This window comes from Lactuca sativa, chromosome 4 (genome assembly GCF_002870075.4).
Source record: "Lactuca sativa cultivar Salinas chromosome 4, Lsat_Salinas_v11, whole genome shotgun sequence".
Classification (NCBI taxonomy): domain Eukaryota; kingdom Viridiplantae; phylum Streptophyta; class Magnoliopsida; order Asterales; family Asteraceae; genus Lactuca; species Lactuca sativa.
The window spans coordinates 52,145,870-52,290,048 of record NC_056626.2 but is presented as its reverse complement, the minus strand read 5'-3'; the positions used below and the strand labels follow the sequence as shown (position 1 = coordinate 52,290,048).

The following is a 144,179-nucleotide window of genomic DNA, read 5'->3' as shown; positions in this document are numbered from 1 at the left end:
GGAAGTTTCCTGAACTCCCAACTTACACAAATTCAATCCAGACGGCCACTCGGATCGTCTCTCTTCCTGTATGGGATGTGAAAATTGCCCTAGTTCCACACCCGATCCAATTCCCAGAAATTCTGATCGATCCCCCCCCTCCACTTGGATTCATCGAAACTCTTCCATCCTACAAAACTTAATGGATTCCCAACCCATCTTATCTTCATATATCATGAACCAATTATGACATTCCCTTACCAACACTAGCATTCTAATACTGGCCAATCTCGATAATCGCCCTACTCCTGAAATCCAGATTGATACTTCCCGAGATCCCAACAACCTGATAACCCCAAACGATTCCCATGATACCGCACCAAATCCTTAAGTCCTCTATGTTGGTGACTAAAAACCATAACATTTGATTTGACTGGTGAATCTTCATCCCAACATGCCATCCTCAAAAGAATCTCTGAATTCTAACCATCTATAATGCTTGTGATAATAAAATTCCCTTGGCACTTCCAATGACCCAACAACCCGTGCAACTGCCACCACCATCTTCTTGCTACCGCTCTTTCCCTAGCAACGGTAGTGATTGAAACCAAAGCTCCTTCCATGGACAACTGTTGATCATAACAAAACAAATGCTAGCACAAATGAACTCTGACTTCACTAAGAACTAATAAACTAATCCGACCATAAACCTTCTAAACAATACCCCTGAATTGACCCCATCAATGATTCAGAATAACAACCAAACGAACTGAAACCCACTCAACAAGATACGACTCACTAATGAATCTTGGCATGCAAAATGGAATATCATAATTCTTGATGATATAATACAGACAGTAGTAGAGAACCAACCAAGGATAATGCTTACCCAAACCAATACAAAATTCCAAAGCAATATAAATTCTGATAATAATCACGAAGAAGCAAAAGATAACATACTCGCAATAGCACCTGATGGAACCTTGGTCTCCCCTGACTGGCACTGTAATACTCGACTCCTCACATCTAAGGCTCCTGCCCCACCCTCACGACCATCAAAGATCCTCAAATTAACCGGAGCAGGTGCACTCACTGCTCCCCCCTCATCATCAGACAGTCGGCCTTCTTGTAGCCCACTAGATTGCAACGAAAACATAACATATGTGTCCCTTAAGGACCATCCCGTCTGACATGACCAACCCTTGCACACTTGTAGCAGCCCATGCCCCTAGAACGACAAACCCCATCATGTTGCTTCACACACGTGCTGCACTGACCCCGACCATGATAGCCCCTTAATCATTGGCCTAAATCCTTGGTTCTCTTCGCAAAACCCTCAAATGCATGCACATGCTCTGGCTTCCTCTTCACCGGGTGCTCCAAATCAATTTACTGCTCTTGAGTTACCCCAACCATCCTATCATTCATCTGAACAACCAAGGTCCGACCCCCGAACCCGACAACCAATCTATCAGTGACACACCCAATGATGTCGGGTAACTCCTTGATTAAGGCTCGTAAAACCTCCACGACAACCCAATCATGGGATCGAATCCCCTGGAAACATGGTACATAACCCACCTCCGATCCGAAATGATAAGAACTAGCAATATGATCCTCCTTATTGAACGATTCTAAGGCTCCACAAGCTTTGGGCTCTAGATGAGCCCCTAACTTCCACGCTACAATCTCAGCCTGAAAAGCCCCTAGACGACCATCCAATAGCTCCAAAATCCATTCCTTATCTCACAGGAGTTCATTCCAAAATATTGCAGGTGATCTTCGATGAGACGAACTCCCACATGCGCTCATCGATCAGTTCTGCACTTGTAACTGAGCCTGATTCCAAACCCGAACCTCTTCCTCGAGTGCTCATTACCATACTGAGAAACAAGATGCAAATGATCAGAACATATCCACGAATCCTCGTCTCACAGGCTTCCTAGATTCTTCGAAACTCTCCCCGATTCGAGTACGGATCCTGTGTTTTCAGTAGTATGGGCCCAATACTACCTTCCACACCTATCTATACTTCCTCAGGAATCATCTCGAATCCTCTAAGCCACCTTCTCAACTGATACCCAAATACTCACTACACAGCACGACCAAACCCACTGAAGCACTACCTAGGCATTCCTAGGTTCCCGACCTTACCCTGCCATCAACTACTGAAGAACTCCCCATAATGTCAGTTACCTACTTCATGAATACAATCACATGAAACAAAGCTTACATAATCATTCAAGTAAATGACTCGTCCTTACAACGGTTAGACTCAAACGAGAACTGTGCAATAGAGTCAAATCTGTCACTCTAAGAGTATCCAACCTTTGTCAGACGTGACTTGACATATTCACTTAATAGCTAACTCACATCACTTAAAAGTCCCACAAAGCACAATGCAAACAACATTTGTGAAGTAACATTCCAATCCATAGAACAAACAAGAACATCCAATATCAAACTACAACTCATGCGAGGAACTTCCACTCTCGCTGTCGATTACCTTACGCATACAATTATACCCAATCTAGCATCCCAAGCTTCTTATGCTACAAAGCATCACATACCAGGACAATCTATCACTGATTTATCATAACTAACATGCAAGGCTACAAGCTCATACAATAGGCATACAACGAATATCTCCTAACATTCTATCATGCAAACACTGAGCAGATCCTTAGTCCTAACTAGCATGCGATTCACAAATTCATAAATCAGATCATATCACATAACATGTATGGGTATTTTGGGAAAAACTTACTTGAGCTTGGTTGATTGCATGCACCACACCCTTTCTTGTCTTAGAAAACTCATTTCTTAAAAAAAATACTTTTCTTTTTGAAAACTCTACCAAAACCGCAGTTTGAGTTTAGACACACCCAAGAGTATGTCCGAGCCCTCAAACCAAGGCTCTAATACCAACTTGTAACGTCCCAAAAATAAGACCCGATTTTTTTTCATTTTTAGATTAATAAATCAATAACCCAAAACATTGTTATAAAACCATGGTTATCAAATGTGTCAATACATCATCAATATCAGTGTAAATCACAAAGATGCGGAAACGAGTGGTGTGTACCCTGCTATCATTTCGAGCTCTTCCATTTGGAACCAGAAGTACCTGAAACATAAACTGAAAACCGTAAGCACAAAGCTTAATGAATTTCCCCAAAATGTCACATACCATACATACATACATAAACACATAATGGTCCCCGTCCGACATCGAGCCCTGCTCGGTATGTAGATTTGTCGGTCATCAAGCCTCACCCAACATACATATAAACAAATAAACATACAAACACATAACACATGCAATAATCATGGTGATACATATCTTACAAAATGGTCATCGGGCCCCGCCCGGTAAACATACAAGTACATAACACATGCAAGAGTCACACAGACATCTATAATCCTATCATAACAAAATCATGGGTCGGCATTGGTTCCATCGACCCGCTAAACATGGTGAGGAAACTCACATCACACTGTCAAATCTCACAGAAAGAATATCTTGTTGCTTTCCCACTAAAATTTTCGCCCTATAAATACCAAAGACATCCAATTAATAATTGGGTTCCAATATATAACTATCAGTACAAAAACCCGTTCTTACATCGACACCCTAATCAGTACTATATAATGGTTTGCATAGTGTTATTACTCATAACACTTGTTCTATCTACACACATTCATTAGGTGTTTCTCTATATTGTTCAGAAGAGGGTTCCCTCCATTAGACTTTTGTTCTTAGGGTTTCTTTTTCTAACTCTTAAATTGTGTGGTTGTTCTTTTTGCTTGTCAGTTGTTTTGGTCTAGCTTGAATATTATGAGTGTTTGAGTGTATTTTGTAGTGAGTTTTAGTTGTAAAAGTAATAAGATCCTTACACTACTAGAAAACCAATGCCATAGCTACAGCACAATTCGTAGCTATTCTGTAGCTATAAGCGGATTGCTACGGAAAAATGTTTGTAGCATAATGGCCCGTGGGAAAATTATAGCTACGGATTAGCTACGGATTTCCTACAGAAATAAATAGCTACAGATTTCCTACAGAATAGCTACGGAATAGCTACGGAACTAAATAGCTACAGAATAGCTACAAAATTCGATAGCTACAGAATAGCTACGGAACTAAATAGCTAAGGAATAGCTACGGAATTAAATAGCTATGAAAATCCGTAGCTATTCCGTAGCTAACTTCGTTTTATTTTAAAAAAAAATTAAAAAATTTCCAATTTTTTGTCAAATATCACATTCAATTCACATTTGTCCCAAATACCAAATTAAATACACCAAAAAACATCCCTAATACCAAGTTTCACACATTTCATTCTATTGTCCAAAATAGCATACAAAAGTAAACACTAATTAACAAAACAAACAATATCAAATGCTTACAAATTCATCATCCTCATAACCATTTCTATTTGTTCTTTCTTTTGTTGTTGTTGTTGTTGTTGTTGTTGTTGTTCCATGGTAGAAACTTGTGCACGCAACTTATCAACCTAAAAAAAATGGCAACATGATTCAATACTTAAACAATATTAGCAATTTACTTTAATTTATTATAGAAATGCAATTTTCTTTATAATACTTATAGCAATATACTTAACTTTCAACAATAATAGCAACGTACTTATGTTTATTATCAATTAAATCAATATTATCAACAAACTACCAAACTTTTAACCATAATAGCAACATACTTTTGTTCATTATCAATTTAATCAAATATTATCAACAAACTACCTAACTTTTAACCATAATAGCAAAGTACTTTGTTTATGACCGAAAAGAGATTTAAAAAAAAACATTTTATTTTTATTTTTTGGAATGCAAAAAGATAATAGGATGAGGCAGTACCTGCAGAAATGCAAGCCCCATACGACTCATCTCCCTTGATCCATCTACCTATTTTACAAGCAGGAAGAGTAGAAAAATTCAATTTGGACCTTTCTTGTAGCAATTTTCATAAGATTTGTTATCATTCTTTGTATTTACCAAATACTAAAACCTAATAATTTAATTGTAATAAATCAGAAAGTAAATCAAAAATACAAAAACACTTGAACCAAATTATTTGAGAATGCAGGGAATAATAATCAATTTATGTGTTTACTCAAACACCCATAAACAACAACATCGCTTGATTGTGAAAAGCAACAAAAATCAACGTTCTTAGTCTTGTTTTGCAACCTAATAACCAGATTCAATTCCTAAATTGATACCAAAATTTGAAGGTTTACCTTCTTCAAAGAAGCAGAAAAAATCGAGTAAAGGGAGGCAGTAATTGTTGGGTTTTGAGCAAAACATCATTCCTATGGTGTACATGCAAACCCTAATAGCTTTTGGATCTAGTTTGTCTAATGAAAATGTAATTGAATATCCAAAGCTATAAACCCTAGTTCTAGCATACAATTAATCATATTAACATAAGAATGGGATTTAGATCTTACCTTGATTGTTATGTAGCAATAACAATCTCAAATCCTCCTTTGTAATGGCTTTAGAAAGCTCAGAGTCACAAGGCATTCCAACCTGGGGTATTACATCCCGAGGATGACTGGACCCGGAGGTTGACTGGGTCCGGGGTATTCCAACCCGATGGTTGATTGCACCTGACATGGTTGATTTTATATGTTATCATGTGGTGGTATTTTGGGGGAAAGTCACTAAGCTGTATGTTTATCCAGTTGTTTATTATTTCAAGTATCATCGGTGTCTATTGGAAGGCGAAGGTAGGAAGTTACACACTCAGCAACAACATTGAGGATTTCGTGTTCATTATAATACTCTGATTTTAATAAATTGTAATTGAGAATAAATGATTTTCTTTAAAATGGTTTTATAATTGATGAATTTTACTTAAATAAAAGCGAAAATTTTGGCCGTGTAAATGGGACGTTACACTCCAACACTCCCTTTTGAAAACCCTAATCAGTTCTAGCCTCCTTGAGCTATTTTTGAAGAATCTTGTGGTGTTTTTGCCCTTTTGAAGGAGAATGAAGCCTCTTGGTGTGGTGGTTCACCTTGCAAGCATCATCTTCATCTTCTAGCATATATTATGGATCTTGGTGAGTGTCCAAGACTTAAACTTTATATTGTTAAGTTGCTAGATCTCTAAATTTATCCCTTATTCTTCATGTCTTGGTGGGTTGGGTTGGATAGATCTCATAAAGTTTTCAACTTTATGAATCTATGGAACATTTGGGGTGTTTGATGCATTGGATATGAAGTAAGAATGGGTTTTTGTATCATGCATGAAGTCTTGGTCATAAAACCCTTATTTTGACCTAATATGAGTTCAAGACATGCATTGGTGTTAAAAACATTTCTGGAACTGATGGGGGTGTCCGATCGACTTGGTTCCTATTCCTTTATGCGAGGGAATTGTCATCGTGAGGATGGATTGATTGAGCTCTAATGGGGTGATGATTGACTGCGAGCATCAGTTAGTGCAGGTTCAAACCCCAGGGGGTGGAGAACTAGTTATCCATGGTGAGGGGGCTCAACGTGCATTAGATCTTTGTTCACCTATAAGAGCTAGGAGGTATCTTCAGTAGTGTTGTTTTTTCTTTTTAGCTTATGTGTTGGATATTAGAGAAGAGGGAAAGAAAATAGTTGATGATGTGTCAGTCTTCTGGGAGTATCCCGATGTGTTTCCTAAGGATTTTCCTGGGGTGCCTCCAGAGAGGCAAGTCGAGTTTCAGATTGATTTGGTTCCAGGTGCGGCTCTGATAGTCAAGGCACCATATCGGTTAGCACCATCTGGGATGCAAGAGTTATCTACACAACTACAGGAGCTATTAGACAATGGGTTAATCAGGTTGAGTAGTTCACCATGGGGAGTACCAATTCTATTTATGAAGAAAAAGGACAGTTCTCACAGGATGTGTATCGATTATCAGGAGTTGAACAAGTTGATGGTAAATAACCGTTACCCACTTCCGTTTATTGATGACTTGTTCGATAAGCTACAAGGCGCATCTTGGTTCTTCGAGATTGATCTATGGTCAAGATATCATAAGATGAGAGTTCGAGATGAGGACATTTAGAATACAACTTTTAGAATTCGTTATGGTCATTACGAGTTTGTGATGATGCCTTTTGGGCTCACCAACACACCAACGACGTTCTTGGATCTTATGAATAGGGTTTGTAGGTCGATGTTGGATAGGTTGGTGTTCGTCTTCATTGATGATATCTTGGGCTACTCTAAGACCAAAGAGAAGCATGAGGATCACTTGCGAGAGTTTCTGGAGACTTTGAGTAGGGAGAGGCTTTATGCTAAATTCTCTAAATGCAAATTCTAGTTGCATGACGTATAGTTCTTAGGATACCTTGTCAACCAGAAGCGTATATTGGTTGATCCGGCCAAGATCGAGGTCGTGATGCAGTAGGATGTCCCGAGGTCTCCATATGAGATTTGGAGTTTCCTTGGCTTAGTAGGGTATTACCTGAGGTTTATTGAGAATTTCTTGGGGATCTCAGTTCCATTGACCAGATTGACGAAGAAGTCAATTACCTTAACTTGGGGGGCTAAACAACATGTGACATTTAAGACTCTGAGGCAGAGACTATGTGAGGCTCCGATATTGACCCTACCCGAGGGTATTGATGACTTTATGGTTTATTGTGATGCTTCGATCATGGGTTTGGGTGCAGTGCTTATGCAACAGGGTCATGTGATTGCTTATGTGTCAAGGCAGTTGAAGCCTCATGAGGCGAATTACCTTATGCCTTATATGGAGTTGGGGGCTATGGTTTTCTCCCTCAATATTTGGCAAAATTACCTTTATGGGGTCCGTTGTACCATTTATACGGACCACAAGAGCTTGAGGTACTTGTTAGATCAGTCAAATCTAAATATGAGACAACATAGGTGGCCTGTGTAGTAAGGACTATGATTGCGAGATTTTATACCACCTCGGGAAGGCCAATATTGTGGACGACACATTGAGTCCCAAGGTGGCTAGTATACCTATTCGGATCTATGTTTGAGGATGAAGGTGCTTACCCTATTGCTAGAGCAGATTCGTAAGGCTCGGGTCGAGGCTATGAAAGTGGAGCATCGCATGAGTGGGCGCATTGTAAGTCAGGTGTCCTCTTTTGATTACGATAGTCGGGGATTGTTAACCTTGCATCAGAGGGTTTGGGTCCCATATTAGGGTGGTGCACATTAGATACTGATAGAGGAGGCACATAAGTCAAAGTTTTCGATTCATCCGGGTGCGAAAAAGGTATATAGAGACCTCCAACTTGATTATTGGGGTCCCTACATAAAGCAGGACGTAACTTGGTATGTGGAGAGGTGTTTGACTTTAAGGAAGGTCAAGTCCAAGCATTAACGACCTCATAGCAAGCTAGAAGCATTGGATAATCCTGTTTGGAAATGGGAAGAGATCACAATGGACTTCATCATGAATTTACCGTAGAGAGCGTGAGGGGTGGATTCGGTTTGGGTCATCGTCGATCAATTGACCAAAAGTGTGCATTTTATCCCCATTCAGGAGAGCATCTCTGTGGAGAAATTGGCAGATACTTATATCTGAGAGATTGTGGCACGCCATGGAGTCCCTGTATCAGTGGTTTCGGATAGGAACGTTCGATTCACTTCCAAGTTCTAGAAGAGATTTCATGAGGATTTAGGTACTCGACTGCACTTTAGCACGTCTTTCCACCCACAGACTGATGGTCAGAGTGCATGAACTATCCAAACGATGGAACACATGCTTCAGCCATGCATGCTGGATTTTGGTGGGAGCTGGGATATGTATATTCCCATGGTTAAGTTCTCTAATAATAATAGTTATCATGCCAAAATTGACTAACCTCCTTTTGAGATGCTTTATGGGATTAAATGTCGGACCCTGATATGTTGGGACGAAGTTGGGCAGTGAGTCGTGGGGAGTATCGAGGTGGTACTCAAGACTAGCAAGCTGATTCAGCAGGTGTGCGAGAGGCTTCAGACCGCGCAGAGCTGACAGAAGAGCTATGCAGACAATCGTCATTTGGACCTTGAGTTTTAGTTCGGGGATTTCATGCTCATAAAGGTGTCTCCTTGGAAAGGTATCATTCGGATTAGGAAGCGAGGCAAGTTGGGCCCCAAGTTTATTGGTCCTTTCAGAGCCGTCGCCCGGGTGGGAAAGGTTGCATATTGGTTGGATTTACCATCCGAGCTTAGACAAATCCACAACACTTTTCATGTCACTCCGTTGCAGAAGTGCATAGCCGATGATTCCACAATATTTCCATTGGAGGATATTCAGGGGACACGCCTTTGAACTATGTAGAGAGACTGGTTGCGATCCTCGACTAGAAGACAAAGACGTTATGCAACAAGGTATTAGACTTAGTAAAGGTGCAGTGGCAACACCAGAAAGGTTCCGAATGGACTTGGGAGCCTGGGGTGGAGATGAGGTAGCACTACCCTGAGTTTTTTGTTGAAGCGGACTTTGAGGACGAATTCTAATTCAAGTGGGGGGGAGTTGTAACAACCATTTCAGGTCTGAGTTAAACTTTAATATTTAATTTTCTTTTTAGGTGGCCACGGCGTGGTGGAAGCTTCACCACGGCGTGGCGGTGTCTTTTTTTTATCGTGGGGCTTTAATCACCGCCACGGCGTGGCCATGTGTTACCACGACATGACAGCTGTTTGTGGAGAAAACCCTAATTCTTGGGATTTGACTGTAACATCCCAAAAATAAGACCCAAAATTTTATTCATTTTTAGATTAATAAATCAACAACCTAGAACATTGTTATAAAACCAAGGTTATCAAATGTGTCAATACATCATCAATATCAGAGTAAATCACAAAGATGCAGAAACGAGTGGTATGTGCCCTGCAATCATTCCGAACTCTTCCCTTTGGAACTAGAAGTACCTGAAACAAAAACTGAAAACCATAAGCACAAAGCTTAGTGAGTTCCCCAAAATACCACATACCATACATACATAAATAAACACATAATGGGCCCCAACCTTCATCAAGCCCCCCCCCCCCCCCCCCCTGCGGCATCGGGCTCTACTTGGTAAAAAAATATGTCGGTCATCGGGCCCCGCCCAACATACATATAAACACATAAACATACAAGCACATAACACATGTAATAATCACGAAGATACGTAGCATACAAAATAGTCATCGGGCCCTGCCTGGTAAACATACGAGTACATAACACATTCAAGAGTCACGTAGACATATAACATCTTATCATAACAAAATCATAAGTCGACATTGGTGCCTTTGACCCGATAAACATGGTGAGGAAACAAACCTCACACTGCCAAATCTCACAGAAAGAATCTTTGGTTACTGGCCCACTAAAATCCCCGCATTATCAATACCAATGACATCCAAATAATAATTGGATTCCAATCCATAACCATCAGTCCAAAAATTATGGTAAAAAGACCATTTTACCCCTTACCTAGCTTGGTTCAAGCCTAAGGCCCAAACCTAAAATCCGAAAATCCCAATCCAAAATAATCACCCAAGACTAAACATGGCCCAATTTTCCAAATTGGGCCAAGACCCCTTTAATGGGCCTTCCACCAAGGAGTCCAATAAAATACCAACATCCTAACAAGGGAATCCTGATGGCCCAACAAGGCCTATGACATCAAAAGCCCAACATTACCCTATACCAATAAGCCCACAAAACTGAAGCTCACTGCTAAGAATGCAATATGTACTCAGCTCGTACGCTTAGCGTACTCCCTTCGGCCAGTACACGAAGCGTACCAGATCGGTACACCCATCGTACTCCTCAGATCACCATCTTACCTCCATTAATCACTTAATCAATTAAGCCCTTGCTCCAAACTCTCAGATTTGATTCTTATGGACAATTTACCACGTAAAGTTGCCAACTTTATGTACATGCATGGCTTAATGGGACTTTAGAGCTCAAAATAGCTCAATAAATGACTTAACACATGCATGATACCAAAACCACCAGAAAGTTTGCACCTTTATGCTTAAGAAACCCGTAATATGCCCAGATATACAAGGATAAGCTCCAACAACATCCTTAGCTCACAAAACCAACCAAATGGGATCAAAATGACCATAAATAAGCTAAAGAGTAGATCTATGAAATAGAATGACAAGCTTTAAACTTTATACCTCAAAAGCCACCAAAAGAAGGTGAAAAAGCTGGATCTTAAGGCTCTCCACCAAAGAATGTGTCTTCAATCTTCTCCTTCCCCTACAAGATGCACAAAATCCTCCACAAAAGCTTTACAAGAGCTCAAAAGCACCACCCAAAGGCTAAGGAACGAATTAGGGTTCCTAAAGGTATGTAGGCTGGTTAAACAAGGCCACAAGAGGTTAACTTATGGCCTATATAGGGTACAAGTCCTAAAATTAGGGTTTGCAAACTATTCACGTACGCTAAGCGTAATCCACGTACGCCCAACATATGTGGATGAGCTCTGCGACCAAACTACATGAGTACGCCCAATGTACTCCAACTTTCCGAAACTTGGCAATTTAGCCCCCTAGGGACCAATTCAGCAACAATACACCCCTAAAGGGGTCTAAACTGAAATGCATAAAAGAACCAAGCGTTACAACTCTCCCCAACTTAAATTAGATTTCGTCCTTAAAATCATTCCTTACCATCCCAGACACATCAGATAGCCTGAGCAACACAACCATAACCCCGAGCATACAACAGCCTTCCCAAAGGCAACCGAACCCAACCCTAGCAAGGCTCTCCAAACCTGATGACGATCAAATCTTTTCCCGACCTAAAACAATCCCTTGTAGAATAACCACTTATAATGAAACTGGAATCTAAAATCTCGAATTGGCCTGACTCCTTGATAGAATGTCGATACATAACCACTCCTAATTCCATTCCACTTGTCTCCCAAACTAACTACTCAAATTCTGATTGCATGAGGTTCCCACTAGAAAACAGAATCATAGACCAATTGCTGATGCCAAAAACATTTCACCAGACCAAAGGGATTAGACATTTCTTCGAGCAAAGGCTTATCCTGATGTTAACAATTCTATGAATATAATAAACAATGAGGGACAAAATAGGAGATAAGCCTTCTAGTGTTGAAAAAGTCACTACTTCCTTAACTGCAAAATTGATACGCTTACGCTATAATTCTAAATTCCCATAACTTGCCCGACCCACACACAGGTAGCATCATTCCAGAACACGAGCACAAGGGCTCTTCCTACCACCAAAATCAAACATCCCTTTTTCATTGAACCCTATAGCTAATTCCCTTGGCATACAGATTCCTTAATTCATATCCTCCTGAAATGAAGACCTTGAACATAAGCACTCACGATTCCCGACGCGAGTTCCCACCTAAAACCAACTTGATATATAATTCGCAACCGGAGATCCAAGGATTTACACCTGCATTTCATCCAAAATCTTCTGATTCACGACGACCCTTTACTAAACTTGGATATGAAGATCACCAACCACCGCTAAGACTACCAGTCTCACATCTAGTCCAGCCACCAGGTTGCTAAGAGTCTAATTGACAAGGCTACCATTGCCTAAACATCCCTCTGCGCCACTCACTGACCACATAACCATTCCCACACAGCCAAGATCCAATACCTCGACCTAACGGTCTTTACCAGGTCCCACCTGCATTGCCGCAATCACAAAGGCCTCATCCACGGGTCCCACCCAATCATACTACGGAGCGGTCCATGCCTACAAGTCCCACCCAACTAGAGCCACACAAGACCAACCCCATCTCGGACCCCAATGGTCCTCCCCTTATAATAGAGAAATGCTCTCCGTGAATCCCACCCGTCTTGCCCAAGGCACAAACTGATCCTCCTTTATACTCATGACCACCTCAATGATAGTGTACCTCAAACTGGTGAATGCTACGTTCCCATCACAACCTTACAACTCTTTTAACCAGCCACGGTTACCACCCCTGGTCTTACCACACCTGAACCAACTCAACCCTAATTATCTCGAGTCAAACCCGCATACGACTTAATTTGAATCAAGTGTTCGGGTCATGCTTCAAACCCCAGATCCTTCATCAAACAAACACAGCCAACAAGGCTCTTAAATAACCCTCAACCTGGATCCATCCACAAGCTTGCTATACATCACAAAGAAGACACCGACCAGCTGTTGGAAGTTTCCTGAACTCCCAACTTACACAAATTCAATCCAGACGGCCACTCGGATCGTCTCTCTTCCTGTATGGGATGTGAAAATTGCCCTAGTTCCACACCCGATCCAATTCCCAGAAATTCTGATCGATCCCCCCCCTCCACTTGGATTCATCGAAACTCTTCCATCCTACAAAACTTAATGGATTCCCAACCCATCTTATCTTCATATATCATGAACCAATTATGACATTCCCTTACCAACACTAGCATTCTAATACTGGCCAATCTCGATAATCGCCCTACTCCTGAAATCCAGATTGATACTTCCCGAGATCCCAACAACCTGATAACCCCAAACGATTCCCATGATACCGCACCAAATCCTTAAGTCCTCTATGTTGGTGACTAAAAACCATAACATTTGATTTGACTGGTGAATCTTCATCCCAACATGCCATCCTCAAAAGAATCTCTGAATTCTAACCATCTATAATGCTTGTGATAATAAAATTCCCTTGGCACTTCCAATGACCCAACAACCCGTGCAACTGCCACCACCATCTTCTTGCTACCGCTCTTTCCCTAGCAACGGTAGTGATTGAAACCAAAGCTCCTTCCATGGACAACTGTTGATCATAACAAAACAAATGCTAGCACAAATGAACTCTGACTTCACTAAGAACTAATAAACTAATCCGACCATAAACCTTCTAAACAATACCCCTGAATTGACCCCATCAATGATTCAGAATAACAACCAAACGAACTGAAACCCACTCAACAAGATACGACTCACTAATGAATCTTGGCATGCAAAATGGAATATCATAATTCTTGATGATATAATACAGACAGTAGTAGAGAACCAACCAAGGATAATGCTTACCCAAACCAATACAAAATTCCAAAGCAATATAAATTCTGATAATAATCACGAAGAAGCAAAAGATAACATACTCGCAATAGCACCTGATGGAACCTTGGTCTCCCCTGACTGGCACTGTAATACTCGACTCCTCACATCTAAGGCTCCTGCCCCACCCTCACGACCATCAAAGATCCTCAAATTAACCGGAGCAGGTGCACTCACTGCTCCCCCCTCATCATCAGACAGTCGGCCTTCTTGTAGCCCACTAGATTGCAACGAAAACATAACATATGTGTCCCTTAAGGACCATCCCGTCTGACATGACCAACCCTTGCACACTTGTAGCAGCCCATGCCCCTAGAACGACAAACCCCATCATGTTGCTTCACACACGTGCTGCACTGACCCCGACCATGATAGCCCCTTAATCATTGGCCTAAATCCTTGGTTCTCTTCGCAAAACCCTCAAATGCATGCACATGCTCTGGCTTCCTCTTCACCGGGTGCTCCAAATCAATTTACTGCTCTTGAGTTACCCCAACCATCCTATCATTCATCTGAACAACCAAGGTCCGACCCCCGAACCCGACAACCAATCTATCAGTGACACACCCAATGATGTCGGGTAACTCCTTGATTAAGGCTCGTAAAACCTCCACGACAACCCAATCATGGGATCGAATCCCCTGGAAACATGGTACATAACCCACCTCCGATCCGAAATGATAAGAACTAGCAATATGATCCTCCTTATTGAACGATTCTAAGGCTCCACAAGCTTTGGGCTCTAGATGAGCCCCTAACTTCCACGCTACAATCTCAGCCTGAAAAGCCCCTAGACGACCATCCAATAGCTCCAAAATCCATTCCTTATCTCACAGGAGTTCATTCCAAAATATTGCAGGTGATCTTCGATGAGACGAACTCCCACATGCGCTCATCGATCAGTTCTGCACTTGTAACTGAGCCTGATTCCAAACCCGAACCTCTTCCTCGAGTGCTCATTACCATACTGAGAAACAAGATGCAAATGATCAGAACATATCCACGAATCCTCGTCTCACAGGCTTCCTAGATTCTTCGAAACTCTCCCCGATTCGAGTACGGATCCTGTGTTTTCAGTAGTATGGGCCCAATACTACCTTCCACACCTATCTATACTTCCTCAGGAATCATCTCGAATCCTCTAAGCCACCTTCTCAACTGATACCCAAATACTCACTACACAGCACGACCAAACCCACTGAAGCACTACCTAGGCATTCCTAGGTTCCCGACCTTACCCTGCCATCAACTACTGAAGAACTCCCCATAATGTCAGTTACCTACTTCATGAATACAATCACATGAAACAAAGCTTACATAATCATTCAAGTAAATGACTCGTCCTTACAACGGTTAGACTCAAACGAGAACTGTGCAATAGAGTCAAATCTGTCACTCTAAGAGTATCCAACCTTTGTCAGACGTGACTTGACATATTCACTTAATAGCTAACTCACATCACTTAAAAGTCCCACAAAGCACAATGCAAACAACATTTGTGAAGTAACATTCCAATCCATAGAACAAACAAGAACATCCAATATCAAACTACAACTCATGCGAGGAACTTCCACTCTCGCTGTCGATTACCTTACGCATACAATTATACCCAATCTAGCATCCCAAGCTTCTTATGCTACAAAGCATCACATACCAGGACAATCTATCACTGATTTATCATAACTAACATGCAAGGCTACAAGCTCATACAATAGGCATACAACGAATATCTCCTAACATTCTATCATGCAAACACTGAGCAGATCCTTAGTCCTAACTAGCATGCGATTCACAAATTCATAAATCAGATCATATCACATAACATGTATGGGTATTTTGGGAAAAACTTACTTGAGCTTGGTTGATTGCATGCACCACACCCTTTCTTGTCTTAGAAAACTCATTTCTTAAAAAAAATACTTTTCTTTTTGAAAACTCTACCAAAACCGCAGTTTGAGTTTAGACACACCCAAGAGTATGTCCGAGCCCTCAAACCAAGGCTCTAATACCAACTTGTAACGTCCCAAAAATAAGACCCGATTTTTTTTCATTTTTAGATTAATAAATCAATAACCCAAAACATTGTTATAAAACCATGGTTATCAAATGTGTCAATACATCATCAATATCAGTGTAAATCACAAAGATGCGGAAACGAGTGGTGTGTACCCTGCTATCATTTCGAGCTCTTCCATTTGGAACCAGAAGTACCTGAAACATAAACTGAAAACCGTAAGCACAAAGCTTAATGAATTTCCCCAAAATGTCACATACCATACATACATACATAAACACATAATGGTCCCCGTCCGACATCGAGCCCTGCTCGGTATGTAGATTTGTCGGTCATCAAGCCTCACCCAACATACATATAAACAAATAAACATACAAACACATAACACATGCAATAATCATGGTGATACATATCTTACAAAATGGTCATCGGGCCCCGCCCGGTAAACATACAAGTACATAACACATGCAAGAGTCACACAGACATCTATAATCCTATCATAACAAAATCATGGGTCGGCATTGGTTCCATCGACCCGCTAAACATGGTGAGGAAACTCACATCACACTGTCAAATCTCACAGAAAGAATATCTTGTTGCTTTCCCACTAAAATTTTCGCCCTATAAATACCAAAGACATCCAATTAATAATTGGGTTCCAATATATAACTATCAGTACAAAAACCCGTTCTTACATCGACACCCTAATCAGTACTATATAATGGTTTGCATAGTGTTATTACTCATAACACTTGTTCTATCTACACACATTCATTAGGTGTTTCTCTATATTGTTCAGAAGAGGGTTCCCTCCATTAGACTTTTGTTCTTAGGGTTTCTTTTTCTAACTCTTAAATTGTGTGGTTGTTCTTTTTGCTTGTCAGTTGTTTTGGTCTAGCTTGAATATTATGAGTGTTTGAGTGTATTTTGTAGTGAGTTTTAGTTGTAAAAGTAATAAGATCCTTACACTACTAGAAAACCAATGCCATAGCTACAGCACAATTCGTAGCTATTCTGTAGCTATAAGCGGATTGCTACGGAAAAATGTTTGTAGCATAATGGCCCGTGGGAAAATTATAGCTACGGATTAGCTACGGATTTCCTACAGAAATAAATAGCTACAGATTTCCTACAGAATAGCTACGGAATAGCTACGGAACTAAATAGCTACAGAATAGCTACAAAATTCGATAGCTACAGAATAGCTACGGAACTAAATAGCTAAGGAATAGCTACGGAATTAAATAGCTATGAAAATCCGTAGCTATTCCGTAGCTAACTTCGTTTTATTTTAAAAAAAAATTAAAAAATTTCCAATTTTTTGTCAAATATCACATTCAATTCACATTTGTCCCAAATACCAAATTAAATACACCAAAAAACATCCCTAATACCAAGTTTCACACATTTCATTCTATTGTCCAAAATAGCATACAAAAGTAAACACTAATTAACAAAACAAACAATATCAAATGCTTACAAATTCATCATCCTCATAACCATTTCTATTTGTTCTTTCTTTTGTTGTTGTTGTTGTTGTTGTTGTTGTTGTTCCATGGTAGAAACTTGTGCACGCAACTTATCAACCTAAAAAAAATGGCAACATGATTCAATACTTAAACAATATTAGCAATTTACTTTAATTTATTATAGAAATGCAATTTTCTTTATAATACTTATAGCAATATACTTAACTTTCAACAATAATAGCAACGTACTTATGTTTATTATCAATTAAATCAATATTATCAACAAACTACCAAACTTTTAACCATAATAGCAACATACTTTTGTTCATTATCAATTTAATCAAATATTATCAACAAACTACCTAACTTTTAACCATAATAGCAAAGTACTTTGTTTATGACCGAAAAGAGATTTAAAAAAAAACATTTTATTTTTATTTTTTGGAATGCAAAAAGATAATAGGATGAGGCAGTACCTGCAGAAATGCAAGCCCCATACGACTCATCTCCCTTGATCCATCTACCTATTTTACAAGCAGGAAGAGTAGAAAAATTCAATTTGGACCTTTCTTGTAGCAATTTTCATAAGATTTGTTATCATTCTTTGTATTTACCAAATACTAAAACCTAATAATTTAATTGTAATAAATCAGAAAGTAAATCAAAAATACAAAAACACTTGAACCAAATTATTTGAGAATGCAGGGAATAATAATCAATTTATGTGTTTACTCAAACACCCATAAACAACAACATCGCTTGATTGTGAAAAGCAACAAAAATCAACGTTCTTAGTCTTGTTTTGCAACCTAATAACCAGATTCAATTCCTAAATTGATACCAAAATTTGAAGGTTTACCTTCTTCAAAGAAGCAGAAAAAATCGAGTAAAGGGAGGCAGTAATTGTTGGGTTTTGAGCAAAACATCATTCCTATGGTGTACATGCAAACCCTAATAGCTTTTGGATCTAGTTTGTCTAATGAAAATGTAATTGAATATCCAAAGCTATAAACCCTAGTTCTAGCATACAATTAATCATATTAACATAAGAATGGGATTTAGATCTTACCTTGATTGTTATGTAGCAATAACAATCTCAAATCCTCCTTTGTAATGGCTTTAGAAAGCTCAGAGTCACAAGTGTCACTCCTCTAATGGCTCACAAACACCAAGAGCAAGAGGATGAAGAATGATAAGAGAGGAGGCACCCAAAAACGTGTAGAATCCCGAAGGAAACTCTTCACCACGTTTTTGGTGTTCTAGGGGTCCTTAAATAGTGAGGCTATTAGGGTTATCTAACAAGGAAACCCTAATTTGACTGCTTATGTCCTAAGCAACCCATGGACTCCCTCCTTAGAGGCCTTGGACGATTTCTAATGGGTTTCCCCATAGAATTCTTCCACTCCATCCTCTATGGAGTCCACTAGCCCAATATTCAACTATCACACAATTGACAGTTCTAGTCCCCTTTATTTAATTGATATCTTTTAGCCACAAAATCAATTCTTATTAATTATTGACTAATATTAATTAAACAATATGATTTCTCCTTTAATATATTATTCTTATAATATATTAATAAATCATAATTACTCCTCTCTCTCTCTCTCTCCATAATTCATCCTATCAAGTTGCTTTGGTGAAGGCAACCCAAAAGGACCATGCACAATCGGGTCAAGTACATACCAAAATATTATTGACTTAGACACTAATCCAACAGTCTCCCACTTGGATAAGTCTAATAACTATTATGCGCATGACTTCAGATCCTGATCTGCAATCTTAGCTTTCTAAAACTGCTGTCAACTCTGATCCTATCAGAAGCATGTCCTTTAGATAAGGGATCATATATTCCTCCATTCTAGATATCGTATAGACTTGAGACATGGATTTAAATCATTCTCTCTGTCTATGTGTTGTTTCCCGATTTCCGATTTATGAAGACTGACAACAGACTACAATTGAACACATCAAATTAGTCCCGACTTGGCCAAGCGCTTAGGTGTCATCACTAAATCATCGAGGGGCCCACATATATCGCTTTCATCCCACTTTGGATAAAAGGAACGGATAAACTTTGATTCAATTCTTGCTTGCACTCACTCACCGAATCACACACAACAATATGTTTTATGACACCAAGTTACTGGTGCGTTTACATATTATCAATGTGTAACAGACTCGCAAGATACAACTCACACATCTCGGTTTCAAGAATATAATATATTATCGTCTCACCAATCACTCGTGATAAAATCCATGAAGTGATCCAAGTGAGCGTGGGTTTAATCCAATGCTCAAATCATATTCATAAGCACTCATGAACATTGCAAAAAACATTTGCTTATGTCTAATACACTTTAGACAATCCACACACCAATTCACGACAGTCTTCATTCATACCTACTTCCAACATATGAACAACTGTGGTCCGTTCAAATAATTTGATTGTTCTGAACCAATTTAATTATTCAGGAAGTCAAAACATGCAAAGTGAAACACAAGATTAATACTAATCCCATATAGCCCCAAACTCTGGGTACAAATAAAACATTTTATTTAATCACCATATTGATTACTCATTATTTGTTGTTTCGGGTAATCAACTTCTTACTTGAATTATGATAACACTTGTCCCATGCTCTTAGCATGCACACAATGTTTACCTATGGTCCTTACTTTGTGAAATAGATCAAATGAACACATTTCCAATCATACTCATTTCACAACTTCCAATCCTTATCATAAGTATAAGAATATCAAATTTTTGTTACTTATGCTAGATTCTAACATTTTATGCAATGATTCTTTCATAAAGTCATAGCTTAAAATCAACAAGACTTGGCTAATCTCTATCAGAAACAATTCTATAGATATGATGTCTCTCACTCAAAGTATATTCCTTTGAGCATCCTTCTTGCATAAAAGTTTTTAATCTAGATATAGATCCTCAATATCCAACTCCCAATATGGAAACATTTCCATATTTGCCATATGGCAATTCATTCTTAATAGAATCTTATCTATTCATAATAATGTCGATATGGTCCATCCAATACCATACTTCCAACTACTCACAAGAGACCAATCCTCAGCGAGCTTTGGATCGTCCTTTGATGGTTGTATAATTATGTTAGTCAAAAACCGATTCTTGTCCTTTTTCCCTCTTAATGCGTTAGACATTTGGAAAAATTTAGAATGGTCAAATTTTATAGCATCTGCAATCGATCCTTTACCCGAAGTGTACGGGATACGATGCATAATGTCTTACATGCTATGTATCCTTGACTAAATTTATTAACATTCCACAACCTAAGCCTTTAGATTTGAAATGAAGCATAATATTCTCTCCCTTAATTATAGCAAAACAACTATTCAATCCTTACGACTTTGCAAAGTATAACTCTTGTTTTCTATAATTAATATTGCTAACTTACAATACTTGCCTTAATAATCATACAAGCACAACATTTATGCTCCTGCTATCATGATGATTATTATCATATAAGCATAACACTTATGCTCCCACTAGCTTTGACATGTATTCAGAAAACAACTTAACTTCCAGAAAACAATACCTATTGAATTTCTTAAGTTCATATTTCTAATACCTAATGCTTTGATAATCCTTTATCCAAGCTTCTCAAACTTATACACCTTTGCCTTAGATATCTCATATGTGTGTCTAAACAATTCAGACTAATTGTCAAATCTCACAATTCGAATTATGGAAAGGGATGTCGTTACCATAATCGAATTCGAGAATACAATTTTCACAATCACTATCTTCTTAAAATCTCTCTTAGCGAAAGCATTTCCTCACAGTCATTTTCATGAAGGAGGGAATCTTATGACACTTAGATTTTAATGGTGTATGTGTTCCTATCCATGCGAATTTGTCAAAACCAAAGTTTGCGACAAATCCAAACTCATATGGACCGAACTTTCTCAATCTTGATTTCTTGCCTTATGGTAACACGAGTGCCCACCATGTCTTCCAAGTAGTTAAGTAGCTCACCCTTTCCTATCAATATACTTTTCATTGATCAAGGTGCTTGCCTTTTATGCGTTCAAATGAGAACTCATAAAACTCACATGCATAATTAACTCAATTGGAATGGCATAGAAACAAAATAATGTCAACACGATAGGTCATAGATCTCAAGTCGTGTGCTAATGATGATTAATAAGGTTTATTCTTGATTAGTTCTTGAAACTTTCAAGACCATTAAGACTCCCACTGACTCCTTGACATATAAGATTCTTTTTGTCAATAAACATTTCTCGACAAACAAATATTCAAGTGTTAGTGTAGTTTTTATCAAGACAAAACACTTCACAAAATTGGTCCTAGTTGGTCTTTGTCTTATCCAAGACATCACAACTTTCTAATTTTAAATGTGTAAGAATAAGAAAACCTTTTTCAAATTCCACATTTGATGAATGTTATAAACCTTCTTAAGACTTGTCACTCAATTCACAATCTTAACTCTAAGACTTGTTTTTGGAACGAAGTATGATTGACTTCTTGATTTAACCATTTCTTCAATTCTTGATTCCTCTTCTCAGACATACAGTTGCACTAAGACTCGCTTAGAGGATCAATTGAGATATGGTTCTTAATCATTAAGACCTATCATAAAACATAATAAAAGGTACTCTCCCTACTTCTTAGAATAGAGAAACTTTTATCTTTATGCCTACTTGATTCTTCTTATTCGTTCTGCTATTGATTGAAACTCTTTCAATCAACTCAGAATTACACTTAATCTTATAAGTATAATCATATTTACTAAACCTTTAGTAAATCATGACGAATATCTTTGTCACTCTTGTGGTGGACTTGATCAACACACAACCTTGTGTACTCGATCTCCTAGTCCTTCACTTGACACTTTGTCAACGAATTAGTCTAATCTCCAAATATGAAATTTCTCATTCATCATGCAACCAAGTTGTATGATTCCAAGTTTCTGTCCAATTGAAACTTGGGCGATGAGAAACTTTCCCTATTTGGTAAATTCTTGACCTTTCCACAAATAACATAATTAAGAATCAAATCCATTATTGCTAATAATAGAAACTTACAAACATCAGTTTTCATACATGCCATTGCAAGGATAAATAAATAATATAAAATCAAAATTTATTTTATTGCGGAATAATTTGTCCTTACAATGCAATTCAATTGAAAAACTATGTTAATACATATTTCTTAGCAATCTTATTCTAACTCTAAGTAGTAGCTCAAGATTCTAATCTTCAAGTAATGTGATCGAAATCCATTTCTTCATGATTAGATTCTGCTCACTTCTTCCCTTAAGCTTCCATCTTTTCTTCGATCCTACAAAACATCGTAATGTAATCTTATCACATCATGTATTAAGAATATAGAATAGGAACTTAAAAGAGTTATTTAATGGATTTTACCTAATGTAGAGTCATACATTTTGAATCTCCCATCTCTTAGATCTCTTAGGTAAATAGGGCAGCTTCGTCTCCAATGCCCTTCTCTTGGCAATAAAAGCAAATTGACTCTTTTAGAACAGCACACGGTACTACTTATGACTTTGCCTTCCTCTTATGAACAAAATTTTCGATCATGGCATGCCTTTCGTTGCCATTGCCTATATCCATAGAGGTCTGGAAGGAAGATCCATCAATCAACTTTGCTTTTCCAGTGCGCCAAATCATTGTTGATTCAACAACAATAAGCATATAGGTGAGATCGATGAGGGTTACGTCGTGGTTCATCATATAGTACTCTCTTACGAACTCACTATATGAGTCAGGAAGTGACTGAAGAACCCAGTCAACAGCCAGCTCCTCACGGACAACAGATCCCAACACTCTTAACCTATCAATGTGTGACTTCATCTCTAGGACGTGTGCACACACTGACTTTCCTTCTTCATGTTTACTTGCCAAAAGGGCTTGAGTGAGTTTGAACTTTTCAATTCTTTGAACTTGTGGGTTAGGGAGAACAATAGGAGGAGGTGGAGGAAGTGAAGCATGATCTCGTGTTCCTCGATCGAATCGTGGAATATCATCTTCATGTGAAAAGCTTGTTCCACGGGATTTGGGAAGACCATAGTTGTCATACTTTGACATCTACAAAACGGGAGAAAAATTCAAGTTAGTTGATTGATTGAGTCCTTAATAAATCACCCAAATGAGATATTAAGGCTAGGACCCAACACAATACTCTACAACTTGGGAGAGGGATGTCGTAACCCAAATTGCAGAACATTTGAAGGTAAGTGAATGACGATTCACTAATTTCCACCATGAAAAACAAAAAAGAAATTTAAGTTTTAAATCAATTGAAAATTCCTAGATATTTTGAGATTCATTGAACTTTTCAATGGCATGTTTAAATCTCGATATGCCCCTCGATTTGTGACTGGGATGCCGAGGATCACAAAACAGGGTGTGAATAACCATGAAAACTTACATGGTGCCCCCAATGTTACAGTCACCTATTCGATGTGCCGGTTAACCACACACGCTCCACCGAACTATGACAAACAATGAGTCACCCTTTGCTACCTTCGCTTAGAACCATTTAGTGTGCCGGTTAACCACACACGCTCCACTAACGTCTTCGCAAGGGCATAAAGTGTAATTTCATGGAATTGCATCAATTCACTTTTGCCTAAAGTAACTAAGATTGGGAATTTTGTAAAAGCATTTAGTTACTTTTGTACTTCATTATACTTATAATGGAAGGTTTCTGTCCTATCCTACCCGTTCGGCTAACGACCCTCCACTAGTCAAGAGTGCAGTGGGTAAGAGTGGATACCCATTCAATCGCCATTTTATAGGCAATTTCCTTAAACACCCCTTATAGACTAGCTTCGTGAATGAGGCCTACTAACGGTAAGACTGACTGTTTACTCATACATGTATAATACTAGACTTTTAATGTTATATATAGTATAGGGTGTATTTTACACTTTTAAAATACTAGGTGGTCTAATTTAATAAATTATACTTTTAATTTAACTAAATGTAAACCAAAATTTTATGGATTTATTAAATCTCTCTTAATTATACACATTAATCAATTAATAAAACCATAAGGGTGTGATTTGAACTTTTCAAAACAATACTGAGGTTTTAGAATTTAACATTTCTAAAATAAACTTTTAATCAACTTTTAAATTCCAAAACTTGAGGGCAAGTTTTGAAATATTTCAAAACATTAGGGTTTAACTATTTAAATTTCAAAAACAAAACTTTTAAGTTTAAATTTAAACTATAAAACCTAAAGGGATTAATTTGAAACTTTTCAAAACTTTATCAAGAATATTCTAGATCACAAAATTCAAATAAGGCAATTAACAATTAATTGGTGGTTATCTAATTTGACCTAGTCCAAATTCTTGCAAGATAATTCACCAAATAATTCAAATAATTAAATCTAATCATATAAGGAAATAATTATTTAACTAATATGAAGTTATCTTTAATTTTGGCAAAGATAATCACCCAATATCATAAAAATCTGATTTATATCAATATAAAACGTTTTGGTAACTATCCTACAGCCAAATAAGCACAAAATCCCGATTTTTCCCTCTTTCTGACCAGCTGACTCGTCGAGTCGGGCATGAACTCGGCGAGTTCATCTATGGACTCGGCGAGTTCATCTATGGACTCGGCGAGTTCAGCCCCCGGAAACCCTAAATTTCGATCTTTAAGCAAGGATAATTCACAATAGCATCAAATACATCAAACAAACAGCCATGGCTCTGATACCACTGTTGGGTTTTGAGCAAAACATCATTCCTATGGTGTACATGCAAACCCTAATAGCTTTTGGATCTAGTTTGTCTAATGAACATGCAATTGAATATCCAAAACTATAAACCCAATTTCTAACATACAATTAATCATTTAACATAAGAATGGGGTTTAGATCTTACCTTGATTGTTATGTAGCAATAACAATCTCAAATCCTCCTTTGTAATGGCTTTAGAAAGTTCAGAGTCACAAGTGTCACTCCTCTAATGGCTCACAAACACCAAGAGCTAGAGGATGAAGAATGATAAGAGAGGAGGCACCCAAAAATGTGTAGAATCCCTAAGGAAACTCTTCACCACGTTTTTGGTGCTCTAGGGGTCCTTAAATAGTGAGGCTATTAGGGTTATCTAACAAGGAAACCCTAATTTGACTGCTTATGCCCTAAGCAACCCATGGACTCCCTCCTTAGAGGCCTTGGACGATTTCTAATGGGTTTCCCCATAGAATTCGTCCACTCCATCCACTATGGAGTCCACTAACCCAATATTCAACTATCACACAATTGACAGTTCTAGTCCCCTTTATTTAATTAATATCTTTTAGCCACAAAATCAATTCTTATTAATTATTGACTAATATTAATTAAACAATATGATTTCTCCTTAAATATATTATTCTTATAATATATTAATAAATCATAATTACTCCTCTCTCTCTCTCTCCATAATTCATCCTATCAAGTTGCTTTGGTGAAGGCAACTCAAAAGGACCATGCACAATCGGGTCAAGTACATACCAAAATAGTTATGGACTTAGACACTAATCCAACAGTAATAGAGGCAGAGAAGGTGAAGAATGACAGCGGGAGGAAAGCAATAGCGAGGAGGTGGTCGATTCCGGTGAGGAGCGTCGAGGTAGACCAGTGATGGTGGTTTTTCAGCGAAGCTGTGCTTAGAAGGGCGGAGGCATTCCCAATTTTAGGGAATAAAAAGTGGGGATAACCGGAGCTAAGAATGGCGAAATCTACTTACACCATTGACAGCGGCGGCGGCGAGGATAAGGAACTTCCGGTGGATTGCTATTTCATCGACTGGAAAATGGAGGGAGGATCGAAGGAGCGGGAATGAGTGGGAGGAACTATGAAAAAGAAGAGAAAAGTGAATCTAGATAGAGGAAAGCGGGAGATTAGAGTATTTCATTGATGGCTAGATAAATAATGGAGGCGGACAAAAATGTGTGAAACCCTACACTCAAAATACGGTAAAAAAACGAAAAAATAGGGGTTGAAGTAGGATTCGAACTCGAGTATACACTATAACAGACCGACGACGCTGCCAACAGGCCGGGAGTGCCACATCGGTTCTTAGTTTGTCTACGACTAGTTTTGTTCATTTCCGCGTTTGTATTATTATTATTATTATTATTATTATTATTATTATTATTATTATTATTATTATTATTATTATTAAAATTATTATTCTTATTATTATTATACAATAAATAATTTTCCTTTATTATTATTATTACTATTATTATTATTATTATTATAATACAATAACTACTTTTGTCTCAAGAGGAGCACGTTTTTGCCCTAAGAGGAGAAGTTTTAAGAGAAGTTTTATTATACAGGACAAAAAAAACTGGACGAAAAAAGACTTAGGTAGGATTCGAACTCGGGTATCAAGCATCAAAGTCACAAGATTTACCATCACTGGATGATGATGACGATGATGGTGGTGATGGTGACGATGATGATGATGATGATGATGATGGTGGTGGTGGTGGTGATGATGATGATGATGATGATGATGATGATGGTGATGATGGTGATGATGGTGATGATGGTGGTGGTGATGGTGGTGATGGTGATGATGGTGATGATGATATCGAATGGTACATTTTGAAGCTAGTTTGGTTCATTTTATGTTCATTAGTGTTTCTACATCATTATAAGTAGGTAGCCTTATTTAGAGTGTAATATCGGTCCAACAAAATATGCCAATTCTTTTGAGAAACTATGCACCAGGCATAGATACTAAGGTTTACCTTAGTTAGAGAGGAAATCGAGCAAAAGTGGTGGTGATGATGATGATGATGATGATGGTGGTGGTGGTGATGATGATGATGATGATAATGGTGATGGTGATGATGATGATGGTTGTGGTGATGATGATGATGATGATGGCGGTGGTGGTGATGATGATGATGGTAGTGGTGGTGGTGATGATGATGATGATGATGATGGTGATGGTGATGGTGATGATGATGATGATTATGATGATGGTGATGGTGGTGATGGTGATTATGGTGATGATGATGATGGTGATGATGGTGATGATGGTGGTGATGGTGATGATGATGATGATGGTGGTGATGATGATTATGATGATGATGATGATGATGATGATGATGGTGATAGTGGTAGTGATGATGATGATGATGATGGTGGTGGTGGTGGTGGTGATGATGATGATGATGATGATGATGATGATGGTGGTGGTGGTGGTGATGATGATGGTGATGGTGATGTTGATGGTGGTGATGGTGGTGATGGTGATGATGGTGATGATGATGATGATGATGTTGATGATGGTGATGATGGTGATGATGATCATGATGATGATGATGATTTAGGTATACGTGTTTGTGAGATGTATGTGAACGTATTCATAAGCATTATAGTGTTAAACCAGTAAACGAGTAATCGATCCCATATGTGCACATGGCTTGATGAATGATATTAATAGCTATAAGTTGGTGAAAATATAGATAATCATGTATAATAGAGGTGTGAAAAAAATGGAGCGAAAAAAACGACGTTTGGTGCCAAAAAAATCGAAAATAAGAAAAATTCGTAGCTAATTACGGATTGACTACGGATTTTTCTTATTTTCGATTTTTCGGGCACCAAACGTCGTTTTTTTCACTCCGTTTTTTTCACACCTCTATTATACATGATTATCTATATTTTCTCCAATTTATAGCTATTAATATCATTTATAAAGTCGTATGCACATACTGGATCCATTGCTCGTTTAATGGTTTAACACTATAATGCTTATGAATACGTACACATACATCTCACAAACACGTATACATACACATATACATGGACACATATACCACAACTCATTCATGTATATAAATATACATATACAAACATAATCCATCACAAGTTGGTGAAAAGTATAAGCATTACAATGTTAAACTGTGAAACGAGTACTTGATCCTGAAGGGGCACACGACTTTATTAACGATATTAATAGCTACAAGTTGGTGAAAATATAGATAATCATGTATAGTAGAGGTGTGAAAAAAAAAACGAAGTGAAAAAAACGACGTTTGGTGCCCAAAAAATAGAAAATAAGAGAAATCCGTAGCTAATTAGCTACGGAATTTTCTTATTTTTGATTTTTCGGGTACCAAACTTCGTTTTTTTCGCTCTGTTTTTTTAACACCTTTATTATAACATGATTATATATATTTTCACCAACTTATAGATATTAATATCATTCATAAAGTTGTGTGCATATACGAGATCTATTACTTGTTTAGTGGTTTAACACTATAATGCTTATGAATACGTTTACATACATCTCACAAACCTGTATACATACACATATACGAGTACACATACCATAACTCATTCATGTGTATAAATATACATATACAAACATAATCCATCACAAGTTGGTGAAAAGCATATGGATTACAATGTTAAACTGTGAAACGAGTACTTGATCCCAAAAGGACACACGACTTTATGAACGATATTAATAGTTACAAGTTCGTGAAAATATAGATAATCATGTATAGTAGCGGTGTGAAAAAAAAATGAAGTTTGGTGCCCGAAAAATTGAAAATAAGAAAAATTTGTAGCTAATTCGTAGCTACTTAGCTACGAAATTCTAACGGAAAGCATACTCCGTAGCTAATCCGTAGTTAATTAGTATTCTTAGGTATTCCGTAGCCATTACGTAGCTAATTAGCTACGGAATAGCTATGGATTTGCTTATGTAGCTATTCCAATAGCTACGGAATAGCTACCGACTTGCATCCGTAGCTATTCCAGTCCAAAACTAGAGCATCCCATTATGTAGCTGATCCGTAGCTAATTAGCTACGAAAATTTTCCGTAGGAAAACGCCATGTTTTCTAGTAGTGTTAATAAATGTCGTTTGTTCATTTAAGTGGTCTTGAGGTTTAAACAAACTTTTTATTTAATTTAGAGATAGATTAATAAAATGAGAACATATTTTTATTTATCTCGTGTGAAATATTATCTTCTTTTCTGTGCATACCGAAATAATCTATTATTATCTAGAAAATAAATATAATGAAACATGTTTGATCCGTTCATTACTACAAATGTTGAGTTTTTCATTACTACAAATCAAGTAACAATGCATGCTAAGCTATGGTATTAACACAATATTTATACCAAAATCGCCTAAGTGGACATCTATACATGTTAATACATAGGCATCTCAGAAACTAGTGCAAAGTTGATCGTTTAGGGTTTATGTATCAACACCATTACAAAAATATAAAAAATATAAAAAAAATTGTAGAGATAAATGATTGAAAGTGTAATAACACATGAAGGTAAACAAAGTTACAACTTAAATTATCGGCATAAGACTAAATAATTATTGTTCGATTTCAAGATAAAAAAAAACAACTCATGAACATAAAGAAAGATTTCTACCAATCCTCCTTCACAATCTTAAATTTTTCAAGCACAGTTTTGGATTCTTTAAATTTTTGTGCTTCAATGTACGCTTTCTCATATCTCCATCCTAAAACCTCCCCACAATCAGAGCATGAAACATCTGCCACGTTGTATAAACCCGTGATGAGTAGACGATCCATTTTAGGACCTACTACCACATTCATCACGTGGGAAAACAAGAAAGCTCTACGACGTTGTCTACCCTATAAACATGTAAACACATTGTACTTTGAAGAAAGAATTAAGAAAAGATTTATGATAATGTGTATATTAATGTTTAAGTACCACATAGTTTTTAGAGACAATATCATCGTGAAACGCGACATGATTCCGGCAGTTGTAGCATCCATACAGTCGTGGACCGATTGCATCCGCCATTAAAGAGAATTGAGGAGAGAACAAATGGAAATGAATGAAATGTTTGAGTTGAGAGATAATATATTGAAGATATGATACGATCTAACAAACCAGATCTAACATATCTAGATTATATCAAACAACCATAACAGATTTTGTTTACTTTTCTCTCTAATACATTTTAATGTTTTATGAATGTAGTTTGGTTTTGGTGCTTCACAAAAATAAATGTATAAACGTATGTATTAAAGATAGACAAAAAGATCCTTGATATTTAAAACTTATTCCACTTAAAATGAAATTATGTTTCTAAAAAAAATTGTTGATTATCCAAGTTGATCCAAATTCCAAAGTGTTGATGCCTCTTGTTACCCATTTGAATTGGGTGTTGCTAATAAGACACCCCTTGGACATCTTATTGATATTTTTTAAAAAGTCATCCTATAATTAATTACTTATAATCAGCTTTTTCGGAAAACAATGTAATTTCAACCAATAAAAATATTTGACTGACACCAATGGTTGAAAAGGCTATTATGAATGTGGCAAAATTGAAAATGACAATGTCATGATGAATGCGTCTAGCTCTAGATTTATATATTTGTTTGCGTAGGGGCAAGGTAAAAGTTTCAACTGGATTTTAACATTTTTTTGTGGTCAACAGATAATATAACTTTTATGGGTGTTTGTTAACGAAAATGATGCATGCTAGTTATTTACTCTACTATTTTTATTTTTATTTTGTATTTTAATAAAAAATTGATACCGCTTTTCGACCTTGCCGTTGCAAAAGTAAAACGTCAAATTTCATATAGTCTCTATCGCACCGTCACAATTAAGTTGTAATCACACCTTTTTTTTAAAAAGCTTTAAGTGATTTATCCATGAAAAAGTAAAAAGGTATCGTTTTTGAAAAAGAAATGCTCAGCAAATATAAATTTTATATGATATTAAGATTGGTTGGTTTTCCGTTATTAAGTTTATATGTTACGTTTGTTGACTAACCCAAAAATTAGCTAAAAAAAGTAGCATGTTTGATAAGTTAAAAAGTTATATGTTATATTTGTTGTTAAAAAGTTATATGTTATATTTGTTGATTAGCTAATTATCTTTTAGTTGGAAAGGAATGTTATTTGATAAAACTTGATAATAAACTAGGTGACATAAGTAAATCACATAAAAAAATGAATGCAGAATATTGAGTTTTTATATGATTAATAAATGATATATTTTAAGATTTTTAAAAAATCTTAATAAACTTGTTAAAATGTTAGTTTATGTATTTTTTTTTAAAATTTAGCTTATAAGTTATTTTTTGATTTAACATGGCAAATTAAAAAAATCGAAAAATAAACTAAAAAACCTATAATCTACCTTTTTAAAAAGTTATTATTGTTAAAAAAAACTATAATCGTACTTTTTAAAAAGCTCTTCAAACCTTTCAAGAATCAATTATACCCATTTTTTAATTATTTTCAAACGGTCTTTATTAATTATAAATATTCATTTCTAAATCTATATATTTTATAAAATTCTCCCAAAATATTAAATTTTGCATTATATTGTTGGACTTGGAACCAATGTCCTTAAGTAATGAAAAAAAAGGAAAAATGACATTCTAGCATTAGGATCTTTTGTATATTTGTCCCTTATGTTATTTCTTTGCCTTTTAAGGGAACAAAGTTGGTTTGGTAGGATTAAATAAGTTTTTTTTAACAAAACGAAAGGATAACCCGGTTACTTTTATGTTAGCTCACTTACTTTTATATTTTAATAATTAAAAAAGTTAAGACTCTCTCTCTCTCTCTCTCTCTCTCTCTCTCTCTCATATAATCCAAAATCTAGATGATTATTTCATCCCTATCTCACCACTCTTGCCGATCTTTCACCACAAGATTTTGTGAAACCCACTTGGGTTTTTTCTTGATGATCTTAATGCTCTAGATTGTCTTCCCACATTTACAATAAAGCTTATCTCTGATCTTCTTAGGATCGCAACATGCGATTGTGATCATAATCTTATTTCTATCCTCATGAAACACTTGATCTCTAATTTTTGTCATCCAAAAAACACATACACCACAAGAAAGAAACATACCACATGGATCCATCCTTTAAGCACCAGGTCTAAGTTCTTTTTGGTCCAACTGTAGACATCATTGATGTGTTTGTCAATGTGGGTTTGAACCGGATTGTATGGAGACTTCGATGGTTTAATGGGTTTACAGTATTCTTGATGATGGATTTAAGGATGAAGCAATCATGTTGTTATTAGAAGATATCAAACATGAAGTTGTTCCTGAGTTCTTGATGTCAACAAGAGGATATTTTGAAGCTTTTCGTTTAGTTCCTGGTGGAGGATATAATTTTTTTTTTAGAGAGAGAGATCCTAAATTTTATCTATATATCACCCAAACCAGCTAAAACAAGTAAAGGGGATTTGCCAAGAACTTGGTTCCTTAAAAAACCATACAAATAGTTTAAGGACTAAAAAGACTAATCATAAAAGTTGATAGGGCTATAGTGTTATTTAAAAAAAACAAATAATAAAATATAAAAAAAAACCCATAAATCAACTCTTTTGACTTTGCTTGATAACTTTAACAATATCTTTATTATTGACCTTCGGTGCTAAAAAAAACTTTCAACCAAAATTGGGTGGTCAAAAATTCTTAGGACAATAACGACGCAATAGAAAAAAAAAGTAACATGGTATGTAGAAATTACTTTTAAGTATTAGAAAAATTGTCGAAATGAAAGGAAATTACTTTAAGTATTAGAAATATTGTTGAAATGAAAGTAAGAGACGTTGGATTGTTTATATTAACTCCTCGTTAATTTCAGATTCCTTTGACTTGTTTCCAAAGAAACCCATAACGGCCAACACTAAAACAAAACCCTACTTCTCGTTTATTATATAAACCACTCTTCTCTTGAAGAGAAACGATCCACCTTTTAGCTCTTGTTTTTCTTCATACGAACTAAAAATCTTCTAGCAATTTAGTTTACGTTTTCTGTGTCTAGATTCGTAAGTGTCCCATTGAGATTATCCTAGGCTGAATTTCTTGTAACTAATGCATAAGATAAAAATATCAGTTCGGAAAGTGTTTACATGATCCAAGGAGTATCCAGATCTCCACTATAAACCCTATCGTTTTCAAACAATCGGGCTAATATTTTGTTTATGTAGATGGGTGAATCAATCCGTGAGATGACCACGAAGTTCATAAACCACATGACAAACGTAAACAGGAACATGTCCCTAATAACTCCAACAAAAAGAAAAAGGAATTGGTTTGTTGGGGGTGCAATAGGGTGAGAATTGCAAGAGTGATTGTCACGTGAACTTAGGCAACAATAATAACAATAATGGTGTTGGAAACAGTGGAGCCAATAGAAGTGTGAACGGGTCTTCGGGCCAAGTTAAAAGAGGTCAGTTTATTACTAACTTTGATAATTCTAATCATAATTATGTTTATTATGTTTCATTAATTCTTGAATCATTCTATGTACAACATGATGATGTTGCTTGGTGGATCGACTCCGGAGCAACGAACCATGTATGCAAGGATAAACGGTTGTTTGAAATATTAGCAACACTTGGATATGGATCGGTGCTGAGAATAGGAGACGATTCTTTTATACCTATTTGTGTTGTCAGTGTTTTTGAGTCTTGAATTTACTTCTGGAAAGACTTAGGTTTTTTGATGTTTTGTTTGTTCCTAAGATTCGAAAGAATCTTGTTAGTTCTAGTTGTTTGAATTCTGATGGTTTTAAACAAGTTATTGAGTCAAATAAGTTCATATTATCTCGAGGTGGAAAGTTTATTGGTTTTGTAGATTTATATAATAGAATGTTTCGTTTGAGTATTGTTGACAAATTATTACCTGTTCAAAATTCTGCATTTGTATTTTCTACTTCTAATGTTGATAAATCTATGCTTTCGCATGTAAGATTAAGTCATGTCAACTTTAGAAGGATGCATGAGATGTCAAAAGATGGATTAATTTCAGCCTTTGATATGACTTCTAATAAATGTAAAACATGCATGCTTACAAAAGTGACAAAACAACCATTTCCTAGTGTCACTAGAAATTAAGCTATTTTGGAACTTGTACACAGTGACCTGTGTGATTTTCGCTCCACTCCTTCCTTGGGAAATAAAAAGTATGTAGGCACCTTCATTGATGACTGCACTCGGTTTTGCTATGTGTATTTGTTACATTCTAAGGACGAAGCCTTAGATAAATTCAAAATATACAAAACCGATGAGGAATTGCAATTGGGAAATCCGGTTAAGTGTCTTAGAACTGATACGGGAGGTGAATATATGGATCCCATATACTTACAATCAGTGGGTATCATTCATGAGACCACGACACCTTACTCGCCCCAACAGAATGGAATTGTTTAACTCAAAGATCGAGTTTTAAAGGAACTGGTAAACTCAATGTTGTCATACTCAGGATTGAGTAACGGATTATGGGGATAGGCCATGTTAACAGACTGCTATTTATTAAATAGGGTTCCAAATAAAAAGAGCAAATATGCCCCATGTGAACTTTGGTTCCATAAAAAGCTGAATTTCAGCTATTTTCAGGTTTGGGGATGTCGGACGGTCGTAAAACTAACCCAGCCTAAAAGGACAACTTTAGGAGAATGTGGAATAGATTGTATATTCATTGGATATGTTGAACATTCCAAGGCATATAGGTTCTATGTAACTGAACCTAATGATTCGGTATCGGTTAATGTCGTTATTGAGTCACGAGATGCAATTTTTGGTGAGATGCGCTTTGCATCTATTCAAAGGCCCAAGGATCTAACTTTTGGTACTAATGAAGTGCAAAACCCAGAAAGTTCAGATGGTGTTACAGAACCATAAATACAAGAGCTACGAAAAAAAAGAGACCGAATTCCGAAAAACTTCGATTCTGACTTCCAAATGTACTTGGTGGAAGGAAAAAGGGATGAGGAGGGTCTTCAATACTCTTATTGTTATAGTATTGAGGATGATCCAAAGACATTTCAAGAGGTCATGCAGTATCGAGGTGTAATATTTTGGAAGGAAGCAATTGATGATGAAATGTCATCAATTCTTGAAAATAACACTTGGGTGTTGATTGATTTGCCTCAAGGTTCTAAACCACTTGGTTGCAAATGGATTTTCAAAAATAAAATACATTTTAATGGGACTGTCAACAATTTTAAAGCCCAATTATTCATTCAAGGATTTAGACAAAAATATGATGTTGACTATTTTGATACATATGCTCCGGTTGCGCGTATTTCTACTATTAGATTGTTGATTTCCTTGGAAAGTATCCATAATCTAGTCATTCATCAAATGGATGTGAAAATAGACTTTTTGAATGGTGAAATTGATGAGGAAGTTTACATGAAACAACCAGAAGGTTTCATTATGCCCGATAAAGAGCATATGGTTTGTAAACTTGTCAAATCTTTGTACGGGCTGAAACAAGCACCTATACAATGGCATCAAAAGTTTGATGATGTTATTTTATCCTCTGGTTTCAAGATTAACCAATGTGACAAATGTGTTTATAGTAGATTTGATGATGCTACTAGGGCTTGAGGGATCATTTGCTTATATGTAGATGACATCCTGATTTTCGGTACCGACCAAAATCAAATGGATGAAACAAATAAATTGCTACCATCAATATTTTCCATTAAAGATTTGGGAGAGGCAGATATAATTCTTGGAATAAGAATTAAAAGGATGAAAAAATGTATGGTAATGACTCAAAGTCATTATATTGAGAAAATTCTCAAGCGGTTTAATTTTACAGTTTGTTCTCCTGTGAGCACTCCTATATGGATCCAAATGTGAAGTTGATGAACAACATAGGAACTCCTATTTCACAATTGGAATACTCTAAGGTCATTGGTAGTTTGATGTATGCAATGACAAGTATCAGGCATGATATTGCTTTTGATGTAGGAAAATTGAGTAAGTACACTAAAAATCCTAATGCTCAACATTAGCAAGCAGTGAATAGAGTGTTTAAGTATCTAAAGGGGACCATGGATTATGGATTGAGTTGCTTGGGATATCCTTCGGTTTTAGAAGGACATTCGGATGCAAGTTAGATAACCAACTTGTAGGATCATTCCTTAATGACTGGTTGGGTATTCTTGCTTAGGGGAGGTGCCATCTCCTAGGCTTCCAAGAAGCAAACCTGCATTACAAACTCAAAAATGGAATATGAGTTTGTTGCATTACATTCTGCTGGTAAAGAAGTTGAATGGTTAATGAACTTAGTCTATGAGATTCCTTTGTGGTCTAAACCGATAGCACCTATTTCTATATGTTGTGATAACATTGTCACTTTGGGTAAGGCCTATACTTAAGTGTGTAATGACAAGTGTCGAAAATTAGGTGTCCGAAACAGTATGGTTAGAGAACTAATCATGAATGGTGTAACTTCGATTGATTATGTGAAATCGCAACATAATTTGGCAATCATTTGACTAAGGGTTTGTTAGGAGACTTAGTGCACAAGTCTGTGAATGGGATGTGATTAAAGTCCATCTAAATTCTGTAATTGTGAGACACACGATCTCCCTTCTAATATGACATTAAGAGCTGAATTCAATGTGGAAATCTCACACTTTTAGATTGGAACACATGAAGGATTCATCCCAGGTAATGTATTCGGTTATGCAGTTGACCCGGTTGAAGTTTAACTTCTTAATAATTCCTTTGATTAAATGTACGTGCGGATACTTGAAAAGGAGTTACCTACATGATTGTGAAATGTAGCCGCATTTCAAGAGGTTGTGGACTTAGCCTTGATACGATCATTATAAGATTAGGACACGCGGCTTAATAATAGTGTCAAGTTGTATTTTACTAGAAATTTCAATAAACTAGTATGCATTTTACTTTCTAGTATTCAAATGGGTTGATGGGCTCAATTCTTAGAACACTCTGATTCTCGAGTATTTGTAAGAGTATGATACTAAGTGGAAATTCAATCATTACGACATTTTCATTATCTACTGGTTTGGTTTTGTTTTGAAAATGTTATATCTGTTCAAGGGTTACACTAAAATCGGGGAGGATTGTTGGTGATTTTAGTGTCACTAGGACATTTTATGTAATTGGAACTTACATGTGAGCTAAGGGGCTTCATAATTTGTATTCTAATATATGTTTGGGTATGTGTATAGTTCATGGATGTATAAGATCGAATTAGAAGCCGATTCGACGACATGTTAGGTTTTCGGGGGCAACGCCTATGGGTCTGGAGTTTTCAAAGGGGCAACGCCCCTAGCGGGGTCCAAGGGGTAAAGCCCCTAGTTGGGGTCCCTTGACTTCCTCATTAATTTCGGATTCCCTTGACTTGTTTCCAAAGTAGCCCATAACGGTCAACCCTAAAACGAAACCCTACTTCTCGTTTACTATATAAACGACTCTCCTCTTAAGGAGAAACGATCCACCTTTTAGCTCTCATTTTTCTTCATACGAACTAAGAATCTTCTAGATATTTGGCTTACGCTTTATGTGCCTAGATTTGTAAGTGTCCCCTTGGGATTGTCCTAGGCTGAATTTTTTGTAACTCGTGCATAGGGTAGAAATATCAGTTCGGAAAGTATTTACACGATCCAAGGGGTATCCAGATCTCCACTATAAACCCTACCGTTTTTCTAACACTGTTGAATGTAAGTTTTGTTCTAAACAACATTATGTTTTTGATGGGTTTTGAGCACTACAACATTCCTATGGTTTACATGGAACCCTAATGCTTTGGATCTAGGGTTTTCTCAAGTTATACATACAACATTCCTATGGTGTACATGTAACCCTAATGCTTAGGATCTAGGTTTTTCTCAAGTTATACATACAATTTGATTCATCCAAAGCATAAACCCTAATCTAGCATGTTATTTTCGAAATTAACAACTAATACAAAGTTAGAAGAATACCTTTTCTTGTAGCTTGCTTAATCTTGACCTTCAAGATCTTAGTGCCTCAAATGTTGCACCTCTAGTGAATCACAAACACCAAGTAGCAATGGAGGATTATAATAGAGGGGTTGTGAGGCCCAAAATCGGCTAAGGTTTCCTCTAAGGTTCAAGTGCCTGATTTCATGAAGCTAGGGGTTGTATTTATAGCTAAGCTACTAGGGTTTTAGGTAAAACCCTAATGTGACTGCTTAAGCCTTAAGCAGCCCAGTAGATCCTTCCAGAAGCCATCATATGGACGAAATCTATGTGGGCTACACATAGAATTCGTCCACTCCTTCCTTAAGAAGCTACAAGCCCAACTTGCAACTACTAGATATTTGCAATACCAGTCCCCTTAATTAAATCAGTCTCTTTTGATCACGAAATCAATTCCAAATTCATTTATGACCAATACTAATTTAATAATATGATTTCTCAATCAATATATTATTCTTATAATATATTAATAAATCACAATTAACATCTTTCTCCATAATTCATCCTATCAAATTGCTATGGTGAAGGCAACCCAAAAGGATCATCTACCATCGGGTCAAGTACATACCAATTATGGTTATAATCCAACAGTTTTAGGTATACGTTGGGTAGACATGAGGTTTTATTGATCTGATCTATTTTCTTTTTTCTAAGGTTTAGGATTAATTTATTTTTCACTGAAATTACTCAAATTAGTTATAATTTCTTGTTTTATGATCATCAAATTAATTACTAAATCATTGTTCGATTATAGAGATTGAAAACTAATTAATCTTAAGTAAAATTTAAAAAAAAAAAATCTTATGCATTTAAATGATGCATTGTTTTTTTTCCTATTTGTTTCACATAAACCTTCAAAATCATGATCCATTAAGCAATTAGATGAATGTTGTTTTTAGTTTTGTCAATAAGGAAAACACTAATGCCAACAAAAGTATTGGTAAGATTCAAAGAATGTAAAGATCTATATGCACTACTTTCTGGTTTCTTTGTTGGTTTCTTTTGTTTATTTTCATGCCCTCCAAGTGTTTGTTTTAATTCCCGTGTGAGTTTTCATAGTTTGATCACATGTGAGTTTTTTTGTAGATTTACAAGATGTTTCTTCTTTTGATGCTGAACTTGGGAAGACATTTCAAGAATTTACAAGATGTTTCTTCATTCAAATGAATTAGTAACAAGGTATATACATATGCATATGTATATCTATATGAATATGCATATATATATTCATATGCATATATTTATGAATATACATATTCATATATTTAATGTATATGCACATACTTATTCTTATGCATATGCATATGCTTATGCTTATTCATATGCATATGAATATACATATGTCATATTTATTCTTTTGCATATGCATATACACATATACATAAGAATAACCATATGTATTTAATTACCTTATGAATACACTTATTCTTATATATGCATTTACATAAGCATAATCATATGTATTTAATTGTCTTGTGCCTATACTTATTCTTATACATATGCATATGTATATGCATATTCATATATATATGCATATACATATACATATGTCATATACTTATTTTCATGCATATACATATGCATATGCATATGTATATGTATATAAATATTCATATGTCATATACTTATTTTTATGCATATACATATACATAATCATAATCATATGTATTTAATTGTCATATGCATATAATTATTCTTATGCATATGTATATGTATATGTATAAGCTTACTCTTATGTATATATATATATATATATATATATATATATATATATATATATATAAAGAGATAGAGAGAAAGAGAAAGAGAGAAAAGAAAGAACGAGAGAGAGAGAGAGAGAGAGAGAGAGAGATTTGAAATGTTTTTTTTTAAATATGCATGTGCATATGGACAAGTTATTTAAAAATATGCATATACAAAAAAATATAAATATGCATTAAAAATGCATTTTTTTGAAAAATTCTTTTTTATATATTAATTTTGAAATGTAAGGAATATTTTCGTTGATTTAAAAAAATAATAAATTATAAAATTAATAATAATAATAATAATAATAATATATTTTTTTCAAATAGGTGAAAATATACATTATATTTCGATATTAAGATTTAACAACAAAATTTAAAAAAAATGCATTTTTAATGCTTTTTCATATATTTTTTTGTATAAATATACATTTTCAAGAAAAAAGTGCATATGTAAACTCATATAATTTTTTTTTTCAGTTTTTTTAGATATATGTATGTACATTCACATGTGAAATTTGGTACCTAAATTCACTATAGATAAAAAGTATGTTGGTTCTTTCCCTCCTAGTTCTTTATTGATTCTCTCTCTCTCTCTCTTTCTCTCTCTCTCTCTCTCTCTCTCTATATATATATATATATATATATATATATATATATATATATATATATATATATATATAAAGTTTGTGGTCTTCAAAATTTAACCACAATATTTTTATAAATTGACAAGTTTAATCCCTTAATTCTCAAAAGCTTAAGGAATAATAAAGTTCCTATGTTTTAGAGATTTACCACTAAACTTTTTAATTTTTACACTTTTGGTCTCTTATTACAAAAGTTTGTGGTCTTCCAAGTTTAGTCTTCCTTTCTCTTATACATTTGCCACTAAAATTTTTCATTTTTACACTTTTTGTCTCTTATTACAAAAGTTTGTAGTCTTCAAAATTTAGCTGCAATATTTTCCACAATTTGGCAAGTTTAGTTCCTTAATTTTCAACAGCTTAAGGAATAGTAAAGTTTATTTGTTTTAGACATTTGCCACTAAACTTTTTGATTTGTACACTTTTGGTCCCTTATTACAAAAGTTTTTGGCCTTCAAAATTTAGGCACAATATTTTCCACAGTTTGGCAAGTTTAGTCATTGCCGCCTTCTATTGTAAAAAATACGACTCAGGGTGAAACCTGGGTTCTTTTTACTAGTTTTAATTAATCAGTTTAGTTAAACACTTTAAAATTTATTTTTCTTAATGTAACATTTCGACGAGATGAATTTACATATTTTTTTTTGGAAATGGAACTTCCCTAACGAGGGTTTCCAGGCCAGCTTTCACGTACCGACTACTTCCTCGCTACGGACATGAGACTATACATGTTGCGTTGGAGTCACTACAGACGAACCTCCATGGCCACAGAGGTTGAGTAGTGTCAGGATTTGAACATTGGTCCATATGTTATCTACCATATCTTGTATATGTTTTACCAAGTCACCACAACCTAAATGGTTGATGAATTTACATATCAATAACATTATGAATATATATAAGATGCTAAAATTTCATTCAGGTATAATTTAATAAAAAAGGTGTTATCTATTACTTACTTTAAAATAATTAAATGTATTACATATTTGTCCCATTACATTGAATTGTTTTTTTACATGTCATGTTATGTTATTTGTACATGTCACAATTAATTTATTAATTAGTATTTTTTTTTAAAAATATGTGTTTGTCATGTTAAAATCATATGAATTCTCTAGATAAAAAAAAATATCAAATAAATTTATAAATTAATAAAATTAGTAAGTTAAAAATTGTCATATAGTTTTATAAATTAATAAACTTAGTAAACTAAAATGTTGATTCAAATACGATACAAACTAGGTTATAATTTATGGACACCACGGATGAGAAAGTTAAAAACAATTTTAATTAAATTCTAAAGTAACTATTGAGCAATGATAATAAAGAGTTTAATAATTATAATTTTTTTCGGTATTATAGCAGTAACACAAATGTTGTTAAGTAGTATTATTATTTTTGTACATTAAATTGAAAAAGACAGATTTGTCCTTGGAACTAAAATGAGAAAAAAATAATATGCATTAAATGGTTTTATCAATTTCAGGTTAAACAGACGGACTTGTCAAACAAAGATATTTTATGTAAATTTTAGGTTAAATGGTTTTATCTTTTTTTTTGTGAAACAGATACCATATATGCAAATGGATTTTTTAAAGGGACCGTAGATGTAATGTTTTTAGAAAGAGTTATAAGTAATTGATAAGAGAGAATCAAAATGAGTTTTATTTCTACCAAAATGAGAAAAACATGTTATCGGTTCGTCAGAGATTACAAACTTCGTCTCTCTCACACAAAAACACATTAAATCCTAGAAATCGTAAAACTGGAAATCACCATTCATATTCGTTAACAATTTTCAACCAATGTTACTTTATCTGTGTGGGAATATTATACAATTTCTCAGAAAATTGGGGAGTATAGGGCAATGTATCCTAAGTATCGAGTTCGATCTTCACAAAAATGAGGGGTTTTAATCGGCTACGTAATCCATACCTGCAATCGGTTGTATTAGAGGAAAACAAGACTGAAGAATGCTAGGAGTTTGCAGTATCGGTACAACAACAAGGCAATAGAGGAAACGAGTTAGTAGAAGGTTAGGTTTTGAAATCTTGTAATCGTTGCTTTTGATTTTATAAAGTTAATGGTGTTTTTGAACATTAGCGTTTCAATTTCTTAGGAGGGAAAGATAAACTAATTTAAAATTTTTAATTTGAAATTTCTGATTGGTTTTTAAAGATCTGTTCAGTTAGGGGTTTATAATGAAATATTTAAAAATATTTGTTGAATCCAAAGCTAAGCTACCATTTCGGTGACTATCCATGTATCCACCCATATATAAAGACATTAAGCTAAGCAAAGCTGGGTATAACCTGTCAGTTGCAAATCCTAAATTTTAGGGTTTGCACCATATATAAAGACATTAACTCCATCCCAAACCTTATTCCTTCAGCCTTCACTGTCCCTAAAGAGTAGAAATTGAATCCTAAACCTCTTGCATGCTTTGTGAGCTAATTTGGTGCACTTTTGGGTGATTTTTGGTGGTTTCGAAGAAGAAGAAGTTTAAAGAAGGAGCAAGAACGTGGGAGGAGCTTTTAGATCCAGGAGTTTAGCATCTTTTCTGACTCATTTGAGGTATCAAGCTTCAAACTTGACCATTGCATGCTTAGTTGTAGTTTTGGGGTGTTTTATGTGACATTTTGACTCCATAGTTGAGATTTCTTGTGTTCTGGTAGTTCCAACCCATAAGAGTTGTCCTTTTGAGCTCTTGGAAGCATTTAGAGTCATAAAAATCAGGCCTTGATGGTTAAGCCATATCTATGCAAGTGTTAGATGGTCACAAAGTGTGTTTAACGACTTAAATCATGTCTTAACCCCCATCCATGCATGCAAAGACATAATGTTTGTAACTTTATGGTTTAGGACGTCTTAAAGGACTTGGATCTATGTTTTGGATGTTAGGACTTAATGTATTAAGCCACAAAAGGATTTATAAGGAAACTGGCCAGTACGTTGGGAGTACCCCTGGTACGCTACGTGTACTAGGTCAACTTCCCCGAAGTGGTCAAGACCAGCGTACCAGGTACGCCGCATATACGCATGCAGAATGGATAAATGGGTATTTGGGCCTTAGGATGTTGGCCTTGAAAATAGTTGGGCATCATGACCCATTGTGGAGTAAGGCTTCTGGGCCTAGACCTAGGATATATGGTATTAGGCCTTAATGGGCCTTGAAACTTAAATGAATGGACTTGGGCCTTAATTTAATTAGGAGTTGGTCCTTGAGAGAAAGAGGCCCAATAGGCCAAGGATTAGGAAACCTTGCCTTGGGACATGAATTAGAAGTTGGGCCACAAGGGAGCTCTATTTGGACCCAGTGATTGACTTGGGAATTCATTATGATTTAGGGAGAGCAGTTACGCCAGCCGAGGAGTACGATTTCGGCATACGCAGTGAGGTGAGTCTCTCTTCATAGAAACCATGGGTCGAATGCACCAATGTCGACCCACTAGTATTGATATGACTTAGTAATTATCTTTGTGATAATTATTAAGGTGGTATGTATTGTTTGATGCTTATGTGTGATATACATGATTTATGTGGTAGTGGTAGGGTGGTGAAATATGCTCCGTAATCGGTTGGAATAAAATCGATGGGTAGGTCAAGCACCCATGTATGCCTGACAGGGTAGGTTGGACACACCGGTATGTCTGACATGGGTATGTTGAGCACCCAGGTATGCTCAGCAGGGTAGGTCGGGCATCCAGCTATGCCTAACAATATGTTTATGATTTGTATGTGGTATGGTGGGGGAAACTCGCTAAGCTTCGTTTTTACGGTTTTCAGTTTTGGTTTCAGGTACTTCCAGCTCGAAGTGGAAAGGATCGGCTTGATCGCATCGCATCACACCATGATTTTCCGCATTAGTGATTTGGGATTATGACTCTGATGATGATTTTATATGTATTGTTGGATTGCACAACTAAACTATTTTATGTTTACATGGTTTTGGGAAAAACAATATGGTTTATTTTATGATTGATCAACTTAAAAATGAAATTTCCGGGTTGTATTTTTAAGGGTGTTACATCATATGCCAGTGCCAACATACACATCCAAGTACTTATTAGTTACATAATAGGTATATGTGTAGTTTTACATAGGGGTGGAATTGGTACGGTACCAATTCGTTTTTCCTTAAACCGTGTACCGTACCAACTATACTTGGTATAAAAAAATTGCTACCAGTACTGTACCAAATATATTTGGTACCAATATATTTGGCTACCAACAAGTTTGGTTCGTACAAATTGGTAATGGTATATACCGACTTATTTTATTTTTTATTGTAAGATTTTAAAATAAACAAATACATCGGGTAATTTTGATATTTAGTAAAGAAATTGGTTATGTAGTTCTTTTAATTTACAAAATAATTCTATTGAAGTAACGTTAAAGTAACATTTTAGTTTTGTGTTTTAATGTGTTAATAACTATCGACTAATGCAACCAAATAACTTATATAATGTTCTTAAAACTCTAAACACTAAACACAACTGACAATTGAAAATTTGAAATACGATTTTGTTTATATATATATATATATATATATATATATATATATATATATATATATATATATATATATATATATATATATATATATATATATATATATACGAATTGGTTGTTACCGTATTACCATGGTATTCAAAATTTTATAGTATTATCGTACCAAGATTGTTCAATTGTTACGGTACTACCAACCAAACATGTTGGCTACCAACTTTCTTGGTTTTGGTTGGTAGCATGTTGGTTGGTTTTCCGTGGTACAATTTTGACAGCCATAGTTTTACTTTTACATGAAGGGTAAAATGGTAAAATTACAAAGATGGAAACTGTAGCATAAAAATAGTTACAAAACATGTCCCTATGTAGTTGAAATTAAAATGCTATTATGGATTTATTTTAAAGTTGTAAAACTCTAACTTTCTATAAATATAGGTTTTTTGTCACTTGGCACACTCTCATTCAATTTGTCAAATGTCATTTTGTGGTTATTTTGAATTAATTTTTTTTTCTACATGTCATTTTATGAGTTTTTTTATTTTATTAAATTCCGCATAATATTTTAATGTAATAATTGCAATAAATGTAGTAATAAATGGATATTAATTTCACTAATAAACTTACCTTTTAATTTCAAAATTAGTTTCTTTTCTTTATTTAACTTATTTGTTTAAATTTAAAAGATAAAAATATTTCCATTATAATAACACATTATTTTTCTTTTTTTCTTATAAATTCAAAATTCTCAAATATTTTTACCTTTATATTTAACTTTTTTTTTTTAAATTAACCCATGTAGTACATGAGTCTCACAACTAGTTAACAAATATAGCATAATCATTTTTAAAATGTTGAATTCGAAAAAAAAAACAAAATGGTCAAATAAAATTGTTAAATTAAATAAGGGGGAACGAATATGTATTTATACATCAAGGGTAAAATGGGAATGACCAACAATAAACTCATAGCAATGTACTTTCAAAAGAGTATTATCAAAACCATGAAATCCCAAAAAAAAAATCCATCCAAAGGCAAGATGTTATAATTGACATAAAACTGCAACCTTTTTTTCAAAAAAAAAAAAAAAAAAAAACAATTTATACATAATAAATATTGTTTTAAAAGAGACGAGTAAGATGTTATAATTTACATAAAACTGGAAAAAAAAAAAACTAACATAAATTGACATTGTCATAGAATAAAAGAATGAACAATGGTGAAACAGATTGCCTAAAAAGAAACTGACATCAATTTAGCATTTGTACGATAAAAGTACAATTCCTGAAAATACATTGTTGTATTTGGAACTTGAAGTAAGGCATAAATTCTATTTCCAATTAAAGATGATGGAATATTTTTGTAATTTTCAGCAAATAACAACAATAAATAAGATGCTATAAAATGGAGTTTTCATTTTATTTTCATAAAAAAAACAACAAACCTAAATAGGAACAGAAAAAGAACAACACAAAAAAAAAACGGTAAAATGTGTGTTTTATTATAAAATATAAACAGGTGGAGTTTTCTTTCATATAAAATATTTATAGTTAGAATTTGTAGCAATAGAACATGTGTTGTAGTCGATTAGAATTTCTTATAGCACAATATGCGTTGTAAATCCGAAAAACATAGCTTAAAATGGTCCCTATAGCAAAATTTCCTACCAATAGGTTGCATACATATATACACTTACAGTAACATATGTAAACTTTTAAAAAGTTATTATAAACACACATAACTAACAGATGAACAGAAAAATTATGATAAAACACACAGACTAACTGATGGAGAACAGGTCTGTGTTTAAAATTAGGGACAAAAACATTTGTGCTTTAAAAAAGGGACATAAAAAATATACCTTTCGTTTAAATATATTGTTATAATCTCACATCGGTTGAAAGTACTATAAGTTGGTGGCTTATAAGTCTAGATGTCCCTTCCTCCTACAAGCTGACTTTTGGAAGTGAGTTCTACATTTGGGCTTATGGCATGATACATGCCTAGTATGGGATGGGTTCGTATCAATTGGTATCATAGTCATCCTTATATTTTGAGGTGCCAACACTTGGAGTGTTGGCCTACGGAGTGGTGGCTTGGACTCAAAAATAGGGGTGCCAACCGTGACCAACGTAGCCGTGTCCAACAATGACTCAGAGTGGTGGCTTAGACTGAAAGGGGGTGCCAACCGTAACCAACGAGGATGTTGGCTCTTCAAAGGGTGGGGTATTATTATGATCTCACATCTGCTGAAAGTACTATAAGTTGGTGACTTATAAGTCTAGGTATCCCCTCCTCCAACAAGTTGGCTTTTGAGAGTGAGTTCTACATTTAGGTTTATGGCATGATACGGGCCTAGTATGGGATGAGTTCATATCAATTGGTATCAGAGTTGTCCCCATCTTTCGAGGTGCCAACATTTGGAGTGGTGGCTTGGACCCGAAAAGAGGGTGTCAACCGTAACCAACATAGTCGTGACCAACAAAGACTCGGAGTGGTGGCTTGGACCGAAAGGGGGTACCAACCGTGACCAACAAGGACGTTCGCTCTTCAAAGCGTGGGGTATTGTTATGATCCCACATCGGCTGAAATTACTATAAGGTGGTGGCTTATAAGTCTAAGTGCCCCCTCCTCCTACAAGATGACTTTTGGGAGTGAGTTCTACATTTAGGCTTATGGCATGATACGGGCCTAGTATAGGATGAGTTTGTATCACATACATATTCAGTGGATTGTACATCAGAATCAAAACAGAAAGAGAAGAATAAAGAAATAAAATACAAAACAAATTGTAGATTAAATAAATAGAAATCAACGAATAATTTTTTATACTAACCTGATGGATTCAAAAGTGTGAATGCAGATGGTAGTTTGCAGAGATGCAGAAGAATTCTGAACACGTCAATATAGAAAACTAGTTTATGGGATCAATATTTATATTTATAAGTCTAATGAAAAGGTAAACATATATAATCCAAATCGAAATTTGAAAATTCAATATCTGTGTAATTTATTTATCCTCATTATTGCATTCCTATTATGTTGGAGTTATTTTTTTGATAAAGTTAATGTAATTAAAATATCAATAGCTAATTTTATGGGATATCATATCTTTATTTCTTTATTCTTTATTCAATGCAATAATGTTGGTGTATTAAAACTGATTTGTTGATTACTAGGAGCTAATGATACCGAGTATTGACCGCAAGGAATGGGCGGGAAAAGTAGGCTAAATAGAGGTGTAGTAATGACACGTGGAAAGAAGATGATGTAAAATGGTGACATATGATAGTTTAGGGAGACTTTTATTAAGAATAGAGATAGATATTCATAATAGTACTGAGGTGAAAGGAAACAAGAGTTTCCGGGTAACAACATTGCATCATGCCCACTCTTACATACTCTACCATGTTGCTTAATTTAATTAATTTGATTTGTATTTGATCATCCTCAATCATTATCAATTGAAATCTAATGTGTATATCAATCAAATTAAATTTTAACATGCTTCAAAATATCTATTTGTCATGCTAAAATCAAGTGAACATTCGATGCATACATAGAGAAAACATGTCCAATATTTTTATAAATTAATAAATTTAGTAAATTAAAACTGTTGATTCAAATAGAGAAAATGACACACTAGTCCAATAATGTATTTGAAATTTGTCAAATCAGTCCCTTAATTTTTTTTCATGCTTTATGGGGGCATAAAGTAGATGCTAACCTACTTTTTGGTCACTCATACCTGGTATAACCAGTTTTGTGAGGGGAGGCTCGAGGGAATCATCGGAAGATGGAAGTTGAGCATGAAGTTTATCCTCGATTAGCTTCACGAGACCATAAGTTTGGTGGAGAGTTTGGGGGCCGTGAAGGGCAAGTTCGGCCTGAATATCTGGGCGAAGACCGGAGATGAAACAATCACGTAATGAGTAGGGAGGTAAACCGACGACACAATTATTGATCTTCTCGAATTCAGATTGGTAGGCGGCAACCGTGGAGACTTGGTAGAGCTTAAAAAGTGTAGCTTGGTGGTTCTCGTAGGTGGAAGGGCCGAAGCGAGTTTCAAGAGCACGGGTAAATTTAGCCCATGTGCCAAGGAGGTTGTTGTTGGACATATGTTTGTACCAACTGAGGGCATCACCCGTGAAGTAAAAAACGGAAAGGGCAAGTCATTAGTTTAGTGGGATAGCATAATAGGTAAAGTAGTTTTCCGCTTGGAACACCCAATCCAGCGGGTTTGATCCGTTAAAGTTCGGGAGGTGGATTTTTGGTGGGCGAGGGGGTAAGCATTAGGTGGTGGTTGTGGTGGTGGTGGTGGCGGCGGCGGTGGTTGTGACCGCTTGTTGTTGTTGTTGGCGTGAGAAGTTTGACAATGTTGTTCATGGTGTCGGATTGTGCAACAAGATGAGTGGTGATGATGTCTAGGCGGTTGTTGGTGGCGGTGGCAAGGTGGATTAAAACCTGCAATTGATCGTTGAGGGCGACATTGGGGTTGTCGGGGATGATATTGGGGTTGTCGGGGGTGATATTGGTGGAGCCGGACTCGATTTTTGGAGGCATTGAAACGATGATGAAAGCACCAATTGATGTAAACCTGTTAGAGTAGGTTAATCTCCCAAGAAATAAGAAGAAGACAGAGAATCGTTTGGATCAATTTTCTTAATATTCATTCCGTCCTCAAAAGTAAATTACATGGAATATAAATATACTACCTACGCTAACTAAGAAATGGAAACGTGCATACATAATGGAATCATGGCCTCCTAAATATAAGCAATTACTATTTGACTAATTGACTAATTAAAAGAAAACATGGCTAAAAAAAACGTGGCTAACAGGTTCGTATCAGTAAAGCTCATCAACACCTTCTTGTTTGATTTGAGGTGTTGTTTCAAGAAACATATTCATACCCGTATGATAAATCCCGATGGGTTTAGCGTGTTCACGAGCAATGCATTTGTTGATTCTCACTCAAAATCAATGTTGTTCGAAAGAATCAAACAATAACTTGTTAACGAGCTACACAAAACGTATCGAGATTATGTTTGATTTGAAACAACCAAATCATGTGTGTTATTGTATTAATAAGTTGGATAGTAGAATTAAATCTTTGGGACCATGATGTTTGAAATAAATAAAAAATTGATAATATAGTGATTTTAAAAAAAAAAAAAAAATACATAATGTCAAAATAAAAAAATAATAATAATAATAATAAAAGATGATAATGTTCACTTCGACACCATTTCCAACTTAAATTGGAAAATATGATAATCGATTTAAAAGAAAAAAGAATACGACATCAAAAATCAAAATGAGGAAATAATTGTTTTTTTTGGGGGTAAAATTTGCTAAGGGTTTAAGATCTTAGGGCCAAATAAGAAAAAAGAATCAAAGTTTAGGAATAAACCCACGGTTGCCTTTCTCAATTGACATCAGATTGCCGTCGACGCTGCCTCCACCACCATACATCGCCGCCGCCTCTCTTTAATTCAATCTGCAATACACTACGATACAGGTATTTGTACACATTTATCAATATTTACATACACATGTATACATAATCTCATACATACTACAGTTTCCCCATTTTTCTATTCCACCTATAAACCGTATCTGTTTGCGTGTGATTATTACTGGATATCAATTTTTGATCGGAAAAGTCACCTGTTACGAACCGATAACTCACCATTCTGGTCTGTTCACGCGCTTCACGATTTTGTTCTGAGTACGGATTGTGCACATAATCTGTTTGATGAATTGCCACTCTCTCGAATAATTCAATGAAAACAGAATCCTTATTCATCTATACAACTTCTTACTTCATCACTTTTCAATCAAAATCTTTGCTAGTTCATTCATGTTTAGAATCAACTCATTCCAGTAGCGCATACACACACACACACATCTGAGAACTGCATTCTGTGTACCTTTTCAGAGCATTAGCTACAAAGGTTTGTAGATATGGAATTTTGCCCAACTTGTGGGATGTTGTTGAAGTATGAGTTGCCTCATTTTCATCTTCCTGCCCGATTTTTCTGCCCCACATGTCCATATGTTAGCCAAATAGAGCAGAAGGTAATAAAATTATCAATTTATCATACTCAATCATGCAACACATTGTTTTTCCTTTTCCTTGTAGTTAAATGCATATTTTTTCTTCCCTTTTACAGGTCAAGATCAAAAGAAAGCAACGTTTGGTTAAAAAGGAGATTGACCCCATCATCACCCAAGATGACATGAAGAACGCACCAAAAACAGATCAAGGTATTTATATGCTTCACAATTTGAGTAAATTGATGAACTTTTTTCTTTTTTCATCTTTAATTTATGATTTTCTTTGTCTCTTGCAGCTCATTGCCCAGATTGTGGTCACAACAAGGCTTCATACATCCAGTTTCAAACAAGGTCTGCTGATGAACCCATGACAATAAACTTCACCTGTGAGAAATGTGGTAAATGCTGGCGTGAGGACTAAAATTCAAGTTGTCTTATTATGAATAAGTATTGAGTTATATGGAGTTGTTTCTTTTTTACTTAATCTTGACACAATGACTTAATGGATTAAGTCAAAAAAAACTTGGCTTAATGTATTGAGACACCAATCAATTACTAATTTGCCTTTCTTATTTTCTCCCACCAACTCCTCCCATGTTGGAATTGATGAATGCTATGGAAGTTTTTTATTGGAATGTAAGGGTAAAATGGTCATTTAATCTCGTTCATTATGCAAGTAGACTCTATTATATTTGCATTTTTTTGAGAAAGGAACAAAGTTAAATTGCACAAGGATACATACTAACATACATACCCGTTCCCTACTCTCAAATCAACACAAAATTCTCTAATCTCATGAAATCATTATACATCTCTTTCTAGTGGCTTCAACTCCCTTCTTCCTCCCCCTTTTCATCTCTTTACACCATCTCTTATACCCTGATTCTGTTGCTTTTAATTCTACCATTTCCTTGATCTCATCACTTTCACATAATGAAAGAAATGAACGACTTCTTGTTATCGCTCTCCCTTTTGAAACATCATTAAGATCTTCAAACCCCAAAGTTTTTGAAGGTAAGATTCTTGTGATTGCTTCGTTGATAAAGTCGGTGATGAAAGACACATGATGTTTTTGTAACTCGAGTTGTTCAACCATCTCATGTGAGACTGATAGTGCGGTGTCGGTGTTGATGTAAAATAGGAAATGTATGTTCCTCACTTGGCCTACAACCAATGAAAGAGGGTGACTTTGTTTTATAAGTTTTATAAAAAAGAAATATGCGCCACTTGTGGGCACCCCCATCTACAGTCTTACAGATTCTCACCTCCTTACAACTATGACAACCATTTAAAAATAATTGCTACTCGAAGGATATGGAAACTTAAGACTAGTAACTACTCACCACTTGGGTCAGCGATTCGTATGGTTAAAGAAACTGAATTTTTGTCGTTCTTGGTGCCTTTGAGCTTAAACTCATTTCCTTCATACACTCTACAAAGTTCAACAACTGCATGATTTGCAGTGCTTACATGGCTTAACGATCTTGGCAATGGACTCTGCATTGGCTTTCGGAGATTCATGATCTCCAAAAACGGATCTTTCAAAAGCTCCTTAGCAGATAACCTTTGGTTCGCCGGAACCAAACATTTCTCTATGAATTCTTTCACTTTTGGATCACTCACTTTCTCAAGAGAAGCCGGTTTAATCCCCTGTTCGTCATACAAAAACTTTCATAATCTTGATTTCATTTCGTTAACAGGTAATGTTAATGTCTCACATTAGTCAGATACAGTCTCGTCTGACTCTATATGTGTCAGAGTATTTCTCTCTCCTCAATGGTTCTTTTATAGAGAAAATCGAGACTTTATATATCTAACATGGTATCAGAGTTAATCTTATTTTATTCAAAAACATTTATAATCTCGATTTTTTTTTCTATTAACAAATATTGTCAATTTCCACATCAGTTAATAATTCCATATATCTAACATGGAGTCAGAGCAGCTAATCTCATCTTAAGAGATACAACATAATTGAAATTAACTTACAGAGGTAACTTTCTTGTAAATCTGAGCTGGGTTTTTGCATTCGCTATATGGGTACTCAAAAGTTACTATTTCCAACATGCACATACCGAATGAATATATATCAGCAAGTTCATTATATTCCTCCTCATAAAGCTCGGGTGCCATAAATTCAGGGGTTCCTATGAAACTTTTAGCAGTTGGTTGTTGCAAAACAGTAGCCAATCCAAGATCACCGATTTTAATTTCACCATGGTTTCCATTAACAAAAATGTTGTCACATTTAATATCCCGATGAATCACCGGAGGGTTTTGACTATGAAGGTAATCAAGACCATGCAAAATCTGTCTTGCCCAATTCTTAATCGCTTTCATATCAACACTTTTATGCTTCTTACTATATCTACATCAAATCCATTTATATAAATATTTATATACATCAACAACATTAAAAAAAAAAAAAAATTGGAAGACGGCTTACTGGCGTAGGTTTCCTGATGTGAAGAGCTCTGTGATCATGTTCAAAGTCTTGTTCTTGGTATCAATCCATGAATCGAAAAGCTTGATGGTGTTCTTGTGTTTTAGTGATTTAAGAATACGAACTTCGGAATACAACTTTCCAAAGTCGTCTGGAGACTGTAATACGTCATTGATCCTCACTTGGTTCCATGCAACTTCAATTCCGTCGATTTGGTCGAATGCTTTGTAACTAAATTTAACAAAAAAAGGAAAATGAAAACGTTATTATTTAATTAAAAGGATTTGAAACAAAGAAGATGAAGTTATTGAAGCTTACACTGTCTTGAATGCACCTTTACCGAGAACTTCCCGATACTGTAAAAGTAACAAAGAAACAATTTTGGTTATTTTCGGTTGTAATTTAATAACAAAATAAAGTGGCCTAATGAGCTGTTACATTCCATTCCATTTCTTCTTTATCTGGATAAAGATTCGGATAGATAGTTAATACGATGGAATCAACAAAAGACGAAACGGAATGGAATGTAATGACTCATTCCACCACCTTATTTTTCTATCAAATTCCAATCGAAATTAATACCCTTATGTATCGGCCTTTCGGGTCCTTTTCAACATAATCAGGCTCCATATTAGCACCGGTTTCATTGAATTTACGGGAATCCATTTCTCACGGAATCAGAAACCGACTCCGGAATCCGTCAAACCACAAACAAAAGCCACAAGAACATTCAACACAAACAACCAAACAAAAAGATAGTAATGGGCCAGACTGGAAAGAAAAGGAAGAAGAGGAAGTGGAAGCTTGTTTGAAAAGAAAATATATAACAGCACAGCCTAATCAAAAGACTCAAATTTGAGTCTCAAAGAAGGCCACCTCCAAAGCAATGGAATAGGAATCGAATGCCGATGCCGACTGTGTCTGGAATCGAGATCGGCATTCGAAGTTCACATGAACATTGCCAAGATCTCTTGGTGATGAGAAAGAGATTAGAGAGCTTTTTTTACCTATCATCAAACCGATCCTAGATTCCTCCATCCTAACTTATTTTTTCCTTTTATAATCACCATCTCCTTGTTTGATTTTCTCTTTTTTTCTTTTAATTAATCAAAATCGACAACTTGGAAACAAGCAATTGGGTTTTGATTAACGATAAGAAAAAAGGAGATTAAGGATGGGGAATTGGTGTTGGAAGATTTGAATTAGGGAAGGTGAGAACTTGAGCAAAATGGGACTCAAGATCTAACCTTTTAGAAAGAGATGAGATTGAGATAAATAGGTGGGAATCAGAAAAGAACAACGGAATGCAAAATTTTGGATGTTTTGAGAGGACGGAAGGGGAACAAATGTATGGTACAACGTTAATGTCATCAAACCAGACGAATGCGACAACATTTGCCGTAAAAAAACAAAGAAATGATTTTGTGCGGTGAACGTGGATCGAACACGTGACCTTCAGATCTTCAGTCTGACGCTCTCCCAACTGAGCTATCCCCGCTACATTGATAGTTTATAGTGTTTAACTTTGTTGAAGAATATGAGGAAAATACATTTGTGCATTTTGCATAAATGTTGTGTAATAATTCAAGTACAATGCTTAAGAAAACAATTAGTTAACATTTTAAAAGACGATTTATGTCACTATTATGTGTTTTACAAAAACATTGACTGTAAATGGGCTACAAAGAGATGATAAATTATTGATATGTATATTTTTTTTATTGACCTATCATATCTAATATGATAAATATATATGGTCCAAACCTATGTCACAATAACTTTCGTTTTCAATCATGCTCTATCTATTTTATTTGTTTTGTCTTTGTTTATTTATGATTAGGTGTATGTCGTGTGTTGCATAAAATTAAATTATATGATGAAAAAAATACTAACAAAACATATATAAATGTGAAACACGGATCTAAACGTGTTAAATTAATAATAAATCAGTCATTACAATCAAAATTGTAAAAAACGTTCGACGTTAGCTACTCGATGTACTGAGGTTAAGAGATTAATCAGCTAGACGGGGAATACCATTAATATCATAGCAAAATAGGTTAATATCCTTAACAGAACACTAATTATTTCTCAGATAGTTTCTATTTAGATAAAATTTCTTTAAAGTATTATAATTTCATCGTTTTTCACTGTTTCACTCGTTACATAGGCATTAATTAATTGCTAATAGTCTTCTAATCGGTTCGGTAGCGCCTAGAAATTAATCATAATTTCTAATCGATTCGGTAGCGCCTAGAAATTAATCATAATTTTTACAACACTAATTACAATTCATATTATGCGTTATGCATCAATAATAAACCTTTCATCATAATACTCAAAGCAAATGATATAGTCACCTTTTTAAGAAGTCAATGATAAAATAATTGTAGTTTCAAAGTCATTATATGTTTTCGTCTAACCAACATCGATGATGATTCACTGATTTGTTATTTTATTGATCTATAAGTTTTACAATATAATTTATTGAGACAAACTTATATTGCTTACGATATATATATATATATATATATATATATATATATATATATATATATATATATATATATATATATATATATATATATATATATATATATATATATATATATATATAGAGAGAGAGAGAGAGAGAGAGAGAGAAAGAGAGAGAGAGAGGCTCAAATGAGAACTAGAAAAGATTAAAAACCCTAATAACTGTGTTTTAGATATTTTCATTAAGGACATTTTGGACAAATCAAACATTAATATTATATTAAGCAAAGTTTTTTCATTCCCTAATTCACAACTAGTTACGACTTGTAGTGGGACCGTTGCCGAACCACCACCTGACCGTTGTCGGACCACCACCGTCAGAGTAACAACAAATTTAGTAGCATTTTTCTGGACGTATTCACCATTTAATATAACAAACATTGTAATTTTCATTTCTTTGCTGATACTTTTTAACACATACCATTTCATTTTTGTAGCAAAATGTACAAAATTTTCATAAAAAAAATAAAATTATGCCTTGAAAATTTTAATTTTCTTTTTTCTAATTTGTAGATTTCTTTAAAAATATATCATGTATAAAATATATTCATAGTTTAAAGTACCATATTTAAGTTTAATTAAAGTTTAAATTCACTAATACAAACTTTAATATTTTTGTGCATACTTTTTTCATATTTTAACACAAAAAGTATATAAAATATACAAATTAATACAATCCGTGTTTAGTTTGATACATAAAATTCACATCATAACATAATACAATCCAATATACACTAATTCTTATTTTTTTAAAAGTCAAACACAAACACTACCACCAACTACCACACGTCACCATCAACCACATGTGTCATCATCGCAATCATTGTTCCTTCAAAATCAGATATGTATTTAAAATCATTAATTGATAGCTTAAATACTATATTCACAATTTAATAAACCAATTAATTTACTTATTATAAGTTTAATGCAAAATAATTATAAAAACTAATGTATTCTTACATATTTATACAAGCCAAAAAATTAATATATTCACGAAAAAACAAATACAAAAACGTTCACACATAAATAATTTGTATTTTAACATAAAATTCATTAAGTCATTGCTTATACAATCAATTCGCTGTTTAAACAGAAAATTCACAGTTTAATGCCATTAATTAACATTTTTAAACACAAAAATCACATTTTAATAAAAAAAAATTCACAACTTAATATAGTCAATTCACAATTTAAAGTAAAAATTCATAGGTTAATGCAATTAATTTATAGTATAAGCATAAAAATCATAGCTTAAGATATAAATTCACAACTTATTACAATAAATTCACAGTTAAGTGTTCAATAAGTATAAATTCACAACCATGTTATCAACTTAAAACTCTTAATACAATCAATTTATAGTTTAATACACAAAATTAATAACTTAATGCAATAAATTCATAGTTTAATACACAGAATTCACACTTAATATTGTTAAGTTACAGTTTAATAGGAAGATCACAACTTAATGTTGTCAATTCACAGTTTAATACACAAATTATTCATATTTTATGATAAAATTCATATAAGATTACAACTTAACATAGGCAATTCACAACTTAATATTGTCTATTCATAGCTTGATACAGTTCATTCAAAGTTTAATCACAAAATTCATATAGTTGAAGTTTAAGAACGAGAAGGTATACACATCAGATATGTAGCAAAATAATATATTCACAACTTAACTTTAAGAAGATCACAACTTAATGTTGTAAATTTCCAGTTTAAAACACAAAAATCACAGTTTAATACACAAATCATTCATATTTTAACATAAAATCCATAGGCGATTCATAACTTAATATTGTCTATTCATAGCTTAATAAAGTTCATTCACAATTTAATCACAAAATTCATATAGTTGAAGTTTAAGAACGAGCAGACAAAATAATATATTCATAGCTTAAAACTTTAAGACCTCCACAAAAAACTAGACAAATTAAGAGTAAACAATCATATCTAATAGAGATCTAAAACACATTAACGAAGATATGAAGTAAGCCAACACATTAGAGCATGAACGGGGAAGAATTTGCTCAAAATAACAACAAAAAACTCATTTTGACAAGCTTTGGAAGAGCATAAATGAATGAAAATACTAAAAGCATGTACACAAAAGAAATAAAATGATTTTACCTGTAATATCCGCCAGATCTGGAATAAAAAACAATTGAAGCTTGTCAGTCCTGTAAGGAATCACCGTCGACAGATCAAAACCACAAAACTAACACGATTGACAAGAGATTATAGTTATTAAAACTCAGATTCACTTGGATCTAACCAGATCTGGACATATCTAAACTACGAACACCATGAGAAACAACAAAAACCATCGGACTCTCATATCTGACCAGATCTGAACAAGAATCGCCAAAAAAAGGCGTCAAAATCACGAATCTGTCAACATGCCACCACACACGACAAAAAGATGTGGTCGTTTGCCGAAGATCATATAGATCTAGATCTAGAGATGAAAACAACAAACAAATTTCGTAGATCTAGATCTAGAAAAGAAGAAGACGAAACCCAATCTGAAGAAATTAGATCCAGATCTAGACAAGAAGAAGAGAAAACCATATCTAAAGAACTCAGACCTAGAATGTAGGTGTTTTCGCAGGAGGTCGACGTTGCTGGTGGTTGTTAACGTCTTCAGCGGCGACGGAAAGGCGGTTCCAGATCTGAAGTTCTGTAAGAATGTAGGTGTTTTCGCAGGTGATCGGAGGTTGTGACAAAGGAAGATGAGTGACTGTGGTGAAGCCTTCGTCGGTGATGGTGGCGGTGGTTGTGGTGTTCATCAGAGGTCACTGAAAGAGATGAGAGAATAACTTTTTTGTTTTGAACAACTATGAATAATGGATCTGATCTAAGTTTATGGAATAAGTTTTTCAAAAAGACCATTATAACCTTATTAGTTTTTGTTATTTATTAAAGATTAAAAAAATAAAAATATTAGAATAAACAAAATTAGCCTAGAAATATGTGGTTCTTAGGGTTCTTAACCTTTAGATGTTCTCATTTGAACATTTACCTATATATATATATATATATATATATATATATATATATATATACACACACACACACACACACACACACACTGGAATTTTCAAAAGCAAACAAAATTATTACTATACGGAATATTCAAATTTTAGTAAATGTCCTCTGAATGCAAGAGGTAAATTCATGAATTGAAAAAGTGTTGCATACATTCTTACCTATTTTTTTACTTTATGAAACTCATTTATCCTCTAATTGCAACACCGAAATTCCGTCATTTTTATAACTAATGTATGCTTTATTTTCAACAAAACTTTTTAAATATTACACCGAAAATTCCCATATTTTTCAAAACATTTTAAAACCAATAGTGATTTCAAACATCATGAGATGTCAACTTACATATCAAACAAAAAAAAAACGAGGGGTGTGGTCTATTTTGGTGAAGATTTTTATTAGGCTCGCTGTTAGTCCAACCATATTCAACATAGAAGAAGAATGAGGTTCTATTTTCTAAAACCACTTGTTGATAGAATTGATTTTACATTGCCTTATATGCTAAAACCAAATGTTGATAATATTGATTACACATTGTCGTATATGCTAACATATAGTTTCTCTTTTTACCAATGTGGGACTGAGTTTGTATCCCAACAATCCTCCCCCTAAACCCAAGTTCTGCCCTTGGCCTCCCCTTCAACGAAGGTTCATTAGATCCAATCCTTTTTCATACTATTAAATCGCTTGGGGCATGCTCACGTAACATGGGGTCATTAGGAAGATTTTCAATATGAGACTTCAGGATCAACTTCGTTGGATTTCAATACGAGGCTTCAGGATTAACTTCGTTTGACTGAGAATTACTGGGGATTGCGCCACCAGCGTCGTCTACATCATCTGGTCTATGACCATAGCTCTAATACCAATTGTTAGGATCGTTACTAGCCTAACCATGCTCAACATAGAAGAACAATGGTGTTCCATTTTCTAAAAACAATTTGTGATAGAAGGGATAACTCATTGTCTTATATGCTAGCATATAGTTTCTCTTTTTTTTATATGGGATTGAGTTTTCATCCCAACAATTTTAGATAAGTTGCATAAGTAATTTATCATTCCTGATCTCTTTTTGCGGATTTTTTTTGTGATGGCGGCGATACACTTTTCTAGGACATTTGAGTGGGTGATGTTTTCAGAAGGACATTTAGGTAGGTGATGTAAGGCTTATGGACCCATTTCCTAGGCTTTATGTGTTAGAAATTAATAAAGATTATTGTGTTGCGAATAGGTGGCTTGATGCTTGGATATGGGACTGGAATAACAAAATTACGGATGGAGCCATTGTTGACATTGACAAACATGCTCAGTGAGGTAGAGCTTGGAGGTGATCCTAATAGATGGGTGTGGAAGCTCAATCTTGATGCAATTTTACGGTTACTAGTTTCATGTGTCATATCGATGATGTTGTGATTGATCCATGTGTTATCGAAACTAGATGGGGTGCAAGTTGAATCTAATAAAGCTCAACAGAGAATGTTTTATTGTGGTGTGTTTTGTGTCATTGATGTACCTTCTGTTTTATGCCCTGTATGTGATGAAGTTTACGAAGACATTAGTCACATTTTCCTATTTTGTGAAATGGTTTCTTAGGTGTGGCAACATATTGAAAAGTGGTTGGATCTGCCTTTTTCTCTTTCCGGAATGGAAGCAATGAAGGCTCTTGAGGTCATTTTTCTAACTATTATCTAGATGCACTGGAGATATAGAAACAATGTTGTGTTATGGTCGACGAGTATCTCAAAATGCAACGTATATGAGAATATTGTCGTTTTTTCATTTAATTGGTTCTCAAATAAGAACAAAATATTTAGCATATCTTCGACATCGTTGTAACAAAATGCAATGTTAAATATTTCTATGTAATTGTTCTTTTCCCCTAACTCCTTGTTAGGTCCTTTTCTTATATACAAGTTTAGATGTTAACAAAAAAAATACTTGCATATCAATCCACAAGTCATAAACAAAATAACCGATATGCTATAATGACTACTCTATACGAAAATAAGACACACATTGGATATAATCATCATCAAGTACAATGTAAAGAAAATATCATAAAACGCATAAACATAATTTTATTTGTCCAATGTGACATCTCTTATTTTTCAGAACCAATTAAAACATTTTCCTTACGTTTTATAAATTGAGGTGCAGAAATTCCTAGTTAAATAAAACATTCTTAAGATAAAAAAAAGTTATTTTATTAAAACATTGAGGATGTCATTCGTTCATATCCAAACATACATTACAACGTAAAATATAAAAGGCCCTGAAACTACTTACTACAGACACATCTCTTTATTCCACTCGACATCCTAACAAGACTACTGCAACCTTGGTTCCAGTATCTGTGATGCATAAAAATGAGTAGGTCGGGTTTGGGAAACCTGGTGAGATACGTAGGGTTTTCAAGCCATGGCATTTTAATGTTAAAATAATTCCATTCCTACAAAGCATATAACATATAATATAGATACATATAGTGTGACCTAAAATCAACTGCCCAACCCGACCGATCCTCACAGATCCTTGTTCGACGATCCTCACAGATCCTTGTTCGACAATCATCTGGAAGAATCACCTTACCTACTGAATTGTCTAAGTATTTGTTTGACCACACAGCCAAATGAGTCCTTGTTCGGTGTAAGTCATATGTAAGGCAATTAATGTTCAGAGATTTAATAAATATGATCTCCAATTTTATCTATGCCCATGGGTTATAAGTCCATGCTAGCAACGTAATTCACTAGACCGCTTAGAATAGTCAAGTGTTTTCATCTACTCTGGAGTCTGGTCGATGACCCAACATACCTACCGGTTGTCTGATTTGGACCCACCATTTCTGGTCATCCAAGAAAGAGGTAGGATACGACACTCTAATATACAATCTCACACCCTACCTCGGAATGAGACCTATCTAATGTCCAGTTTATTGGGAACTAAACACCTTTTGCAAGTCTAATATAACTAATACAGACTTATACCAAAGTCTATGTTTGTTATAGTTCCTAATAGGCAATATCATCTTACTTATATTATTAGCTCAGAATACAAATAATACAGCTAACACACAATATAAATACTTTTATTAAAATTATGTACTTAATAGTAACTACGCACTCACCTGACCAAGTGTCTGGTGATTGGTGAATCGTGCAGAGCTTCGCCTTACACCTTTTTCCAAAAGACCTAGATGTATATAACGCTAAGTATTAATCTAATATCATACTTCATGGAACTATTATCCTAAGGGTTTAGATTCCACAACAATCCCGAAGTCTACTCCAAAATCTATCAGGTAAGGATCAGCCAGCCAATACAGTCAGGAGGCAGGACCATTTCAGCATATAGCCTTTCTAAAATCCAACAACCAAGCCAACGTAACCATTCTAGACACTTATCCCGTAAGTAGATTAATCAGTATAACGACATGAAATTACTGATAAACCTTATTTATAGATTCATAACAATGACTGTGACTATAAATATAAATTACACTAACATAAGGATGAGTGTAATTTAACTTACAGAGATTCTCCTGACTAGAAGTCGAAAAGTTTGCAGACAGGACTCTGACTCACACTCTACTAATTTTCAGACTCTCGGATCCTCCAGAGCCTAGCTAGATACCCAAAAAACTATAGAATTCTAAGGCTAAATACTGAAGGTTTCAAAGGGATTGCGTCTAAAATAGTGTGAGGAGGAATGAAAGAATGAGCTGTTATTTATAGGGAAAAATCCAGGGATGTGTGTCGTGCACCATAGAGACGCGTCGCCCACCATGGTGACATGACTCCACTCGGCTGCTGACACATGTCCAAAGAAAGGTGGAGTTGTGTGGTTGCTTCTAAAGCCCTATCCGCGTCGATGTTTATCACACTCCGACGAGAGAGGACTGTCGGCGATCTCGCTACCGTTGTCGTTGTTTATCGCCACTCCGACGATTGTTTCACCGACGTTTATTGTTGCGACAATCACTTCCCTGATGTGAATTGTTGCGATCACCACCACGAGGCTGGTTAAAGGGGTGAGATGAATCCCTGGAGCCGATGTGTTAAACAGTAAGGGAAAAAGCATTGTTGGAGAATTGCCAAAAAAACATAATCATCGGAAAAATCATGTATCATTAGAGATGCCAAAATCGCCAGAAAATTCACCATTTCGCCGGAAACCTACAAGTCATAAGGAAATAATGTGGACAAATCAAAAAGTTAAATGATGTATTTTGCAAAAAGAAAAAAAACATTAATGACTAAACATAATATATATATATATATATATATATATATATATATATATATATATATATATATATATATATATATATATATATAATTAAACTCAAATAAAAACAGATATTTTAAGTCTTTTTTTTCAAGATTTGTTTTGTTTGTCTTTTTAATTTTACCATGAACCTTAAACTACAATTATTTTAATAACTTTATTTTTAATAAAAACCTATTTGTAAACATTTTAGAGTAAATTACAGTCTTGGTCCCTGTGGTTTACATGAAATAACATTCTTGGTCCTACTTTTAGAAAAATAACACTATTAGGGTTTTGATAACACCTATGGTCCTTAGGATCGTTACCATCTAAGAGCATTTGTTAAACACATGTGAAATGACATAAATACCCATGTTAAGAATATGTAAAATGACCAGATTACCCATCTTTTCTATTGTTTTTTTATTTTTAACTATATGGACCATATATGTAAATATTAAAAAAAATTCAAACAAAATCTCGGGGTATACCAATCTTGTCTGCCATTGCCAATGACCTAAATCTTAACTGTAAACACACCACCTCCCATCTCAAGTCTACAACTTTCCTTTCCAGAAACTACTGCAATATCAATCATAGGCACTCGCTGCTTCAAAACTCATTCATGAAGATTACTACAATATCATTCATACACTCACTGCTTTGTTTGACATATTAAAGTGTGACGGGGTTTCTGCCAATAAAGAGGTACTGTGAATTTCTTGACTGACCTGAAAGAAGGAAGGTCAACCCTTAGACCGACTGAAGTTTTGATTTTTGGATAGGTTGGAGGAAACACATATGTGTCGACCTTACCGGGGTATCCCCTCTCGTGGTCTTGAGGGCAGAGGGTTTTACGGTGGAACATGCTATTTTAAAAGTTGCTACAGGCAAAGTCACCAACCATGAGAAATCATGCATAGAAAATCAACACATTTTCATACCATTTTTTTCTCGCGTGCAGATGCGGTGACGCTTCTTAATATAGTACAATGGATCATGCATAGCAATGTTATATCCCCAAGATCTATGAATGTAGTCTTCAGAGGAATTTGTTTTACCATACAAAAAGACTTAGCGACGCAACTTGCTGCCCGTTTTGTCATCTCACTCGTTATACAATGATAACTAATATTTTAGTTATCGTCAATCCAATCTCAATTTCAAGAAATAATTGAGCCCTACCCAATTATCATGCATGTACTCTTGGTGTGAGGGTACCCAATATGATACTTGAGTGTCCCATTCCAAGCAGTAGTCTTATCGTACACCTAGCAACATAAACAACAAAAGTAACAAGCTTCAAAGGATTATTCCCCATACTAATCGAGTAATGAACCAAACTCAACTCAGTCAAGAAAAACACCATATTCTCCATCTAAATCCACAAAAAAGAGAAACATCAAATTTTCATAATTCATAATTACGAACAAACTGAATTCTTTTCAAAAATATACCTCATTATCAGAAGGAACAAAAGCTTTCGTATACCCAACAAGAAACACATACGATGTATGAACAATCAAATACCACCCTAAAAATTCCAAGAATCGCTTTCACCATTCCTAAAATCTGTTCCCTTGTATACGTGTTATCCGATATCACGATCACATCATTCACTTCAAGTGGCCAAATTTCTTCATACTTACAAGCAATCAACATTACACTGATGCCAACCAACTGAAGTTCTCTTTGGGAATTGTTCGCATTGAGAGGTATCAGTTAATCGTTGACTGTGAGGTAAAGATTTCGGGCATGAGTTCGAATTTTCGGTGGACTTCAATTTCCCAGTCGGCTAAAATGGCTCTCATTTTGGCGTTGAGGGTAAAATAGAAGTCTTATTCAGAAATAATCGATCCCCACCTCAACTCAACAACTTTCACCTTCCATAACGACATTTAAGATATGTTTTTTAAGTTTTGAGTTTTATACAAATATGGTTAGTATGTTATATGTTTTTACTCAGTTGGTATGAGGGTAAAGTAGACATTTTAAAATATTTATCAGTGTAATGGTCGAAGGGACCAATGGTGGTATCAAATAGTGAAATAAGGTCGAATGCTGTTACTTTTCCAAAAAAAGAACCAAAAATATTATTTTGTGTAAACCACATGGACCAAGAATATAAGTTAAGTCAACATTTTAAATAGACCTTCAACTACCGTCATTTTAATAACTGTAATTTTAATAAATAGCATTTGAAATATTAATTGCTATTAGATGCATTTTGACTTTTCATAGGCTAGTTTAGGTGTTAGCTTTGTCCTTGTTAATCGATCTCCACATTTTGCAAAAAATATCACGATCAGGATCAGCCCTCATCAGCCCCTGTTCCGTCACGAGAGAGAGTTTTTGGTTCGTAACGTCTCTTGGTGTTTTTCGAGGCACATCTTCCGTGGGATTTTTGATTTTAATCATTCATTTGATTTGGGAATAACTGCTTCTCATCTTCTCCATTTCATCAAGGAAATCTTGGTGAAGTTGATAAGAATCACAGAAGATGTACGTGAAGGCGACACCGACGACGGATCTGAACAGAAACACCGACTGGTTCACGTACCCAGGAGTATGGACAACCTACATCTTCATCTTGTTCTTTTCATGGCTTCTCATTCTCTCCGTTTCTGGTTGCACCCCTGGCATGGCTTGGACCATCGTTAATCTCTCCCACTTCCTCGTAATTATGCCTCTCTCTCTCTCTCTCTCTCTCTCTCTCTCAATCTCAAAATTTAAATACTGTTCCATCTCATTGAAAGACAGATGATTTGTCTTCTTTCTGCATCTCAATTCGATTTGGTTTTGAGGGTTACTGTTAGGTGTTCGATCTAAGGTTGATTATAGAAAATTGAATTCAATCTTCTTAGTAAATCAATGTCATCCAATACAATTATGGTACAATTTGGAAAAATTACTGAAATATGATGTGTTCGATTTCGTTTTTGGCATATGTAAGCCAATGAGATCCTGAAGCCCTACCGGTGTTGAATTTTCTCTATTTCGTATTTAGGGTTTTCTAATCATCAGTTAAGATTGAGGGATAGCTGAAAGATGAGATCTTTCAGTTTCTTTGTAGGCTATATCAAATTCTTATAGCTTTCTATTATATATTGATCCAATTAGTTGTCAGTGTTTTGTATCTATGATGAATGTCTAAGTCCTGTTTCTTATTAGGTCACTTATCACTTTTTCCATTGGATGAAAGGGACTCCATTTGCAGAAGACCAAGGGATTTACAACAGGCTGACATGGTGGGAACAGATCGACAATGGAAAACAGCTCACTAGAAACAGAAAGTTTTTAACAGTCGTTCCTGTTGTTCTGTAAGTAAACATATTTAAGCTACAATGGTGATTTCTGATTTCTGATTAAGTAAACTGTAAACATTTATCTTGGGTGTTGTTTTTCTTTGAGTTGCAGGTATTTGATAGCTTCACACACAACAGATTACCAACACCCAATGCTGTTTTTAAACACAGTTGCTGTGATTGTGCTTGTTATTGCCAAGTTTCCTAATATGCATAAAGTCAGAATCTTTGGGATTAATGGAGATATGTGAGTGGTATTAATAGGTTGTTGTTCAATGTTCATCATGTTTGGAAGTTGTTCACTCTCCTTTGTACTGAAACGGGTAATATAAAGTCAAGATTGGAAAGGTTATCATTTTTGTTTATGCTGCTGCATTCCTGTTCTACAAATGCACTGATTGATATTGAAAATAAAAATGAAAGATTCACCTCTGTATAGTGGAACTTTATTGTATCTTGGAGATTCATTTCTGTGTTTTCTTCATCTTCAAAAAGTTGACTTCATATAATTATGTTTGGCTCTTTTTTTTTTTACAATGATCAGTCACAGGCACCATTGCAAGAGGCTCTTCTCCTTGATCCCTTCTATTTGTCATGTTCGGGATCAAACCAACCTCATACAAACAATAAACCTTAAACCCTAATAAAGATTAAAGAAGCTATTATTGGAAGAAGACAAAAACTACAATTTCCAAGGATGAAATCTAGTTAAATTTCGGGTTTGAAATCTGGATCTTTCCAAAACCCTTAACCTTATTCTAAATTAAACTATAAAGAACAACACTTCTATTTAGTAATAAACCATAAACCATAAAAAACATGCATTTTACATCATCTGATTTGTATAAGATACTCGCATAAATTCCAATCCGCTCAATGACATTAGAATCATCAAATACGATATTGCTAACAAAGAATTCATTTAAATTTGGGTTTAGTCACTTCGTTTACCATGATAACCTTTTCAAATTTTAGATTATGCTTCGCAACGTTTAAGTGGCTATAGACATTACTATTGTGGTAAAGTTGGGTTACACAAATATGGTCCAAAATTGACTAAAAAACTTTCATGTGCCAAATTGCTTATTTATTATTCTGTGGCATTTTCGATAAAAGTGAAATCCACCTGTGAAAGAAGAAAGAAGAGGAGAGTTTTGCTAAATTGGGAAGAAGAGAGGGAAAAAAAAAGACAAAAATGCAAAAATGGTCCCCGTGGTTTGTCATTTTTTGTGGATATGGTCCAAACCTTTTAAAAATTGGATTTCTGGTCCTTATGGAGAGGTTTGTTTGTGGAACAAGCCCTTGGGGTTAACAGCCGTTTGTTTGTGGCTGTTAAACCCCTCACGTGCATTGCACATGAGGGCATAAATGTCAATTTACTTGAGGACCATTTTTACAATTCCAGAAATAAACTCGCCTGTTACCGTCTTAGCGCCATATTACACACAAAATCACAAAATATTTAGTTATCTCTTCCACTTCCATCTAATTCGTCATTCGTTTTTAACGCAAAAACCCTAATCAAGATTTGGTCCAAGGTGTTTACTTGTTTTTGCTTTTCAACTGTAAATGGTGTTCGTAATGTGGGCGATTAGGCCAAAAGGCGAGACGTATGACATCACAAATGAATATGGTTAGTTTCAGTTATCCTCTGTTTACGAAATTTTGTTAGGTTTCTTGATGATCTGAAGAATTAAGCCAAAAATGCAAACATCTGATAATTTGTTACTTAATGTTTTTTGTATCTTGTAGAGCGTGTACCAACAATGTTCAGCATAAAGCTACACCATGGTGGAAATTTTACGAAGCTTCCAAACACGAAATATGTTAAAGGTGAAGTGAGATATATTGATTTAGTAGACATTGATGAGTTCTCAGTTCATGAACTAGACGCAATGATGGTTGAGCTAGGTTACTCTGTACCCCCAGTAATATATTACCATTTTAGGATTCCTCATGAAGACTTGGATTTTGGCCTCAGAGCTTTAGGGAATGATGATGATGTCTTGAATTTGGCTCAGTATATTGGAGATAACAAGGTCATTGAAGTGTATACAGAACATGGACAAACTAATTTGCTGACCTATTTTATGTCTCCAAAAGGAAAGCAAAAAGTTATTATTAAGGAGCTCTGTGATGGTGATCTTCCAAAAGAAGCAAATGTACCTCAAATACCAGCAAAGCATAAAACCCCAATGATAGATGAAGCTGATGATCAAACACAGTTGGCAGGGTATATGTCCTTGATACTCTATGACAAAGTCCCTACAGAAGTTTCACCACAGTATAGAAGAAATGTAAGGGTGAACTCAATAGTTGGTCAAAGTTCTTGTGCCAAAAAACTTTGTTTAGTTGAATTGGATGATGTAGTAGAAGATCAAGGTGGTGATCATGCTAAATTGGATGATGTTGTACAAGATCAAGGTAGTGAGAATCCTAAATTAGATGATATGGTACAAGATCAAGCTGGTGAGCATGCTAACATGGATGATGTGGTTCAAGATCAAGAGGTTGAGCATGCTAACATGGATGATGTGGTTCAAGATCAAGAGGTTGAGCATGCTAACATGGATGATGTGGTACAAGATCAAGGTGGTGACCATGATAACTTTGATTATGATGACTTTCATTATGAGAACTTTTCTCATGATCACTTTGATCCTTTTGATGGAGAACATTATCAACCACCAGAAGATGAGAATGTTGAAGACCATCAGTCTGAACATGAAAAGTCTGCTGACAGTGATGATCTTGGGCAACAATCAGAAGAACAATATGATGAACTTGTTGATGATGAAAACAATGTATCAGAAGTGGAGGTGGATATGACTGACTTTAACCTCAATCTTGATAAGGATTATGGTTGTGTTCAAATGGATGGGTTTCATAACGGGGTTGGGACAAATGATGAACATGAGGACATAGAAGTCATTGACAATGATAGATGGGATTCTTTAGATGAAGGGTCAGAAGATGAAAGGAAAAGAAGATGTGTTCTTAAAAATCTGGCTAAGGAGAAAAGATGCAGTCTTGGCAATATCCATAAGGCCAGTTTTTATGTTGGGCAAAAGTTTAAATCAAAGAAAGAATTGAAAGAAAAAATTGACATGCACGCACTAGAAACTAGGAGGAATTTATATTATAAAAAGAATGACAAGCTTAGACTTCGGGCATTGTGTAGAGGTGTAGTCCCTGTCATCAATGCAAGTGGGGTGGTGGGCCTTAATACCAAAAATAAAAGCAAGGGCAAAGAGGTCAATTCAGAAAAAGTAAACTGTAGTTGGTTCCTTCATGCTTCTAGGTCAAACACAGAATCTCCTTGGTTTGTAAGGACATTAAATGACAACCATACTTGCCTTCAAAGTAGGAAGATTAGAGCTTGCACTGCTACTTTTATATCCAAGCGAATCATGGACCAAATTGACACGAATCCAGGGATTCCTCTTCGAGCTTTGCAGGAACAACTTCAAAAGGACTTTGAGGTTGGTGTTTCTATTGACAAAGTATTCAGGGCCAAGGCTATTGCAACTAAGATCGTGGAGGGTGACTATACGAAACAATATGAGATCTTGAGGGACTATGTCCTTGAATTGCAAGCAACCAATCTTGACACAACTGTCAAGATTGATGTTTACAGTGAACAAAACCCATCAAACCCAACGAGGAGGTTTAAAAGAATCTACATTTGCTTAGGTCCCCTGAAAAAAGGTTTTAAGGCTGGCCTCAGGGATCTTTTGGGTTTCGATGGTGCGCATATGAAAGGACCATTTCCTGGGCAGGTTCTAACAGCAGTTGGGTTGGACTCTAACAATGGTATTTACCCCCTTGCTTATGCCATTGTTGAGACAGAGAACAAAAGTAGTTGGGTATGGTTCTTGCAGTGTTTAGGAGAAGACTTGGATCTTGGTTCAAACTCTAACTTTACCTTTATCACAGATCGACAAAAGGTATCTCTTTCTAACTTGTATTATTAATTACTTATTATTATATAAACTAAATACTTAATTATTGTTATTGTTATAGGGTTTAATACCGGCAATAGCCCAACTATTCCCATGTGCTGAGCACAGGTATTGTCTCAGGCACATACATCAGAACATGAGAGTGAAATGGAAATTGAAAGAGTACAAGGATCATTTATGGAGATGTGCAACTGCAACCACTGTACCTGAATTTGAACATTGCATGAAAGAATTTAGCAACTATGACAAGGAGGCATGTGAATGGCTTAGAAAGATTCCTCCAAAACACTGGGCAAGAAGCCATTTTACAGGTACATAAATTACCATAAATTACTATATGTTAAATGTGTACTTGTACTTAAAACAATATGTTAATTTTTTTAACAGGCAGAGCAATCTCTGATATACTGTTAAACAACCTTTGTGAGGTATTTAACAGCAAGATAATAGAGGGAAGAGATAAGCCTATCATAGGTTGTTTGGAGTATATTAGACAATACCTGATGAAGAGAATATGTAATGTTATGAAGGTGATGGACAAGGCAAAAGGGCCTTTAACACCCACTGCAACAACCATATTGGATGTAAACAAGTCTCATGCATCACATTACATTGCTAGGTGGAATGGGGGTGACAAATACCAAGTCACTGGGGCATGGCAAGACCAACATGTTGTAGATGTTAGGAACAACACATGTACTTGCAGAAAGTGGGAGCTAATAGGCATCCCATGTAAACATGCCATTGCAACCCTTTATGAAATGACCAAGAACTCAGAGGATGTTGGTGACATTTACAGGTGGGTCAATAAGGTATACTGGTTGGATACATGGAAGAATGCATATTCCTATAAGGTAGAGCCCATAAAAGGAAGAATAATGTGGCCTAAAAGTTTGTGTCCCACCACACTTGTCCCTCCAATACATCACAAACAACCAGGTAGGCCTACAAAGAAGAGGAAGAAAAGTGAGGATGAAAAATTGAGTCAGAGTCAAAGAGGGAGTCAAAGTCAGACTGGTACTCATGGTGTAAGTCAGGAAGAAGGCTGTAAAGTGGGTCCTGATGGAGTTCAAAAATTAACAAGGAAATATGTCAGTGTAACATGTGCAAAATGCAAAAACAAAGGTCACAACTCAAGGACATGCAAAGGTCAAGGAGGTGGAAGTTAGGTGGAAGTTGAAGATCAAGGTTGTGTTTGTTTTGGCAGATGTTATTTGCTACTTTTGGAAGTGTTTTGATGTTAAACAACTTATGACTTATGGTTCTTTTGGTTTTCATTAGTATGATAAGTATTAGAACATATATATATGGTTGCATATTTTGGGATAATGTAATTGCACTATATGCTTGTAGTCTATTATGTAATTGCAGCCTTGGTTATTATGGTTTTTTGTTATTGTTGTTTATTATAACCATTATAGTCAATTATTCACATTAACCTTTCTTTCACCTTACAAAAACTACAAAGAACCTTACAAACAACATAAGCAATTCCATAAAATTCATATTTATACCAGGAAGTCATTTACTACATACACAACTTACTTTGACCTTACAAACAACTACAAAGAACCTAGGTCAAAGTACCAAAAACCATTAATTCACCAAAAAACCACACTTTTATCGATCTTCAACAAATAAAAACCCACCCCATTGACCTATTACCTAAACCTAAACAGACCTTATGAACAAAATCACAAAAAACACCCAACTAGCCAGCAACATGATCTTCAGAGCTGTGCACCAAGCTTGCATTCGGTTAATATTTCTCAATAGTCCAGGAATAATGACTTTAGACCTTTCACACATGGGGGGATCAACCCATCCGATGAAGCGACAAGCAGAATCCTTCAAAAAGGGGAAAATAACAAATGTTATTCGATTACAAATCAAAATGGGTGCAAACGAATTTCTTTACCTTTTGAGGGCAAGCATAGAAACGTCTGCCTGGGTTCTTTGGTGTCCATGAGCATTTAACAACAGCAAACTTACCACAAAAACAGAGAACCATCGTGTGATTAACTGACACCCCGACTGTTAACAAAGAGAGATGAGAGAAGGAAGAGAGAAGGAAGAACAACTTCGAAGTTGCAGAACAACGTTTGGGGAAGAACTTGAACGTTGGGGAAGTCTTATATGTTATTTCTGGAATTGTAAAAATGGTCCCTCAAGTAAAATGACATTTATGCCCTCATGTGCAATGCACGTGAGGGGTTTAACAGCCACAAACAAACGGCTGTTAACCCCAAGGGCTTGTTCCACAAACAAACCTCTCCATAAGGACCAGAAATCCAATTTTTAAAAGGTTTGGACCATATCCACAAAAAATGACAAACCACAGGGACCATTTTTGCATTTTTGTCAAAAAAAAAAAGAAAATAACGATAAAGAAAACTTTCTCCTCTATAAGGTTTGACTGAGTTGGGTTGTCTAGCAACGGTTTTTGTCGAGCTGACTCAGCCAATACCAAGTTCAGAAACAGTTTGCTGAGCTGACTCGGCAAATACCGAAGTTTACGATCCCACCGCCTAACAAGACAATCCCAAACTTCAATTTGAAAATGACAATAAAGAAAGGCTTTCTCCTCTATAAGGTTTTACTGAGTTGGGCTATCTAGCAACTGTGTTTGTCAAGCTGACTCAGATAATACCAAAATCAAAAACAGATTGCTGAGTTGACTCAGCCAATACGAAACCTATTGGATCCAAGACAATCCCAAACTTCAATGACAGCAACTAGTAATTATAAAACATATTGCACTAAGCTCCTAACTAATTGTACTAGACTTGTAGTCCTCGTACTCCAAACCAGGTTAGTTGATTGAAAACACCATATAGATTTTGGTTAGGGTTCTTAATTCTTATTATGAAGTTTTGTAGACCCTTCAATTATTTAAAAATGTCATTTAGGAACCGAAAGTCGACGTAAAACCAGACGCTTCGGAGGAGCACTGATTAGACATGGGCACAGTAACAGCGCCATGGAAACAGCTTCTTCTCAACGCACTGCAGTCCAATTCCCACCTCCGCCACTCTTCCTATCTTCAATTCGTACGTACATATATGTTATATCCCTAAGGCATCGTCTTTCTTTCTTTCTCTTTTTATCCAAACACCTTCTATCGGAATAACCTTGCTCTCAATTTCGGGGTTTACAGGCAACGATAGGATCCAATGGAAGACCTGCTAATCGCACCGTTGTTTTCAGGTATTACACACAGAGACACACACGATTTTTGGTGTTAATGTGTTACGAAATTTGGGCGTTTGTTGTTATGTAGGGGATTTGCAGATACTAGCAATAAAATTCAAATCAACACGGACTGCAGAAGTCACAAGGTTGATTGTTTCAGCTTAGAAATCTTAATCAGAGGTGAATTCGGTATATCCGAAACTAGGTTATTGATTTGTGAAAATTTTAACTGCAGATTGAAGATCTTAAACAATGCCCATTTGCTGAAGTATGTACACTTTGATTCCCTAAGTCTCCCTTCATTTCTCATATTCTAAATGGATTCGTTATGATTTAGATTTGTTGGTATTTTACTGATTCGTGGGAACAATTCCGGATCAATGGTAAAGTCGATGTCATTGATGGATCAAACCCTGACCCCATGAAACTTCAGGTAGCTCTGTTTTATGATCTCCTTGTTTCAAATTGACAAATTGTGTTAGTATTTGAAACAATTGAAACAATCGCTACAAATGTATCTGTTCTTGATCATCTTTGGAATCTATGATACAGCAAAGAGAGAAAGCTTGGTTTGCTAGTTCACCAAAATCAAGGCTCCAGTATCTGGGTCCAACTCCAGGGCTTCCATCTTTAGGTGATCAATCATCCGAGGTGCCAACTTCATTGGACCCTTCAGCCGGACCTGTTTCAGCTTATTGCTTGCTCCTTCTTGACCCTGATCAGGTCCAAATCATTTTCTGCTCATATATTTATTTGTATGTTATTTATTCTACTCATTATAATTGTAAGAATTTGTTTTGTACTCAGGTTGATTATGTGAATTTGAAGAGTAACGAGAGGTTAGCCTTCTCTAGGAAGAACATCAATGAAGAGAGTTGTTGGAGTTCAGACAGAGTCAACCCATGATCTTTATCAACTGTCACTATGATGTATAAGTTATAAGTTATAACACTTTCATCTTCATGTCTGAATAAAATAAAAAAGGTTTGATTTCTTTAGCTTTTATACATATACTATTATATAGTTTAGGCACACTAACTCTCCCCAACTACACTTCTTTAATCAAATTCTCCACCTGTAATTGTCACATAAATATCATCAAAACTTTCAATTTTATTCACCGAAACATGAGCTTTTTTACACGATATATTCTAAAAAATTGAAAATCACACTTAAATACTTAATAATGCACACTTGTTTTCGAAAATCTTTTACTTGATAAAAGATCACAACCTAATTTAACTAACAACGTGGCATATCTGCTGGAGGATGAGGAAGCGTCTCCATTGGCCCCACACCATTCTTCACCACCAATGCAACCGCTAATCCCCAAGTCAAATGTATCTCCAAGTGACAATGCATAAACCAAACCCCTAACAACATTACAAAACATAAACCTCAAAAATATTTTCTATGTTGTTTTTTTTTTTTTTTTTAATAAAGTTTGTGTTTTACCTGGATTATCAGCAACAAATCTGATCGCAGCCCATCCACCAACAGGCACCCCAATCGTGTTCATGTAAGGTGGGTCCATTAAATTAAAATTAGCAGTTTGCGGGTTATAATTCCCACTACCATATCCAATCACATAAAAACTATACCCATGAAGATGAATCGGGTGATTTTCAGTAGTAACTGTACCCGTATCCTGTAAAATAATCTGGACCCGACTTCCATATTCAATAACCTTTGTTCTCGTCCCATTAACAGATCCCGTGTCATTAGGAGCCGAATTAGGCGCTCCATTAACAAAATCATAAAATTTCAAAGGAGACCCAGGAAAATCCTCAGTAAACCCACCATTGATATGCTCATAATAAGCTCCAAGAATCGAAAAATTCGGCCTAATGAAACTATTATTGTTCATGGAAGCTCCCATGACACCACCATTCAAACCCTGGCAATTCTTCTTCGGTGTTTTTGATCCACATTTGTTGACGTTAAGCCCGATTGTGAAAAAAAGATTGGTGTCTATCTCTTTAGGGACATTGGAAACTTCTAGACTTTTTAACCCATCCATAACCGTTTTAACAGCTAAATTATCATTAAATTTAGGTAAAGGAGCGGGTAATGTGACGCTATTTGGTGTGGCGCCTATGTATTGGAAGTATGCGATTGATGTTATGTTTTGAAATGCGACATTTTGGGCTGACATGTAGGGGCCCATGGCCATGGAATATCTTCCTATTTTTTGATTGGCTGTGACTAGGACATTTAGGGTGTGACCTGGCCCTAACATGACTCGATCTGTGGTGAATGGTTTTGTGTATTCTCCATCTGCTTCAACTATGGTTAACTTATGGTTAGCAATTGTGAAGAAGCTTTCCATGTTTAGAAGAGCACCAATTATTCTTAACATGTAGGTTTTCCCGGGCACTACATCAATCTTGAACACATCTGTTTTTCAAAAAAACAAATAAATAAATAATTCAACGTGTTTCTATGGGGAAAATGTAACATATTTTGATGAATTGAACCTATATATGGACAATTACCATTTGTTGAGCAGTTGTAGTTGGGACCCGGATGACCATTGATGGTGTACGCATCCGCCACCGGAGCACCACCACCGCCAGCTGTCACATTCTTCTCAAGTTGCACAAGATCCCAATTCCAATACTCCCCTTAATAAGTAAAAACGATACTTTTAAAATTTTGAATTCTGTTTTGATTAATATTGTGTATAAAAATGAAAAATCACTGACCTAAGATAATGGTGTGCTCTTCGTAAGGAGATTTAAAAGGATAAGGGACTCCTTTTTTAGGGTAGATGATGATTGCACCATAAACAGTTGCTCTAAGCCATGAAAAATGAGCATGCCAGAAAAGGGTACCTTTTTGTTTGACCAAAGTAAACTCATATGTAAAAGTTTGACCCGATTGAACAGGACATTGAGTGATATAAGAAGGTCCATCTGACCAACAAGTTAGAATCTGTCTCACACCATGCCTGATATAAATATTTCAATCATTAACGTAAATTAGATTTTTTATATGTATATATATAAAAAAAGATAATCATATTTTTTTAAAGAAAAGTATACCAGTGAATTGTGGTATTGTATGGTGTCTCATTTGTGAGTTTTACGATAATTCTGTCATCTTCTTGTGCGTACACAACTGGCCCAGGGTACATCTGGTTGATGGTTACTATCTCTCTCGTTTGACAAAGTTTGTTGACTTTTAACATTTGTACCTAATAAACATAATTTTTAATTATCAAAATCAGTTAAATTCAAAAAAACAGAAAAGAGAATCATAAAGAAAAATAGAAATTGAAATAGGAATAGAAAGAGAGACCTTGAAGTCGTAGTATCTTGTTGATCCACCTTTAGGCCATTGGGACATGACATGAAGCATGTTATGAGCAAAAATACAAAGAAATAGTAAGCTTATTAGGCCATGCTTTGAAGAATTGGCCATTTTTGCTTACACTTTGAGAGAAGAATGTGTAAAGAAGAAGTGAGAAAATGATAGAAGGGAGGGGAGGCTTTTTAATGCTTCACCAAAGGTTCTTTTTATTTTTTATTTTTATTTTTATGGAAAATATTTTTTATATTTTTTAGTAAAAGTTGGAAGAAGGAGAAAAAAAGGATTTATGAAGGTGTATTATGTTTGTCAGCTTTCATGATTCACTTTACTTTTGGATTTCTAATAATCAGTTGTTGGGAGATGTTTTCTCTTCAACTCTTGCTTCACTCACACCTGCTTCAAACATATTATATTACATTTTTGGTCACTTAGTATAGTTGATTTTTCCAATTTTGATCCCAAATAGTTTTTTTCTTGCAATTTTCATGCTTTTGAGGTTTTTGTAACATTTTTGGTTCCTTTCCCAAGTGAAATGATTATATTTCGGGACCAAATTTATAAAATCAGTTACTCATGCACCAAAAATAGTCATTTTAGTTGAATCAAAATTGCAAAAAAGAAATTACGTTCTAGACCCAAACTCTAATTTACTCTAAAGTTTATAAAGATGGAGGGAGAGAATCTATCAAGACTGACCAAAGGAAGAAGCTGTTCTTTTTTTTTTTTTTTTTTTTTTATTATAATTTCTTTTATCTTTTACTTTGCAGTGATGGTTAAAAGTTGAATTTGCTTTGCTTTAATTGGACATTCTACTTCTAGAAATGATGATAAGCCATTGGTGCATGCTAATGTAGGGACTCTTACAATAATTTTGTTTTGTTGTTCTCCAAACAATATTGGATTATGACTAAGAAATTTAGGGATTGTTAAGGGAACTATTGTTCCCAATTCCCTAACCGAATTTCGGTTGTCTAGTTTCAAGTCGACATAAATAACAGTTATTTGATTATGTAGTTATCTGATTATGTGGAAACTATATCATTTTTTTACAGTTGTCATGATTGAAAATAAAACAAGTTTCGACTTTGAGTTATGAAAAATGACATTTTTCCATCACGAGGGTTGACTTTACTCATGAAACTCGTTTAAGTTGATATTAATGTATACCGCTGTATCTATCTAAGTACCTAGTAACGTGAAACATATATATAAATTTTTTCTAATAATTAATGAAATAAAAGAAAAGAAAAGTATCGACTTAAATGTTTATATAATGTTTAACTATACTAAGGGAAGGGAAGAAATTAGTTTATATTGTTTAAATACGAATATAAATGAAGATGAAAGCCATGGCCATGCATGCGTACACGATGATGATTATGTCAATATGTTTTTAATATTTTTATCATGTCAAAGAAAGCAGTTGGAGCCAATGTCTCTAAAAACAAACCCTATTTCTTATTAGATTTTTTTTTCTTCATAAGTTACAAGTGAAATTTGTGTAAAAATGCATAATATTAAATCAGATTTGGTGAACAGATATAAAGAAAATCAGTTTGCTGCCCTCATACATCATGTCTTTAACATATTTTAATTGATTTGGTATTTTGTTTTAAACAAAAAACAACCCCTTAAATTTGTCGGATACTTATATTATTATTTTTTTTGCTTCTTTTCTTCAATTATACTCTAATTATTTACTTTGTAAATTCTCGTGTTTTATATTTAATCTTTACAATTTAATTGGGTTATTTATCGGTTACTATCTTTTGGCAGGTCAAAGAACATATGATGTCTGTTACTTTTTTTTTCATCAATTTAATACCCGTTTATAAGGTGCGAAAAGATATAAATATGCATGTTACAAGAACTAAAAGTGTGACCATAACATGTAGAGAAAATAAAAAGAACGAAAAAAGCCAATGAAATGTGAAAAATGTGAAAAAAGCCAATGAACAATGGTATCCAATGGTTGAAGCTTCATAAATAGCTTAAAAAGTGTTAAAAAAGGGTAAACAAGAGCCGATCTTTAACATCCTGAGACTTTAGTGTTTCCCATCGGTAAATATTACAAACAAAATTAAAGTTCTCGTTTGGTCAAAGATTTAGCTAATCACAAAAAATAAATGAAACTATCATTTAATGACCTTTTTTTTTGCAAAATAAAGAGTTATTGCTAAATAATAATAATAATAATAATAATAATAATAATTTCGTGAAATCTCCTCGATTTTAACATATATTTTATTTTTTCATCCAGTATACTTATTTTACAATTCCTTCAATGAAGTGCATGAAATTAACCAATCGATCATAATATGCACCAAGAACTATGCAAAAAATGTACTCTTGTTCTTCTTCTTTTATTTCTTTTTCTTTGTTTGTTCCCCTCTAGTTCCTTGCTAGTTGCGGGTTCCTTTAATAGAATGTCCGTTTCCAAAAAAAAAACTATGCAAAACGAGCTATCAAGGTTGAATTGCAAAATACTAAGGCTCAAGTAAAGTTTTCATAGCAATCAAAATTATAAGGCATCAAGTTGTTGAGCCCGGTGTTGTTGCTGTTAACGAGGCAGGCTTGTGGGCCGAAGTTAGGCCCATTGCAATAACGACTAAGATGGGCTGGAATAGTATTGTCGCCTCGGTGTGGGGTAGTGGTTTAAGGGTGAACCGGTTTGAAACCAATTGATCATAATATGCACCAATAACGATCCGAACCGGTGTCGGAACCGAAAACCGGTTCACCTCTGAACCGGTCCAAGCTAGAACCGATCCGATGCCGAACCGAACCGGTGGTTTGAACCAATTCGTATTTCCGAACGACGGGACCGGTTTCGAACCGGTTTACAATGAACCGGACTTCCGAACCGGTTTTGGCCCGATTATGAACCGGTTTTTAAACCAATTATGAACCGTTTTTTGGACCAGTTATGAACCGGTTTTTCGAGATGCTTGAAGATGTTTTTTTATGTAACCTATAATATCCCAAAAAATAAAACAAACAATAAAAAAAATATACAATTTCTGCCGGTTTTTTTTAACATGTTCGAAGAACCGGTTTAAGATGATCCGGTTTGAAGTGAACCGGTTTGCACTAAACCGAACCGGTTTATATAGGATCGGATAAATTCGATGGTGAACCGGTTTGAAACCGAACCGGTTTAAGGGTGAACCGGTGTTGACTTTGTTGACTTGAACCGAACCGGTTCGGAAAAAAAACGGTTTGTACCCCTCTAGTGTGGGGAATGGGGATGGAAGCGGGTTGTCGATATTCCTCAAGAAGAAGCATTAAACGTGTTTGAAGGGTGATATATTTAATCATATTTTTCTTTGTGACTGCTGATCAAATATGCGACCAAGTTTTTCTCATGGACGGGTTCATCAAAATTGGAAAAAGAAAATCGTAAACCCTTACTAATCGTTCCATAAATATGAGTTTCACCAACGAGTCGAGCTTTGTCTTTTTTTTTTTTTTTTTTTTTTTTTTTTAATTATCTAGAGTGATAGGGCTGATGTCGGTGAGATGGTCCAACACATCAAAACTCATATAGTGAGTTTTGAAGAGCTATCATAATGCATCCTAGTTGAGTTTGCCAAGATCTAGCGTGGGTTGTATGCAGGATTTGATGTTTGTTATTCCGAAGAGTTTTTTTTTTCTGAGGTTTCTTTTGTCGACATGGTGCATATGACAGTTAAGGTGAGAGAGAGAGAGAGAGAGCGCTTTGATATCATGAAATATTTTCTAATAACTATATAGGTTATTATTTCTCATATTTTGTGGGTTGGACCATGACTAAATAAACTATGGACTAATAGTAAAACATGTTTAATACAATACAATTATGCCTAAAACATGTATAATTAATAATATAACATATAGACTAATACTATGATGATGTTGCACTTTGGCACTAAAATAGTATGTATAAAGCTAATGAAAAATGGTGCTATTTAGAATTTCACATACAAGGTTCCAAAGTTTGAAAACTAGCTAACACACAAAATATTGTTAGTGCTCCATGTGATGGAGCCTTGGGCAATTTCAGCTTAACCTGTTTAGATGGTGTGGTATTTTTCATATACATATTTACACCCACCCATATATATATATATATATATATATATATATATATATATATATATATATATATATATATATATATATATATATATATATATATATATAACGTCCCAAAATTCAAGACTAAAAAATTCTTTTAATAAAACATTACTTAAAGCAAAGTCATCAATCCAAAACATAATCAGAGTATTAATTTCCAAAACACATGTTCGTTATCAGAGTAAACATTCTAAGGCTGTCTAATCTATGGTGTGTGTCATGCGATCACCCCGAGCTCTTCCCTCTGCTACCGGATGTACCTGAAACCAAAACCAAAAACCGTAAGCACGAAGCTTAGTGAGTTCCCCACCCTACCACATACCATGCATAACCACATACTGCACATACTGGGCCACGCCCGCTATCCTAGGCCTCGCCCCCTACCTCGGGCCTCGCCCGCTACAACGTCCCCGCCGCTCCAGGCCCTGCCTGGCTTCGAGCCTCACTCGGATACAGATCTGTTTCACTTAGGCATCGCCTGTCACAGGGCCTCTCCCGCTAACATATAATAGCACATAAACATATCACATCACATAAGCTAAACACATACTAACGGATCTTGTCCTAAGGCCTCGCCTGTCTCTGGGCCTCGCCCTTGTCCTGCTAATGATGAGTCATGGAACCCCGTCCATACTCCTGCTGATAGTGAGGTGCGGGCCCAACCCACCCTCACTCCTTCCCTAACTTGGGCCTCGCCCCTGATTTGCTGCTAATGAGATGTGGAACACCATCCACACTCTGCTATTGGTGAGTTACGGGACCTCGCCCACACTCACCTCCCTACCAGGCACATACAAGTATCACACAGTATAAACTATCACATAAACCATTCCTTGGGCACCCGCCCGCTATCATTGGACCTCGTCCTGAATATCATACTAGCATACTGTGCCTAGGGCTAACCCCCGGGTCTTCTACTCATAACTACATGGGCCGACATTGTGGCCGTAGACCCATTCACACAAAAGGGAAACTCACCTGCACTTGCTGAACTTGCTGATAGCCCCTCTAGCTGTTCCCGGCAACTTCCTGAACTCCTGCTCCACTAGCTCCCCGAGCTACCAATATCAATGCAACACTTAGTCTAATTGACCCCCGAAAGTTAACCCAGTCAACGCTGGTCAAAGTCAAAGTCCTGGTCAAGGTCAACCTCCTAGGTGGACCCTACTCGCCGAGTCAACCTACTGACTCGCCGAGTTCATATGCTCAGAATCCTTCCATTCGCGACTCGACTCGCGCGAGTCAGTCCATGACTCGCCGAGTCTACCGATTTCCGAGTCCTGACCTGTCCGACTCACCGAGTCTCCACTCGACTCACTGATTCGAGTCTCAACTCGAAGGGTTTGGGGTTTCGCGACCTGACTCGCCGAGTCCAAGAATCTAACTCGACGAGCTGTTCATCCCACTCATCGAGTTGCTCCTAATCTTCATGCTACTCACCGAGTCCACTCAAAGGACTCGCCAAGTCCATTCAGATCCTCAAACATGTAGAGGACTTTTGAGTCATGCATGGACTCCAAACTGTAGATCTGCCATTCCCAAGCCTATTCCTCACGTAAAGTTGCAAACTTTACGTGTAGAGAAGGAGATCTAGGCTAAACACACCATAAACTAGGGTTTAAGGCAAGGAGGCTCTATAATCAACTCAAGAACAGTTACTTTATGCTTCATGAAGGAGACAACCTAGTACCTTCAATAACTCAGAAAGGTTCCACAAACTCCAGATCTAAGGCCAATCCTTGAAGCTTCAATGATTCCCCTCTTCCTTCTTCCTTCAAAACACCCAAAAATGGCTTGGAAGCTTGAATGAGCAACAATGGGGCTTAGGGTTCGGTGTTCTGGGTGAAAGAGGCGGTAAAGGAACCCTAAGGGAGAGAATGAGACGTTTAAATAGGCTCCAAGTCCCGGATTTAGGGTTTTCCTCGTTCAGACCAGACTCGCCGAGTCTCCTTGGCCGACTCGCCGAGTCGGTCACTTACTCCTTGACCCGGATCCCGCTTGGACTCGCCGAGCTCCTCCTTAGACTCGATGAGTCGTCCCTTAAACTTAGGGTTTCCTTTCCTTTCTTGGCCTTCCTGACTTTGGGTGTTACAATATATATATATATATATATATATATATATATATATATATATATATATATATATATATATAGAGAGAGAGAGAGAGAGAGAGAGTTAGGTTCAAATGTTTTCACTATCTATTGTGTGCATGTATGATTGATTCTGGACCAATCATTTTAGTTATTTTTAAGAAAGTAATTAATGCATATTAAATGTTGAAGATGTAATTAATATGTATTATATCTTCAATATGTAATATGCATTAATTACTTTCTTAAAATAACTAAAATGATTGGTCCAGAATCAATCATACATGCACACAATAGATAATGAAAACAAAATAACCTAACCCTATATATATATATATATATATATATATATATATATATATATATATGGGTGGGTGGGTGTAAATATGTATATGAAAAATACCCCACCATCTAAGATCTTTTTGCCGCATGTCATATTCTCATTTATTTTTACCAAATGTAATTTTGTGGCTATTTTAAATTTATTTTTATTCCACATGTCATTTTATGGTTTTTTCATTTTATTAAATTCCATATAGTATTTAAATACAAGAATAAATGGATATTAATTTTATTAATGAACTTTTCTTTTAATTTAAAATTAAAGATTCATTAATTTTATTTATTTATTCATCTAAATTATTTGTTTAAATTTAAAAGAAAAAAATATTTTGATTTTTATAATTCAATATTTTCTTATTTTTCTTATAAATTCAACTTTTCAAATGTTTAGAATTTTGTATTTAGTTTTTTCTTTTAAATAAATTCATGTAATACATGGGTCTCACACCTAGTGTGTGTATGTATATATATATATATATATATATATATATATATATATATATATATATATATATATATAGGGTTAGGTTATTTTGTTTTTACTAACTATTATGTGCCAAAATACACAGATTTGGACCACCGGATGGAATAGAATCAAAGGTCATGATCTGAGGGTCTATGATATTAAAATAGGATAACATGTACCATATAAGCATATAAATTTCAGCATAAGGGCATTTTAGTCAATTAACCTATATTAAAAAAAGGAAATTTTCGGATTTTTAGGGATAATTATATCCTTTATTTTTAAAAATCTGAATATTTTAAATTAATTCAAATTTAAAAATCTGATTTTATTCTGTCAGAATGATAGAATGCTAACCATAAACTAGTAAATATATTTTTCGATTTTATTCTGTCAGAATGATAGAATGCCAAGCATAAACTAGTAAATACATTATGAAAGAATACACAAAATCGATTCTTGAACTAATAATATACCTAATAATTACATTTTATGAATGGGATTCATTGAATAATAATAACATTCTGAAAGAATAACAAGTGTAATTCTTAAAAAAATAACAGCATTCTTAAACAGTGAGTGTGATCATTCTTTAATTCATTCTTCAAGCCTTTCCCATCCGGTATTCAAGCCATTTCTATCACAAATTTGTTGCCAAATATTTTGTAGTGATACACTTGTAACAACTGCACATTAAATATATAAATAATTAACTACAATTCTATCAGAATACAACAATAATATTCTTACAGAATAAACTATTCTTGCATAATGGTTTTGAATATTATTAAAGAATTTGTATTATCAAGAATATACCCAATGAACAAAACCATTTGAAATATAAATGCAAGAAAAGATCATGTTAACACAAAAGGTGACTAAGAAAAAAACAATTAAAATATATAAATGGAGAAGAGACCTCTATATATGATGCAGCAGCCTCAGAATGTTTCTCATTTGTCCTTGTGATAAATATATCCTAAAAGATAGACCACCATTCCAAAAGAAAACCACCAGGAGCATCAATAGCTGAAAACACAAATAGACTCAACTTCACATTGCATGCATCGTGTGTATAACATGTATATATGTGTTGGTGTGCTGTCATGCATAAGAATGATTTTTTAAAATCATTCTATGTTTTCATTACCCTTTGAAGCTCGAAACATCAATATAAGAAACAGAAATAAACCAATTAGTGAATTATCAAAATCCTTATCAAAATGTAAATCTATAAAAGATGCCCAGATTGTACACATGGGGACAACTCAACAACAAACCTACAAGATATGTAGCCACCTTTCCTTCTGCAATTACATTACGTTATGCTTATTATACCAAAAAATGAAAAATAACTTTGTTTATATTTCTTTTTTTTTGTGTGTATCACATATACAAAATCCAAAAACATAAACACATATAATATGTTTTGCTTCTATCCGGCAGCAATAGGAAAGCCACATCAAAACACAAAAACATTGTTTTAAGCTAATTGGTGTAAAAATCAAATCAAAAAATTGAAAAAATATATATTCGTCAAACAACATATTCAAAGTCTAATTTTTTTTTTAGACTTATGTGTAGGATCAAAAATCAAATCAAAGAAATTAAAAGAAAAGTCAAATCAATAAAAGTGGAGATGCAATTCTTGATTTAACTCACCCTTGTTCTACGAGATGCAATTCTTGATTTAACTTCATCTTAGCATTCTGTTGTGGTAATAACTCTACCACTAATGAGTAAAGCTCTCTCCTGGCAAGGAAATCGTAGATCTAAAGAGAGAAAACCGGTGTTCTTAGAGTTAGGAGGGAGGCTATTGTCGGAGGAGTTGAAGGGGACTTCAAGGAGGCGAACGTTAGAGGTGGTGAAGGATACGATGGATTTTGATAAAGGGGTCGGTGGGTGGTTTTATAGGGTTTATAAATTGATTTTCCTTTTCATGATTTAAAGGTTATTAAAGATTCCAATCAATTACCATAATTAATCATAGCAAGATTACAAATATACCCTTATTTGTAACGCCCCGTTCTAAAGAGCTTTTATTTACGGATTCCCGAGACCAAGGGTAAGGGCATTTCGGACTTTTATGGGCATTGGGTTCATTCTAGAAGGTTTCAGACGGGGTGTGTTGCTGGAAGCGTAGGGCTTCTCACCACCTTGTCGTGGATATAAAGTTCGTCGGAAATGGACTTAGGATGAAGGAGTTAGGTCACTTTGAAGATAGTGACAATAATGGTCCCTAAAGGAAATATTTGGAAAAAATGGTCCTAGGCATGCATGGAAGGCATGCGTGTGCATAGCTGGGTACGCCCAGCATAAGCTGGGTTATGCCCAGCGTAGATGGGTTAAATTAACGCGGGTGTTAGAGGTGTACGCCCAACGTACATCCAGTGTCTAGAAAACCCTATTTTTAAGGCCAACCACTATATAAGAAACATAATGGTTCCCACCCTAGGCTCCATATCCACCCTCTTACCCTCAGAAACCCTAAGTAGTCGTTCTTCCTCCATTGTTGTGGGTATTTGACCTTGGAGAGCTTGGTTTGGTATATGAGGGCTTGGAAGAAGAAAGAAGAAGTTGGCAAAGAAGGAGTTGGGTGGCTGGAGCTCTTAGATTTGAGATAGCATCACCTTTTGGAACCTTTTTAAGGTAAAAATCTCACAAATTTATCTATGGATGATTAGATCTTGTGTGTTGGGTTATAAAATAGTTTTTGGTCCAAGGTGGAAGCTTTATAGCCTAAATCCGATTTCCAGGCCAAGGGTTGCCACCCTTGGTGCTAAATGACCTCCTAGAACAGAAAGTTGATACCTTGACGGTCTTAATGGAGCCATGCAAGAGTTAGGACCATTTTCATGAAAGTAGATGATCATTTTAGAGTTTGAGTTGTTTGGGGCCAAGTAAAGTCACCAAGTCAGTGACTTTATGGAATAAGGCCTGAAAAAGGACCTGGATCTGAGTTTGGAGCCCTTGAAATGGAGTAATAAGCACTTAATGAAGGACTTAACAGGGGCATTACACTGAGCATACGTGCAGGTACGCCCAGCGTACTCATCATTTTTTCCGTACGCTTAGCGTACATGGGGGAACGCCCCACGTACTCTGTCTGTATGGATCATGAGTTTTTGGGCCATGGTTCGGGGCATGTTTGGGTACTTGGGCCATCATAAATCATATTATATGGACCAAGGAATATATTTTGGGCTTAGGGTGAGGCCCATTAGGGGATTGGGCCCAATGTAGCAAATTGGGCCATTAGTGGGTCACTAGTGGGATTGAGAAGCTTACCTAGTGTTAGGCCTTTCATATTTTGGTTTTGGGCCTTAGTCATGGACCAGATTGGGTTAAGGTTAAATTGGTAAATTTACCCTTAGAAGGATATTGTATTTTGGGCTAAGTATTATTGTGGCATTGATAGTTCGGGGAGCTAGATGAGCAGCAGTGCGGGGATTTTCAGATAGCAGCCAGAAGGGTACCAACAGGGTTTCAACAGTTCAAGGTGAGTTATCCTCACTATACTAAGGGTCTAAGGCACCAAGGCCGACCCTTTGAATTTTTATTTGAGTAATTGCTGTTGTGATATGTTAGTATGATATTCTGCTAGAATGGATGATTATATGCTAGTATGGTTGGTTAGATTGGCATCCTGGTAGACTGGATGTGGTTATGCTTAGTGCCCTGTAGCTGGTCGGACTGTCTGCGTGCTGGTAAGAGATTACATGTGATATGAGTGCATGTTTGAATAGTTTTAGAGGGTATTCCATCCCGGTAGGATGATAGGGCCCTAGTATATTGTTTCAGTAGACTGTTATGTAATTATTTGATAAATGCACATGTTTGATAGTATGTGGGCATTCCAACCCGATGGTTGTGGGCCAGGAGTATTCCATCCCGGTAGGATGATTGGACTTGTAGTATGATGGCATTCCAACCCGATGGTTGATGGCCTGGGGTATTCCATCCCGAGGGATGATTGGACCCATAGCAGTTATTGTATGTATAGGTGTGTGGGCATTCCAACCCGATAGTTGTGGGCCGAGAGTATTCCATCCCGAGGATGATTGGACTCATAGTATGTTGGCATTCCAACCCGATGGTTGAGGGCCTGGGGTATTCCAACCCGGTGGTTGATTGTACCCATAGTATGTTGTTTATTGATGTATGTATATGGTTATGTGTGTATGGGTGTTTTGGGGGAACTCACTAAGCTTTCGAGCTTACGGTTTCAGTTTATTGTTTCAGGTACTTCAGGTGATCGTGGCAAGGCAAAGGCGTGATCGTACCGCTCCTTATATTTCATGATTTTGTGATGTGGTTCTGGGGATACTCTGATGTTTCAAACTGTTTTGAAACAAGTCGTATTAACTTAATGATTTTTGGAAAGTATTAAAATGTTTTAAATTGGTTGAAAATTTTTGGTCGTTACAAGTTGGTATCAGATCCTTGGTTTGAGTGAATTGGAGGAACATTCGTGTGAATCCAGTCCCAAATCAAGGAAGAATTTTAAAATGATTTTTTTCTAAATGGTTTTCAAAATGAGTAAAGGAGGATGCAGAAGGTATGATCAGCCGGAGCCAGTAAGGAGACCCCAAAATATCGTACAAGTTATTTGATTATGTAATATGATTAGAACAGCATGCTAGTACTAGGCTAGGGATCTTCAGGAATTGCATGATAGAATTGCCTGATTACATGATGCCTGCTAGCCTAGGGTTTCCTTTGTATGAAATTGACATCATTGTTTTAGATATTTAGTGTATGCATTGTGGTTGTACATAATTAAGATGTTATAGCCTGAGAATGTTTGGTTCAGCCTTTTTGTTATGTTCTTGTTTGATTGGGGGCTTAGGGTAGAGTCAGATATTCAAAAGTCTATAGGGTCCAACATTATGTATGGCCAGCATACACTAGTGTTGCAGGAGTTGGTAGAAGTTTCATGGATGGGTGGGTTGTGAGAGGTCGGGAGGCCAATTATGTGACCTTTAGCATTCCTCTAGGAGTGAGGATTGAGCACTTGTTATGTGTGTATATGTTTAGGGCGTTGTGGTGATACTTGAGACAAATATGGGTAGGTGTACAAGGTAGTATGGGCCCGTACTACTGAAAGCACAGGACCCATACGCGTATCAAGGAAGTCACAACCCCTGGGCTGTTGGTTAGAAGTTGGTTCCCGGGCTGTTATGAGGAGTATCTGACGATCTTTTGGTATATTGCAGTATGGTGATTACGAGACGCTTAGGGGCAAGATCCGGTTCAGGATCGGGATTAGGAGAGGGTGATCGGGATGGATCTGTACCAACCAAGGTCATTGTTCAGATGAGGACGGATGAGTTGGATGCTAGGATTCGTGATATCTTGCATGATGAGGTTGCTACTATGTTCCAAGCTGAGTTGCCAGAGTTGTTTGGGTCGATCAAGACCTCCATGGTTGAGTACTTCGATGAGCACTATGCAGCTCTTGCAGAGACGGTTGCCGCAACAGCCGTAGCGGTTGTAGCAGCGGCAGGAAGAGGAGCCGGTCGGGGATTTCAGTATCGGGACTTCGATAATACGAAGCCCCCTACCTTCGATGGGATTTAGGATCCGATTGTTGCTATGAGATGGTTGTCGGATGTGGAAGGATGTTTCTTCACGTGTTCATGCCCTGCTGATCAAAGGGTGAGGTGTGCTCTGAACTTGCTGAGGCTTAGGGAAAAGGATTGGTGGAGGTTGACTACGGGATCATATTCTGATGCGCAATGAGCTGCGGTTACTTGCGATCAGTTCTAAGAGATGTCCAGTACTCGTTATGTTCCGCGAGTGGAGCCAGAGAGATTGGCTCAGGAGTTTTTGGAATTGAAGCAGGATTCTGAGTCGGTGACGGAGATCACCAGGATGTTTACGGAGAGGGCGATGTTTTGCCCTGAGTTTGCTTCAAAGAAGGCTCAGATAACTCGGTATCTGAGCATGCTTAAGACAGATATTTGACAGTTTGTGTCTACGCAGAGATGTGATACCTTGTTGGAGTTGCAGGAGGCCACTAGGCGGTGCGAGTTAGAGATCGAGCTTTAGATGAGAGAGCAGAGGTAGGCCCCAGTGCAGTCGCAGCCTGCGCCGAAACGGATGAGGGCCGCTGATTATCGACAGGTAGGTCAGAGGAGTCGCACTTGTGGAAAGTGCGGCAAGGTACATGAAGGAAGTTGTCATTCTTCTTCTGGTGCCACAAGTATGGCAAGGAGGGCCACATAGCCAGGGATTGCAGGCTGCAGGATCCACCTGCCGGAGTTTGACTTTGTTATCATTGCGATTAGGTTGGCCATATGAAGGCCCAGTGTCCTCTACTGGCTGCCAGGCCAGTGCAGGACCCAACACCAGCCACTTTGAGACTTACCGACGGGGGTCAGGGTAGAGCAGAGCCTCCAAAGGCTCCAGGGCGTGCCTATCAGCTTGTGGCAGAAGAGATCAGGACAGCGCCAGAGGTGACAGCCGGTATGTCTTTTTCCTATCTTTTGTTGGCATTATGAGTTCTATTTATTTTCTTTCATGAGTTGTTAGGGCATAGGAGATGCTAGTGAGAATCGATTGTTAAGGGATCTTAGATGGATATAATCTGATGGTGCATTTGAGAGAAAGACCAGGATGAGTAGCCGTGATTCAAGGTTTTGGAGATCATCGGCAGGAACCTAGATTCTTTTGAGGTTCGCTACCTTGTATTGGGACGTTTGAGTCGCGTATCAGTTTTTCCGCCGGTAGATAGTAGTTAGTGCTCTAAGTGGGGGAGAATTGGGAATTCTCAAATAAGGCGTTTGCTTTGGAAAAGCTGCCTCATGCAATTGGATGATGATTTCTAGAGTGGAGCAATGAGACGGCCCAGTTAAGTTAAAGACTCTGTATGAGTGGTAGATCTATGAGCGAGTATGAAGTATGCTGATATGCCAATAACAATCGGGGGGTCTGTCTCCAAGAGATGAACATGTCAAGGAAGTGTGATGAGGATCCTGTATAGGTTTATCAGTTGGGTGTTCAGATTCCGAGTATATGAGTTATGAAATGTCATCGTGATCTATCAGTGGATAGTGTAAGGAGGAGTGTTGATGTTGTGGCAATGGTTGATGCTGCAAGGTTGTGGGAGTAGAGATCGTGATAATTATGTTCCCTACGGTAGCAAGTTTTAGATAGACGTATTGAGGAGATGTTGATGAGTGGTACTCGGTTGTGTCGAATCAGAGGAATTTAAAGGGGATGCGAGGGGAGATCCTTGGATTTTCTAGCAGGGGGTGTGACCCTGGGGTATGTGTGTAGTGGTATTCCAATCTAGGGTATTCCATCATGAGGATGACCGGACCCTATGATTGATTGGACCTTATGTGTTTGGTATTCCAACCCGAGGGTTGATTGGGCCAAACATGTGTAGGGATGCGAGGGTATTCTAGGGATGAGCGGACCCATCGTAGGCATGCCTGGTATTCCAACCCGAGGCTGATTGGGCCAGGTGTGAGTGATGGTTCTGTGAGGGGGGTTGTTGTATGTACATTTGGTTATGAGTTAAAAGAGAGCAAGTGCTGTCAGCAGCAGATTATGACCCGTGGTTATATTTTCGGGCTGGAACCTCGGGTTCCCAGGGTTGAGTAGTCCATTCGATAGTGATGGAAGAGAACATGTAATGGTTAGTTTGGGCGGCCTGTCAGGGAGACAGATCCAATCTAACTTCCTAAGTAGAGGGTACTTCGGGGAAGTAGGCATTTGATGACGCATGAGAATGTGCGCGTATTTTCTTCGAGTTGGAGTTTAAAGTTAACTTAGCTCCTTGGAGATCGTCACACTTTAGGGTGGTGAATGTGCCTTTCGGGATTTTGGGTAGCTAGAATTGGTAGTTAGCGATCTCGAGGACGAAATCAGATTTAAGTGGGGGAGAATTGTAACACCCCATTCTAAAAAGCGTTTATTTACGGATTCCTGAGACCAAGGGTAAGGGAATTTCGGTCTTTTATGGGCATTGGGTTCATTGGAGAAGGTTTCAGACTGGGGGTGTTGCTGGAAGCGTTGGACTTCTCGCCACCTTGTCATGGATATAAAGTTCGTCAGAAATGGACTTAGGATGAAGGAGTTAGGTCACTTTAAAGATAGTGACAATAATGGTCCCTAAAGGAAATATTTGGAAAAAAGGGTCCTAGGCATGCATGGAATGCATGCGTGTGCAGTTTACGCCCAATGTAGATGGGTTAAATGAACGCGGGTGTTAGAGGCGTACGCCCAACGTACAGGATGTACGCCCAGCATACGTCCAGTGTCTAGAAAACCCTATTTTTAGGGCCAACCACTATATAAGGAACATAATGGTTCCCACCCTAGCCTCCATATCTGCCCTCTTACCCTCAGAAACCCTAAGTAGCCGTTCTTCCTCCATTGTTGTGGGTATTTGACCTTGGAGAGCTTGGTTTGGTATAGGAGGGCTTGGAAGAAGAAAGAAGTAGTTGGCAAAGAAGGAGTTGGGTGGTTGGAGCTCATAGATCTGAGATAGCATCACCTTTTGGAACCTTTTTGAGGTAAAAAGCTCACAACTTTATCTATAGATGATTAGATCTTGTGTGTTAGGTTATGAAATAGTTTTTGGTCCAAGGTGGAAGCTTTATAGCCTAAATCCGATTTCCAGTCCAAGGGTTGCCACCCTTGGTGCTAAATGACCACATAGAACATAATGTTGATACCTTGACGATTTTAATGGAGCCTGATGGGTTTTGAGCATTCTAACACCCTATGGTGTACATGCAACCCTAGAAACCTTGGATCTATGTTTTCTCTAATACACATGCAAATTTGATTTTTCCAAGGTTTAGTTCCTAACTAGCATGGTATGGGGAACATGTAATATAAAACTAGTAGAAGTACATAACTTTGTTGTTGCTTGGATTCCTTGAAGACTTTATGAGCCTAGCACCCCAAATGTTGTGCCTCAAATGCTTTACACAACACCACAAGACTTGGAATAACTTGAGAGAATACACTTTCACTCAAAATTGGTTATGCCCTCTTAGAACTCACTAGTGGTCTGATTTTGCTAGCTATAGGGCTCCTTTTATTGTGTTGTCACAATTAGGGTTTACACATGAATGCCCTTAATTGTCATGACTCTTCATTTCTAATGATCCATGGGTTTGTAACTCCTATGAACTATCCATGGAGCTCCAAATGGTTATAACCCAAATCCATAAACCATGGATCATAAATCCACCATAAAAGATTAGATGATTTTCATAATCAACCCTATATATTTAATTAGTCTCATTTTGATCACCAAATTAATTCTAAATTAATATTTGATCGACACTAATTAAATAATACTATTTTTAATATATTAGAACTTATAATATGTTAATATTCACAAGTGTCCTTTCTCTTATTTAGTTTATCCAAGTATTGCAATGCCATGCAACCCAAATGGACCATGCTGGGTCGGGTCAAGTACATACCAAATAAAGTTATGGACTTAGACATTATATCCAACAATCTCCCACTTGGATAAGTCTAATAACTATATTTGCAGATATGAATTCAGGATCTGACTAGCAATCGTAGCTCTTTCAAAGTCTCTCGAAATTGAGATGATAATGATACGCCATTTATGATAAGTGATCATATAATTCTCTGCTCTTAAGATATCAGTCGGACAAACACATGAAACATGGTCTTACTTATTGTCCAGCATTTGTTTCTTGATCTCTGAATTGTTTTGACATAAAACTAAATTGAACACATCAATTAGGTTCTGACCGGGCCCGGTACATAGGTCAAAACCAAATCATCGAGGGGCCCAAATGTCGCTTCTATTTCTAGAAGGAACAGATAAACTTTGACTCATATGCTTGTACTGACTACTTGTTGAATTATGCACAAAAGCATGTTTTATAACATCGAGTTACCAATGCGTTTTCGTACAATCAATGGATAACCAACTCATAGTCAATAACTCATATCTCTAGGTTTGAAGATTTATATGATATTACCGTCTCACGATCACTCGAGATAAATTTCATGAAGTGATGCAAGTGAGCGTGGGTTGAATCCAATACTCAGGACTTATGAGCACTCATGAATGTTGTAGCAACCATTGTTATGTCTAATGCACCTTAGACAAATCTTACAAGCCAAATTCATGACAGTCTTGATTCATATCTACTTTCGACATATGACCGACTGTGGAGAGTTTGAATAAAATAATTATTCTGGAAGTCAAAACATGCAAAATTGAAACCATAGTAAATGATTAACATAACATAGTAACACTTTACTCATAAATAAATAACAACTTTTATTTAATCATCAAAATGTCAATTACATTTTACAAGTTTCAGAAATCTAATTATTGAAACTAGTATCATCCTTCAGCCCAATGCGCCTCGCATGCTGTAAATGCTTAACCCTACTCAATCCCTCCGTGAGGGGATCTGCTGGGTTCTCATCCGATGATACCCTCTTTGCCACGAGGAGTCCTTCTTCTATTCGATGTCTGATGAAATGGTATTTTCTGTCAATGTGCCTAGATCTCCCGTGATCTCTTGGTTCCTTAGCCAAAGCAACCGCACTTTCGCTGTCACAGAAAATTTCCATTGGCTCCTTTATAGTTGGTACAACTCCAAGGTCTCCGATGAAGTTCTTTAGCCATATATCCTCTTTTGCTGCTTCACTCGCTTCTATGTACTCTGATTCACAAGTAGAATCAGCTACTGTCTCCTGCTTGGAACTTTTCCAAGTAATTACTCCTCCATTTAGGATAAAAACCCAGCCTGACTGAGAGCGGAAATTATCCCTATCAGTCTGAAAGCTAGCATCACTATATCCTTCCACTCTCAAGTCATCACTGCCACCGAGGGTAAGGACCCAGTCCTTAGTCCTCCGCAGATACTTGAGAATGTTCTTTACCACAGTCCAGTGAGCCTTGACAGGGTTCCCTTGATATCTACTGACCATGCTCAAAGCAAAGGCCACATCAGGGCGAGTACAAGTCATATCATACATGATAGAGCCCACAACGAAGCATATGGTATATGACTCATCTCTGCTAGACTCTGAGTCTTACTCAGCTTGGCATTACTCTGGATAGGTAATTCCCCTTTCTTGGATTCTTCCATGCAGAAACTCTTCAACACCTTATCCAAGTAGGTACTATGACTAAGTCCAATTAGTCTCTTACTCTTGTCTCTCATTATCCTTATCCCTAGGATATAGGCAACTTCTCCAAGATCCTTCATAGAGAAACACTTCCCAAGCCAGGACTTAACCTACTCCAGGGTTGGGATTTCATTTCCTATGAGCAGTATGTCATCCACATACAACACCAGAAAGCTGACTATGCTCCCACTAGCCCTAACATATACACAGGACTCATCTTCGCTCCTCGAAAAGCCAAACTCTTTGACTTTCTCATCGAAGCAAAGATTCCATCTACGAGATGCTTGTTTCAATCCATAAATGGATTTCTCAAGCTTACACACCCTATTAGGGTACTTTTCATCGACAAAACCCTCTGGCTGAGCCATGTAAACATCCTCAGCCAACTTTCCATTAAGGAAAGCGGTTTTGACATCCATTTTCCATATTTCATAATCATGAAATGTAGCTATGGCCAGCAAAACTCTAATAGACTTAATCTTTGCTACTGGTGAAAATGTTTCATCATAGTCAACTCCTGGAGTTTGAGTAAAGCCCTTTGCCACCAGTCTTGCTTTGTAGGTGTGTACCTTCCCATCCATGCCGGTGTTCTTTTTGAAGATCCATTTGCACCCAACTGTCGTACGACCTGGTACATTGTCAACCAAGGTCCACACTTGATTGTCATACATGGACTGAATCTCTCTGTCCATAGCCTCCTTCCATTTAGCAGACTCGAGGCCTGCCATGGCTTCCCTGTAATTATTAGGTTCATCCAAATCTATTAGTGTACTATCACTAATAAATGTATCACCTTCAGTGGTGATGTGATAACCATAATAAAATTCAGGTGTGTTCCTAACTCTAGTGGAACACCTCAGAGGTACGGACTCATCTATCGGCTCAACAGGAGTTTCCTCCTCAGTTTTGTTGATAGTGTTTGAGGTTCCTTCACTACTTGAATCTTGAAGCTCTTGAAGGTCAATTTGCCTCCCACTGTCCCCTTGGCTTATAAATTCTCTCTCACGAAAGACTCTTATTCTTGCTACAAAGACCATATTATTGTTGGGTCTGTAGAAGAGGTAACCAAAGGATCTTTGTGGATAGCCAATGAAAATACACCTCTCACTTCGAGGTTCAAGCTTGTCATGAGACTCGCGCCTCATAAAAGCTTCGCAACCCCAAATCTTGATGTGGTCTAGATTGGGAACTTTCCCAGTCCACATCTCGTGAGGTGTTTTGGCAACCTTTTTTAGTAGAGACTAGATTAAGGATATGGGCGACAGTCTCTAAGGCATACCCCTAGAATGAGACTGGTAACGAAGCTCGACTCATCATGGAACGAACCATGTCCAACAAGGTTCGATTACGCCTCTCAGACACACCATTCAACTGTGGTGTCCTGGTAGGTGTCAATTGTGAGATGATCCCACATTCCTTGAGATAGTCGAGGAACTCTGCACTAAGATACTCACCACCACGATCGGATCAAAGCATCTTAATGTTCCTGCCCAATTGATTCTCGACTTCATGTTTAAAATCTTTAAACTTTTCAAAGGTTTCTGACTTATGCTTGATTAAGTAGATATATTCATATCTGCTGTAATCATTAGTGAAAGTCACATAGTACCGATTAGCATCCATTTTGGCTGATTTGAAGGGTCCACAAACATCTGTGTGTATAAGGTCCAACAAACCCTCACCCCTCTCACAAGAACCAGTGAAGGGTGACTTTGTCATTTTTCCAAGTAAACAAGACTCGCAACTATCATCCGACTTTAGGTCAAATGATTCCAAAACTCCAGCCTTCTGGAGTTGGCCTATGCGTATCTTGTTAACATGTCCAAGCCGACAATGCCACAAGGATGCTTTATCTAAGCTCATCGAAGAATCAATATGATATACATTATTTCCTAAGTGGTCTACAATCGACACAGTTTCTTATACACCATCACAAGGTAATGCTTTAAAATAAAACACATCATTACAAAAAGCATCAATAGCACCAATTTTATTATCAAACAAAAAGGTGAAACCTTGTTTGTACAAACTATGAAGAGAAACAATATTTCTCGCCATTTCAGGCGAGTAACAACATTTATTCAAATCTAACATTAACCCATTATTAAGCAATAAAGAATAAACTCCTATCTTGGTGATAGGTGATGCTTTCCTGTTGCCCATGACTAAGTTTATTTTCCCGTGCTCCACTTGCTCACTTCTTCTTAGGCCCTGCAAATCAGTACAAATGTGAATACCACAACCTGTATCAAGCACCCAAGAATTAGCATTAGACGAGTTATTAGACAATATTGTATAAATACCTGCATGGGTGGGTTTAACTTTCCCATCCTTCACATCTTGCAGGTACTTGGGGCAGCTTCACTTCTAGTGCCCCTTTTCGTGGCAGTAGAAGCATTATGCTTCCTTTGGGTTTGAGGAAGGAGGAATGAGACCTTTCTTGGTCCCATTTGAAGAGGATCCATCAAGGGACTTTCCCTTGGTACCCTTCGAAGGGGTCTTCCTCTTCTTCCCCTTTCCCTGCACAATTGCCAGAACAGGGGCTGCTGTAGGAGTAGGAGTAGAAGTAATAGCCGACTTACCTTTAAAGCCACTTTCAGCAATCCTTAAAAGTCCTTGAAGTTTGCTAAGTGTGACTTCCTCCTTGTTCATATGATAAGTCATACGAAACTGATCATAACTTGGAGGTAAGGAATGGATAATGATATCAATCGCCAAGTCCTCAGGGAAGTTCACATTCAGCTTCAGCAACCGGTCCACGAACCTTTGCATTTTCTGCAAGTGACCGGTGATGGGTTCACCATCCTTCATCCTGGCCGTTATCATGGAGGAGATGATTTCATACCTCTCTTGAAGCGCACTCTGATGGTACCTATCCATCAGATCGAGGTGCATCTCATAGGGGTAGAAATCTTCATAGGATTTCTGGAGTTCGGGAGTCATGGTAGCCAACATGATGCAGGACACTTTGGTAGCATCCCTATCATGTGCAGTGTACTTCGCAACCTCCTTAGGAGTAGCAATGGACTCATTGATGACCCTAAGCTCCTTATCAAGGACAAATTCCGTGTTTAATAGTAGGTAGTCATCCTGATGTTTCTAATCCATTCATTGAAGTTAGACCCATCAAAAGTGACTTTCCCACACAAGTTCATGAGGGAAAAGGAGCCTGTAGGGTTTGAGCCAGTAGTAGTGTTGGAAGACATCTGAAAGAAAGAAGGATGAGTGTAATTAGATGAAGAGTCCTTAATAAGTCACCCAAATGAAATATTAAGGCTAGGACCCCACAAACTATTTCATAACTTGGAAGAGGGATGCCGTAATCTAAGCTATGAAACATTTGAAGGTAGGTAAATGACGATTTACCAATTTCCACCATTATAAATGAAATAAATTATTAAGTTTTAATTGGATTTGAAACTCCTAGATCTTTTGGGATACATTGAACTTTCAATGGCATGTTTGAATCTCAATTGTGCCCTCTCAAGTTTGTGACTGGGATGTCGAGGATCACAAACAAGGTGTGAATAACCATGCAAATTGACTTGGTACCCTTAATTTTAACATCTAATCGATGTGCCGGTTAACCACACGCGCTCCACCGATCTATGATAAAACTTAAGTCACCCTTTGCCACTCTTACTAGTCATCGTTAGTGTGTCGTTTAACCACACACGCTCTACTAACGACTTGGCAAGGTGCAAAGTGTAATTTCATGGGTTAGCACTTATTTCACATTTTCTTAAAGTAACTAAGATTGGGAATTAATAAAGGTTTAGTTACTTTATAATTTCATTATACTTTTAATGAGGATTAAGGTCCTATCCTACCCGTTCGGCTAACGACCCTCCACCAGTCAAGGAAGCGGTGGGTGAGAGTGGACACTCATTAAGCTGCCATTTTATAGGCAACAACCTTATCCCCCCTTATAGACCAGCTTCGTGAATGAGGCCTACTTGCGGTAAGACTGACTTATTCTTATACATATATATAATGATTAAACTTTTAATATTATAGAAGTATAAGGGTTGAATTTTAAACTATTATTATTCCAAGGATCTATTTTGGAATTAAATTATTAATGTGTGAGACTTTACAAATTCCAAACTTGAGGGCAAGATTTGAAACTATTTCAAGACTCTTCAACTTGTAACTTATTAGTTTAATGGTCCATAAAAATGAAGACTCTTCATTTTATGTAACCTCTTATTCATTAATGACACTTTTAAAGAAGTGACTTTTGGCTATCCATAACTTGAGGACAAGTTATAGATTCCATCATTAGCCATTAAGATCAAGAATTACACTACAAGCAAATAACACATAATTCCTATGATCTTCTAAAACTCATAAGAACATGAACATTCATATCAAAATTACAAGAATCATATTAACACATATAAATCATGGAATTGTGATATTAGACATTGTAAATGGATTAGCATAAACATTACACCATCTAAAATAAGTTTTAAAACACCAAAACAGTTTAGGGTAATGTTTCTAGTCCATTTCCAGCAGCAAAAGTCGAAAAGCTGCATTTCCGGGCTCCTACTCGTCGAGTCTAAGAACCTAATCGACGAGTAGGATGAGTTTGGTCATGGACTCGTCGATTCCTCCATGGACTCGACGAGTTAATGTGTCAGAGTGCATTCTAACACTCCTATGGTTCCACTGATCGATTTTCTTTGATACCATTGATGGGTTTTGAGCATTCTAACACTCCTATGGTGTACATGCAACCCTAGAAACCTTGAATCTATGTTTTCTCTAATACACATGAAATTTTGATTTTTCCAAGGTTTACTTCCTAACTAGCATGACATGAGGAACATGTAATATAAAACTAGTAGAAGTACATACCTTTGTTGTTGCTTGGATTCCTTGAAGACTTTGTGAGCCTAGCACCCCAAATGTTGTGCCTCAAATGCTTCACACAACACCACAAGACATGGAATAACTTGAGAGAATACACTTGCAATCAAAATCAGTTATGCCTTCTTAGAAATCACTAGTGGTCTGATTTTGCTAGCTATAGGGCTGCTTTTATAGTGTTGTCACAATTAGGGTTTACACATGAATGCCCTTAATTGTCATGACTCTTCATTTGTAATGATCCATGGGTTTGTAACTCCCATGAACTATACATGGAGCTCCAAATGCTTATAACCCAACTCCATAAACCATGGATCATAAATCCACCATAAAAGATTAGATGATTGTCATAATCAACCCTATATATTTAATTAGTCTCATTTTGATCACCAAATTAATTCTAAATTAATACTTGATCGACACTAATTAAATAATACTATTATTAATATATTAGAACTTATAATATATTAATAATCACAAGTGTCCTTTCTCTCATTTAGTTTATCAAAGTATTGCAATGCCATGCAACTCAAATGGACCTTGTCGGGTCGGGTCAAGTACATACCAAATAAAGTTATGGACTTAGACACTATATCCAACAGAGCCATGCAAGTGATAGGAACATTTCATGAAAGTAGATGATCATTTTTGGAGTTTGAGTTGTTTGGGGCCAAGTAAAGTCACCAAGTCAGTGACTTTATGGAATAAGGCATGAAAGAGGAACTGGATCTGAGTTTGGAGCCCCTGAAATGGAGTAATAAGCACTTAATGGAAAAAGGACTTAACAGGGGCATTATGCTGAGTGTACGTGCAGGTACGCGCAGCATACTCATCATTTTGCCCGTACGCTTAGCGTACATGGGGGAACGCCTCGTGTACTCTGTCTGTATGGATCATGAGTTTTTGGGCCGTGGTTTGGGGCATGTTTGGGTACTTGGGCCTTAGTGGGCCATCAGAAATCATATCATATGGACCAAGGAATATATTTTGGGCTTAGGGTGAGGCCCATTAGGGGATTGGGCCCAATATAGCAAATTGGGCCATTAGTGGGTCACTAGTGGGATTGAGAAGCTTACCTAGTGTTGGGCCTTTCATATTTTGGTTTTGGGCCTTAGTCATGGACCAGATTGGGTAAAGGGTAAATTGGTAAATTTACCCTTAGAAGGATATTGTATTTTGGGCTAAGTATTATTGTGGCATTGATAGTTCGGGGAGCTAGAGGAGCAGTAGTACGGGGATTTTTAGATACCACCAAGGGTCTAAGGCACCAAGGCCGGCCCTTTGAATTTTTATTTGAGTAATTGCGTTGTGATATGTTAGTATGGTATTCTGCTAAAATGGATGACTATATGCTAGTATGGTTGGTTAGATTGGCATCCTGGTAGACTGGATGTGGTTATGCTTAGTGCCCTGTAGCTGGTCGGACTGTCTGTGTGCTGGTAAGAGATTACATGTGATATGAGTGCATGTTTGAATAGTTGTAGAGGGTATTCCATCCCGGTAGGATGATAGGGCCCTAGTATATTGTTTCAGTAGACTGTTATGTAATTATTTGATAAATGCACATGTTTGCTAGTATGTGGGCATTCCAACCCGATGGTTGTGGGCCTGGGGTATTCCATCCCGAGGGATGATTGGACCCATAGTAGTTATTGTATGTATAGGTGTGTGGGCATTCCAACCCAATGGTTGATGGCCTGGGGTATTCCAACCCGGTGGTTGATTGGACCCGTAGTATGCTGTTTATTGATGTATGTGTATGGTTATGTGTGTATGGGTATTTTAGGGGAACTCACTAAGCTTTCAAGCTTACGGTTTTGGTTTATTGTTTTAGGTACTCCAGGTGATCGTGGCAAGGCAAAGGTGTGATCGTACCGCTCTTCATATTTCATGATTTTGTGATGTGGTTCTGGGGATACTCTGACGTTTAAAACTGTTTTGAAAACAAGTTGTATTAACTTAATGATTTTTGGAATGGATTAAAATGTTTTAAATTGGTTGGAAATTTTTGGTCGTTACGTTATTAATTTAATTATTCCCTAAATTCCTATCGGTGCATTCATGCACACAATAGTTGCTAGAAACATTTGAACATATATATATATATATATATATATATATATATATATATATATATATATATATATATATATATATAGAGTAACCCAATCAAATTCTAAAACATCTGATAAAATGTGGTGGCAGGAATCCAATCAAAATCGATCATGTAGATCTTTATCTTTACCCCAATCAAATTCTAAAACATCTGATAAAATTTATCATCATCAATTTTGTTATCAATCATCACATAGAGTAACCCATAAGTGATTTTGGATGAGTACTGGCAATGAAAGAAATGGACGGAGGCAATGTTTTGTTGTTGAATCATTTTATGGATCGATAGAGTTTGTGAACAGAGAGGTTAGGATTTTTGGGTTCAAGTCGACGAGGAGTATTATGGTTTTTGTGATATCTCATTTTTACGGCCAGGAAATACTGATTTGTTTATGTTTATTAAATCAGAGTATTCCTTTAGAAAAGATTGATTATGCGGAATTGGTCCCAAAATCATGATAATAATATTATTAAAACATTTTCGAAGAAATGTGTTTTATTTATAAAACTTGGGATGTTATCGTCAATATAGAAACATAAGCATAAACGAGCCTTGAATTATCTTAGACTAACATACTACATCTCCTTGAATCTCTCATCATGCATGCAACTTTATACTGCTACCTGTGATACAAAGAATTTGAGTGGGTCGGGTTGAGTAACCTGGTGAGTCATTGGATTTTCAAACCACAATAATATAGTTAATGTGTTTAATCATCAAAAAAACAATTAACCCAATTACCCATCTTTGTTTTCTTATTTATTATTCTTTAACGGATTATCCTAAGGGTCATCACCTACATCGTTTTACCTATCATTTCCTACATTACATTTCCTTATATGCTTATTGCTAAGGATTTTTCCTAAGGATCATCGCCTACATCGCATTGACAATACTATTTCGGAAATTACTCCCCCAATACGTGTCCAATAAGGGTTAGAGTATCATCACATGAATACGTATTTGCTACATCGCCTGAACTCGTAATTCATCACCTACAGAGCATGCCAGTGTTTCCACATTACTTGTTTAATTAGATTAGTCAACGGCCGTCATCTATACTCTGGTAGATGACTACATCGCAACATCGCAATTCAAGGTCGGTGCATCTCCAAGTCATCTCCTATTTATCATCACCTACTTATATTTACCTATCTACCATCACTTATCTATCATCTCCTATCTACCATCCCCTATCACTACCCAACACATATTTATAAGTATATAATACTTATATGATTAAATCAATTTAAATGTCATCTTATATTATTTTATCTAACACATAACATTTTTGGCACAAATAATAAGCACATAAAGCATGAAATTATCTTGATACTTCATATCTATGTGTAAGATTAAAGTAACTATGCACTCAGTAGATAACAATGATGACTGGAGATTAGGGAAGCTCTTCGACTCAACACCTTTTCAAAAGACCTGGATGTACATAATGCTAAATCTTAGTCTATTTTCATGATCCTGGAGACTATAATAATTATACTCTAGATTTTGCAATAATCCCAATGTCTGCTGATCTATAGTTGATAAGGGATAACCAGGTAAGATCATATCGGAGGTAGGGTTTGTTTTGTATACAGACTATATTGTTTGGAAATCCCACTTTAAACACCTCATTAAATCTAGCCTAGAAATCATCCCTGTAAGTAGATCAATCAGTATAACAACATGGAATCACTGATAAATCTTATTTATAGGTTCATAATAACGAATTATGAATTTAAATATAAGTTTCATGTAAAGAGATAGAGTGTAGCTTAACTTACAAAGATTTTCCTAACAAAAGTTAGGAAATTGCATTGGCAGAGCTTCTACTTGCTAGCTACTACTATTTCACGAATCGCAGGGTTTTGCCAAAGGCTAAAACTAAGGGAAAATGGGTCAAAATCGAGAGAAACTCAAGAAGAATGAATGGAAGAGGTGTGAGGAAAGAAATGGGTCATTACAACATATTTATAGACATTTTTGGGGTGCACGGTGTGCAAAAGGGGTGCACGTCGCACATTTTAAGGCTACGTCTCACAGCCACTTTGTGCTACGTGTCGGACTCTTTATGGTCTGCGTTTTTACCTGCTAGAAGTGCGAGTCGCGCACCAGGTGCGCACCTGGCGTGTTACGCGGGGCACAAATCGTAGATTTTGTAAATTCCATAACTTCTTCATACGGACTTCATTTTTGACGTTCTTTTTTTCCACATGTAGCTATCGATGAGATCTAGAACATTCCTTTAGACTCCATCAACTAATTCTGAATTTATTTTTCATCCCTATTTTTATAAGTTTTAACGATTTTGCAAAAATCATAATTTTCTCGTACAGACTCCGATTTTAGTATTCATTTGACCAAAATTCATAACTTAAAGAGTACTACGACTTTCATTTTGGTGACTTTATCCAAAATTCAACCATTATCTTCGTACCTTTTAACATCATACATTCTTTGTATTTTTCCTTAATACGAAACTTGTATTATATAGTCTGCAGTGCACACGACTATAGATTATCCGAATCAAGGATTTAATTTTAATAATTATTACTTATTATATGTAGCCTAAATTTACGGCATTATAGTTTTGGTCATTGGTGGTGTGAGCATCAATGAGGAAATTAATGGAGGGAGGTAGTGGTTTAAGTGTGGTGTTGGTGGTAGAAGCGAATGAGGTCGATGGTGAATGAGAGAAAACATTACACGTAATGGAGGAGGTGGAGGTTACAGGTTGTGGGTGATGTCGACGAGATATGAAAGATATAATAGGGTTGATGTGAGTGGTGTGGGGTAGAGGTAAGGGATAAGGGTGGTTGGATCCACATTCTTTATTCTTTTTTGTTGTTAATAAACAAAAAAGTTTAAAAAAATGTATAAGAAAGGGCAAAGTAGTCTTTTTATATGGATAGTCTTTTTATAAGAAAGGGCAAAGTAGTCTTTTTATATGGATAAAAGGACATAAACTGTAATTTTTTAAAACAACATGGGTGTTGTAACACCCTGTTTCGAATCATTTCATAATCTGGGGTCGTGATGCGAAGACCAATTATCATAAGGCTTTGTGCCTTGGGGAAAAGAGAGATTTAGACCACTTTGGATGTGGGTATGGTAGATTAGGTGACCCGAGAGTTCGTTTGGTGCTTTGGAGCCCAAGGGTATAACTGTTAAGTGATAGTTTGAGCCTTTTATGAATTTTGGATTTAAGTTCGGTAAGTTTTAAGGAAAATGAGAGTTGATAGGGTTGTAGAGCTTCTCAACACCTTTCCATGGATATAAAGATAATTGAAATCATAGTTGAAACGAAGAAGTTTGATGTTAGGGCGGTTTTGGGTTGAGCTGCGTACGTTGGGCGTACTAGCACATCCCTAGTATGTTGGGCCTAAATTGATTATGTTGGGCATATACGATCAGTACCCAAACCCTATTTTCTTGATTTGAGCCTTATTTAAACTCCTTAACTCCCTTAAACCCATTTCATTCTTAGCCTCCACCTCTCCAACACCCTCTCTTGAAACCCTAACCTTAGTTTGAGCCTTGTGATTAAAAAGAAGGTGTTTTTAAGTGCTTTGGAGTGTTCTTGGTGCACCTTGGAATAGAAGGAACTCATTGTAGAAGTGTTGGTTGCATTGGAGCTTGTAGATCCAGACTTTGTCACCATGATTTTTCTTCTAGAGATTGAGAGAATTTGTGAGTCAGCAGCTCGAGTGTGATTTGATACCTTCAGTCTCAGGTGAGTTTCCTTCATTGTATCTATGGGTCGAAGACACCAATGTCGACCCACTAGTTTATGATGTACTATGATGATTATATTCGTGAGAATTGTCAGTTATGTATGTATTTGTTTGATGACTCTGTGATTCTTTTATTATGATATTATGTGGTAGTGGTAGGGGTGAAATAGACCGGATATTGGTTGAAATAGACTGAAGGGGATTGTAAGTAGGGGTGTTCGTTTGGATGGATCGGTTTGATCCGATCCAATCAAGTGAATCCAAATTGATTTCAGTTTTCAAAACATGGATCCGAATAGTCCAAACTATATTCAAACCCGATCCGATCCGATCCGATTACAATTCGGTTGGATCGGTTTTTATGATTCGGTTTTCAAAACCAAAATATTTTAAAACGACATATAATTATAATATTATCCAACTTTACACAATAAACGAAAATAAATTATATAGTTGTGATTTGAAATTTATAAACAACTACTAAAAAGATATATTATAGTTAAATATTTTATAGATATAAAACTTTTAAAAGAAAATGCATATTAATGTTTTTTTTATCAGGTGAAACATTTTGAACCTATTTGAAAAAATAAATTACAAAATTAATAAATAACTATATATATATATATATATATATATATATATATATATATATATATATATATATATATGTATATATATATATATATTATAAATAAATAAATAATAAATATTTATTCGGTTTTTTTGGACTATTCGGTTCTTATTTTATAAAGCAAAACCAATCCGAAATCCAAAATAATAATTTGATTTTGTTGAAAACCAATCCAAAAATCCGAATATCCGAACCAAATAGTCCAATCCAAATTGTCCAATTGGACAATTCGGTTTTATCCAATTAGTGAACAGCCCTAATTGCATGCACCTAGATATGATTGATTGTATACGGTTAAAATAGACCAAAGGGGATTGCAAGCACTCATATATGCTTGTTTGTTATGTATGTATGGTATGTGGTATTTTAGGGGAGCTCACTAAGTTTTGTGCTTACGGTTTTCAATTTATGTTTCAGGTACTTCCAGTCCAAAAGGAGAGACCCGACTTGATCAAACCGCATCTGCCCATGTTTTCCGCATTATGTGATTTTGGGATTTGTACTCTGATATTATTTCACTATGATACACTTTTGGTTGTTTTGATATGGTTACTGGATGCTTTAAAATGAATTAAAATTGAAATTTTTACCTTCTAGTTTTTGGGATGTTACATGTGCAACTTATCAACTTTTGAACTTAGAGACTAAAACTACAAATCTAACAAAATCATAAGGACTAATACTATAATAATAATAATAATAATAATAATAATAATAATAATAATATGAAGAAAAATAAAATACTTTGAAAACTAATTCCAACAAATTATCAAGAAAAATGTAATTTCTTTTTAAATTAATAGGTCAGTAATCTGTTGGTAAATTCTCTACGAATACTATTGGTGATTTGTCGATAACAATTTAGGGTTTTTTTATCAGAATTCTATTGATTAGTCATACATATTTTTTTACATAGGAAAATGTCACTGTAACACAATAAACTTTTGTTATTTGTCTGATTTGGTCGCTAATTTTTGTTTTTGCACAATAGACCATTTAACTCATATAAAACATATCAAACGTATCAATAATTACACCACTTTGCTCGATTTCAATCGGTCAACATGTGAACTTGGTGACTTGGCACTATGATGAGTAGGGGAAGTTGGCCACGTCATCACCATGTCTACCCTTCCTAATAAATGAAACCCTACATGTCAGCCAAATCTAACTCCTATCACCATTAACATCGTCAGCCTCCCACCACCGTCATCCACCCATCTAGGGATGGTGTTCTTGGTACTTTTTCCCAATTCTCAATCTCAAGATAGCTCTAATTCATCAAATTTTTGTGATAGCAACCATAGCCACAAAATATGAAAAAGATTACAAATCACCTCATATTACCTTTACATACCACAATTTTGATGGAAAACAAGGTCAATCTCCTTATTCATTTCTTCCTCAGTTAATCATAATTCTCATGAAGTCAATTCAATTTCTCACCTGAATAAGGGTTTCCTAGAGATCTTAAACTAATCCTATTTACTCGTCGGAAAGTCAAACTTCGAGTAAAAATGGAAGCAAAATCCTTAAACAAAGCAATGCCAATGAATTTGGCCCAAAACACGAACTTGAATTTTGGAGACCACTACATTGACGATGCCTTCTCATAAAAAATAAAAATTTTGATATCTCATATCATGCCGACATTCAATGAACTCATCCCATTGAAAAAATTGTCTCCGTCAAAGGTACGCCCTACTATTTCCTCAAACCCTACACGACAAAAAGAAAAATCGGAGGACTTATGACATCAATTACGTGTTGGATGGAGAAAAGGGGAAGAAGATGAAATCCTCGCCATCCTGTGGGATGAGAAGTCTAGTAGGTCGATGAAATTGATGACATATACGTCGAGGGTGTAGTTTTATATTGGGAATTATATAGAAGATGTGAAGGGGAAAAAAGGGGGGTGTATATAAAGCACATGTCGGATTGTGTTTGGACCGATAGACTAAGTATAACCGATGAAACGTTTCAATATTTAAGAGAAAAGAGAAAAACCATGTTTTAATTTTTTATAAAAAAAAATAGAAAAGGCCACATAGACTAAGTATAAGCGATGAAACTAGAATCAAATTGGATAATTCCCCTATTTACCAGATAAAATTATACTTTAGAGACCTTTTGTGCAAAAAAAACATTAGTAACCAAATCGTGCAAATAATAAAAGTTTACTATGCTACAATGACATTTTCTCTGTTTTTGTTGGTAATATTTCATAGGTAATAACTAATAAGGCGTATTTCTTTCATAATTTTTAAAAACAACTCAACCATCATAAAAAAATAAGTTTTGTGCGAAACTCTTATGTGGAAGAAAATCGAGAAACAAAAAGAAATATATTCAAACGATTAAATAAGATGAAAAGAATCACAAAAGAAACACATGATACATTTTGTGTTATTTTTATTCTTAGATCATTGACCGGTGGTGTACCGGATCATAGATGATTTCCTTGACAACATCAAGGATTGCGTTTCCAGTGTACCCGTCATCTTTTGCATAAAAAAGATTCACCACATTGCACATGCTCCAAAATGCATCTTTGCAAGCTTTCGGAACAATACTTCCCTTTGTTTCCAACACTAATTTCATCATTTCTCTCCTATGATTCTCCATCAGCATCTTAATCTCCTCTACAGCTTCTTGTTCCTCAATCCCAGTATTCTTTCTATGACTCATGTACAATGGTACAGCATTCAGTTGCCCCACCTTCGATTCTCTCTACATGCATTCCATTCATGCAACTTGTTAGTTCTAGTAGTAGTATTTTTCACATCTTTAGAGTTCTCATAGAGGAGACTAGCTAGATGGATAAAGCCTTCATGAGCTATATATTGTTAATAACGAAGATATCATAGACATAAAAGATTATAACAAGTCCATGACCCACCTTTATGTGTGGTACAAAAAGTTGCAACTTTTGTGCCACTATGAGTGCAATCAAACTTACAAGATGATGAAGTGGAAAACATCTACCTTAAAGGTATGTATATCATTTAGAAGACGACCATAAGTGCTCATTAGCTCAAATAACTTGTGATACTCAGAGCTTTGAACGATCTCCTCTGACAATTTTGGCCCCACAAAGTATATAGCCAGAGGCACAATTGGACCTAAAGCAAATGATAATAAACCATTTTCTATATACTCGGTCATTGTGGGCACTGAACCATCTCTAGCCCATATAGCTTCTCTCAACATACTCTTCACCACATCCACCCACTGTTTTATAAAACAAATAACTAAATTAATACCATCGTTTTGTAAATTTCAGTGGGAAAAACTGAGAAATTAAGTATATATACGAAATTCATGAGATGCCCATAAATGATTTCGTCGTACAATTTCAACAACATGACTTGTTATGTCTCTTTCTTGCCACTTAAAAGCTTTGTCTATATTCGAACTGGCCGTATCTTTAATTGCTAAAAATAGAATGCGAACTTCCTCTGAACAACAATCATTTTGGACGTCTACATTCCATCTGTGGTTGAGCATTATATGTAAGTTATAACTATGGATCAAGATTATTTAAAAAACATATATTTAGGATGCTATATATACTTACTTCTCAACTGTCTGAACCAAGTTCACCAGTTCATCTATAGACCCCCCACCATCAAAGAAGTCATCCATCACTGTAGTGAGCATACAACTTTTGGCCCATGAAATTCTGGCGTCTGATAATTCAGGAGAGGGAAAAGTTGAAGCAGCAGAGAAGTAACAGTAGGCTGTCTTTTGCCTAGCAAACTTGAGCTTGTCCAGTCTAAACTCCACCACCCACCTACCCACACAAAATAACATCAAGATTTACAAACATATTGAAACATAAGAAAAGGATCAATGATAAGGCTTTAGATACGCACCTTTCAAGATCTTTTATTTCTTCACGATAAATAAATTGGCATGCATTAAAATCTTCCACTGCCAACCTTAGGTAATCTTCATTGCTAACGTTTAATGAACTGTCATTAGAGTACAATATTCAGGATTATGAAGTCAGATAAATATAAAATATGAATTTTTTTTAGGATTCCAAATAAGACCTCACCTATATGTGGTTTTCAATACTATTTTGTTGTCTACATTGTAATGCTCTATATTTCTTCTAGTGGACATGCGTTCTAGACTACCATTGAAGGGAAGCTTAAGTGCATCATCCACCTGATTTAATTATAAAGACTTCAGATATGTGAATATTATAATTAAAGGGAGATAAGTTGTCAAATGGAATATTAGAACACCTCTCTATGAATACAGTTAGAATCAATGGATATTTCCCTTTTAAGGAAACCAGTCGAATTTTGTTCTCCCAAACCAGCCAATTCCTCTTGATATATAATCTGTGATGCCTTAAACACTTCAAGAGCTGCGTATACATCTTTAAAACCATCTTTACATGAACTCATGTAATCCCCCTCTTTAGTAATTTTAGCTAATGAATCTACAACACAAGCCAAGTGATGATGAAACAAAAAAAAAAAAGACAAGTAGATTTAGTGTAAATAACTTGCCATAAGTTCCATTTTTTAAGAAATATACCTGATGAGACTTCATACCCATTTATCCTTAGTAACCGAAAGGCTAGAGCACAAGTGACAACATCCATGAATATTTGTATGTCCCCCTGCACCCAACATCTATTTTTGTGGCTAATATTATATTTCCAATTAAGAAATTTAGAGAACATTTCTAGTTAATGTATTAAAATGATGTATTGGTTTACCAAATGAGTTTTACATTACATATATAAGAAAGTTTCAGATTGTTTTAATTTAAAAAAGATGAACTCAGTTGGTTCAACAAGTATCTATGAACATTACCTGTAAGTTTCGTCTAAAACATTTTGGATTTCCATCTTAAAATGGCGTGTGATTCCCAGTCTACCAAGTGTGTCAACCATGTAAAGTCGAATGTATAAATCAAGAGGGTAAACTGTTGGAACTGAGATCACTTAAACATATTAGCAATATGTAAGCTTCATGCATAGGAAATGGATGACTATGAAAGGAATATATACCTGCATTCCCAAATTTGTTCAAGAGTGAACTTAAATAATCAAGACAACCAACATCGTTTTGATTATGAATAAGAGCAGCAGCTGTTGCTGAGGGTGAATTGAAGATAGAACCATTCTTCATCTGATACTTCATCACCATATTCCAGTCATGGAAATTTCCGAGTCCTTCTGACACGTATGCCAAGTACGCTTTCTTCTCATTTGAGTGACATCTAATAAATGACAACAAATGATGAAGAATTGTTAGTAAGGACTTTTATGCATTCTATTTTTCAAATAGTTTTCTTGAGATTTGTTATGATCATTATTTTCTTTTCAGTGAGAACTCAAATTACTTAAAAATAAGAAAGTACATACAAATTCATGTACCCATAACACCTTAACACACAATGTTTTATCACCTTAACATCACATCAACACCACTTCCCAACCATTTACCCTAGAAATACTATGGTTCTAAATAACATAAGGTGTGACATGACGGCAATGTCAAGCCTTAAGCTTTTTTGAGTCGTGGTGAGCCACGTCGTTTGTAAAACGTAACTTAAGGCAACAATTTTGTATATAATAAATAAATTTATATATCTTTTCTACTAATATATATATATATATATATATATATATATATATATATATATATATATATATATATATATAACTTAAAACGACATTTTGTTAAAGCAAGGTATATATTATCAAGATGGAAAACGCCGGCGATTCTCACCTTCGGATTGTGCCAAAGTGACCGGCGATTGGAGGGGCAAGACTGTATGACTGTGTCCAACGATTAGGGTTACTTAGGTTTTGATTTTTGGGATTTGTTTTCCTTGTTTCTAGTTTGTTTGATAAAAATTATTAAATAGATAATAGAGTTTGTGTTTTTCTTAGATTCAAATACTTTGCAGTTTTCTTTAATTTAGTAGATAAAACCCAACTGGATTAGGACTTGTGAAATTATTTTTTTCCCTTGGTTTTTTTATTAATGAAAATAATTTCACTCCCTCAGATATAGTTGCCATTTTCCTCGACGAATTCTCGTTTTATTAGGATTGGATTTAATTTGGGTATGCATGTAATTTTACAAGGATATGCAATCCATATATATATATATATATATATATATATATATATATATATATATATATATATATATATATATATATATATATATATATATAAACCTAAGCTTAGTTACTAAACCTCTAAAATATGTTGTTTTAACTTAGTAAATATACCCGGTTTGGTTTTCACTTGGTAAATATACCATTCTCGATAACATTTTTTTCCTCTATTATTGTTTTACCATCTCTGTTTTTTTTCCTCCATTATCATTTATTACTTCACCCTAGGGAACATTACTTTTTTTCACTATCACGAAGGTCGAAGATAATCAATATTTTCGCTTCCTTATCAAAACTATTGTGTCGATCTTAAATCTATATCTTAAAGTGTTAATCGTGAATCCTAACCGCAATCTTTATATAGTAAAACGATGTATTTTCATGGGGTTTAGTACATAAGCTTAGGTGAGGTTGTAATGTATATTCATTTATATATATATATATATATATATATATATATATATATATATATATATATATATATTAGTTATTGTGTTCTAATTATCTATTGTGTACATGAATGATTGATTCTGGACCAATCATTTTAGTTATTTTAAGAAAATAATTAATGAATATTACATGTTAAAGATATAATGAGAATTAATTAAAACTTCAGGATTTAATAGGTATTAGTTATTTTCTTAAAATAACTAAAATAATTGGTCCAGAATTAATCCTACAAGCACACAATAGATAGTAGAAACATTTGAATATATATATATATATATATATATATATATATATATATATATATATATATATATATATATATATATATATGGAAATCTTCAGAAAAGTCTCAATATTTACGGAAAAGTTACACTTTAGTCCCAAGATTTTTTTTTTGAACGAAAAGTCCTGAAAACCGGCAAAAATTTGCAGTTTTACCCTTTTTGACCGGTTGAAACCGGTACCAAATTAATTTGGGACTATTTCGTAAACTAATCCAAAATATTGGGATTTTTCTGTAAACAAAAAATATTATGACTTTTCTGTGAACAAAAATATTAGGACTTTTCTACAAACAGAACATTTATTATTATTATTATTATTATTATTATTATTATTATTATTCTTAAAAATATAAATAAGAATACTTTTTTTGAACTTGTTATTAATAATATTGTTACTAATAGATATAAATGCATTTAAATGAAAAAAAATAATATTAATGACATTGTTTAAGGGTGGAGATGGAGGAGACGTTGATGCTTTTAGCATTGAAATCATGAATGTTTGCCTGTATATTTTTACAACTTTTTTGGTTAATAAAATTAGAGTCTAATATTCTCCGAATAGAATATCAAAGTAAAAATATACATGCAAACATTCATGATTTCAATGCTAAAAGCATCAACGTCTCCTCCACCTCCACCCTTAAACAATGTCATTAATATTATTTTTTTCATTTAAATACATTTATGTGTATTAGTTACAATATTATTAATAACAAGTTCAAAAAAAGTATTATTATTTATATTTTTAAGAATAATAATAATAATAATAATAATAATAATAATAAGAGTTTTGTTTGTAGAAAAGTCATAATATTTTTGTTTACAGAAAAGTCATAATATTTTTTGTTTACAGAAAAGTCCCAATATTTTGGATTAGTTTATGAAATAGTCCCAAATTAATTTGGTACCGGTTTCAACCGGTCAAAAAGGGTCAAACTGCAAATTTTTGCCGGTTTTCGGGACTTTTTCATTCAAAAAAAAAATCTTGGGACTAAAGTGTAACTTTTCTGTAAATATTGGGATTTTTCTGAAGATATATATATATATATATATATATATATATATATATATATATATATATATATATATATATATATATATATATATATATATATATATATATATATATATATAATATTTTTTTAGAATAAAATCGGTAGTTCTAGTAACTAATCAAGGCTATCCATTTGCATACCCTTCCAAAGTTGTACAGCACCACCGATGAACAATAATTTTAATATTTATTTTTTACTACAACAAAGTGAAATATGCTGCACAGTTGGAGAAAAAATGAAAAATGCTTTGGTTTGACCTAATATTTGAATATATGCTTTGGGTTGACCCAATATCTGTTTTGGACCTTTGGTCACTCTTTTAGATTCTTATATTGTTTCTCAATGTTACATATTTAATATTTCAAAAAGGAAATGAATCTTTTTTGGTAATTGTATAATGTTCAATGTTTAGCAAATTAAATAGCATGAAGTGAAATCCAAGTGGAGACTTTTCACTTTCACTTAGATATAAGAAGTTAAATTTAATAAATACGAATTTGGCATTTAAAGTTAAAAGATAATAAGTAAAGAGAGCAATAATGATGAAGACAATAGATTATGTGCGTATTATAAGTAGATTATGTGCGTATTACAAGGATTGATTAAAAAACTTATATATCAAAATGTAAATATTTTGAAAGTTAAATAAAATTTCAGTAATTTATAGATTTAAAAAAAGAACTTTATTGTAAATTTGTCCAAAGATTTTGGTAATTTATACAAAGAAAATCGCGAATAACCATTATTTTTTGCAATAAACCAAGTCAATCTCCATGCCGGCGGCTGTTAGAAAAAATCTTCAAGTCGGCAGGAAGTCTCCAGGTCTTAGAACCCTCTCAACACAAAAGTATGGCCCACAATATTCTTTTTAATTTACACTTTATTGTTACTTGGTTCATTTAAGTTTATTATAAATATATGTAATAAAGAATCAATATTATTTTTCAATAGATGAAACTCTTACAGGGAGTTAATTTGTACATTTAAAATAATTTTCATGCTGAATATATTTTGATAATTTTTTATTATAAATTATTCAAACTAAAAATCATTATTGAATATGTTTTCTTGAAAGCAATAGCGAAAAAAAATGATAAAAATATTATATTTGCTTTTTTTTTAATACATGCTATTTTTGCCTCTTCAACCTCATTGCCAAATACTTTTTAATTAATAATTTTATCAAATTAATATCTTTTATTTTTCACATTCAATAAAGAAGATAAATTAGTAAAACAATATTGAATTTTTTGAATATAAAATATAATCAAGAGGACAATATATAAATATTTATAGAAATGAATATAAAAATATAATGTTATAATAGATACATAAATAGTTAAATAATAGTAGTTGATTATACAATGAGAAAATAGTTCACATAAACCAACCATTTAAGTAGTGAAAGATTCATAAGGCTTAAAGGAGTGGTAACACTTTTAGCACACTACCATATAAATTTTTTTGCTACCATGTTATCTTTTTTGCTGCCACCTCATTAGCAACTTTTCTTTAGCATTTCATAAAGAGTGATAACATTATTAACACCCATTGATTTTTTTTTTTCTTTTTCAAACTTTAATAAAATAAAATTTTTAAAATACATATTTCATATTAAATAAATTATATATATTTTTTTAAAACTCAAACTTAAATAAATTATGTTTGTTATTATTTAAGTGCTTCTAAAAGGTAATTAACAAACTAATGTATTGATAGTTCTTATTTAAATAAATATAATTTATTGGAACTCTTTATTCAAAACAAAATAAATATAATAATGTTTTTCACAAAGTGATGGCCATGCATTTCGTAAAGCATCAATTATTCTCCAGAAAGAAAACAAAAAAAACAACCAATCACATTTAATCAAAAGCCCTCTTTCCTTAATCTCTTTTCTTTTTCTCGTTATGCCGACAACGACTGTTTCTTGGAGTGCATCCTAACGAGAGGTAAGGGATGGTCTATAGCGAGGCAAACGAGTACTTGGCGAGAGGAGTGGAGAGGCCACTCCCTCCAACCTAATAAGTCACAAATTACCTATGTACCACCAAAATAGATTGTACCGGTATAATAATGAAGATGTTACTAAGAAAGTACGTAACATTTTTCTCTACATACAAAAATTTATATTTTAAAATATTATATTATATAACTTTATAAAACATAAAATTTTATTTATGAAGAAAAAACTATTATATACAAATCATTTCTACCCACTGTATAAACAATAATCTATCATTTTAATTTGCTTATAAACCCCCTCTCGTCTTCAAATATATACATTAAAATTTGTAACTCATAATTTATTTACTATGCTCATATTTCTGTATCAACTTAAAAAGTTATAAATTATACATATGTAATACATTAACTTATCTAATAGTATATTCACTATCGGTATTAGTTTAAAGATATTAATAACCAAATAATTATGATATAATATTTTAAAATGAATTTAGTTATATAGTTCTAATAAAAACTAAGATGTTGTATACATTAACTTATCTAATAGTATATTAATCTCGCAGTTGTTTGTTTTTCAGAAGTCTTCGGATTAAAAAACATTTGCGCGTGTTTTTCTTGGCGCAACACTTGTTTTGCCTTTTCTTACCTTTTTCAACATCTTCTTTTTTTTTCTTGCTAAAATATTGATTATATATTGTTAAAATCTTATTTCACATTTTTTTTGTTTTTTTGTTTAATCTTGTTGAATTTTTTTTCTTTTTTTTTATATTGAATAATAATAATTTGTTGATTAAATATCATTGTTTTATGTTAAAATATCTTTATTTTTTTGTTAAAATATCATTATTTTTTGTGAAGTATCACAAATTATTGCCGAAATGTCATACATTATTAAATTTTTGGTATTAAAAAACTATTTTCGGATTATAAAATCATTTTATTTTAATTTTTTAATATCTGTTGTATGCAAATGTTAAAAAAACAAACACGTTTCTTATTACAGTCTGCAGCTGTTTGATCCACCTCTTCTACTGCAGAGGGTTGCAGAGGTGGTCCGCAGACTTTATGGATTTTTGCTTCAAAAAAATAAACAGCACCTAAGAACCGGATATATAAACAAAAAATATATATATAATTAAAAGGTTACGCATGAAAAATATTCAAAAGTTCAATTTGTGCATTATCAACTTGTTGTCTAATTAGGAGGGTTCCCATATATATTCCAATTAAAATCCTTTATGTTATAATGGACAAGTATATGTTATCATCATAATAATCGGCATACGTACCTTCTAAGCTCCAGTGCTCTCTCATGTAACATCACACTCAAATCTGTTTGGTTTAAAGGGAGCTTTATGTTCAAGTCTTTCGCATACTCAAGCATACCAGGAAATATAATGTCAAATCCAAATGGAGATACTTGACTCTTGTCATTAGCTGAAGCAAAATTTGACTCGATATAATGTAGACCTGCAACAAGATTCGATTGTTTCATTATCTGGATTCTTGGAGTACATAAGAGAACATACACATGCAGCCACATACCTTTGTTAATTTGATCTTTCCCGACATTCCATCGTTTTAATGCAAGTACACATGCTAATGTTGAAGAGAGAGTATCTTTAATGAATGGGGAACGATGAGGAAGAAGACCCCATGAACCATCATCAAGCTGATTATCCATTAACCAGTTCAGACAATCAGGGAAACAAGGGGATTTGGGAGAGTTTGGAGAAGGAACCATGGCTACCCACGCTGTGTCGTATGAAGAAACAGAAACTTCCACATTGCTGAACAGCTTTCGCAGGGCCGGTCCTGACGGTGGGCAACCCGGGCGACCGCCCAGGGCCCACGACTCTAAGGGGCCTAAAATTTATCAAATATATAATATATATACATATATAAAAAAATAAATTTTGTGTATATGTCTTCTAAGGGCCCAATTACAAAATTAACCAAAGTTTAGCCCAATGAAATAACATCTTTTTGTCTGGACTCTGAAACGATTTTTGAAGTAACGTTAAGCAAACACTACTGTTTAGGGCGTCTTACAAGAATCCTCATCAAGTGGGAACCAATTAATCTAACTGACACCTCCTGAATCCTAACCGTTGCCTCGTGAATCAACATCAGAATAATGATTATAATCAGTTATGTCGTGTGACTTCTTCCCTTGTCGTAGTGTCGTAGTCTCTTACCATCCTTCAGATTATAATCAGTTATGTCGATTAAATGCAAAATTGCAAAGCACCCGACGAATGAGATAAAAACCATAAGGTTAGCTATAGATTTTTTTTGTTTGTTTTTTTCCTCTGATTCTTTTGTTTCTCATTCTGATTTGATTTCTTATTCACCCTCCTTATAGTTTTTATTTATTTATTTATTTTTTTATTTATTGATTTTGTTTGTGTATCTGTGTCTCAGATTGCTAGATTGCTGGAGACTGGACTGTCAATTCTTTATAGCTTCTACCTACTTTTCATATTTTTTACTTAACAATATCATTTCTTTGTAGATATCTGATTCAAAACTCAAAATTTTAAATCCAATCCTAATTTTTCTGATGTTTTAGTGTTGTTTCTGATTTTATTTTGTATTCACATCCCCGATTCCTCGTCCTGGTATCTAATCAAATGTTGAAAAGCTTATAGTTTTTTTTCTCAGATTTCTTGAGACTTAACTTTATATCTTCTACCTACTTTTTAGATTTTTTTACTTAAGAAGATAATATATTTATTGATATATGATTCAGAATTCAAAACTTTAAAGCTAGTTTTAAATTCAGACGTTCGATTGTTTGTATTTGATTTTATTTTGTAGTTGAACCTTGATTTAAATTAAATATGATATTAGGCTTCTACAACTTTAAGACATAAATCATATATCAAAAATTAGAAATAAACTTTTCCCATAAGTAGATAATATTTAGCTATTGACAATCTATAATGTTTTCCAAAAAACAATTATCTAGAAGCCAAAAAAAGGAAGAAACGAAATTTTCTGATGTCTTCAATCAAACTTATAAAGGATCTATACATAATTTTTTTAAACCATCGAGTTCGTCTAGTTTGAATGAAAATAATACTAGTTTGAATGCAGAAAAACTAATTTGAATTAAAATGATAGTAATTTCTCTTTTAGGTAATGTTGTGGTCATATTTATGTTTCTAATATTAATAGCGATTTTTTTGTGGACTTTGTAACGACGTGTTTATTTTTAAATTAAATTAAAATTTATTTATTATTCTAGGGCCCATTTTTTCTTTTTGCCCTGGGCCCACAATAGGTTTGGACCGGCCCTGAGCTTTCGGATTCGTTCTTTGGTCATATCGAGGTTCTGCATATATATAATTAATTTGTAGATATATAATACTCCAGTTTTTTATATTTCAAACAAATCAAAGAACATGCATGCATGGGAACTGAACGCAGTGAGTGATCATAATTCATACCATAACAGAAGGATTAGCTTGTTGAGAATGTGAAGTAACTGCAAATAATTAATAGATTATCAGATTCATTCAGCATGTCAAGAATCTCTATCTATTAAATTCAAAAAGATTTTTATTAGTTTAAGGATAAGGAACCAGATTTCAAGATGTCGTCGGATTAGGAAACAAAATGTTTAAATTTTTACTCTCTACTCTATAGTCAATAAGTAATTGCTCAACTTACGTACCTTTACGAAGAGGCGATGAACTGTATTGCTGCATGCAACAACCAACCACCCATGGCCTACGTGATACGGGTGATGAAGAGACTACCATGACTGATGTGATCTGTGTGATATTCATTGATGTTTCCTTGAGAAACGATTCCCTAATTTTAATTAAGAAAGTCGATCATTTGCATGTTCCAGTTATAAGTATTTTATTTGTTCAAGTCGTAGAGAAGTTACCTGAAGATTATTGAGAGACGTTGAAAGATCAGAGAGGCATAGAAGAAGGTGATTATATTACAAACAAGTTGCAATTTCCATGCATGGTTTTTCATACATAATGAAGACTGATCAATATATAATAGGGTGAAAGAAGACCTCCGATACGATCTAATTTAAATTAATTGGCCACATGGTCAGCTATATGCATATGCCACTCCATCTCATTATATTTACGAATTTGCCAACGGCATACTGGTGTCGTAATATACCCATCAACCGAATCCCTGGGAGCTAGGCCGGTTGAAACCAAGTGAGGCCGGGGCAAACACAAAAAAAAAAAACGGGCCCTTCAAATTTCAAGATTTGATTTTTTTTTTCTTTTTTTGTCCCCTAGACATAATAATACAAATGTTATTATAATATTAGACAACATATTCTCCAAAATAACATTAACCGATAAATCGATATTAAGATCAATGTCAATGAATTGGTTAATTATAAACATAACAATTGAAGTGTATGATAATGAATTGAAAACCATGTTAGGTAACGAAATTACAAGCTTCAAAATTGGGGGACAATGCACAATTGCACATAGAGCTAAGACTGAGTTTGTGCATTATGATTAATTATTATCAGGTTATTAGATTCTCTAACTAACATCGAAGAAAATAGGTTCCAATCCTATGATCCACATTACGAGTAGAATGTATTGTTTTTTTTTTTTTTTCCGTATTAATGCAGACGAGCAAAAGGTTATATGTGATATTCTATTCGGAGAATATTAGACTCTAATTTTATTAACCAAAAAAGTTGTAATTAAATTAGGACGGTCGGTATATTAGTTATATATTTTTTAAAGATTGGTTACCGTTCGGTTGAGTATTTAAATAATAAAAAAAATCAATGGGAGTGGGCCTAAATAAATTGTAGTATATGTTTGATTTAGGAGTTAGGACCTCACATTCGGTTTCAACTGCGTATTAAAAAAAAATCCAAAATTAGGTCTACAACCTACTATATAAAATAAGTTCCAAATGTTTGATTTTGTCATTTGGAGGCCATATTAAAGGCTAAAGTAAAATAATAGCTAACAAACTATATTAAAAAAATAAATAAATAAACATGAGTAGATCTAGAATACTAGTATGCTTGTTTCATTTTTGAGAATGCTAATAATATAATACGAATTGGTATAACAATGATTATATCAACTCATGGGACACAGGTTCATATATAATTTCCTTGACAACATCAAGAATGGCATTTCCAGTGAACCCATCATCTGTCGCATAAAAAAGATTCAACACATTGCACATGTTCCAAAATACATCTTTGCATACTCTTGGAACAACACTTCCTTTTGTTTCCAAAACTAATTTCATCATCTCTTTCCTTTGACTTTTTGTCAAAATCTTCATCTCCTCTACAACCTCTTCTTCCACACTCCCACTCTTTCCATCACTCATGTACAATGCCACAGCATTCAATTTCCCCGCCTTCTTTTCCCTCTGCATTCACACAACTCATTACCAGTGTCAGTGTCAGTATCAGTATCAGTAACAGTAACAGTAACAGTGTCAGTAACAGTACCTTGAAGCTATGGATATCATTCATGAGACGACCCTGAGTGCTCATAACCTCATAAAGCTTGTGATACTCGGAGCTCTGAACAACTTCCTCCGACAATTTTACCCCTAAAAAGTAAAGAGTAGGGAGGACAATCGGGCCTAAAGCAAATGACACGTAACCATTTTCCATATATTCATTTATTGTTGGAATTGAACCATCTTTCGCCCATATAGCTTCTCTCAACATACTCTTCACCAAATCCAACCACTGTTCAAAGTTCAAACAAATAAATAAATACATTTTTTTTTTGTGAATTTTAAAGTTGGAAAGGATTTCATCTTACAATTTCAATAACATGGCTTGTTATATTGCGTTCTTGAATCTTAAAAGCTTTGTCTCCAATCCAACAGACTGCATCCTTAAGTGCTAAAAATAAAACGCCAACTTCCTCTGAACAGCAATCATTTTCAACGTTTACATTCCATCTGTGGTTTATAAAAAGCATATGATAAAAGATTATCTGGATATATAAAATATATATATAATTGGATGTGTTATGTATATACTTTTCAATGATGTGAACAAAGTTCACCAGTTCATCCATAGATCCTCCAACATCAAAAAAGTCATCAATTACTGTAGTGAGGATGCTACTTTTGGCCCATGAAATTCGGGCATCTGATAAATCAGGGGAAGAAAGAAATGAAGCAGCAGAAAAGTAACAGTAGGCTGTCTTCTGTCTAGCAAATTTGAGCTTGTCTAATCTGTTCTCCACCACCCACCTTTTAAATTCACATCAAGATTTATAAACTCATTAAAAAGTTATGAGCTTTAACCATAAATTCCAAAAAAGAAAAAAGGGATCACTTTTAGAATTTAGATACAGACCTTTCAAGATCTTTTAGTTCTTCACAATAGATAGATTGGCATTCATTGAAATCTTGCACAGCTAACTTTAGGTAATCTTTGTTGCTAATGTTTGATGAGCTGGAATTTGAGTACAAGATTTTAAGGATTATGCAGTTGTGAAATATAAAATCTGAATTGTTTAAGACTTGAAAATGAGAGTTAAGACATCACCTATATGTAGTTTTCAAGATTCTTGTATGGTTTAAATTGTAATGCTCTATGTTTCTTCTAGTGGACATGCGTTCTAGGCTGCCATTAAAGGGGAACTTAAGAGCATCATCCACCTGATTTAGTAAGAAATTCAGATATGTGGATTCTTTCCTTAAAAGGGAGATAATTTGTCAAAGTGGATAGTAGAACAACCTCTTTGAGAATATAATTAGAGAGCTTGTTACTTGAAGGGAGATAACTTGTCAAGTTTTGTTCTCTAAAAGCTAACTCCTCTTGATATATGATCTGTGATGCCTTATAAACTTCAAGAGATGTGTATACGTCTTTGAAAGGCTTTTCAGGTGAATTCATGTAATCCCCCTCTTTGGTGATTTTAGCCAATGGATCTACACATAAGTAATGAAACAAAAAAGATGAGAAGATTTAGGGGAAATGAATTGTCCTTTGTTTGTTTTTTTTAAGAAATATACCCGAAGAGACTTCATACCCATTGCTTCTTAATACCCGAAAAGCTAAAGCACAAGTGACAACATCCATGAATATTTGCACATCCCCCTGCACCCAACATCTTTTTTTTTTTTGTGTGGATTTTATCATATTTCCATCTCATGAAATTCAAGAATTTTGTTTTTAGTTAACACATTATGAATATGAACATTACCTATATGTTTCATCTAAAACATTTTGGATTTCCACCATGAAATGTCGTTTGATTCCCAATCTTTCAAGTGTGTCAACCATGGAAAGCCTCACATATAAATCAATAGGGTAAACTGTTGGGACTGATATTTACCACACAAAACCACTTACACTTGTTAGCAAAATGTAAGATTTGAATGACTGTATATGAAGTATGAAACGAATACCTGCATTTCCAAATTTGTCCAAGAGTGAAGTTAGATAATGAAGACAACCAGCATTTTGATGATGAATAAGAACAGAAGCTGTTGCTGAGGGTGAGTTGAAAAGAGAACCATTCTTCATTTGATATTTCATCACCATGTTCCAGTCATTTAAATTTCCAAGTCCTTCTGAGATATATGCCAAGTATGCTTCCCTCCCATTTGAATGACATCTAAGTGATGAATGATGATAACAAATTAAGAATTTTGATAAGTATATGTTGTATAGTGATAATAATCAGCATACCTTCTTAGCTCCAATTCTCTCTCATGTAACATCACACTCAAATGTGTTTGGTTTAAAGGGAGTTTTATATCCAAATCTTTTGCATACTCAAGCATACCAGGAAATATGATGTCAAAACCAAATGGAGATGCTTGATTTTTGTCAGTGACTGAAGCAAAATTTGACTCAATGTAATGTAAACCTGCAACAAGAATCGATTGTTTAATTATCAGGAGAATATCAACAGGTGATGACAAGGAAGAGAGAGAATTGGTCATATTACTCACATACCTTTGTTAATTTGGTCTTTCCCAACATTCCATCGTTTTAATGCAAGTACACATGCTAATGTTGAAGAGAGAGTATCTTTAATTAATGGGGACTGATGAGGAAGAAGACCCCATGAACCATCATCAAGCTGATTATCCAGTAACCAGTTCAGACAATCAGGGAAACAAGGGGATTTGGGAGAGTTTGGAGAAGGGACCATGGCTACCCAAGCTGTGTCATATGAAGAAACAGAAACTTCCACATTGTTGAACAGCTTTCGGATTCGTTCTTTGGTCACATCAAGGGTCTGCATACAGTTTGTAGATAATATCAGTTTATTATTTGAAGAAAACTAAGTAACTTGGGCAACTGAATGCAATCAGTAATACCATGACAGTAGGATTAACTTGTCCAGCTTGTGAAGAAGCTGCAAACAAAAAACCTGAATTAAGCCGGGGAAATGAAGAGCCACAAAATGTGAATCCAGAGATGATCAATCCAACTATGCTATAATCGACTAATTAAACGCATAAGAAAAAAAAATCGATAAGTTAACAGATTAAGAACGATTTTGCGGATTTTAAACAGAGGAACAGATTTTAAAATGTCGGATTAGAGTAGAATTTTCAAAATTTTCAAGTTCATATTTGCTTAACTTACCTGTACGAAGACCCGATGGGTTGTATTGCACCATACAGCAATTAACCACCCATGAGCGATGTGGTATGTGTGACGAAGGAACCAGCATGGCGGATGATGTGATCTGTGCGATATTCATTGATGTTTCGTCGAGAAATTGATCCCCTAAAACCAGAAGCATCAAAAACCCTTTTAAGAAGGTCATTCACATGATCCAATTCAAAGCATTCAATCGTGAATTTATTGTCCCCTTGAGTTCAAGTCGTGGAGAAGTTACCTGAGACTAAGAATGACAGATGTTGATGAAAGCGAACCCTTGAAAACAGGCGTTAATCCGCCATATCATCATTCAAAAGGATCTTTGTAGAAATAGAGGGGATCTTTCTTTGATATATGTCTCAACACTCAAACTAAATATATAAATTTTAAAATAAAATGTTCGATTGCCAATTAGAACGTGGCATTCATTCTCGTTTCCCACCGTTTAATACTTTATAATAACATTTTCAATGTGCTTTTTATTTAATTTAAGATACGCTTAAAGATAACGACAAAGCATAGGTATTAATTATTCCTTTTGTTTTTATTACACAAAAATCGTTGCATTAGTTATTCCCTTACTCTATTTTTTGGCGTAAATGATCATATATTATTGTTTGACTTTTATCATGTTTATGATGATTCATTGATTTGGTATAGTTAGTTAGTAGTGATAAAGGGAGGGATCCGGCTTCCCAACACAGATGGTGTGTCCATTGAGAGGTTTCAACTATAGAAGCACCGACACTAATTACCTTTGATTTGTGAAGGTTAAATCGTAAACCAGACGATACTTGAAATGTGAATGGATTTTTCAGATTAGAGCGGGACCATTCATTAATGAATAATGCATCATCAGCATAGAACAAATTGAATAAAACATAGCCGTTTCCTGGGATTTTGATTCATTTGTCCACTACGGTCTTCATTGCAGAATTCAACCCTTACATCACTATTATGAACAAGGAGGAGAGTGAGTCTCCTTGTCTGACACATTTCGTGACGTTGTATTCCTCAGTAGGAGAACCATTGTGTAACATCTCAAAAATATTACGTAAAATCGTAAAAGTTTTTGTTTTAAATCAACAAAACCATCAATCATACGTTATATTCCTCAGTAGGAGAACCATTGTGTAACATCTCAAAAATATTATGTAAAAGTTTTTGTTTTAAATCAACAAAAACATCAATCATACATTTCAAAATTTGTCACACCTCCTACCCGCGACGTAAATCAATAATCACAGTTATTTAACATACATTGAACAGTACAATATAATCTTCTGTTATTACCGAAATAGAAATTACATTGAAAATGACTATTGTTAAACCGAGACACATGTCTAACAGTCCGACGTTTTCAAAGGTATAATAACCTGAGAATACATGCATTAAAATACGCCAACAAAATTGTTGGTGAGTTCGACAGGTTTTGACACAAAGTATTTTTATGCTAAAAAATATTTTATAAAATTTATCTGGTTGACCAGCTTTTATAAATACGTACTTTTCTATCAAAAATATAAAATAATTAAGTTATAAAAGTATATTTAGACTCATTTAGAAATATCGTTTGCTCAAATCCAAAAATACACTATTTGTAAAATATATAAGTAAATCAACTTATAACAAATTTTCACGGTTCCCATGACCAAAATGTTTTTTATATAAAGGTTTTGAATACCAATTTATATAACATAAAGTCATATCACACTTTGTGAAAACATAGAATAGCCAAATCTACTCTTGAAACCTTGTACAAGCATTTGTATAGTTTATATATAAAATTCATAAGTTTCGAATTTATAAACTTTGTAAATTCGTGTCGTAGTATTAATTAAATATTATCTTACTTATTTTGAAACCGACACTTAACCAGTGGGCAAACTCCTCCCACATACATATTGTGTTTTCATATAAAAACAATGGGTTTATATAAATAACTTATTAATTGTAAGTTAATAAACTTTAACCAATCGTGTCATGTTATTAATTAAGTGCTATATAACTTAATTTATGGTATTGACACTTATCATTTTGAGTCACAAACTACCCCACTAGATACAGTCTTTTCCGACTAGTATAAGTGAACAAAGGCCTCGTATAAGCCTAATGCAAATTTTATACGGTAACAAAACAAATCTAGGATCTAAGATGATCTTTTAACAGAACCTATAAACGTTCATGCCCCGTCATAGCACAATACATTGGAGGTATCTAGATCATTACTAACGTTTTGAATAGTCATGTAGTAACAAAGAAAGAAACACTTGACGCGTGTTTAGTGTCGTCAGACGAAGTTGTAGCTAGCAACCACAGACGGGGAATATCGACCCGCATAAATCTTTACCATATATAATAGATCTACACCAAAGTTCTTTATTGTAAATCTATGTCGTATGCGCAGATTTACAGTATGAGACCCCTTTTGGATTAACGGTTATAACTCATAGGATTTTGATCCTAAGTAACGAAAAACACCCCAACACAAAACTCCCTTTTTCACCCTTTTCAGGAATTTTCACACACACACACACGAGATCTAACCCCCAAACTCCATGAAAAAATTTTCACATGAAATCTAGCCCCTAAACTCCATAGCCTATAGCTTAGGAAATGATCCTAGCTCATATAGCTTTTAGAAACAAACATAGCTCACACAGAGCGTCCCGTGGATGTGATGGAACCTAACAATATGTCTAGGAATTTTAATCCTAAACTCTCCAATATAAGACTTTAGAATACTTATAATTCTTTGGTGTTTAGGAATGATTTTGATTTAAGTCTTTTAGTATTTGAGATTCGTAAGACTTAATATGTTTTCAAATCTTATTGTTTGTCATGACAAAATTCGGGCAGCCTAACGGCTATTTTTATAACACTTTCCGGTTTTCAACTAAGGTGAAAACCAACGATTTTCATAATATTCAATAAGTTGCATAATTGATGTAACGTCCCGTTCCTAGTACGCATCAGTTTAATTAATATTAATTTTGTAAAAGTTACTCGATGAGTTGGTAGCCCTAACTCATCGAGTAGATGCCAAATTGGACACGGGGATTTAAATTGTCTACCCGGCGAGTCGAAGTCTGGACTCGACGAGTAGGTCTGTCAGGAGGAAACCTTATTTTTGGGGTTTTGCACCCTATTTAAGTCACTTAACCCCTTTTGGTCCTCCCTTAATGTAACAAACCGTTATTTCAAACCTATGTAATAATGTAGGTCAATTTGTACTTCTTTTTAAATTAATAAAGAGAAATTTTGGTATACTGTGTATATTTACATAATTAACCCTCAAAAATAAATTATTAAATAATCTCAATTGGGATGAACCAAGTGATAGAGATTGTAACAAGGTTTCCAAAAATATAAAGAACACTAAAATCCGAGTTATAACGAAGAAGTTATGACCAATCGAAAATCCGCGACAAAACCGGCAAAACGCTGTTTAGTGTAAAAACTGAATTTTTAATAAAATGCTTTTTAGCCTTAACAATTTGAATGAAAGTTGTAGTTTATGTTAAACCGAGAACTTTCATAAAAAGAACGTCAAAATCTGACTTCGTATGAGGAAGTTATGATTTTTCTAAGTTTCAGTATAGCAGTGTACAACTAAAAACTCGAAATAAAGATTGAGTGGTTTTTAGCCGACACAAACTAAACGAGAATTGAAGGTCTCGTCATTAGTAGTACAACGGTAAAAAGACAGACAAAAACGGACGTCGGATGAAGAAGTTATGAATTTTTAACGGATTTCCTGTCCCGGTCTGTTTAAAATAATAATATTAAAAATAAAGTCAAAATTAGCCGACGAAGTCTAAACGAAAGTCGTAGAGTATAATTTTACCTACGCGTGCATATAAAGAACGTCAAAAATGGAGTTCGTATTCAAAAGTTATGAATTTTACAAGTTTTTGGCACAAAAATAAAGAAAAATAGAAAAACCGGGAAATTTCGCATGAATAGTAACTGCCACGTCACCCTCGCATGCAAGCCTCCACGTGGCATCTTCTGATTGGACCGCGGCCTCGCGTGTTACCTCCTGATTGGACCGCAGCCGAGGTCCACTGAGAACCGGACAACCTCGCATGAGACACACTGGAGACACCCCTTGCACGCTCCTCGGACACCCCCTTCGCACGTATCTTCTTCCCATTGGACCGAGGTCTGGTCCAATCCGAGCCTACCACCTCCGAACCGAAGTTGCCTCCCTTCGCAAGCTGTCAGCCTCGCATAAGCCTCGGATCCAAGGCTTCGGCCTATATAAGGCATGCGAGGGTTCCGACTATTTTACACTTTTCCACCCTAAATTTCACCCTCTTTCATATTTTTCACTTCCATAAGCTCATATACAACCCTTAAAGCCCCGGTATCAAGACCCGAGCCCGAAGTAAGCCGCGAAGCCCCAAATTTCCCGAGAAGTAACCTCTCTCCTGTCAAAACTCTGCCCGATTTGAGCCAGTTTCTCAACAAATAAACTCCTTTTCTTGAAACGAAACTCTGTCCGATTCACCATCTATCAAGTGAGTTCATACCCCCGTATTTTTATAATTTCTACTGTTTTAAGGGGGGGGGGGGGGGGGGGGGGGATACAAGTATAACACAATAACTTTGTGTTATAAATAAATGATTTCAAATCACGATAAAACGATTTTTAAAGCATCAAAAATACTTCAAATATTGAACTCTTTTATAAACTTATATTTTTCCCAAATATTCATATTTGCATATATATATATATATATATATATATATATATATATATATATATATATATATATATATATATATATATATATATATATAAGATTTAAAAGGCTTAGGACTAATAACTCATTCTAGGTCCTTTTCCTTGTTTGGATGTGGACTTATAGTAGCGGTTATTTGTCTGAAAGTCGTTTAACTTTTACTTATATATAAAATTGTATATGTGTATAAATATAAAAGTTATTTCATTAATTTTAATTACCCTTTGTAACATGTTGAGCAAAGGATTACATCCAAAAATAGTTATTTACCAATTCATAAAGTACATATAAATTATAATAGGTATAATTTATGATACATAGAACAATAATTCAAGATTTAAGTATACAAAAATACACTGTTTTACATAAAATAAGGGTTTTAATTCAAAACAAATCAAAGGTTTACACTTATCAAATACATGTTCGAAATACTAATTCAAGAACATATTGTCAATCATTTATTTCAGAATGATTGAGTTTTCATAATTGATATACATGTAATGTTTATATGTTTTTTATGAGACATTCAATTCAGGTTGTTCACAATTGTTATCAACACTTTAAACGCTCACAAGGCGTTTGTTTCAGGCGTTCATGTCTTAGTATGGTTATAATAACTCATTAAAAAGATATTAACAACACGTTAGTGTATAAACAACTAAACGTAAGTACATCTTCAAAGTACCAGTTTACAAAATACAAAGTACAATGGTATACTACAGTTTTCAATAACAACTGGTGAAGCCAGTCACACTCTCAGTTACAAGTTTTACAAATACATTGGTTTACAAATAGGACGGTTTTATGGGAATAAAACTACTTTTCACATACCACAAAAAATATGGGATTTTCTAGAACATTTTTCATATTCAAAATACAAAGACACCCATTCAAACATAAAGACTTATGTACTCACTCAACTTATTGTTGATACTCTCTTTTCAAATTATTTGTATTCTCAAGGAAATAATAAAAGGTACTCCCCAAGCTTTTTTAGAAGATGGAGCCATTATGAGTCATATCTTCTTCTTTTGTATAACTATTTTGGTTTCAATATACATTGATTGAACACATGTAAATATTATACTTTTAAATACAATGGTTGTTTGTACTTTGATTACTATGATGCATGTGTTGTGATACTACAAATGAAGTCCTCCACCCCCTGACGTTTCCGCCATCTGGTTTGGGGGTGTGACACTTACCAGCCTCCATGTCCTCCAAAACCCTAATTCGTTGTGAGCTTCATCTTTGAGATATTATTAAGGTTTTGAGTTTGTTTTTGTGATATAGAAGAGAGTTGGAAGAGCTTGGAGCCATCAAGCTTGTGGAGAAGATCTAGATCGGGGATTTCATTCATATTTGGCAACCTTCTGAGGTAAAAAGCTCTTAGCTTGATAACCTATAGCTTATATCTCTTTTAGTGTTGATTTATGGGTCCTTGTGATCCCTTTGAGTAGGATAAGTTACTCTCCATGGGTTGTATGCCAAGAAATCCATTCTTCCTGTGATATTTAGCTTCTAGAACCATAAAAGAGGTCTTTAACCCGTTTTTATCCAAGAAATGGTCATGTTCATGGAAGTAGGTTGCTATAACTTGAGTTTGGGTCCATTTGAGGTGTGTAAAGCCATCAAGTCTCCAACTTTATAGAAATGGACCATGGAAACGATTTGGATCTGTATTTTTGAGCCTTAGAAGTGTGAAATCAGTTGTTTAGGATAGATCTGCAAGGGACTCGACAAGTTCATATGGGAACTCGGTGAGTCTGATCAAGGATCCTCGATGATGTTCACGAAATTCGTCGAGTTGTCAAGGAACTCGACGATTTGGATCATCTTGTCCCTTTTTCTGACTATGCTAGGACTCGTCGAGTCTGAAGATGACTCGACGAGTTAGTTCGTCCAATCGCGATGATGGGTAGCCTGGGAACTCGACGAGCCATAGGGTGACTCGGCGAGCCAAGTCGCGATTTTAGGGCTTTTGAGTTCTAGAAATCAACGATTCAATAGGCTGACTCGGCGAGTTAGGTCAACCTGGAAGGTTGACGTTGACCAGGATGGTGACTTTGACCAGGGGTAAAATGGTCATTTTACCCTAAGAAGGATTATCAGATTTTGATTAAGTGTTGTTATGGAATTGATAGTCAGAGAGTCACTTGAGCAGCAGACAGGGATTCCTCACTCAAGTGTTCAGCAATCAGTCTTGCGAGGTGAGTTTCCTTCGGTAGGAACGGGTCTAAGGCACCAAGTTCGGCCCGTAGCATGATATGTTAATAGCGGAGTGTGGGCGAGGCCTGTATCTCATAGTAGTCGAGTGTGGGCGGGTCACGTATCTCACAACTTAGTTTTATTATGATATATGTCTGATTGATAGATTTAGTTATACTTGTTGTCTGTGTGATACTTGTATGTTTGTTTAGTAGCTAAGTGTGGGCGAGGCCCGTATCTCATAGTAGCTGAGTGTGGGCGGGGACCATATCTCCCAGCTAGCGAAGTGTGGGCGGGTACGTATCTCTTAGTTGCATGTTATATGTGTATGGTATGTGGTAGTTTGGGGAGACTCACTAAGCTTCGTGCTTACAATTGTCAGTTTGGTTTCAGGTACTTCCACTAGCAAGGGGAAGGGCTCGGGATGATCGCATGGCACACACCATAGTTTCACCCTGAGATTTTTGTAGACTCTGATATTTTTATCATATGGTTTAGTTACAATATTTGATATGATGTTTTGAGATACATGATACATTGTTTTCTTTATGATTATGGATGATTTATGGTTTTACATTAAGTTTCAAAACGAAATTTTTGGATCGTATTTTAGGATGTTTTAAGTTGGTATCAGAACCTTGGTTTGAGGAATTCGGGCACAGTTTTGGGTGTGTCTGAACTCAGACTAAGGGATTGGTATAGAAATTTTCAAAAGAAAAATCATTTTTATAAAAGGATTTTTGAGAAAGGAAAAGAATTTTAGAAAAGTAAAAGGAAAGAATTTTGTAAGAGAAAAAGGGTGTGATGTATGCAATCAGCCAAACTCAAGTAAGTACTTCCAAATTACCCATACAAGTTTATGTTATGGTATGTTATCAGCTTATGAGAACAACATGCTAGATTAAGACTAAGGATCTAGGGAGGATGCCTTATGTGTCTGTTATATGTGTATCAGCTTTATGAGAAATGCATACTAGTACAAACCAGTCAGTATGATAACCAGAGTAGTATATGCTTGATTATGTGTACTCAATGCTCGAATACTGCTTGCTTTGTGCTTTTAGGAGTTCTAGCTATCTTTTACTAACTAGTAAACGAATATGTTAAGTTACATATTGCAAGGACTAAATAATTTCAGAAGGTTAGGTTTAGCCTTATTTCGCAACTCTTGTTTGAGTCTAACCGTTGTAGGGTAGAAACTCTCATTCGAAGAATTATCTAGTCTTAATGATATTTAATAGTATTCGCGAGCTAGTTAGGGGAATATATCATGGACTTCTTATGCAGCTGATAGCAGAGAGTGGGATGATGATTACCCTAGGGCAAGCCTAGGATGAGAGTAGCGCGTGGAGCAGTAGTAGTAGAAGGGACTTGGTGGAGTCAAGACAGTTCTTGAGGAAAGTAAGGATAGATGTGGAAGGTAGTATGGGCCCGTACTACTGAAAGCATAGGATCCATACTCGAATCAAGGAATGCTGAGATGAATCCAGGTGTAGTGGTGTTGATTATGATGGCATGTGCGGAATTAGAAAGATCTAGTGATTCATCATACAAATTCAAGAACACAAGGAGTAAATAATTCTTTGTAAGCTCTTATTAGATCTAGAAAGATTATACTAATGGGTTTGTATACAATTTCTCTCTCTAGTCTAACACTCCAAATGATTCCTTACATAATGGGAGTCACTCACTTCCTATTTATAGGAAAAGACTCAACCCATTTACACATACAAAGAGGAAAGCCTAAAACATTACATCCAAACATGACTTTGCACCCTAACATTCTCCCCCTCAAAGTTAGGATTGGATGTCCGGCTTTAATCTCCAACGAGCTAGCGCGATCAAGACCAAACTCCCCCTCGAAGTAACACCGGTCTTCAAATCCGCAAATGAATATTCGACAAACCCGAGAAGCTTCGAATACCCATCATTCTCCCCCTTTTTATAATCAAAAAATGATTATAAAACCCACTAAGGATGAGAAGCGCCCGAGGAATAGTCTTCACGATACTCCCCCTTGATGTGTACCAAAAATGAATCACCAAAAATCTTGCACGGAAAAACAATCACGAAAAAGCCACAAAAAATTTTCAATTTATGAAAATTTTTGACTTTTTGGGTGAAAGTTGCAAGATTTTTCAAAATCCGGGTAGAAATTGTCATTTTCTGAAACTTGCAGGGACCCGTTGCGCCCAAAACAGCAAAATATGGAAAACTCTCCCCCTTTTTCAAAGCTGGGTAGAAAGCGTCAATTTGCACAAACTGTAGGGACCAGAAATGAACATTCTTCAATTTCTCAGAAAATTTTCCCAATTTCGAAGTTGGGTATTTTCTGCCAATATTTCGAAACTGCAGGGGCTAATAGAGAAATTTTGTCATTCTTCACAACTTTTGTCACCATTTCGAAATTGGACCATTTGTGCCATGTCTTCGAAACTTCAGGGGTGATATTCGAAACTTTTGATTTTCTTCTTCAATTTGTTACCCAGTAACCAGGTAACAAACATACGAAGACTTGAACACGTACGGAGACTTTTTCTTTCTCCCCTTCGAAAATAAAAACCCAGTAACCATTCGTTCAAATGCCAAACACCTTTGTACCCTTCGAATCTGGACTCCAAACTCTTCGTTTTTCAATTCATCCATATACCCTTCGAATTTTAATCAAAAACTTCCCAGTCTTCGTAAATCAACATCACTAAAAATCGATTCCCAAATCTTCGTTTTTCAGTCAACAACACAAATCAAGAGATCGTTTCCTCAAAATCAATCCATAACCCAAACTTTCGAAATAGACAAACACCAAATCATCAATTTCTCAAAATCGGCACCAAATACGATTGATTTTCATCCAAAACAGTCGACGACTCCAAAAGCGAATTCCAATATATAAACAAACATCGATTTCTAGCTACTCGTTAGCGAATTCAAGCAAATCATCCCGTTATCAAGCATCGAATAACAACTGAAGTCATCCCATTCTTCATCCTATCTTCATTTGTTCTTCAGTTCACTTTTTCACGAATCGAGATCCATTTTCAACGAACGAATCAAATTTGGAAGATCTTGGTTCTTTTGTCGGAATGAGAAAATCTCCAAATCGAACATTGTACCACCCACCATGCGAGATGTACAACTCGTTCTTCGTGTTCTTCGTGTTCTTCAACGATCCAAGAACATCTTCAAAAGAACCACCAACACATTTGGGTTTTGACTTCAAATTCAATGCAACATTTGGAGATTGTTGCTTTGGAACCCAAATTTGTTTCACGGATTTCGACTTCACAACATATGACGATTTTTGTGAGTAAACCCGCTTGTTCTTCCGATTCATCTTCTTCTTTTTCTTTCTCATCTTTTTGCATCTTGAAGACTTGACTCCATGAACAAACCCACTTTCAACAACATGAACATTTTGAGTTTGAATCAAATCTTTTGGATTTTGATATTTATGATTTTCTTGAACCACCGGCTTCCGATAAGGAATCATTCCTTCAAACGAATCACAAGAACACAAAATATCATCGGTTTGAACTCCAATCGAGCAAAAAACTTTTTCATCTTGAAAATCAACTTGAACTCCTTTTTCTTAAACATCAAGAACATCTTCAACAAGCTTAAGAGCAAGAAGATCATTCGGGTTTTCAATAAGAGAAATAAAATACTTATCAAACACTTCTTTTTCATTTCCTTTCTTCATATCTCTCTCAATCATCAAGTTATTGTAAGCTTTAGTCAAGCATTCAATCTTTGAAAGCGGTTGAAAAATTAATCCTCCATGATCATTCTTCAAACCTCCATAAGAAATCAAAGTATCCCATGAAATCATCCCGCTTTTGAATATTAATCCAATAAATTGTTGTAAGTTGACCTTGTATTTGACATCTTTAATGATCACAATCCAAGAATCATACTCCAAGTACACCATTTCCATCATGATTACAAGAACTTGAAAATTTCTAGAGAGAGAAAGTGATTATGAATGGGTTTTCTAGAGAGATAAAGTGATACAAAAAGGTATTCTAGAGAGAGAAAGTCGAATTATGGATCAAATCAAAGAAAAATTCGACTTCTAGAACACAAAAACACTCTCTAAACATGGAATTATGAACAATAAGAATCACCAAATCAAAATAGCCATCAAGGATCAATTCTTGATGAGAATCAAGAACACCCGCTCTGATACCAATTGTAGTGGTGTTGATTATGATGGCATGTGCGGAATTAGAAAGATCTAGTGATTCATCATACAAATTCAAGAACACAAGGAGTAAATAATTCTTTGTAAGCTCTTATTAGATCTAGAAAGATTATACAAATGGGTTTGTATACAATTTCTCTCTCTAGTCTAACACTCCAAATGATTCCTTACATAATGGGAGTCACTCACTTCCTATTTATAGGAAAAGACTCAACCCATTTACACATACAAAGAGGAAAGCCTAAAACATTACATCCAAACATGACTTTACACCCTAACACCAGGAAACTTGTAGCGTATGAGATCCCTCGAGTTATGTTTAGCATTCTGATGTTTTTTATAATGTGTTTTTAAGAATGGTAATGTTAGATGCTATGACCTGGAGCGATTTCTCGGCCAGGTTCAGGGACGTGTTTGCACCCGTGATTGAGGTGCAACAGCTAACGAGGAGCTCCAGGATTTTGAGCAGACTCCTGAGATTGTGGCGGAGATCACCGCCAAGTTCAGGAAGAGGGCCCTTCTTGTTCCGCAGTACGTGGCGGACGAGGAGATGAAGAAGGTCTGATATCATGAGATGTTGCGGAGTGATATCCACTAGTTTGTGAGCCGCTCCAGCTGCAAGACGCTGGAGGACATGATTGCTAGGGCTCGTGAGAGGGAGATTGATTTAGAGATGGAGAGGAAGAGGAAGCCAGAGTCGGTATCTAGCGTGGAGGGATCAGGAAAGAAGCCCAAGATAGATTCCCGAGGGAAGGGCCAGTAGGGCTGAGGCCGTTGCGACAAGTGTGGTAGGTCGCACGAGGGGACGTGCAGGGTGAGGAGTTCGGGTTGTTTCAAATGCGGCCGAACTGGACATGTGAGCAGGGATTGTACTGTTGCTTCTACCACTATTACCACCGCATTATTTGATCTGATTTGCTTTCAGTGCAATCAGAGGGGCCACATGAGGTCCTAATGTCCGAGTTTAGCAGCATCAGGGAAGGTGATGGCCCCCGCCCCTGCTACGTTGAGGATTACAGACGGTCATCAGGGTCAGACAAAGGCGCCAGTGGCGAAGAGCAAAGCCTTCCAATTGACAGCAGAGGAGGGGCGAGCAACTCCTGATGTCGTTACGGTTATGTATCTTCTTCTTATCTCTTCATTTACCTTGATTATTGCTTATGTTTATGTGTTTTTTTATAGGATTGTTCTTATTGAACGACATATCAGCTTTGGTACTGTTTGATTCGGGTGCCACTCGATCTTTTGTGTCGCTCGCACTTAGCAAGCAATTTAGTAGAGCTCCAGGGGAGCTAGATTGCCCACTTGATGTTGAGATAGCAGATGGCAGGACCATAAGGGTCACGAGGGTTCATAGAGGATGTACGCTACGGATATTCGATGAGTAGTTTTCAGTGGATTTGGTTCCTATTCCCCTATAAGTGAAACACCCATAAAATTCGAGCCAAATTAAAACATTTTATCTCATTCAAAAACCATTAAGTTCATACATCTTGTTTTCAAAATAGGTTAAACATTAGAGTATCTCCCAGAACCATATCACATAAATCATAAAACATGAGGAGCGGTATGATCTCGCCTTCGCCTTGCCACGATCTCCAGAAGCACCTGAAACAATACACTGAACTGTAAGCCCGAAAGCTTAGTGAGTTACCCCCAAAATACCAACCACACATAAACATACTCATAACATATCACAAATAGAACAGTCATGCATATCGGGTCTACTGTGTGACCGGTCCGCCCACACCGGGGCTTCAGTCCACCTGGTCCACCCTCCAAGTCTAGCCATGTACATTGAGTCTACAGTGTGATTGGTCCGCCCGCACGGGGTCTTGAATCCACCTGGTCCACTCTCTGAGTCTACAATATGACTGGTCTGCCCACATCGGGCCTTCAGTCGGCCTGGTCCACTCTCCGAGCCTCGACACGTCTGGTCTGCCCTCTTGGGGCCTTCAGCCTATCCGGACCGCTCGTTGGGCCTTCGAAATATCCGGTCCGTCCTGGGTATGTTGGCCTACAGCACAAAGCAGGACCCGTCTCAACCCAACCCCCGTCAAACAACCATGTGCACATAAAACAATTAATCACATAACAAATCCTTAACCAAACAAACAGTCTAACAGATCACATAGCATATCAACATCCTAACCAGGATTCCAACCTAACCGATCACTAGCATAACATCACCCTATATACCGGGTACCGACCTTAACCAGGTCAATAACATAACATTACCCTAAATACCGGGTACCGACCTTAACCAGGTCACTAACATAACACCATTCTAAATATCAGGATGCAGATCTAGCAAAGCAATAACATAACAAATAATACCCGGATTTCCATCCGATAAAGGGTCGGCCTTGGTATCGTAGACCCTATCGATATAGTGAGGATAACTCACCTGCAATTGCCGACTGAAGAGATAAGACCAAGCTGCTCCGACCACCGACACGAACTTCACCACAGAACACTACCAAAGAACCAATTCCATAAATACCGGAATAACCAAAATACCAATGGAAGTCAAACTGGTCAACTCTTGGTCAAAGTCAAAGTCCTCAGTCAAAGTCAACCTTCCTGATTGATTCTACTCGCCGAGTCAACCCGTGACTCGCCGAGTTCCCATTCCCATAAAACTCTCATAGCACAACTTAACTCGCCGAGTCCAACGATCTCTGAGTTCCATCCTGCCCGACTCACTGAGTTGCCGACCGACTCACTTAATCCAAGGCTTTAACCAAAAGAGGTTGGGTTCTACGACCAAACTCGCTGAGTCCAAGGCAATCTTCAACAGACTCGCTAAGTTGTTCTTCCAACTCGCCGAGTCCATGCACATGTTCATACAACTCGTCGAGTACACCCATGTGACTCGCCGAGTCTCTCCAGTTCTCAATCCATTCAGAGGCTTTTTGAGCCATGCAGGGGCTCCAATCCATAGATCCACCCTTCTACAATCTAACCCTCACATAAAGTTGCAAACTTTACGTGAAACCAAGGAGATATAGGCCCAAAACACACTAGGGCTTGGGTTTATGACAAAGGGGATTCACCAACAACTCTTAGACAGAAGCTTTATGACATTTTTGACCATCACAAGTCTAGATCTGAAGTAGCAACCTCAGATCTAAGCCTCTAACTCAAAATAACTCTCAATCATACCAAAAATTCCCCAAATCTCAAATGATAATAGATCTAGATGCAAAAGAGGGAAGGTAACAGCTTATTACCTTCAAGATGTGCCCAAACTGAAATAGATCCCAGATCTACATGAGCCCCTTGATGCTAGCCTCTAAGTTCTCAAGCTCCTTCCACCAAATTCCTCTTCCAAGCTCCAATCTCCTCAACAATGGAGTCTCACACGAAAATTAGGGTTTTTGGAACTGTCAGCGGGATTAGGAGGCTGGGAGAAGGACATAAAGTCCTTTAAAGGGGGTGCAACCCTTGGGATTAGGGTTTTTTCTCTTCAGCACCAACTCGGCGAGTTGACCACTTAAACCGCGATAGAATCCCGCTCCGAATCAGCGAGTAAGCAGACCTACTCGTCGAGTCCCTTTCCTAAATTTACACTTTAAGTCCTTTAACTTCTTGCCTCCGAACTTGGGATGTTACAATAAGGTTATAGTAGGTATGGATTGGTTAAGTCCCAATGGGGTAGTAATTGACTGCGAACAGCAGCTAGTGAGAGTTCGTACTCCTAGTGGGGGAGAGCTACTGATTCAGGGCGAGAGGCCACAGCGAGGACCGATTCTCTGTTCAGCAGCAAGGGCGAGGCGCCACTTTCAGTAGGGTTGCGCAAGATACGTCACATATGTCATGGATACTCGGGATAAGGGTAAGGCGACAGTTGATGATGTACTGGTAGTGCGAGAGTACATAGACATATTCCCTGAGGATTTACCTGGGGTACCTCCGGAGAGGCTGGTTGAGTTTAGGATTGACCTGGTTCCTGGTGCGACTCTGATAGCCAAGGCACCATATTGGCTGACTCTTCCCGAGATGTAGGAGTTGTCTACACGGCTAGACAAGGGTTTTATCAGGCTGAGCAGTTTGCCATGGGGAGCGACGATCCTGTTTGTGAAGAAGAAGGACGGGTCACATCGCATGTGCATAGACTACCAGGAGCTGAACAAGGTAATGGTGAAGAACCGTTACCACTTCCGAGGATAGATGATTTGTTTGATCATCCAAGATCACAAAGCCACTCGCTACCTTGACCCAGAAAGGAGTGACCTTTAAATTGGAGGATACATAAGAAACTGCCTTCCAAACGCTAAAACAAGCCCTATGTAGTGCTCTGATCTTGTCTCTTCCATAAGGGACGGAAGACTTTGTGGTCTACTGCGATGCGTCTAAGTAAGGTCTAGGTTGTGTGCTCATGCAACGAGGAAAGGTTATTGCTTATGCCTCGAGAAAACTTAAGACTCACGAAGTCAACTACACCACACATGACCTCAAATTGGGAGCAGTAGTGTTTTCCCTAAAGATCTGGTGTAACATCCCAAAATTCAAGGCCAAAAATTTCATTTTAATTAATTTAATATAAAAACCGATAGTATAAAAACATCCATAGTGTCATCCCATATCAAAACCAATATGTCAATAATCAAAACATGTCATAATGAAACATCATCATAGTATAATCCCAAAGATCTCATGTGCGGAAAACATAATGTGATGCGTTGCGATCATGCCGACTCCTTTCCTTTTGAAGAAGAAGTACCTGAAACCAAAACTGAAAACCGTAAGCACGAAGCTTAGTGAGTTCCCCCCATCATACCACATACCATACAATAAACATACTGCCAGACATATCTGGGTGCCCGACCTACCCTGCTGAGCATATATGGGTGCTCAACCTACCCATGTTAAGCATACCGAGATGCCCGACCTACCCCTGTTAGAAATATCTGGGTGCCCGACCTACCCTGTCAAGCATATCTGGGTGCTCGACCTATCCTGCTAGGCATATCTGGGTGCCCGACCTACCCTTCGGTTTTGCTCAACCAGTTACGGGGTCTAATCCACCCCTCCTACCACCATCACATAACATCATAGCATACTAACACATAAAGCATAACAGATAGTGGCATACCAGGCAATTATCACAAAGACAATCATCTCTACTACAATCAGCTACTAGTGGTCCGTCATTGGTGCCTTCGACTCACTTCTACGGGAAGGTAACTCACCTCGCACTGCTGAAGTCTCGCGGATAAAACCCAAGTTGTTAGATGACAGATTCCCGAACTGTCAACATCAAAATGACACCCAATTAATAATTGGGTTCCAATAAATAGTCGTAAGTCCATGCTTGGGGTAAAAAGTCTACTTTACCCCCAACCTTGCTTGATCCAAGCCTAAGGCCTAAACACACTCTGAAGGCCCAAAAACCAATCAATGAATCAAGGCCCAACATATGGCCCAATTTTCCAATTGGGCCCAAACCCCTCGCATGGTCTTACCTTAAGGCCCAACCATTTATTCTAGTCGAAACACTTCACATTCCAACGATCCAGTATCTCATAATCATCAAGGCCCAATTATGGCCCACCTATGGCCCAATTTTCCAAATTGGGCCCATCCAAATATTCTAGTCCATATACTTGTTCTTGGAAGGCCCGTCAATAGCCCAATCACCAAAGCCCAACAGAAAGGCCCAACTCAAGGCCCAAAAAAAATTAGGGTTTCACATAAAATGACGATTAGGGTTAAGTGTTCTTACTTAACCCTTTAAGGACCTAATCCATTAAGTCCATCACTCTACTAGGTCAACCATACAATGTGGTCGGGACTAATTCATAATTCCAATCCAATGGTCCAAACATGCGGGTCCCGACAATTCCAAATTAACATATTCAAAATTAGGGTTTTCTAAACCCTAATTAGGGTTTCCAACCCAATTGCATTCGAATTAGTCAAACGATTAGGCTTTTAGGTCAATTAGGGTTTCATTAGGTTGAGCACTACCCACTGTCACCTCGGGTAATGGTGGTCAACGGCGGCAACCATCGCCTCACGGTGGTGGTTATGATTCTAGTACAATCATGTCTAAGCATCCTAGAAGCAATCCAATCACACACAAACACACACCGCAACCCAACACAGCGGCAGCCACCACCTCACGGTGGTGGTGGGTTTTTCCTTGATTAATCCAGCCAAAGCAATACATACAACATTACACTCATAAAATACACTCACACACACACACACCAAGACATGCACACAGCCACCACCATAAGGCGAATGGTGGTGGCAGAACAGAAAAAGGTGGCGGCAGCCACTATGGTTAGCAACCATGGTGGTTTTCCATGGTTTCCGGCCAATGAGCACAACCATACTCGTACAACAACACCAAAACACGCACATACACACACACACACGAGTGAGAACACACACCGAGCTGTTGCATTTAATTCATGGAGGTGGGCGACGGTAGAGTGATGACGAATGGGCGGCAGAACTTCACCACGACAATGTTGGTGCCAACGGACGACACCAACGACTTCAGGGTTATCGATCGGCGATGCCGGTGGTGTGGCAGACGGTGAGTTGGAAGGAGAAGGCATTGCACGACCGAGAAAAACAGCAGCGGCAGTCGGGACGTTTCCTCGGTGTCTATCTTCCTCGGCAGCTTGGAGAAACAACGACGCTGGATGTTCCAGTGCTTTTTCGGTGGTTTATGACCTCAACAGCGGTGGTGGCGGCATTGTATAAGTGAGGGTGGCGGCTGGAAAAGATTCTTAGGGTTAGGGTTTCTCGATGACACATCTTCAAACAGGAAGGGAAGGCACGGGTTTAAATCTCGTGTTTTCCTATCAAACTTTAAATCATATTTTACACTTCTGGTCCCTCCTGCACAAAGATTTTTCAACTTAAGTCCAGAATTCACCCTTTAGCCCCTGCCTCCAAAAAATCTGTGACGCCCGGCTTTTAGGGCTAAGCATTTTTGTCAATGTAATAGTCTAGGTCAACTCTTGTAACTCTTTTTGAAGTATTAAAGATGAAATATTTGAGTATTATGTGAATTATGTGTGTTTATGTGTTTATTATTTAATTATAAATGTATAATTAATAAAGAATAAAAATAAGCGTCAAAATTAAAGTGTGAGATAAGCCCAATATCTCTACATAAAGTTGTAGGACATGTCTCAAGGTTTCCGTGCATATAAGGAACGCCGAACTCCGAGTTATAACGAGGAAGTTATGACCCGTCGAAGTTTCGCGACAGAACCGGTACGATACCGGAAAGCGTAAATAGTGAATTTACGATAGAGCAAGATTTAGCCTTAGCAATCTAAACGAAAGTCATAGAATATGTTAAACTAAGAACATCGATAAAAAGAACGCCCAAATCTGACTTTGTATGAAGAAGTTATGATTTTTCGAAGTTTCGAGTTAGCAGTGTACAACCCGAAATTCGAATATTAGATCAAGCGGTTTTTAGCCGACACGACCTAAACGAGAATCGAAGATCTCGTTGAGAGTAGCGCAACGAGAAAAAGATGGGCGAAAACGGATGTTGGATGAAGAAGTTATGAGGATTTAACGGACCAATCGTGTCCCGGCCCGTTGATAATATAAAATTTAAAATCGAGCCAAAATTAGCCGACGGAGCCTAAACGAAAGTTGTAG

At 35.8% G+C, this 144,179-nt stretch overlaps 8 protein-coding genes, 1 non-coding gene and 1 pseudogene across 10 annotated transcripts; 4 read left to right on the top strand and 6 right to left on the bottom strand.

Moving 5' to 3' along the window:
* Positions 1-29,749: 29,749 nt before the first annotated feature.
* On the bottom strand, positions 29,750-30,363 carry LOC111876838 (protein yippee-like At4g27745). Its single transcript, XM_023873407.2, has 2 exons — positions 30,271-30,363; positions 29,750-30,188 (listed from the first exon to the last, which is right to left on the bottom strand). Exons 1-2 carry the CDS (start codon positions 30,361-30,363, stop codon positions 29,958-29,960), a joined length of 324 nt encoding a protein of 107 aa, XP_023729175.1. The 3' UTR covers positions 29,750-29,957.
* A 20,159-nt stretch (positions 30,364-50,522) lies between these two features.
* Positions 50,523-51,840, top strand: LOC111876758 (uncharacterized). Its single transcript, XM_023873321.3, has 4 exons — positions 50,523-50,729; positions 51,150-51,289; positions 51,385-51,478; positions 51,565-51,840. The coding sequence occupies exons 2-4, from the start codon at positions 51,176-51,178 to the stop codon at positions 51,687-51,689; spliced, it is 333 nt and encodes a 110-aa protein (XP_023729089.1). The 5' UTR covers positions 50,523-50,729; positions 51,150-51,175; the 3' UTR covers positions 51,690-51,840.
* Positions 51,841-51,936: 96 nt separating this feature from the next.
* LOC111876757 (probable serine/threonine-protein kinase WNK6) lies at positions 51,937-55,003 on the bottom strand. The gene is made up of 6 exons (XM_023873320.3): positions 54,294-55,003; positions 54,030-54,067; positions 53,715-53,942; positions 53,258-53,636; positions 52,612-52,918; positions 51,937-52,432 (listed from the first exon to the last, which is right to left on the bottom strand). The coding sequence occupies exons 1-6, from the start codon at positions 54,375-54,377 to the stop codon at positions 52,062-52,064; spliced, it is 1,407 nt and encodes a 468-aa protein (XP_023729088.1). The 5' UTR covers positions 54,378-55,003; the 3' UTR covers positions 51,937-52,061.
* A 133-nt stretch (positions 55,004-55,136) lies between these two features.
* TRNAF-GAA (transfer RNA phenylalanine (anticodon GAA)) lies at positions 55,137-55,209 on the bottom strand. Its single transcript has one exon. It is a non-coding gene; the product is annotated as a tRNA-Phe (tRNA).
* Positions 55,210-65,825: 10,616 nt separating this feature from the next.
* On the top strand, positions 65,826-67,331 carry LOC111876759 (uncharacterized). Its single transcript, XM_023873323.3, has 3 exons — positions 65,826-66,249; positions 66,744-66,892; positions 66,990-67,331. The coding sequence occupies exons 1-3, from the start codon at positions 66,073-66,075 to the stop codon at positions 67,126-67,128; spliced, it is 465 nt and encodes a 154-aa protein (XP_023729091.1). The 5' UTR covers positions 65,826-66,072; the 3' UTR covers positions 67,129-67,331.
* Positions 67,332-73,531: 6,200 nt separating this feature from the next.
* On the top strand, positions 73,532-75,029 carry LOC111876761 (pyridoxine/pyridoxamine 5'-phosphate oxidase 2). The gene is made up of 8 exons (XM_023873325.3): positions 73,532-73,650; positions 73,749-73,889; positions 73,997-74,046; positions 74,120-74,177; positions 74,267-74,299; positions 74,369-74,464; positions 74,584-74,754; positions 74,839-75,029. The coding sequence occupies exons 2-8, from the start codon at positions 73,800-73,802 to the stop codon at positions 74,935-74,937; spliced, it is 597 nt and encodes a 198-aa protein (XP_023729093.1). The 5' UTR covers positions 73,532-73,650; positions 73,749-73,799; the 3' UTR covers positions 74,938-75,029.
* A 97-nt stretch (positions 75,030-75,126) lies between these two features.
* LOC111876760 (laccase-6) lies at positions 75,127-77,643 on the bottom strand. The gene is made up of 6 exons (XM_023873324.2): positions 77,332-77,643; positions 77,076-77,227; positions 76,737-76,981; positions 76,527-76,655; positions 75,487-76,428; positions 75,127-75,404 (listed from the first exon to the last, which is right to left on the bottom strand). The coding sequence occupies exons 1-6, from the start codon at positions 77,452-77,454 to the stop codon at positions 75,274-75,276; spliced, it is 1,722 nt and encodes a 573-aa protein (XP_023729092.1). The 5' UTR covers positions 77,455-77,643; the 3' UTR covers positions 75,127-75,273.
* A 13,015-nt stretch (positions 77,644-90,658) lies between these two features.
* On the top strand, positions 90,659-108,822 carry LOC111876798 (uncharacterized; annotated as a pseudogene).
* Positions 108,823-109,284: 462 nt separating this feature from the next.
* On the bottom strand, positions 109,285-120,570 carry LOC111876799 (ent-kaurene synthase 1, chloroplastic-like). Its single transcript, XM_023873376.1, has 15 exons — positions 120,456-120,570; positions 120,229-120,266; positions 120,075-120,113; positions 118,322-118,574; positions 118,066-118,246; positions 111,896-112,107; positions 111,699-111,819; positions 111,418-111,515; positions 111,120-111,319; positions 110,927-111,039; positions 110,742-110,840; positions 110,444-110,659; positions 110,218-110,359; positions 109,852-110,097; positions 109,285-109,596 (listed from the first exon to the last, which is right to left on the bottom strand). The coding sequence occupies exons 1-15, from the start codon at positions 120,568-120,570 to the stop codon at positions 109,285-109,287; spliced, it is 2,385 nt and encodes a 794-aa protein (XP_023729144.1).
* Positions 120,571-121,757: 1,187 nt separating this feature from the next.
* Positions 121,758-125,802, bottom strand: LOC111876762 (ent-kaurene synthase 1, chloroplastic). 2 transcript variants are annotated; one of them, XM_042900957.2, is made up of 15 exons: positions 125,623-125,802; positions 125,367-125,510; positions 125,096-125,223; positions 124,728-125,013; positions 124,458-124,638; positions 124,175-124,383; positions 123,970-124,090; positions 123,779-123,876; positions 123,501-123,694; positions 123,309-123,421; positions 123,117-123,215; positions 122,795-123,010; positions 122,572-122,713; positions 122,250-122,495; positions 121,758-122,167 (listed from the first exon to the last, which is right to left on the bottom strand). In XM_042900957.2, exons 2-15 carry the CDS (start codon positions 125,482-125,484, stop codon positions 121,862-121,864), a joined length of 2,457 nt encoding a protein of 818 aa, XP_042756891.1. In that variant the 5' UTR covers positions 125,485-125,510; positions 125,623-125,802; the 3' UTR covers positions 121,758-121,861. The 2 variants fall into 2 exon arrangements, with proteins under 2 accessions (XP_042756891.1, XP_023729094.1); XM_023873326.3 differs by having other exon boundaries at positions 125,096-125,133; positions 125,623-125,800.
* Between the last annotated feature and the right edge of the window lie 18,377 nt (positions 125,803-144,179).

Bases quoted from the DNA above. Each gene is read 5' to 3' on its own strand.
- LOC111876838 (XM_023873407.2), bottom strand. From the start codon at position 30,363: ATGGCGGATGCAATCGGTCCACGACTGTATGGATGCTACAACTGCCGG. The intron at 30,189-30,270 runs GTACTTAAACAT...ACATGTTTATAG, and splicing joins TTGTCTCTAAAAACTATGTG to GGTAGACAACGTCGTAGAGC.
- LOC111876758 (XM_023873321.3), top strand. From the start codon at position 51,176: ATGGAATTTTGCCCAACTTGTGGGATGTTGTTGAAGTATGAGTTGCCT. The intron at 51,290-51,384 runs GTAATAAAATTA...TCCCTTTTACAG, and splicing joins TTAGCCAAATAGAGCAGAAG to GTCAAGATCAAAAGAAAGCA. The intron at 51,479-51,564 runs GTATTTATATGC...TGTCTCTTGCAG, and splicing joins CGCACCAAAAACAGATCAAG to CTCATTGCCCAGATTGTGGT.
- LOC111876757 (XM_023873320.3), bottom strand. From the start codon at position 54,377: ATGGATTCCCGTAAATTCAATGAAACCGGTGCTAATATGGAGCCTGAT. The intron at 53,943-54,029 runs GTAAGCTTCAAT...TGTTAAATTTAG, and splicing joins AAAGGTGCATTCAAGACAGT to TTACAAAGCATTCGACCAAA. The intron at 52,919-53,257 runs GTAAGTTAATTT...TATGACGAACAG, and splicing joins TTTACAAGAAAGTTACCTCT to GGGATTAAACCGGCTTCTCT.
- LOC111876759 (XM_023873323.3), top strand. From the start codon at position 66,073: ATGTACGTGAAGGCGACACCGACGACGGATCTGAACAGAAACACCGAC. The intron at 66,250-66,743 runs GTAATTATGCCT...GTTTCTTATTAG, and splicing joins TTAATCTCTCCCACTTCCTC to GTCACTTATCACTTTTTCCA. The intron at 66,893-66,989 runs GTAAGTAAACAT...TTTGAGTTGCAG, and splicing joins ACAGTCGTTCCTGTTGTTCT to GTATTTGATAGCTTCACACA.
- LOC111876761 (XM_023873325.3), top strand. From the start codon at position 73,800: ATGGGCACAGTAACAGCGCCATGGAAACAGCTTCTTCTCAACGCACTG. The intron at 73,890-73,996 runs GTACGTACATAT...CGGGGTTTACAG, and splicing joins ACTCTTCCTATCTTCAATTC to GCAACGATAGGATCCAATGG. The intron at 74,047-74,119 runs GTATTACACACA...GTTGTTATGTAG, and splicing joins AATCGCACCGTTGTTTTCAG to GGGATTTGCAGATACTAGCA.
- LOC111876760 (XM_023873324.2), bottom strand. From the start codon at position 77,454: ATGGCCAATTCTTCAAAGCATGGCCTAATAAGCTTACTATTTCTTTGT. The intron at 76,429-76,526 runs GTAATTGTCCAT...TTTGAAAAACAG, and splicing joins CTACAACTGCTCAACAAATG to ATGTGTTCAAGATTGATGTA. The intron at 75,405-75,486 runs GTAAAACACAAA...TAATGTTGTTAG, and splicing joins ATTTGTTGCTGATAATCCAG to GGGTTTGGTTTATGCATTGT.
- LOC111876799 (XM_023873376.1), bottom strand. From the start codon at position 120,570: ATGAATATCACACAGATCACATCAGTCATGGTAGTCTCTTCATCACCC. The intron at 112,108-118,065 runs GTACGTATGCCG...GTCATTTATTAG, and splicing joins AGAGCACTGGAGCTTAGAAG to ATGTCACTCAAATGAGAAGA. The intron at 110,660-110,741 runs GTGCGTATCTAA...TTGTGTGGGTAG, and splicing joins GAAATAAAAGATCTTGAAAG to GTGGGTGGTGGAGTTTAGAC.
- LOC111876762 (XM_042900957.2), bottom strand. From the start codon at position 125,484: ATGAATATCGCACAGATCACATCATCCGCCATGCTGGTTCCTTCGTCA. The intron at 124,639-124,727 runs GTATGTGAGTAA...TTCTTGTTGCAG, and splicing joins GAAAGACCAAATTAACAAAG to GTTTACATTACATTGAGTCA. The intron at 123,216-123,308 runs GTGATGTCTTAA...CTCAAATTCCAG, and splicing joins ATCTTGAAAACTACATATAG to CTCATCAAACATTAGCAACA.